The sequence below is a fragment of the Topomyia yanbarensis genome, chromosome 2, assembly GCF_030247195.1.
Source record: "Topomyia yanbarensis strain Yona2022 chromosome 2, ASM3024719v1, whole genome shotgun sequence".
NCBI lineage: Eukaryota > Metazoa > Arthropoda > Insecta > Diptera > Culicidae > Topomyia > Topomyia yanbarensis.
The window spans coordinates 460727481-460844565 of record NC_080671.1 but is presented as its reverse complement, the minus strand read 5'-3'; the positions used below and the strand labels follow the sequence as shown (position 1 = coordinate 460844565).

Sequence of the window (117085 nt, the reverse complement as noted above, 5' to 3'; positions counted from 1 at the left end):
CATTACTGCTCAGTAATGACATTACTAACGCCTCGTGTACGGGGCTCTTAAGAGCGAGATAATAAATTATCAGTGTTACCCGGTCAAACCATTCGGAATTTGATTCGGAATCCTGAATGGAGTCATTATGGATTACAAATCAAATGCAACAACCGATTCTGAGTCGGAATCGGTTGTTGCATTTGATTTGGAATCCATAATGACTCCATTCAGAAATCCGAACCGGTTCCGGAATGAGTTTAACTGCCCTCTAAGAACGGTTGGTTTCAAAATCGTCCAATGAAGGACGTTTGTAGGACCAATTTGGACAACGTCCAAATAACCGTTCAACAAACGTCCATCGTTGGACCCGTGTTGAACGATTTTGAAACAATTTTTTGGACGTCTCAGTGGGTGGGTAGCAGCGTCCCAGTTAAACTCATTCCGGAACCGGTTCGGATTTCTAAATGGAGCCATTATGGATTCCAAATCAAATGCAACAACCGATTCCGACTCAGAATCGGTTGTTGCATTGGATTTGGAATCCATACTGACTCCATTCAGGATTCCGAATCAAATTCCGAATGGTTTGGCCGGGGTCATGCGACATCTAGCAGTTATAATCTCTTTTGGACTGTATGTTGGAAATCACTTTGCAGTAGCACATCCAGTAGGATGTGATCGATTAGAAGGAAAGCACTGATTTAAATACTTAACACTTTGATTTTATTTTCACCTTTTACACTTCAGTGGTTGAAATAAAACATACAGCTGAATTTAGTGTGTAGGTCCTTTTCTCTCGGATCTTTAATAACAAAAGTTGTTAAAATTTCCAACACTGTTCAGTACACACTTCACGCCGGGATTTTATACTGTCACTTTCATTTGATCAAAACAATCACCAAATGTAAATATTCTGCAGATAACGAAAAAAGTTTTTCACTCGATTTGTCTACAACGGAATAATTTTCGATGACTAACGTTCTATTGCTGGCTTTGGTAACCCTTCTGCTGAATGGTGGAAGGTTGGTGTTGGCCGGAGCGGCCAATATCTGCAATAAACTGGACGCCTGCCGATGTGAGTATCCAGATGGAAGTGGAATTGATTTGAACCAGGTAGTGCCCAAAAACGGTGACTATTTGGAAACAATGGATCCCAAGACTCAGGATCGGTATTATTTTCATCCCTGTTCAAATATAAAGTATTTAGACAAGGTGGGGACTAATTGTAGTACAGAGCATGGCTATACGGTAAGTGAATTCTAAATAATTGCACAATGTAGGATCTTCGATGTAGCTTTTGCTTATTTCAGTTGTGCCGTTATAACAATTCAACCGATAACTACACAAAGCTGGGGACAGCTAACGATAGCAATTTCAACACACCCGAAGATGGTCAAAAATATCTAGTTTTCAACACAAACTCCATGTATGTCGAAATCTGAATTATTCCGACATTTCGTTAGACTAACTAGCGCTTTCTATTTTAGAGTGACCACGATTCAGCTTTTATGCTTGAAACACGACAAATCATATATCTATGTTGAAATGGATCAAAATCTAAAAGCAGAAAGTCAACCGGTAGTTTTTCTTTATACAACCAACATTATAAAAATGACGTCCCAGCTAATATTGTTTTTATGTTTACAGAAACTGCTACTCTTCTCACCGTACGCTTGTACTACAACCATCGAAGAAATCAGTCAGTCTAGCGTGGGACAAGTGCTCCTGATACTGTTTTTCACTGGAACTTTTACCTACTTCACGATCGCTTCCATCGTTCGATTTGTGTATTTTGGCGCACGTGGAATCGAAGTGATTCCAAATCTGGACTTTTGGAAGGATCTACCCGGGCTAGTGCGGGTATGTAGAGAAGCGGCATTCCTTCCCTGTATAAGCTTCCTATGTAACATTAATCGTTTCATTGCAGGACGGGATAAGCTTCCTTAGAGGCGGATGTCACGTCGAACGGACACCCGATCCGGATTCATATGATGCCATCTAGGTTGGACTGATCTGAGTAATTTTAGTTCCTTTGTTTAATTTGTTCTCTCTCCATTGCGGCAGCTGAGTTCCATGAGTCTTGAACTTATGAATCGTGAACTAAATTTAGATAAGCCAAAAATAATTTGAAATTTAGTTAAGCCAAAAATAACCTACAGATTTCGCTACCAGTGTGTTCCAAATTCTAATTGTGAGCGTTGTTGAATGGAATCGTTTCTGTTCTAATAGGGTAATAAACAAATTTAAAAGCAAGGTTGGTCCTTCTAGTGCTACTTTCATTGATGACCGCCTATATGTAAAATTTAGCAAAGTCACTTATATGTATTATTGATTCAATTATGTACACAAAGACTAGGATATGGATTAGTTTTTTTTCTACACGTATTTTGCTGTTTCTGTTAACATTCTTATCTGACAATGTGTAGCAAGATTGACGCGTCCTTCTAACACAATCCACCAGACAGTCCCTTAACAAGTGTTGGAAATTGTATTATTCATTTTACTGGATCTTATCGTTGGAAGGGGATTCTCTGCCCCTTCGGATTGCGCATAAATGCCTCTATTTATGGATTCGTTCCATATTAGCCCGTCATATACCGATTATGTGAACTTTACCGTAATTGAAAAATATTCCCTGTACCATTTTCAAAGTTCACATTTATGGTAAAAGATTTCCAGTCACTGCATTGATAAGTTACTTATTTAATTTAAAACGATGGGCTCACAGAAACATCAAAACGCCTGAAATCAAAGAAAGCCTGCTGTCCGGATGGAATACCAAACGTGGTGCTATAAGCTGCAATCCTGGCATATCCGGACATGTTCAGGGTGGTGCTGCAGAAGCGTCTAAATGAAGGCAACTTCCCCGATATGTGGAAGGTTCAGAAGCTGGTGTTGCTGCATAAGTTCTTTTAACGGGGGCTAGGGAAACCACTGGGCGATCCGGCGTCGTATGGGCCCATATGTCCGCTGGATACACTTGGAAGATCTTTGGAAAAGAATCAGGCTGACGAAATGCACTGAGGGCGAGCGCGGAATGTCCAATATTCAGTTTGGATTTCGCAAAGGAGTATCGACAGTGGAGGCAATTCGGACAGAGCTCGAGAGTGCTGAGAAGGCATCTAAACAGAAGTGAAGAGGAGTTCAATACTGCGCTGTGATCACGATAGATGTGAAGAATGCATATAACAGAAAGCCATCGCTGCAGCGCTGCACAGAATGAGGGTTCCCGATTCTCTATGCCAGATCCTGAAGAGCTACTTCCAGAGCAGTGTACTTAAGTCAATGCGAGTCACAGCGGGCGTTCCTCAGGCCTTCATTCCCGGCCCAACTCATTGGAATCGGATGTACGACGGAGCCTTAACTCTGCGGTTGCCCAGGAAAGCGAAAATCGTGGGTGGTTTCGTGAACGCGGACGTGTCACTAACGGTGATAAGTGAAACTTGAAGAAGTGGGGGTTTCGGTGACAGAGACAATAGACGCAATCGAGAGCTGGATGAATTTCGGCGGCCCACAAAGCAACACGAGACGTTTGCTATCTACTGTTTCGTCATCGACACTGCGATATGGGCTCCTGCGTTGAAAACCAAGCAAAACCGTGAAAAGCTGAGCATGACATTATCGGAAGGATGATCCCCACTCTGGCGGAGGATATCGTTTGCTACAATCGGAGAAACACCAGAAATGTGAGGAACATAGTAAGAGTCGATTCGGCGACAAAGTAGCAGCAGGAATGGGACAGTACAGGTTACTTATGTTACTCGTTCAAAATACAAGCAACGAATGGCAGAAAAAGGGTATCGAGACATCCACATCCTACTTTCCATACTATCCCACTCGTTCGTGTGTTCAAAGTTTAACCTCGCACGGCAGCGTGAAGAATGATCAGCAAACTTTACACACAGCTGGAAAACGTGTGCACCCATTCATGTTGCTCGTTCAAAATCCAGACAACGAATGGTAGAAAAAGAGTGCGCGTGATCTGGGTCTCTTAGGTGCCCTACATTGAAAGATGTATACAGGAATCAAAAATCAGAAGCGTCTGGCTCAAATGGCACGTTCCCCATGTTGATCGGAGATTTGTGCCTTGCCAAGAATCTTCTTTTCATCATTTCCTAATGGGAAGGATTGGGGAAGTGGTAAGGTTAGGGGTAAGGACAATAACGACACAGAACAATTAAAACAGAGCATTCTGCACCCCCGGAGGGATGCTGAACGATGTGCCGGTGCTATAATAGCAGGAATTAAACTTCGAAGCCCAGGAGGGATTTAAAATTTTTATTTAGGCGGTGAGCGGATATAACAACACCCCCGAGGGGAATGATAACACCCCCGAAGAGATATTGTCATTCAAATATGGCTAAAACTATAGCTCTTTACCACACTGGGTTAGGAACAATAGCGTATCCTTCAGTTTAAGCTCTCTGTGCATCTATGTATGGAGAACCGGAAATCCGGATAAGTAATTGCATTACTACAGGGCAGTTGCATATCAAATATGATGTTCCCTAATCGGATTCACAAAGATCACATGAATAATACTCAGCGCGCTGAATAGTAGCCATGTGATAATTGGGTTTGCAATGTCCAGTCAGTGACCTGAATAGAATACTGCAGTTGTACTTTGAAAAATGCAACAAATTCTTTGACATTTTCGGACTCACATCCGGAAGAAAGTCTTTGTTTGAACAAGCTACGCCAATGGTTGGCATGTTCGGATGCAGCCCAAGAGCGAATCTTGTGCTTTATCCAACTTATCGACTGGATCAATGAAGTCAGTCGCAGCGCCAGCTCTGTCTTTTGAAAAGGGTCAAACTTTTTTATCATTTTTTTTCAAATGGCTATAGTCTAAAAATGACAAATCCTACAAAAAATGTTGTAGGAGTGATTTTCACAAAATTAGTCAAATTTTTGAATAAAAATATTGAAAAAATTCTTCATCGAAAATCATTGAAAAAAATCGATTTTAAAAATTTGAATTGAAAGATTTACAAAAAACTATCTTTGATTTGGGTGAAATTTTGTTCCAAGATAGTTAATTATGTTCCCTACCTAACATCAAAAATTCAAGTTGGACACTTTCAACGAAAAAAAGTTATTTGAAAAAAACTTTTCCTTGTCCAAACTGATTTTTTTCAGTGTATTTTGATCGAAAACTAAACCAATAATAGTCATTATCATCTCAGAATCCCATTTCCCAACTGTTAGTTGCCTGATACATGCAAATTGTATCAGTAAATAATTTGGCATATTACCCTGGTTACCTGTGCCTTACCTGCATCAATACTCATGCTACCAAATAACAGTACTATAAAACTAAGGCCTTCTAACAACAGTTGTGAAGAGCAGTTCCAGAAAAAATATCATTATGGATCAATTGTATAAATCAAAGTTAAACAGTATCAAGTGATGTGCAAAAATAAATAATCCGAAGTGTAATCGTAATCGTCCGGAAGTCGCCATCTTGGATTTCAGCATGGCGTCAGACTTAAATTTCTGGCACTTACTCATCAAGACCATTTCGAAATTACCCATATCGCATGCGAATTTCGCTAAACCGGAAGTCGCCATCGTGGATTTTAAAATGGCTTCAAAAATCAATTTCAGGCACCTACTCGTCAAGACCATTCCGACAATATCCACTCAGTCTAGATTCTAGACTGTGAACTCTGAACTCATCACGCTGGATTATGGACACCGGGTTCTGACCTCGATATTCTGTGCTGTGGACTCTGAGCTATGGCCTCTGGGGTCTTGATTCTGGACTCTTGGCTCTCCCCTCGTGACTCTGGATTCTGGTCTCTGGACTATGGACACATAACTTTGGATTCTGGACTCTTCACCCTCATCGCTGGATGATGGACTCTTGGCGCTGGCCTTGAAATTCTGTACGATGCACTCTTTACTCTGAACCATGGGCTCTGGTATCTGGGCTCAGAACTCGGGACACTGGGCTCAGTATTTTGGGTTAAGGACTCTGGTCTCTAGACTCTGAACTCTGGTCTTTAGACCCTGAACTCTGGTCGCAGGACCCTCGTCTCTGAACTATGAACGCTAGATTCTGCACTTTGAACTCTGGATGCTGCACTCTTCACACTGTGTTCTGAACTCTGGACTCTCCCCTCGAGATTCTGTGTTATGGACTCTGAATTCTGGCCTCTGGGTTCTGGGCTCTGTGCTCTGGAGTCTGAACTCTTGCCTCAGTATTTTGGGTTAAGTACTCCGGGCTCTGGATTCTGGTCTCAGAGTTCTGGGCTCTGACCACAGTAATTTGGGTTGAGGGCTGTGGACCCAGGATTCTCGACTCTATTTTCTGCACTCTCAACTCTGGACTCTGCTTTCTTAACTCTGGATTCTGAGATCTCGCCTCTAGATTCTGTACTGTAGACTGTGGTCTCTGAGCTATGGGCTCTGGTTCTTGAATCTGGATTTTGGACTCTGAATTGTGGACTCTGAACTCTAAACTCTGGATTATGCATTCTGCACTCGGGACTCTGGATTCTGGACTCCAGACTGTGGGCTCTCTCCTCGGGGCTCTGGGTTCTGGTCGCTGAGCAATGGAATCTAAACTTTTGATTATCGAATCTGAACTCTGGATTCTGGATTCTGAGATCGGAAATCTGGACTCTAAACTTAGTCTCACTATTTTGGGTTAGGGGCTCTGCACTTTGGGTTCAAGGGGCTCTGGATTATATGCTGAGTACTCTGGGCTCAGTATTTTGGGATATGAACTCTAGACTCTGGGCTATGAACCCCGAATAAAAATACACTAAGAAAAAAATCAGTTTGGAAAAAGAAAAGTTTTTTTTCAAAAACTTTTTGTCCTTGAAAGTGCCCAACTTGAATTTTTGACGGTAGGTAGGGAACATAATTACCTAACTTGGTACAAAATTTCATCCGAAGATGTTTTTTTGTAAATTTTTAAAACCGTTTTTCCATCCTTTTACAATGTAGGGGAAATATTTATTAGAGAAACTCCTTTGGAAACAAAAAAAATTCCGATACAAAAACTTAATTTGGTTAGTCACAGCTATCGATTGGCGCATCACGTATTTTCTTTGCCATGCCGTGTGCAATCGCCTGCGAAGCCGCAAGCCGCTAAACGGTGTTTGATACAATAGGGGGTCCGAATAGGCCCGTACGCTCATTTCGCACAAAAATGGTTAGCGTCTTGAAAATATCTGTGTTTTCATCCAAACAAAAAATCATTCCATAGAATAAGAGCCTCAAGCTTTCTTAAATACATACCTTTCATTTTTTTCAATTTTATTTGTTGCTTAATTTACGGTTTTTGCGTTATAGTGATTTTTGTTTTGAGGATGGCAAAAAATGAAACACGTTGTATCGCCTCTCTAAACAAAACAAATAATTAGATTCTGCTGTCAAAATTAATGTTATAGAATAGCGGTTCCACGAATATGTACGACAGTCAGAAAGTCTTACGATTTTCTGACAAATCGAGGGGTCCGAATTACCCCCACTGTCTTAATAGCCCCGGGTTCCCCTACCAATTTATTTTCTTTTGTGTATTGAATATTATGTCACTATAAAATGCTATACATCGTCGGCCAACTACCAAATATCAAAAACGTTAAAGTTCCAAGTTCAGAAACGTATCGGCCACAAGTTGTTCTCACACGCTATGGAACGAAACATATGACGAAGAAAAGTTATTTTCTGCAAGAAAATAACGACATGAAAAAGAATTCACCATGTTGCCTGATTTACTCATTCTCTTTAACTTGAATTTGCTGTTTTTAACATTGTCGTGTATCGCAGATCAGAACGCAGCCATATAAATGATAGCATCGTTTGGTTAAAGCTTATCAAATATTTTAGGCCGGCTTTAAAGTTAGTTCGGTTTAGTTAGTACCCCTTTGAGCTTACGGCTATAAACTTTGTTAAATAGTTCACGTGAAAATGTTATTACCATTTCTCATGAAATTGAAAATGATTAGGGATCATCCATCACAAGCACGCAAAATCGATCGTAAATCATGTACTAGGAATAATGAACCAGTTCATGAATACAGCTGAACAATATGTTATGATTTGTAACACGCGTATCGCTACTACCCAGCAAATATGAAACTCCCTTTCCCAATGCCTCCGGATCGGCATACGCTCGTGGCTAATCGCGGTCAAGAAAATACCTGGTAAGTATCTTCAAGCAAACACCTCTTTTATTCGATTCTGTCGACACTTTTATTCCTTCCTCTCCCACTTTCTTACTGGCTACCTCCTACCTTAGCACTTCTCTTTCTTCTCTTCTTCGGGGTCCCTTCTTCACTCACGAAAGTATTATCAAACGACGGCTTCGAATTACAAACCACGGGGTCCTGTGGACACAATGGGGGATGTCAAAATAGCGATTTGGCTTGGGGAACGGTCGAGGCTTAGTTTATGTTGAAGGGCTACGGTCAATTACCTGAAAGTCCAGATCCTTCTCTCAGCAATCCACTTTAGCTTTGTTTCTACTTCTTTAAAACTATTAAACTTTCCAACTTTACTTTTAAACTTCAACTTTTCCAGTTTCAACTTTCACAACTGTTCAAGTCGATGGTCTCCGGGCAATTGACCACAGCTTTGGCGGTTATTGACCTGTTGCCTTCGACTGTTGACCTTTTAGATCGTCTCAGAAACCCGCTACCATTGCAATCATTATCGCCACCCCCAATGGCCGCCCGTTTGTCGATTTTGGCTCCTGGTGGTGGATACTGGAAACTGTGGCGAGTTTTCCTGGCTGCGTTCATATGCCTTCTGACGGTGTTCCACTTTTAGACAAATCACAGACACTTTCTTGACATATTCACAATCGATAAATTAATCGCGACAATCTCACAAATCTCGGACAGAAGCAAATACACTGGTTACAGATTTTACAAATTATTTCACAAGCACGGATATTGGATCGTGACTAATATATTAGCAATCCAGTGGCGTAGCCAGGGGGTTTTTGGGGGTTAACTTCCCCCATAAACCAATATAATTGGATTGAAAAAAATTGATTCCGCCTAAATTTGAATAGGTTGATTGTCTATAAGACATAAACTTACTCACCGAAAATGTGAATACATTTTAATATTTGCTGAAAATATACACTCAGGTTTTTTTTACGCGGGGTATACAGGCCGCGTAAATGAAAACCGCGTAAATTTCAAAATCCGCGTAAATGAAAACCGCGTAAATTTCAAAATCCGCGTAAATTTCAAAAACCGCGTAAATAAAGACCACTTAAATTTAAGAATTTGCGTTAAAGGGAACCTCGTTCATGGATACCGCGTAAATTTCAAAATCCGCGTAAATAAAAACCGCGTAAATTTCAAAACCCGCTTAAATGAAAACCGCGTAAATTTCAAAATCCGCGTAAATGAAAACCGCGTAAATTTCAAAATCCGCTTAAATGAAAACCGCGTAAATTTCAAAATCGGCGTAAATTTCAAAATCCGCGTAAATGAAGACCACATAAATTTAAGAATCCGCGTTAAAGGGAACCTCGTTCATGGATACCGCGTAAATTCCAAAATCCGCGTAAATGAAAACCGCGTAAATTTCAAAAACCGCGTAAATTTCAAAATCCGCGTAAATGAAAACCGTGTAAATTTCAAAATCCGCGTAAAAAAAAACCGCGTAAAAAATACTGCGCAAAAAAACCGCGTAAAAAAACTTGAGTGTACTTTATTGAGATTGCGAAAAGTTGATACAAAAACTCAATATGCTTAATAACAAGAATAACATTTCGGAAAGTAGATGGAAGGTGATGAAAAAGAACGTTTACAGTTTGTCTCTGGCAGGTCAGGATCGGTTTTAATGAACATTTAATTGTTGTTGTATTGTCAATTATACAAATAGTCACAAAGAAGGATTGGAGTCAATAAAAATTTCAATATTTTTGTATATGGTCACGATCACTTTCATAACTTTTTAACCATTGGGTAAAAATCAACCAAATTTTGCACACTTTCTCATTGATGTGTATTGTTTACATGCTGTCAAACTCGAAGTCGTGTTTTTCGATTCAACGAAAATGGAGGTGAACCAACGCGAGTCGAAAGAACAAATTCTTTCCAAACACCTGGAATTTCCTGACCTGTCTCACCGGCAGTTGGGAAAAATGTTGAACATTCACCATTCAACCGTCTCCAGAGTGTTGAAGCGGTTGACGTTGGACCACGGCGAAGGAGCTGGAAGAAAACCGGGACCGGAGAACAAAAAGACGGAGGGAAAGATGAAGCGGATGATTAAAGCAAATCCCAACGTCTCAAGCCGTGATTTGGCTAAAAAGATCGGCATGTCGCAGAGCTACGTCCAGAATGCAAAGAAGAGAGCTGGACTACATAATAGAAGGTACAAAACTTCCCAAACCGCGATGAGTGGCAACAATCGACGGCTAAAACTCTGGCACGGAAGCTCTACGAGAAGATGCTGACAAAATATGGCTGCTGTGTGATGAACGACGAAACGTATATAAAAGCCGATTTTAAGCAAATTCGGGGGTTGGAGTTTTTCACCGGCAAGAGCAAGTTCTATGTGGACGACAAATTTAAGAAGAAGAAAATGTCGAAGTTCGCATCCAAATATCTCATTTGGCAGGCCATCTGCTCGAGAAGCGCCTTTTGCCGTTCTTGCAGCAGCACGACGAAGCTCCGCTATTTTGGCTAGATTTGGCATCATGCCACTATTCTAAAAGTGTCCTGGAGTGGTATGAGGCCAATTCTGTTTGTTCCAAAGGACATGAATTCGCCAAACTGTCCGGAGCTGCGCCCGGTGGAGCAGTACTGGGCAATGATGAAGCGGGAACTTCGGAAGAGCAAGAAGACAGTCAAAGACGAGAAGGACATGTTAAGAAAATGGAAAAAAAATTGAGAAACTGGTACCGGATGACACTGTAAAGACTTTGATGGAGGGCATCAAGCGGCAATCAATTTTACACTCAAGGCTCCATTGATTAACTTTTCTTTTGATTTTTGAAGTGAATATATGTATAAAACTACCCTAAAATTTTGGATTGATTTTGAACATTATAAGAAAATTGGCATGACATTTTCGGTGTCGCAATAATTTCGTGTTCGCCCTTTAAGTATCATTGAAGAATTTTACAACATAAATCAGCGCATCTTCTGATAAAATAGTATTGGTGATTAATCCTCCTAGAAGTGGAGAATTTAATCTGGAAGAAAATTAAGCTCGATACTTAATGTCTTCAGCAAAGTTACTAAGTTACTATTTCAAACAACTTTGTTGAAGACATGAATACTTTATATATTTAGAGTACCAAAATATAGCAGACTATTTGTAAAACAAAATATTTTAAACAAATTATTCTGATATTACCGTGTGTCCTAAATCTCTTCTGCGTATGGGTCTCTGAAGCTTATAAAAATACGTTATATTGAAGAGAACTGGCTTTAAAAAAACCCTAAACATTGCTTTATATCTCGATATGCTGCATTCTTGTACCCGTCATATTTTCAATAAAATTGTTTGAAATGATATTATTAACAACTTTGCTGAAGGCACCAAGTCACTTACCATTTTTGAAGAGTTAATTTTCCATAAGTGCTTCTAGGAGAATTGATCTCCAGAATTTGTTTATCAAAAGATGCGCTGTTTTATGTTGGAAAACTTCTTCGAAGTTGTCAAACCTTCAAATTTAATGATTTGGTAATTATGTGATCTTGACTGTTGAGAGAGTTTTCGAAAATTTGCCCTACTTTAGAAGTTCACATTCTTTGACTTCATTGACATATTATACAAGAACATAATCTAGAGGCGTTTGAAAATTGTACCATATTGGTTTTCCTTGTTTGTAGAGTGGAATGGCATCTGTTAGACTACTTATGTTTCTGAATTTTCATTAATTGATGAAACCCTTATGAAATTTTAGCATTTTCGAAAAATCAACAATTTGAATCAAACCTCCCCAAACCAAATTTGACAATCATAAATTACTTCACGAGGATTGAATGTATTCATGAATGAAATTTCGAATTTCGTGAAATAGGTAACGAGAAAATATCCAGAATGATTTGATTTTGTGAACTAATGTTCTAAAATCTATGAATAACATTATTTATTTATATATTTATTTTCATTTATTTCAATGCGCGTAAAAACCCATAATCTTTTCGCACGTTTTTTTTCTACAACTACAATGATCTGACATTACAAATTAACAAAATTACATACAAGGTATACAGCATTTCAATAACATTACCGAAATATTTTCACATAATCTTATAAGCTAAGTCAATCTCCTAAATCTATTCTTGAAAACATCACTATAAACATAAAAATCGAAATAGTCATACACACTATTGAAAACATTACACATCGCCCTTATGGGTTCGTTCAGACCGTACTCGGTGCGCTGAAAGTCGAGTCTTAAAAAGTTAAGTGATCTAAGGTTTCTGGGGGGTACGTTGATCTCACAAATCAACGAGAGAATATCTGGGCCAGTCAATATTTTCCCAACAAATACCGCTCTGAATGTATTTCGCCTTTTTGCCAGAGTTTCCATATCGAACAGACGACAGCGATCAATGTATGGTGGTAGCTCTGTTGGGTTACGCCACGGCAAAGTTCTAAGAGCAAAGCGGAGGAATCTTGCTTGTACTGCTTTTATTCTGTTACTCCAAATGCTCGTATAAGGACACCAAATGGCTGCGGAAGCTTCCAGGACAGACCGAACAAGTGAAAAATACAATGCCCGCAGACTATGGATCAGTAAACTCGTTGGCTATTCTTATTATAAAGCAAAAGTTTCTATTTGCTTGTGCTATAACGTGAGAGTATTGGTTTCTGAAGGTCAGTTGCGAGTCCAGGAGTACACCAAGGTCTCTGATAACTGACACTCTCTCTAGCAATTGGCCGGCGATGTGGTTACTCCAGAGAATTGGATTTTTTCTACGCGTGAAAGATATTATAGAGCATTTGGACACACTGAGAGCAAACAAGTTGCGATTACACCAATTACAGAAAGCATCCAGATGTCGCTGAAGTTCGATGCAGTCCTCTATTAACCGCACAATGAGAAAGAGTTTGAGATCATCAGCATATATGAGTTTGCACCCTGGGGGTATAACATAGCAGACGTCGTTGAAGAATAAAGAAAAAAGCAACGGACCGAGATTGCTCCCTTGAGGTACACCCGACAAATTGATGAAGCTATATGACACGTTACTTCCTAATTTCACAGACAGAGAACGATCTACGAGATATGATTTAAGCCATCCTGTAAAATTTGATGGAGCACCCAGCCGCGCGATATTGGCCAAAAGAAGAGAGTGGTCTCACTGGCTCAAAGGCAGCTTTGAGATCAGTGTATATAGTGTCTACTTGGGATCCATCTTCGATGTTTTAATACAGTACGATGTAAATTGGGCTAGATTGGTGGTTGTTGATCTGCCTGCAAAAAGCCATGTTGGATATGTATGCTTTGGTCTCACAAAAGAGCACATTTCCTACTAGGATCTCAAACAACTTTGATCCAGCGCAGAGCGAGGTTATGCCACGATAGTTCGCAACATTTTGCTTATCATCTTTTTTAAAAACGGGAAACATTACTGATTTTTTCCAACGCACGGGAAACACTGATTACGACAGTGATTAGTTGAAGATTAGTCGTAAAGGTGTACACAATGCGCTTGCGCATTTTTCCAGTATAATGGAGGGAATCCCATCTGGCCCCACCGATGTAGAGGACTTTAAATTGCTTATGGCAGCTAGAATGTCTTCGTCAGTAAATTGAATGTTTCCAAAATTGATTACATCGCGAGGGACATCTTGAAGGCCACAGTCCACCTGAGTTGAGCTAGCCGATTCATTTTTAAACACACTCGAGAAATGTTTTGCGAATAAGTTACAGATACCGCTGGGAGTATTGAACGTTTCACTTGCGTAGAACATACTAGAAGGAAGCCCATTTTCTTTACGTTTCCCATTTACAAAGGACCAAAACTGTTTTGGGTTTCGTTTTAGGTTCGATTGGGTTTGTGCTACGTGTCTTGAGTAGAGAAAGCGATTATATGTTTTGTAGCTGTTACTGGCTATAGTGAACTCCCTTTTTGTGATCGGGTTTCGTCGAATAGTGTAATGTCGAAGCGCAGCAGCTCGCAATCTTTTCAGTTTACGTAGCCGGTTGTTGGACCATGGTGGTTTTGTTCGGGGACGAGGTGCAGGCACATGTATACTGAAAAGCTGTTTTAACACCAGTGAGAGTTTTTCTACGGCAGCATCTACATCGATCGCGAAATTCAAGAATGTCTCCCAGTCGATTGTTTGTAGTGAGTTATGAAGCCTAGAGAAGTCAGTCTTCGAAAAGTTGAACTCCCTGACATCCTCCATCTCGTCATAGAGAACCAGCTGCGGACAAATCTGCGTTACCAGAAGTGGAGGATGATGTGCGTCTACAGCAACTAAAGGCTCAAGTGCCTCTGATACGGTACAGTTCATTGAAGCTTCTTCATTTATAAAGAGGAGGTCCAGGATTCGATTTCGTCTATTATTCACTGTAGACATTTGTCGCATGTTCAGTACAGACATTCCGTCAAGTAAGATAGTACTCGCCCTCGAAAAGGTCGATTCAGAAGGGTCTGGGAAAGCATACCCGGAGGGAGTGCTCTTCCAAAGAAGTCCAGGCTGGTTGTAATCACCAAATAGTAGATGTGCCGTGTTGGGTTCAATGGAAGTTGCAATGTCAAGTGCGGAGTCTATGTGCTTCTGAATAATTTCTACATCACTTGCGGAATCGGGGGGAATATATACAACACCCACACAGAGATTAGTATAGGGGCCACGGATATTTACCTAGAGTTATTCGAGATTGTGTCATTTTTGTGTTTGGATGAGAGTCGGTTGGACACTGCAATGAGCACACCACCACCACGTTTCTTCCCTGCACTATTATGATCGCGATCGTTACGATATACCGAGTACCTTGAGCCAAACAATTGGAGCGAGTTGATTTGATCATTCAGTCACGTTTCGGTCAGAACAATAACATCATGATCAACATCCGAAGCAGCGACGAACAGCTCATCAATTCTGATAGTAGATTTTGAGATGTCCCTGCAAGTTTTCTCCTGACGGTTGAATGGTGGTAGATCGAGTGGTGGTGGACGCAAATGCCTGTAATTGGGGTGGGCTTTCAAAGGGGGCAGAATCTGTATGTCCTACTTCGGAAGGACATATACATGTATTTACCTGAGAAAACGGATACAGGAATTCCATGTCCTTCGAGTTGGTCTGACTTGTTTAAAGCGTTGTTATCTGACCGAAAAAGGTTGATGTCGTGTCCTTCAAGTTCTGTGGTAGACGGATGGGTGTCGGTGACGGAGTTGACCTGATTACGTCTGTTGGCAAACTGCAATTGTAGACTAAATTCAGGGCGCGCAGTGTCTCGAATAGCTTCGGGAGGACATATACCCTCCTTAGCTTTACCTATGGGCGTCGGTGGCAGAATCGTGCTGATTACATCGGTCGGAAAACTGGGAGGCTTCGCCGTGTTGCACTAGTTGCTATGTACTGTAGTCAATAATGCGGCGTGACTGCCTAAGTTGAGTTTGATACCGGGGGCACTCAGAAACTCCAGGAAGCATGATCAGTTGGCGTTTGATCTTCAGGATTTCTTGTCACATTTGCATTGTGACAATTAATGCATTTTCGGATGTCTGAGACACACTCTTTGTGCTCATGCCCTTCGACGCAAATCGGACAGCATAGGGACTTCTTGCATGTGGCAGCTCTATGGCCGTACTCCGAGCAGCGATAACAGCGGAGCACGTTTACACATTCAGAGATCTTGCACCGCATCCAACCCAAGTTGAGATGTTGTAGTTGCATCAGCTTTTCGAATGTTTTGGCATCAGTTTCAATAATGGCAGACATAGGATTATCTGTGTGTTTTTCGTTTCGCACCGTCAGGTTGGCAGGCTGCGGAAAATTATTTTGCTGAATTAGTTTTTCCACGAAGTTTTCCGCAGTGATGTAGTCAGTAAAACCAGCAACTTTTACTCTGGGTTTTAGAGCTTTCTGGACGTCGGCGTTATACTTCTCAGACAGATTCGCTTTCACTGTACTGAGCAATTTAAGCGCTGATTCACGGGAGTCACATCTAATGGCATATTCGTTTTTGACAGTGCACTACACCGGTGTAGTCGGTGCTACACTCATTCAAACTTGGGTGTAATCAGTCTATCTCTTTCTTTGCACTACACCGGTGTAGTACCAAGAAAAAACGAAAACGCCATAACAGTTGCTTCTCCATTGGGTCGGTAATATACTTCTTTGACACCCAATGAAACTGGGTCAAGCTTGCCTTGATTTTCCTGCTTTGTAACAGTCGCGACTTGCTGCTCGATTGGTTTAATGATGACTGTTCGCCCTCGCTTCACAATTGCATTGAACTTAGCTGGATGTGTTTCTGCAAAGTTACATAGGGGTGCGCTTTTGGGCGTATTCCCGTTGCCAAGGTTATCACTGCTAGGTAAAACAGTCAAAAATCGACGTTTGCCCGACCGAAGTTGACCTACTTCCATGGAGTCGCAGTTATTAGAGTTTGACTGTTTGAGTCAACCCACCATGGGCCACAAATCGATTTTTTTGGTCGAAAACCCAGAACTTATAAATCGTTAGTACTAGACTTTCAGTGTCTTTGGAACAAATTCTCTACAATAAGTGCCCTTCATTTTAGGGAAAACAAAATTAGGGTGGCCCTCTCGATTTTTGAAATAAAAAAATTATCTCCAGAATGAAAAAAGATAGAAGGATATGACCTTCCAAAGAAATGTAGAGAAATCAATTTTGAGTAACTTTGCTGAAAACGTCGAAACTCTACCTTCAACGGTTGTTATTTTACAGCAATGTCCCTTGTTCCGCTTAAGGTGACTCTTTAAATTCAGTTTTTCAAATATGACATCGTTGAAGTTGATTTCTCTTGAATGTCGTCTCCGAACAAAAGTTAGCTCTTTCAAATGCGCACATGTCTTCTTCAGAGTCCAACTCATTAACTTTTATATAAACAGAGTTATTGACGATTTTATGCTCAAAATTCGACATTTTATAAGCTAAATAACTCCGAAGGTGGCAAAAAGTGGCAATCAATGTTATCTGATAGTAATTTAAAAACACTATAAAATAAGGGGTACATAGTTTGTCTCCTAGCGTCTCTTCATGTGAAATGTTTGCTTATAAACTACCTCTGTTACATGGGCCAAAAATCGATTTTTTGTTGAAAATCCAGTTCTTATATCCCGTAAGTGCTAGATATTCAGTGTCTTCAAAAGAATTTCTTCGCAATAAGTGCGCTTCATTTCGGTGTAAAAAACAGGGTGGTCTCCTTGATTTTTGGAATGAAAATAATTTCTCCTGAACAATAACAATAAAAGTATAAAGCCCTACTGAAAATTAAAAAATAATCATGTTTGAGTAACTTTGTTGACAATTCCTAAACTATCTACAGAGGCTTTTATTTTACGGCGTTTTCTTTTAATTGGTTTGGCCTGACTTTAAAAAAAAACAATGTTTCAATAAAATATTTTTGAAGTCAATTTTCCAAAAAAAATGAAATTTTGTTCTGATAAGTGTCTATTTTTTCTTTGGAGACCAGCTTATTAGTTTAAAAAACTAAGATATTGATTTTTTCAGTGGTAATTTTTTTTCTCTGCGTTTCAACAATTTCTACACTGATAAAATAAAGTACCTTTTAATGCGTAGAAAACTGCCCATTTTGAATAAAAGTGGAATAACCCACTTAATAAGTAAAGAGCTTGTACGTCAACGTGGTTACGTTTTACCTATTATTTCTTGTGGAAAAATCGTCTCAGAACGAAAAAAATTCTAAATTAAAAAAAAAAATATGCAGCTCCAGTTTTACACTATTTCCCTGAATCCTGATAGAATCTTTATCTTAAAGCCTAAAATCAACATAAAAATTGTCACTTGACAGAATCCCTGAATCTTCTAGAGCAGTCGAAATTGTTGAATTATCGCATATTTGCACCATCCTTAGAAGTCTAAACTGCCGTTTTTAATTTGTAGGTTATCTCGCTTGAAGTAATTCAAGTAATTCAAAGTAATTCCCATAATTAGCATCAATATACCCATTGGCATAACCTCATCGAGTTATTATTTTTTTTTTTTTTTTCAATTCGTTTATTTGATAAGGCAGGTTTGCGTTAGCTTAAAGGTGCCAATTTTGTTTTGTTTTACATTTTAAATTACTTAAAACTAGGGGCTTACATATTGATTTTTGAAATTAAACTAAGGCTAATTTATAGCTACACATATACACAAGGGGGTAGTATAATTTTCGTAAGATTAGAGGGGTCATTTAGTTTTTATGGCAATACGGTTTGACATTTTTAGCAATGAGATTATTGGAGCAAATAATGTTTAACTAAGGGGGAAAATTTTTACGACTATCTTAAAAGTAGAAATAATTAGAGGGCGTGATTAAATTTTGTAAAGATTCGGAGACATTAATTAGAGTTATTTTATGTGGTAGTAGAGTTGGGCATTTTCAACGAGATCATATAATATAATAGTTAAAACTAGAAAAGGCAAAAAGAGCTAAATGCTTCATGAAGATATTTGGGGGGGGGGGGGGGAAGGGGTGTTACTTCTGTGTATAAGAGTCAGGGGAAGTAGGGTGGACAAACATGGCAGGGGGAGAACATTATTTCAGTTTCAGACTTCGGGAGATCAACGGATGGATTACAGAATCAGGGTGGTCTTCATCAGGAAGAATCATGTACTGGGACGCCGGGTGGTCGTTCTCGAGATGGCAGGGGTTTCTCCAGACGATTTCGTAGTGCGGCTCAGATGTTGATCGGCTACATTTCGAGTTGTGCGTGTGATGTTCGTGCTTTAGGTCCCGTGTTTGTTGGCTCATTCGACAGAGATGTTTTGTGTCGCCTTGGAGTCGCATCAAACCATCGTGGGTGTATGGTACAGGTGGAAGAGAGCGCTTCTGAGAATGATAAGGAAAAAGGGGCAGTTAAAGTTGGATATTGATGGTTTTTATGAAGGTGTATATAAGGGACATATAGAGGACATCGCGGCTTGCCAACACATCTCGAACCGGGACGTTGGGTGGTCTTCCTCGGGCCCGGAGGGTGTCCATAAGCCGAGACCTGGCGGAACTGTACTCGGTGCACGCCCAGACTATGTGCTCTATATCGTGATAACCGTCGCCACAAGCGCAGATACCACTCTCCACGAGCCCAATACGTCGGAGATGTGCATCCAGCGTGTAATGGTTCGCCATGAGTCGGGACATCACACGAATGAAGTCACGACCCACATCCATCCCCTTGAACCAAGGTTTCGTCGATACCTTAGGGACTATCGAATGTAGCCACCTTCCTAGCTCCCCATTGCTCCACGAGGTTTGCCAACTTTCGAGGGTTCTCTGATGAGTAATACTGAAAAATTCGTGGAAGCAAATTGGTCTTTCAAAAACGTCACCTTCAATGGCACCCACCTTAGCTAAGGAGTCCGCCTTCTCATTGCCCGGAATGGAGCAATGAGAAGGGACCCACACCAAGGTAATCTGGAAAGATTTGTCAGATAAAGCACTCAGTAGCTCCCGTATTTTCCCCAAAAAATACGAGGAATGCTTTCCATGTTTCATCGAGCGAATAGCGTCAATAGAACTCAGACTATCCGAGACGATGAAGTAATGGTCTGCGGGTAATGTGTCAATGACTCCAAGGGTATACTGAATAGCAGCTAGTTCTGCGGCGTAAACTGAAGCAGGGTCACTGAGTTTGTAGGAGGCGGTGAACTTTTGATTGAAAATACCGAAGCCAGTGGACCCTTCGAGGTTTGATCCGTCAGTATAAAACATCTTAGAACAGTCGACTTCTCGGAATTTATTATAAAAAATATTTGGAACCACTTGTGGGCGTATGTGGTCCGGAATTCCAATAATCTCATCTTTCATGGATGTGTCGAAGAAAACAGTAGATTCAGAAGTATTTATGAAATGCACACGGTTGGGATTGTAAGAAGAAGGATTAATATTTTGCGCCATGTAGTCAAAGTACAGGGACATAAAACGGGTCTGAGAATTGAGCTCAACAAGCCTTTCGAAATTTTCAATCACCAACGGGTTCAAGATATCGCATCGAATGAGCAATCTATATGAGAGTTCCCAAAATCGATTTTTCAGCGGGAGAACGCCCGACAGGACTTCGAGACTCATCGTATGGGTCGACTGCATGCACCCTAAGGCGATACGCAAACAACGATACTGAATTCTTTCGAGTTTGATGAAATGTATGTTCGCGGCGGATCGAAAGCAGAAGCATCCGTATTCCAGTACCGACAGTATCGTTGTTTGATACAACCTAATTAGGTCTCCTGGGTGGGCACCCCACCACGTTCCGGTTATTGTACGAAGAAAGTTGATCCTTTGCTGGCATTTCTGTTTCAGATACCGAATATGGCATCCCCAAGTACCTTTCGAGTCGAACCAGACCCCTAGATATTTTACTGTGAAGACCTGAGCTATAGTTTGACCCATTAATAGAAGCTGTAGTTGTGCTGGTTCACGCTTCCTAGAAAATACAACTAGCTCAGTTTTCTCCGTAGAGAATTCGATACCCAGCTTAATAGCCCATGCAGACAAATTGTCCAAGGTATTCTGTAATGGTCCTTGTAGATCGACAGCTTTGGGTCCCGTAACAGACACCACGCCATCGTCTGCAAGTTGTCTTAACGTGCAGGAATTGTCAAGACATTCATCAATGTCGTTGACGTAGAAATTGTATAACAGGGGGCTTAGACATGAGCCCTGGGGAAGGCCCATGTAGCTAAATCGTGATGTCGATAAGTCACCATGCGAAAAATGCATGTGCTTTTCCGACAACAAGTTTAGTAAAAAGTTGTTTAAAGTCGCTGAAAGACCATGCTGGTGCAGCTTCTCTGAAAGAATGTTGATAGAAACTGAATCAAAAGCCCCCTTTATATCTAGGAACACTGATGCCATCTGCTCTTTACTAGCATAGGCCATTTGAATTTCGGTTGAGAGCAACGCAAGACAATCATTCGTCCCTTTGCCTTTGCGAAAGCCAAATTGTGTATCTGACAGTAAGCCATTTGCTTCGACCCAATTGTCGAGGCGGGATAGGATCATTTTCTCGAACAACTTCCGGATACAAGATAGCATTGCGATCGGTCGATACGAATTGTGGTCGGAGGCTGGTTTTCCTGGTTTTTGGATGGCGATGACCTTCACTTGCCTCCAATCGTGTGGGACAATGTTAGCCTCAAGAAACTTATTAAATAAGTTCAACAAGCGTCTCTTGGCAGAGTCTGGCAGATTCTTCAACAAGTTGAATTTGATTCTGTCTGGCCCTGGAGCTTTATTGTTACACGACAAGAGAGCAAGTGAGAACTCCACCATCGAAAAAGGTGTTTCGTTCGCGTTATCGTGACGGGACGCGGCGCGGTAGATCTTCTGTGCCGGGGCGGAATCCGGACAAACCTTCTTGGCGAAATCGAATATCCAACGGTTTGAATATTCCACGCTCTCATTAGTACTGTTTCGATTTCGCATACGTCGGGCTGTTCCCCAAAGAGTGCTCATCGATGTTTCTCTCGTTAATCCGTCGACGAACCGGCGCCAATAACCGCGTTTTTTGGCTTTCATCAAACTCTTCATTCGCTTGTCTAACGTCGCGTACTGTCGAAAACTAGCGGGTAACCCGTCGTTCCGGAAGGTCTTAAACGCGGCGGCCTTCTCTGCGTACACGTCTGAGCACTCTTTATCCCACCAGGGATTGGGAGAACGTTTTTGTATGTTCGCGCCGGGTACTGGCTTAGTCTGAGCTTGATTCGCGCTGTCGAGAATCAAGCCAGCCAAAAAGCTGTACTCTTCCTCCGGAGGAAGTTCTTGAGTAGATTCGATGTTGTCGGATATCGCGGCAGCATAGCTCTTCCAATCGATATTTCGTGTGAGGTCATACGAAATATTGATTGTTTCCAATGGCCTTGAGCCGTTATTGATTGAGACTATGATCGGCAGATGGTCGCTACCGTGGGGATCAGGGATTACCTTCCACGCGCATTCTAACTTTAGCGAGGTCGAGCAAAGGGATAAATCTAATGCGCTTGGGCGCGCTGGTGGGGGAGGAATCCGTGTCATTTCACCCGTGTTTAGAATTGTCATGTTGAAGTTGTCGCAAATATTGTGAATTAAAGAGGAACGGTTATCATCATAAAGGCAACCCCATTCCGTACCGTGAGAGTTAAAGTCGCCTAAAACTAGTCGCGGTGCAGGCAGGGATTCTATGATGTCATGTAGCCGGCGATGCCCAATCGCGGTGTTGGGGGGAATATATATGGAAGCTATGCAAAGATCTTTGCCTTTGGTTGTTACTTGACAAGCGACAACTTCAATACCTGTTATCGAGGGAAGGTTAATTCTGTAGAAGGAATAGCGCTTTTTGATCCCCAAAAGCACTCCTCCATAGGGGGTGTCTCGATCCAGGCGAATAATATTAAAGTCGTGGAAGTTGAGATCTATGTCGGAAGTTAACCAAGTTTCACATAATGCAAATGCATCGCAACTCAAATTATTTATTAAAATTTTGAAGGAATCGATTTTCGGGATGATACTTCTGCAATTCCACTGTAGAACAGTGATCAAATCCGTGACCTCGTTCGATGAGTTAGCCATCGAGGGATACAATCGCTGAGAGGAGGGGCCATTTAGCAGTCAACTGCTTCAAAAATGTTCTTACTGTAGGGATAAAAGCTAACATAAGACTTTTAATAGGATCAGTTATATTGAAAGTTTTTATTATCCAGTCCACAATGTCCGAGAGTTTGATAATTCCAGTGCCGCGATTATTCTCGAACTGAAACAGAGGAACACTTGGGATTTTTGATGTTCCGGGAAGTGCTGGGAACTCCTTCTCTGAGTTTAATCCTCCGAGACCAGGAGCTAATTGCTTCGGTTTGGTTGCAACACTTCCAATAGATGTGACTTTCTGAGTCCCATCAAGGGATACCTTCTGGCCTTTACAACGAACTTTAGGAGAGGAAATGTTCCTCCTCTTCCTATAACTTCTAGGCGCCCTAGTAGATGTTCCCTCTTGTGGGTCATCAGCCTCGCCCTCGTTAGGAGGCAAGTGAGCATAGATGTTTGTTGAGGTTGGTGGTGTAGCTTTCTTTAGCATTTCTGCGAAAGAACGTTCGGATCGTCCAGCAAGGGAACGTTTTAGTTTATCCCCGCGTAGTTTGTACGCGGGACATGCCGAGATATCATGCAGATTCTCTGCACAGTAAGGACACTTCTCAGCATTCTTACTGCACGAATCATCTAGATGATTCTCCCCGCATTTTCCACAGCGGGCCTTATTGCTACAATGGGTGGCTGTGTGACCCAATTGTTTACACTTTGTGCAATTCATGACCCGCGGCACAAACAGACGCACAGGCAGACGAACCTTGTGCAAGAGGACGTAATTTGGCAAAGCGGTACCAGCGAAGGTCAACCGATAAGAGTTTGATTGGGGGTACGTTTTTGAACCATCCCCCGCAACTACTACTGAGTGCAAACGCTTGCACTCGAGTATTTTCACTGGCTGAAGTAAGCGGTCTCTGAAACGGCCAACCCCGTACTGCAGCAGATCCTCGCATGTCAAACTGTCATCGGTGACAACGCCTTCAGACTGTACTTTCACAGCTGGAATATACACGTGATAGTCCTTCGTAAAGTGCTCGCAGCAAGCAATATCGTTTGCCTGCTTTGAGTTAGTCAGCACGACCCTCAGCCTGTCTGCGCGGACCTTTTTTATTTCGATCACAGCCGAGAACCGTTCCGTCAGGTCTTTTGAAATCTGTAATAGATTCAGCGATTTTGTTTTGGGCCGAAAGAAGACCACAAAGGGACCGGTCGAGAGCTCTGGATATTGTTTGGGTCGGGGGAGAGCCTTAGGAGTCGACTCGATCTCCATTTGGCCATCCGGGGAGGAAGCCATCGACACCGTCAATGCACGGGGTCAGCACCCGCGCAGACGGGAAAAAGCCGTAAATGTATCAAAAAGGTAGATTTCACTTATCTGTATACTCGTTTCCCACGACGCACCAGTCCAGCTTAAATAGCTGGTTATTGTTCAATTCTCGCTTTACGAACAAAAGGTTGAGGAATGTGGCCTAACGGTTAACACACGCACAAAAGAATAAAAGTCCAAACCTCGAAGAGGCAGAGAATGGCAAAATAACCTTGAACGCGGATTACTGCACTGTTCTTTTTCCAACAGACCGAAAACAAAACACTTCTATCTCGATCGAGCGATGCGTAGAGACTGTGATCATCGAGTTATTGTGAAATGGATTAGAAGTACTCATTGTTAAAGGCAAAAAAGTACCCACAGTTGACAGCTCGGATAACTTCCGAAAATAAGCAATTTATATTGATATCATTGATAAAGTTTTTGTTTGCCGTGTATGGAAAATAAATCCGAAGGAGGAGCCTGCCAATCTATCCGTTTGATAATAATAAAAAATATTTTTAAATGAGAGCTGAACAGCTTGTTCCCCAACGTACATTCACGTGGAATTTTTTATTGTTAATTTCCGAAGGCAAGAAATGGTATTTTGGGAAATTGTTAGGGCAAATTACAGTGAACTGAAACAGAGGAGGTAATATAATTAATAAAAGACAAATGAATCATTAATGCTAAACAAAGGGTGCTTCCTTTACCATAAACTCGAGCTTTCAATAAATTGTAATATGTTGATAATAATTTCTTTTTTGCCATGCAAATAAAACGTATGCCATGCAAATACTCCAAACATTCATTTTTTAAACCGTAGTCCAAAAACCACATGTTTTATGTACAATTTCACTCCACGAAACAAGTTTTGATTTGCATCGGAGATCCGGATGTGTGTAGATAAGAACGGCGACTATGATTAATATATATATTTTTAGTACGAATTTAGATGAATACCGCATACCTTCTCTATAACAGAGGCAATTTATAAGCAAACATTTCACATGAAGAGTCGCTAGGAGACAAACCATGTACCCCTTATTTTGTAGTATTTTTGAAGTACTATCAGATGGTCATAACACTTTTTCCCCCTTTTTGCCACCTTCTGAGTTAGTTAGCTTAGAAAATTTTGAGCATAAAATCGTCAATAACTCTGTTTATATAACAATTAATGAGTTGGTCTCTGAAGAAGAAATGTGCGCATTTGAAAGAGCTAACTTTTGTTCGAAGACGACATTCACGAGAAATCAACTTCAAAGATGTTATATTAAAAAAACTGAATTTTTATGAGCCACCCTAAAAGCAGAGATGCCAGATTTGCAAACATGTCTGCAAATTCGCAGACTTTTAATTACAGCTGCAGATTTTTTCGATGACGCAGATATTTTCAGATTTTTTAATTTGGTTGCAGATATTGGCAGTTTTTTAGTTTGGTTTCAGATATTTACAGATTTTTGAAAATAAAGGCTTTTGGTTACACTAGTTTCAAATTACAGCTTTATCTATTTTAGACATTTTTGGTACTTCCCACACTTTAAAAATTATTCTTTGCAGACCTTCGAAAAAAGTATCTGGCATCTCTGCCTAAAAGGAACAAGAGAAATCGCTGTAAAATAACAACCGTTGAAGATAGAGTTTCGACGTTTTCAGCAAAGTTACTTAAAATTGATTTCTCTACATTTCTTTGGAAGGTCATATTCTCCTATATTTTTTCATTCGGGAGATAATTTTTTTATTTCAAAAATCGAGAGGACCACCCTAATTTCGTTTACCCTACAATGAAGGGCACTTATTGTAGAGAATTTGTTCCAAAGGCACTGAAGGTCTAGTACTAACGGATTATAAGTTCTGGATTTTCGACCAAAAAACCGATTTGTGGCCCATGGTGCAACCATAGGTTTTATTAATCATAAAGTTGTGAACCTAGATTACGTATAGAAAATCGATTTGGTAATGGGATGGCGGAAACCATGACTGAAGATCCCAAAGCAAAAACAGATATTTCCACTAAGAAAAGCGTTATGCGGGTGTTACTAAAAGAAAAATTGAACATAATTATAAAACACATGATTTTTATTCATGGTCCAGTTTTCGCAACGTAAAATCGTGATTGTTCCAGAATTCATGCTACTTTATTCACAATTTTGGGAACATTTTTTTTCCGTGTGTTCTGATTTAAAATCAAATGAGCACCTAATTCGGTGCACAGCTTGGTGCCGCAAACGATGTGAATTTGCGAAAATAAACGCAATAACATTCCTATCCTTCCTCGATGACTGTAAAGATGCGACTGCACAGTGGTCGGAAACGTCAAAAACGTGAACTTAATTCACTAGAGGCCAAACCATCGAATATATTCACAGGGTGCCTTTGGAAGAATTGTTTGTATGAATATTCCCCAGAATCTGGTAACAATTGAAATTAGGCATGGCTTACTATGATCGAACTAAAAAAAATAACTTTTTATACTGACGAGATAGAAAGTTGGTGTCTTCGACAAAGTTTTAGAAATACTCATAGTGAACAATTTTGTTGAAGAACTTGAGCTTGTAGGACTAAAGGTTATCGATTTATAGAGCGTTTTCTATGGCAACCCCCTTAAATCTAGTTTTTTTAACATAACTTTTTTCATTGTGACTTTTCGTGCCAGCTATGTTCAAAACAAATATGTAGGTATCAAAACTACATCATATTGTCGAATACTGTATGTAAAAATACCCATTCGTTTTAAAGTTATTGAAGATTTTTACATTTTTTTACACCAACTTCAACTACGTATAAGAAAGAAAGGTGCAAACCAAAATGCACGAACAGGCACTTTTTTCATTGTCTATGCTATGTACAATAAAGCTAAGAAGGTTTGGTGCGTGGCACTCTAGAACCCTATGAATAGGGTAAGCTTACTTTATCATGTTTTTTGACTTTTTCCATACAAAAATCTGCAAAAAAATATTTTTTTTATTTTTTCCATAAAATTTAGTAATTAATGGCATGACATCCTTTTGTAAGCATTAAATTTATTATGACATGTCTATTTGAGTATATATTAGTTTGGGATCTCCAATGATATTAAAAGCTTCTCATTTTTGCTCCCACGTTTATAAAATCTGAAATATTCAGGTATAAGTGAAAATAATACTTGTAATTAAATATCAAACCAAGAATTCCAAAAATTGGGGCAAAAAAATTAAAAAAATTTTTTTTGCTGATTTTTGTATGGAAAAAGTAAAAAAACATGATAAAGTAAGCTTACCCTATTCATAGGGTTCTAGAGTGCCACGCACCAAACCTTCTTAGCTTTATTGTGCATAGCTTAGACAGTGAAAAAAGTGCCTGTTCATGCATTTTGGTTTGCACCTTTCTTTCTTATACGTAGTTGAAGTTGGTGTAAAAAAATGTAAAAATCTTCAATAACTTTGAAACGAATGGGTATTTTTACATACAGTCTTCGACAATATGATGTAGTTTTGATACCTACACATTTGTTTTAAACATAGCTGGCACGAAAAGTCACAATGCAAAAAGTTATATTAAAAAAACTAGATTTAAGGGGGTTGCCATAGAAAACGCCCTATAAATCGATAACCTTTAGTCCTACAAGCTCAAGTTCTTCAAAAAAATTGTTCACTATGAGTATTTCTAAAACTTTGTCGAAGACACCAACTTTCTAACTCGTCAGTATAAAAAGTTAATTTTTTTAGTTCGATCATAGTAAGCCAAGTCTAATTTTAATTGTTATCAGATTGTGGGGAATATTCATATAAACAATTCTTCCAAAGGCACCCTGTGAATATATTCGATGGTTTGACCTCTAGTGAATTAAGTTCACGTTTTTGGCGTTTCCGACCACTGTGGACTGGCGTCACTATTGACAATCAAAGTAAACAACTCTCGAAACGTGCACATTGAGATTTGATAATTACTTTCAAGTTCCATGAAGTTATTTGGCATCAGTTGCAATGTGTATGATGAGTGTGTTAGATTTTTAATCTCATTTCCAAAAGCTCCCCCAAATTTGAGCTCCATGGTTGCACCAACACTGTCACACGTGGATTGGAGCATTCGTTGATCCTCTGTGAAATTTCTGCACAGTCACCATGCTCATGATCATATGTACAAGATCTTGCAGCTTCGTTAGGCTCACTCATGTAGCTGATTTATACTGGTGAAGCTGTGCAAGCTTACTTCAGATATTTTCGAATCAAACGGTGATTCAATCATGACAATTTTGTAACCGTGCAGTTAGTGTCCTCCGCGAGAAGGAGATACATTTATACTCCACGAGGCAATATTCAAAACAATATGAAATAATAGAATCGTGCCTACTTTTTTTATTCGCGAGAGAAACTGAACAGGCAATCTCTTCTTTCCTTAGTTCAACCCTTTCGTTGTCATCCGTGAAATATGCCGTTTGTACACGAGACAATAACTAGTTACTCAGCACTCGACTAACCGATAACATGTGGATAAATAATGCTGTTAGATGTAATCACGCTTGGTGAATTGATATTTTCCAACAAAATCCTATAACTTTAGACCTAACTCATATACCAACAGATCAGGCATCTATCAGTTTGCTATTCTCTTGCGATACTTTATCGATTTGTTTATTGGTTGTTTTCGGCAAATTGACGACGACTGAGAGAAACGAAAGATAAGAGAGTTAAGAGGTATCAATAAGGTATCATAATCTGTGCAATGTCGGAACACTCTCCGCGCAACGCTATAATTTCTCACCACGAAAGCATCCCTTCGGCTCGAGTAATCATCAGACTGTTCAACGCAGTTTTCCAATCGAACACCTAATCGTAATCTGCTTCCACATTGCTTGCTCCAGAATCAAACGATGCCCGATTAGAGCCTAGAGTCACTTGGTTTGTTGTAAAATTACCGCAATCAATCATATTTTAGACCAGTCACCGGTCGGACTTGCACGAGTGTAGTAATACTATAAGGAAATAATCGTCTCAGTGAACGCCAAAATGTTGCGCCTATCGAAATCGATTGTATTCTGCAATAGATTCCGATCCCAGCTGATCCGAGTTTCCCAAAGGTTCAGCTCGTTCGAGCGGAATATCGTGGAATCGCCCTACAAGGTGGAAATACAGAAAATGTGCCTAACGGATTACCTCTTCCAAAACATCGAAAAAGCGGCCGACCAACCAGCCATTGTAAGTATCGTACTATTTGGGTCATTCGAGTGTTCAACAACACCTACCATTATTATCAGAGGACACAATTGAACTGACGAAAGCAGTATTATTTGGAATTAATTCGGTTTGTTCCGAGCGCAAAGTGCTCCTACTCTCAAGATAAGACATAACATATTTTGAATTGAGCGTCGTAAATATCAACAAAACATTTCCGCACTTTGACCGCCGTTGTTTCGAGATTGACCGATAGCTACATTATTACAACTTATCAAGTGCAAGTGATAGACTTTGAGTTTCTTAAATGCATCTCTCTCTGTGCAATGGCAATGATTTTGAATAATCAGCTGGCTCTATAGCAGTCACGTGCAGGAGCTAGCTATATTTCAACTGTGCTTCGCACTTTGCATGATGTACGACGGCTGGTACGAGCATAACCGTTCGTGTGTTACTATTTTTAAACTTCCTGGTGGAAAACCGGGCCATTCGGTGTCACAAAGTCGGCTGACGCACGGGTCCCCGAAAGATTGTTTGTGTTTTATGCTGGTTTCATCTCCGTTGACACTGCTTTCAATCGTTTGAGCATCGGATTTGGGCAACTGTAGAGGATTTTACAAGTGAAAATAGTCGATTCGGTAGTGTAGTAGTACACTCAGCCACTTCTTTAAAGTTAGAAAGTTGTTTAGATACAAAAAGAACCTGTTTAAACACACCTAGTGGTGCAATTGTGCCTTTCTCAGCTATCCAATCTATGATTCCACCACAGATTAACAGACATAACTCTCGAAAACAATATTTCGTCCGCTTTAACGGTCATTTTAAATATATTTGTAGTTGGGACTGTGGCCACATTTGCAATTATGGCGCCACTGACATATGAGGAATCATATGGGGGTAGACCACTAGTGAAAAATTGTTCCCAAACCTGAGGGGTAATCCACCAGCAAATGAGGGTTTGGGACCGTGAATAAAAGGTGGAGCTAGTGTTCTGAGAAAATTGCCTGATTGATGTTTTTTGAGGGAATTCCCTCATAGTGTTATGTCTGTTAGTCTGTGATTCCACGACTGGTTATGTGCAAAATTGTTATTACAGTAGGGTGACAGGCACGTAACTAGAGGGGTGGCTAGGGGGCTAAAGCCCCTCCCGAATTTTTTTAAAAAATATATTTCAAAATCATTATTACCAGCGACTTTAGTTTGTAGCACGTTTGGTTTGAGATAAAGTTAGAAGTTTGCTGTTTCCAACAACCAAAATCAATGGTCACTAAATTCAGTGTGGTTTATGCTTCTGTCCCAGCCGGTGTGAAGCGAACGACAAATAAACTTACTTTTATATTGTGTTACTTGTCTAAAGGACAAAGGAAACTTCTACTATACTATGCCCTAGAAATCTGTCGAGATGAGTGAGTCGCAGAAGCAAGAAGTGGTGCACCGGCCAAATACTGTAATTATTGGTGATTCGCACAAGACCGAGTATTTGTGATGAGGACCATTTTCTGAAGGTGAAAATGGAGATAGTCACTTTTATTGATTTCTACCATCTCAGGTATTCTGCGCTCATAGCGTTCTACATCAGGCGAAATCATTGATTTTGAATGATTTATTACTATTAAATTTTAATGGTTGTGTGTGACAATGCTGTAATTAAGATCTTCGTATAAAAGGACGGTGAGAGAATCAATGTTCAGTTACAAGATCGGATACCGCTTGCAGATATATATCACATGTGGGAGAAATGCAGTATAAAACATAATGCGATAGTACAATTACACATAGTATTCTTTGCACATATCAAAGACAAACCAGTACGTTCCAGTTCTGTGAAAAAATGTCACATTACGATTTATTTACCGCTGAATACAAACAATTACCTAATATGTGGCACATGTTCAGGTAATATTGACAAAGCCAAAAGCTGCGTCAATATCTCAAAATCTACAGCCAGCACAATCATAGAAGAAATTCACACTCATAAAGGCAACAAGCAAACATGCTTGCGAACTTAAACGATAAACAGGTATCTACGTGCAATGGCTGTTGGACAACCAGTAAAACTCGTTTTATTATTTTTATTGTTGGAAATAGATATAAATATATAACATAACTACTGTTCCGATTGGCTAAATCATTGAACCGAGTTCACTTATGAATTATTTAAAAAACAGTAGAAGAAGTTTAAGTGCTTGTCACGTTCAACAAAACTCAGATATAATACTTGATATTGACAACTATATTTTAAATTTAAATGCCAGGTTTTTGAATTGTACCCAATTTGAATTTCTGTATTAGGCCTGTGCACTATGTATTCTTAGTATAAATACTAGGCATCACATTCAAGTGTACTAGGCAAAATAATATTTCAATTTACGGAGAACGATATAGCTGAGACGCCAGTTTTTACTTTCGCGTCATTTTAACGAATCATCATTTTCATTGGCAGTTAATTTCATTTTCATGCGAGGAATTCATTCCGTATTAAAACGAGGAATTCGTTGTTACTGGTTGAATCTTTTAGTCCAATAATTTCGATTTTATGTCTTCAGTATATAGCGGTCTTACGATCTGTTTTTTATTCGATTTGAACTAAAATGTTAAATAATACATTTTTTAATAAATTTTCACAATTATATTGAACAATCCCAGCTAATTAGCAAGGGCCTGTACTATTTTTAAATATTAAGAGCTATAGTACTAAAGGAAGAGCAAGTAGTTGAAGGAGGAAAGTTTAGAAAAGCGTGAAATAGGGTCATATGAGCAAACTTAGTTTCCCTGCGATTTAACCTTTTGTCTTCTGCAACGCAAAGGTCAGGATATTTTGGAATTAAATGCGAATCACCTGAGTCTGCGGCATTCTCGGTCAATCGTAAAGTTACTTAATGACTAATGCTGTTGGAACCGGGAAACACTAAGCTTGCTCATATGACCCTATTCCACGCTTTTCTAAACTTTCTTCCTTCAACTCCTCGCTCTTCCTTTAGTACTATGGCTCTTAATATTGAAAAATATTTCACATCTTCCAGTCCCTTGCTAATTAAATATCGTTACAATAAAAAAGGAAGAAGATTGACTAACTGTAAGTCGTTAAGCTAACGAATCATAGTTTGAATAAATGAAAAAGGCACAATTGCACCACTAGGTGGATTAAAACAGGTTTTTAATTATTCTTTTAATTTTTTTTTTAATTGTCCTCATTTTTCCATTTAAGCTATTTTGGCATTTATTTTTCTGTTCGCCATTTTGCATATTTTTCGTTTTTCTTCTTTTTTCATTTCTTTGTTCTTGTCAAATTCATTAAAAACATTCAGTTATTTTATTTTTCTACTGTTGATGTTCCATTTTGGTTTTTTCTTTTGTTTTGTTAATTTTATTTTCGTTTATTGACTATTACTTTCCATTTCACAAGTCTTTTGTTTTTTTTTAATCATTTAGTACTCTTATTGTTTTAATTCTCTCCCAATTTTGTTGCTTTCTGTTTTATTTCCTTCTTTTCGTTTGTTCCCAACTATAGGCACAGACAAACAGACACAACACCCGCAAACAATTCTTCGCCCGCTTTAACGGTCATTATAAATACAGTCGTGATTCGTTGGTTGGGCCACAGCCTATGTCCGACTAACAAATTTAATTCGCTAGTTGGACCGACTGACAAATGTCAAAAACTCTCCATAGAAGCCATTAGTAGTGTAAAAGATTGTTAGATAGATTGTCAAAGTCAATTTGACATGAGATTTTGACGTCCAGATGCTTTTTAGTTCGACAATAGTTCAACTAGCGGAGGTCCAACTAAAAAGCAGTCCAATTAAAAAGTGTCCAACCAGCGAATCACGACTGTATATGTTTAGTTGGGACTGTGGCTGCGTTTGAAATTATGACGCCACTGATATATGCGCGAGTGTACGGGGGATAGACCACTAGTGAAAAAGTGTTCTTGAGCCTGAGGGATAACCCTTTTGCAAATGAGTGGTTGGGACCATGTATAAAAGGTCGAGCTAGTGGTCGAGTAAAATTCGCGGATCGAAATGTTCTGAAGGAATTTCCTCATAGTGCTATGTCTGCTAGTCTGTGCAGTAGGGGGAAGAGGGGCGGGGCTTTTTGGACCTACCTAAGCAAATCGCCTTTTTCGGTAGCTCAATGTGAAAGAATTTATCGGTCAAAGGTCCTAATTGTTAATATGAAACCTCAGCTACATTTTGGAACCAAAAAAAATCATTTGCCCTACTGCATGACACCGCAAAGCAATGATTTGCAAAACTCTACGTTTTTCCATCCCTGAATTTCACAGTGGTCCAGACCATGAATTTAACATTTTGCTAAAATTAAATGCCTTAGCCCTATAATATGTTTGAAAAAGTTATTGTACTTTGCAATGCCCTTCTTTTTGTTTTAACAGAAGCCAGAGTGGTTCTAATTTTAGCAATATTTAAAATTGACCTTTTTAACGGTTCAAGATAGAGCTTGACTGTCTTTGATGAAGTTGTAGAGCAACACATTTTAGACAAATTTGCTGAAGACACACAAGCTCTAGCTTTTGTACTTTCCATTGCACGAGACATCCAAATGTAAGCCCTAGGGTGTTCCTTGAAAAAACGGTTTTATTTCTGTAATTTTTATAATTTTTATGTTACACTAAAGTACCCTTTGGACAACTTGAAGATTATTTAAGCCCTCATTATTTGGTAAATTTCTTGGAAAATGAAAAGTACACGACATAGAGTTCCAGTGGCTTAGATAAAGTTTTTTAAAATAAAATTTTTATCAATTTTCTAGAAGACAGCGAACCTCTATCTAGAACCATTAAAAAGTTAATTTATTGATTTAAAAAAAAGAACCACCCTACCAACTATTTTAAATAATAGAAAAATAAAGGCAATATTTTATCATGAAAACTAAACTAATTTTTTTGTATTGTCCACCGTGAAAGTAATGTAAGGTAGGGCGTCTGGTGTAGTGCGCAAAAAAATCGACTTCTCTTTTATGCGCAATTTTTAGTATTGAACCTATAGAATAGTCTGCCGCAATCTTGGTGGCCACGCTTTACTTCTTTAGTTTTAAACAGCCATGCATTCCTTGCGCGTATTTGCTATAATACACGCACATTTCAATCAATTTCAATGAACAATACACTCTAAACTACTTCTACCCTAATTTTCAAGAGATAATACCCAATGGGTCATTTTCTACAGCATTTTTCCGTGATGCAATTTGATGTGGGATGTTGTTTTTCTCAAAACCGCGTTTATCAAATTGGCGAACGCGATAACTCAAAAACTAATCAACGAATTGACTTGATTTTTTTTTACGAAAATGCACAATATGTGTAGCCTGTCAATGAACCACAGAAAACTGATTTTTTTTTATCCCTATTATTTTCGCACTTTTTTCAAGTTTTTGTTGTTCATCGACTAACTACAAGTTTAAGCATTACAAAACTTATTGAATTTCCCGTATCAAATAATTTTTTCAAGTGTTATCGTGTTCGCCGCGGTGCTCTTCGACGTGGAAATGGTTGGACGTCTACTCTTGGAACGCTCGTATGTGTGGCTCCGCGTGACTAAAAATATGTTTTTTTTCGTGCACAATTGCTATAAATCTACTATAAACCTTTCTACATTACCAGTCCATCACACTCACATGTCATTGACTAAGTTAATAGCTTTTCAATAAAGATTCATTCCTTTGTAAAAATTCAAACCAATCGTACGTTGATGGTGTCTCGTTCGACCCAGCCATCCGAAAATACAACAGTTGGCGACGATTGATACGAATCCTAGGATGAAAAGAAAAACAGCGAAGGAGTCAGTTTAAAAATAAAGGTAATACGAAAAACCAGTCCACCGATAGAGGATGTTCCGGAAGATTTAGCGTTACGGTTTGGGGCCTACTTGTGAGGGTATAGAAACCGTAAGTGCAATTCATTCTGCTGCTGTTTTATGTTGCGTTGCTGCCGCTAAGTATATGAAGGATTTTCGACTGCTGATGTACACACTGAGACAAAGAGATAGTGTTGATTTACCGCTTCTGTGTTCGTGATAGAATTTCTGCTGCTGGAAAATTACTACTCGAAGCCTTTTTGCTGCTGGTGTTGTATGCTGACCCTTCAAGTGAAACGTTTTACATTGCTCTATAGTTGCGACTGCGTCTGAAGGTGTTTTTCGTGTAAAATGACGGAACCTGGAGGAAATATTGCTACTGCTGTAATACCCCCCACGTTTTCGTTTGAACCGTTCGATGGAAAAAAAATCCAAATGGTCTCGATGGTAAAGCGTCTACAAGGAGCCATGGAGATTTTTGGAGTTCCGCAGGCCAGTCAAAGAAACTTGCTCTTGCACTACATGGGCTCAGAGACGTACAACATTCTATGCGATCATTTGTCACCCGCTGAGCCCGAAACTAAAACGTTCGAAGAAATCGTTACCGGTCTTGGCGATTTTTTTGACCCAGAACCTTTGGAGATGGTTGAACTGTGGAAGTTCAGATCCCGCATGCAGAAGGATGGTGAAACAATAAGCGAATTTGTCACGGCGTTGCAGAGAGAAGCCAAATACTGTAAATTTCAAGACTACCTTCCAAAAGCATTAAGGAACCAGCTAGTATTCGGTCTTCGAAATCAACGGATCCGCACACGACTCATTGAAGAGAAGGATTTAACGTTCGACAAGGCTAAACAGATTTCGCTAGCAATGGAAGCGTCCGGCGAAGGAGCTGAGGTACTCAACCGTAGGATGCACGAAGTAAACCTAATGGACCGAAAGAAACGCAAGCGTCAATCAGTACAAAATCCAGCGCAGCTCGGTGATAACAAACTATCCAGTGCGACTGGCCCTAAGTGTTATAGGTGCGGAAGTTTAGCACACCTGGCTAACGTATGTGTACATAAAAATACGTGTAACCACTGTAAAAAAACTGGTCACTTGCAAAGAGTATGTCTCAGTTTAACTCCTGACTACAAGAATACTGGCAACATCAAGTCCAATAAGCATAGTAAACATAATGCAAACTTGGTTGAGGACGTCAATGAGACCGAGTATGAAGAAGACATTGACGAAATTTGTGTAATTGACGTATGCAAGGTTGATGATACACGGGCAGAATCTTTTTCGAAGATATTTTTAAAGCTGAAAGTAAATGAGGTGGCAATGAAATTCGAGGTAGACAGTGGTTCGCCGGTGTCTTTGATTGGTGTTGCTGACAGAATGAGATGGTTCAATAACATTCCGCTACAAGAAACGATGGTTGAGCTGCGTAGCTACTGCGGGAATAAAATAATAGTTTATGGGACGATTGATGTTAAAGTGGAATGTAACAAAAGCACCCAAACTCTGCGCTTATTTGTGGTAAATTCGAAAAGGCAACCCTTGCTCGGGCGAGAATGGATGCGTGCATTGCAATTAAATTGGAACGACGTCATGGGTCAACCTACTCCTAGTGTCAACAAGATAACTTTGCGTACTTCTTTATCCGGAACTGTAAAAGGCCTCATTGAACAATTTCCGTCCGTTTTCGACGAGTCTATTGGGAAGATTACCAAGATTCAAGCAACACTAACACTTAAGCCGAATTGTAATCCTGTGTTCTTGAAATCTCGTCCCTTGCCTTTCTCTATTCGGGATGTTGTTGAAGACGAGATAAACCAGATGGTAGAGAAGAGAATATTGATCAAAGTTAACCACAGCGAGTGGGGTACTCCCATAGTCCCAGTTATGAAATCTTCCAACAAGGTGCGTTTGTGTGGGGATTTTAAGCTGACCATTAACAAGAATCTGCTAGTTGACGAGCACCCTCTGCCGACAATAGATGAGTTATTTGCTAACATGGCGGGTGGAGAAAATTTTTTCTAAACTAGACTTGGCGCAGGCATACCTTCAAATGGTTGTTCGACCGGAAGACCAACCAATGCTCACACTAAATACACACCTCGGACTATTCCAACCAACGCGGTTGATGTATGGAGTAGCTTCAGCTCCTGCAATTTTCCAAAGGGAGATATCGCAGATCCTCCATGGTATCCCTGGCGTCTCAGTATTTTTGGATGATGTTAAAATTACTGGACCTGATGATAAAACACATCTGAATAGATTACGAGAGGTTTTGAAAAGGTTTCACGAAAATAATATGAGGGTTAATGTTTCAAAATGTGAATTTTTCGCGGATAACATTGAGTACTGTGGTTATGTTATTGATAGTCAGGGGATCCACAAGATGCAGAGCAAGGTAGTAGCTATACAAGAAATGCCTCGTCCAGGTAATCGTGAGCAGGTGCGAGCATTTCTAGGTCTTGTCAATTACTATGGAAGATTTCTACAGAACTTTAGTACAATGATCTATCCAATCAACAACTTGTTGAAGAACAAAACGCCGTTCGTGTGGAATAGTGACTGCGAAAAAGCATTCAAATGGGTAAAAAAGGAAATGCAATCCGATAACGTTCTAGTTCACTACGATACAACCTTGCCACTAATTCTAGCTGTCGATGCCTCACCATATGGTGTAGGGGCAGTTTTAAGCCACGTCTACCCTGATGGAAGTGAATATCCTGTACAATATGCGTCCCAAACATTGAACTCCACTCAACAAAATTATACCCAAGTTGATAAAGAGGCGTACGCTATTATATATGGAGTCAAAAAATTTTATCAATATCTTTTCGGTCGAAAGTTCGTTCTTGTGACTGACAATAAACCAGTCTCCCAAATCTTTTCGCCCAATAAGGGTCTACATTGTCAGCACTTCGTATGCAACATTATGCAGTATATCTTCAATCATTTAACTTTGAAATTCGGTGTCGTCCTTCAAAGGAGCATGCTAACGCCGATGGCATGTCACGTCTTCCACTACCTGATACAAGTGCAGAAAAACTTGTAGAAGAAATTGATATAGTAGAAGTAAATCAGATCCAGATGTTACCGCTATCGGTAGAGGAACTGCAGGAACACGTTAGGAAGGATGCCACAGTACAAACTTTGATTCAAGCGCTGAAGTCAGGTCGATCTGTAGATGGACGCGATCGATTTGGTGTCGACCAGAGTGAATTTACTTTGCAGCGAGGATGTTTGATGCGAGGTATTCGAGTCTATATCCCGGCACAGCTACGTGCTAGGGTATTAGAGGAGTTACATTTTGGTCATTTTGGAGTATCAAGGATGAAGTCTCTTGCTAGGTCATACTGGTGGTGGGAGACGATCGATCAGGACATAACAGATTTAGCTCGAGATTGTACAAGCTGCGCCAGAACTAGGAACAATCCTGCGAAAGTTCCGGTACACTGTTGGGAGCGACCACTAGAACCATTCCAGCGCGTACACGCGGATTTTGCTGGTCCTTTCATGGGAGTGTATTTTCTCATAATCGTAGATGCTTATAGTAAATGGCCTGAGGTGAAAGTCATTCCAGATATGACAACAGAAACAACCATTGATCGAATGCGGGAGTTCTTCGCTACATTTGGGCTGCCGTCAGTACTGGTTACAGATCGAGGAACTCAGTTTATGTCGGAGCTATTTCAAACATTTTTGAAGAAGAATGGGATCGTTCACAAGACCGGTGCGCCATACCATCCAGCCACGAACGGGCAAGCTGAACGATACGTACAGACATTCAAGGATAAGATAAAGACTCTCCAGTGTTCAAGACCACAGATCCAGACGGAGTTGTATAATATTCTGATGGCATATAGACGAACAGTTCATCCAGTAACCGGGAAAAGTCCTTCGATGCTGGTGTTTGGAAGGCAGATGAGATCACGAATCGATTTGATGATACCTTCTGTAGAAGATAATTCGAATTCTCGGGGTGAGGAAAAGGCGGTGCGATCATTTGAGATTAACGACAGGGTTGCGGCAAGAGACTTTCTTTCGAAATCGGAGAAGTGGAGATTTGGTATTGTTGCCGAGAGAATGGGCAAATTACATTACATGGTGGAGCTAGATGACGGACGAATGTGGAAGCGTCACATCGATCAACTACAACCTGGACCTGTATCTCGTGCGTCACACACAGATGGACTTCCGAAAATGGAGACAGTGATTCGAAATACCACATCTTCAATCCCCAATCTGACCCCAAATGTGAGCTCATCTACGCCGAATAAGCAACCTAGTTCACTCGATCCAGTTGATTCTCACACACCAATGAATACAGCTAGCCCTAATAGCGATACACAGAATGAAATAGGGTCAGGAACAGAATCTAACAGAGTAGTAGAAAATGGTAATGAGTTTAGAAGACGATCCAGTAGAATGAGAAAGCCTCCCGTTAGACTAGACCTCTGATTTTACATTCACTAATATTATAAACTTTCATTTGTCCAGAAATGTTCATGTTAGGGGGAGAAAAATGCTATAAATCTACTATAAACCTTTCTACATTACCAGTCCATCACACTCACATGTCGTTGACTAAGTTAATAGCTTTTCAATAAAGATTCATTCCTTTGTAAAAATTCAAACCAATCGTACGTTGATGGTGTCTCGTTCGACCCAGCCATCCGAAAATACAACAACAATGAATGTATAAATAAATCCTAACATTACAAAAAAGATCCATTGTTACCTTGTCTTCAAAATCGCGAACCAAAATAACCTTTAGTTTGTGCACTATTTACCAGACGCCCCCTTAAACATATTTCAAAGGGTCAATTCATGAAAAAACAATTTTTTTCAGCTCTCTCTTTTTTTTTCAACTTATCCTTCGGATATTTTTCACAGTTTTTAAAGACGAACATTTACTTCTAACGCATCAAAACTGTAGCTCCTATTATTCAAAAGATATATCTTAATTTTTTTGGAATCAACTTTATGAAATTTAAAAAAATATCGTATTTGCGATTTTTGCTTAATTATAGCTCTTATGTGTAGTTTTGCTCGCCCCAAATAATTGATATTGTTATTCCAAAGAACCCGATTTTTGGCGAAAAAGTGCTCATAACTTTTCAGCGAAAATAATTACATAGGTGGTTCCTTGAAAACAATTAATCGCCATAAAACAATCTTAAAATTTTCTGAAGACTGCTTCAATCTTAAATCAATATCGCCAAAGTTATTTGAATAAAACAGTTTCTCTAAGAAACACCCTAACCTTCGATTTTAGATTTGATGTAAAATGAAAAATATGGCCGATAGAGCTTACATGTCTTCAGCAAACTTTTCCAAAATTTGTCGCCCTATAACTTCGCTGAAGGTCGTTTGGCTCGGGCGAGAATGATTAAAAAGTTCATTTTTATATTGGTAAAATTAGAACTACCCTAACTGTTGTTTTAACAAAAAGAAGGGGCTCACAAACTACAACTTCTCCAAAGACTTAATAAGGCTAAGTTGTTTAGTTTTGGTAAAATCTCAAAATTCCTGCTAAATTTACATTCTGAACCACTCTGCTGAATTGGGGCAAATCGGACTTTCCAACGCGGCTATTCAGACCGTCAATTTCTTAATTAATTTACAATGTAATTATGTTTACCTAAGAAATCCTTATAGGAGAAATTCCATAAAATGCAAAAAAAATAAATAAATAGTGTAAAAAAATTAATCTGTATAGCTGTCGATTGGCGCATTATGTATTTTCTTTGCTATGGCGTGGCAATCGTGTGCAAAGCCGCAAGCCGCTGAACGGTGGTTGATGGAATTGGCTGTCCGAATAGACCTGTACGCTCATTTCGCACAAAAATTGTGAGTGTCTTGAAAATATCATGTGTTTTCACCCAAACAAAAATCATTCCATAAAAGAGGAGCCTCAAGCTTTCCAAAAGAATAACCTGTTATTTTTTCACTTTTTTTGTTATTTTAATCATGATTTTGCCATGATTTTAGTTTGGAGGTTGGAAATAAAATGAAACACGTTGTACATCCTTTCTAAATAAACTGCAGAATGAGATTCATCTGTCAAAATTAAAGTTTCAGAAAGGCGCTTCAACGAATATGTACGACATTCAGAAAGCGTTACGATTTTCTGAGAAATCGAGGTCTGAGTTACCCCCTATTTTAAATTTTCTCTACTCTAATTCTCTCTTTTATTCTAATTTGCTATATTTATCTATTTTCGTTAGCCTTATTTTTGCCTTTTCCATAGGCATTCCATTCTAACTTTTTAAAATTGGCTATTTTCGTTTTTAAAATGTTTCATATTTTGCTTCATTTGCATTGCTTTATATTCATCTCTCTAATTTTGTACATTGCTCATTTATCTTGCTTTTTCTATTGTTTAGTCAATTTTCAAAGTTTAGAAATGAATCCAATTCCTTCTTTGTAAACATTTTTGTTTCGACAAGAGAGGTTATATCTTTAGAGTTATTCGCCTCTTTTGTTATAATAATCTCTCCTAACAAATCTCTGACCCTGCAGCGTGAGCTGCGTACAAGGCAACTGTAGGGTTAGCCACTCTGGTTAGAAATGCGAACAGATGCATTTACACTATTAACATCCACTGTGACCAGTTTTTGATATCAGCCTGACGGTGCCGGTGGTTGCGTGATAAGCGTGACCGCCACTCACTTCAGTTGGTCTGGCTTCAATCCCAGTCGTTGAGATTTTTCTGAGGTGATAAAAATCTGAGGTCACGCCTTCCTTCGGAAGGGAAGTAAAGCTGTTGGTTTTGGTCCATATATTGATCGGTTGATATAGATATAGACTAGAATCCAGATAGTGGGAGTCACCCCTCTAACGTACACACTCAATTCGGCTCGGCAATTTCCCAACAACCGTGTAATCAGCAAATTTAGAAACTGATATCTCAGTAAAGTGAGAATTGTTACCTGATTTTCGGTGAAATATTTTACGAGTATCAGCTATGAAACGTCACTTTTACTGAGATCTCAGCCAAAAAATTGTTTACTGATATCTCAGCTGATGAGATTTCGGCAAAAGATGCGAAAAAATCTGAGATTCGGCTGAAAAAATTAAGTGTGTAGGTGTTGGCTTCGTACACGCAGAAGAATCAGGCCTTTTTGAATCAACAAAACGTTTAGTTGAATCCAAAACGTGGCGAATGACTGTTTTAAACTAAAATGGGCGTTTTTCGAAAACATGTATTTGGTTTAGTTCAACAAATACTTTTTACATTTTAAATAGAAACATTGTTGAATCAAAATAAAACTTGTTAGATCTAACTGATCCCTTTGTTAAAAATCAACAGAATCTTTGTTTAATTTCCACTTAATTTGAGTTGTTCTCTCCTTTGGTTGATACAAAAGATTTGTTTTTGTTTCTTCAAACTTGTTTGTTCGGTTAAACTTATCATGATTTTGTTGTTTCAAACGAAATATTTATTGAAACTACTGAAAAGCCAACAAATGAATTAGTTGGTAATTTCAACCAACAGTATTGATTGAATCAAACCTGAATCTTGTTTGTCACTATATCAAACGGGATAATTGTTATTTAAAACCAAAATTTATTTATTTTTGCTGATTTTTTTTTCTGCGTGTAGCGGAAATAGACTTTCGAAAAATAACTAGAACTAGAAGCAAAAGAAGACATCAATCAATAATTCCAACAATTAACACAAATTCATTAATTATGCAGAGTTTGTAGCCCAATTAGAAAATCGCGACTATACTTTCACCCACACACATGATTTGGTGCTTTTGCAATCCGCGATCAGAATGCAAATTGCCCGATGCTGTTTGCAATCACATGGATACTTGCAAACTAGATGTAATATACAAGAAAAAGCATTCTTATCACTTTTCGAATATTATGAGTATTGGATGTTATTGGGGATCATCCATAAATGACCCCCTGGTAACTACGTAGCTTAACGGTAACCATCCCCCCTTGTCTTCGTAGAAAATAAAAAAAATGAAGAACTATATTAGTTAAATGAAACGGGTACGGTTGTCGTCACATCAGGTCAACCCCTATTCCCCTTTAAAAAAGCTACGTAGCATGACGACCCCCTACCCCCCTGTCGTCATACATCACCTCCCCCTCCCCCATATAATACTACGTCATTTATGGATGGTCCCTTATCCTAAAATTGATGAAAAAATCAACGTTCAATAGTCAGTTAGAAATAGAAAGCCTAGACTTTTTGATGTAAAATTTCCTGTTCCCACAAACCGGATTGATATCAAAATCTATTTTTCGCTATTATAAACCTGAGTGCATAACCTATCAAATTCCTTCATTACCACAGTCCTGCGGTTCCAGCAAGCGCAGCTACAATTTCGGCACAATACACGAGATGAACCGACGAATGGGGCATGCCCTTCTCGCACAGAAAGGCTGCGCAATGCGCCCGAAGGAAGTTGTGGGCATATTGTTGCCAAACATTCCAGAATTCGTTCCGGCACTACATGGCAGTTTGCTGGCAGGTTTGACGGTGACATTCGCCAATCCCCTTTACACACCAGGTTCGTGTGTAACTATGCAAATCAATACATATCTAAACTGTTTGCTTAAACTTTCTCAGAGGAAATTTGCCGCCAGTTCGAGAACGCAGGTGTTCGGTTAGTCATCACGCTTCCAGTGCTGCTTCCGGTAGCTCAAATTTACAAATCAAAAGCGAAAAAATACCGAGGAACAGTTTGCATCGGAGGTAATCACAATTTCGACGAGAACGTTTTCGGTTTTCAACAACTGCTGCTGGAAGACCATCGTGCCGAACTACCCGAAGTTGATCCCGAAGATACGGCAATATTGCCATATTCGTCTGGCACCACTGGTATGCCCAAAGGGGTAATGCTGAGCCATAACAATCTAGTGGCTAATCTGATTCAAGGGTCACATCCCGAGATGAACAAATACTCTAGGCCAGAGTTTGGTGAGATTGTACATCTAACGATTAATACACCAACTAACTAACGATTTGCTACATTTGCAGCTAACCGCAATGAAACCATCCTGACGATTCCGCCATTCTTCCACATTTATGGATTCAATGGAATCTTGAATTCAGTACTTAAATCGCGAAACCATCTGGTTTCGATTCCCAGGTAAGCTAGAATTAGTTTGAAATAGGTTTGGTCGCGGTGTGAATGCGAGTTTGTAAAGAGATTTCTTTCGCCGCATCCGCTAGCAAATAGCGCGACAATACGGTAAATTCTACATACGACAAATCTGGATGACAGGAGCGACGTGTTCTGAAATACCATTCCATTCCGTATTATTCCGTGTTCCTAAATACTTTTTACTGACGATTTTAGAAAGGAACACGCGGCAAAAAGGTGTTTCGCAAATCTTATGTCATGTTCGCTTGAAGCTAAACTAATTACGTTTTTGCTTGAACCTAAAACTGAGTCAGGTTCTAACTCCAACAACTGTCAGTTCATACATTTTGACAGCAGTTGGGGTTAGAAACTGACTCAATTTCGTCTCAACCAAAAACCACATAAGTCAGGTTCATACCCCAACTGCTGTCAAAATATTTAAACTGACAGCGGTTGGGATATGAACCTGATTCAGTATCGGGCCAAGCCAAAAGGGCATTAGAAATTATTAACAAGTTTATTTTTTATTATGTCATTTTATTGAACTTAGATCTAGGGGCAGATCACTCTAAGAATGTATAACAAATTTGTATCAAATTGAAAAAAATGCATTTAATTTCCATTTTTGCATCAGCTTTGCACTGCCTCGCAGAAAAGTTTGTTCAACAAATGTCCTACGCTGATCCACTTTGTTCGACGTTTTATTAAATGTAGGGCTAGTTTTTCTGTAGGGTTTTGACGTCTTACACGCAACGCAAACAACATTGCACGCAACGCAAAAACATTGCACGCAACGTAAAATACATTATGAATTTCTATTTTGATGGAAATAAATGCATTTAATTTCGCTGATTTTTAAAAATGCATCACAAGTGATCTGCCCTTAGACTTAGATGAAGTAAAAGATTGTTTATGTTTAAACCAAATTTGGAAAATGAAATTATTTTCAAGTTTTGTAAACAACAAGCAATGTATTGCTTCTACATTCCGATACAGAATACATCCTTTCATTTCGATGGACTTTGCAGCCATTTCGCTGTGAGCAGGATAATTGTACAGGGTTCGCCATAAAAAATGTAATTTTTTTCATGCTTTGTTTACTTTTAAACTTTTTTTACCAATTTTTTCTACCGTATATAGGGTTCCAAAACTATTTTTCCTTAGAATCACGGTTAAAATAATACACCCATTTATGATTGCCATCCGGGCCAAAAAAATGCGGACGAACATGGTCAGGCGATTTAAACAGTTTGACTCAACTCGCAACCTAGGAACAAATGCAATTTGCGAATGCGATTTAAAGGAAATTTCAATAGTTCGACAAATTTTCTGGCGGCTGAAATGGACTTGGTAGTTTTTCGCGTTTTTCCAACATGGCGGTTCATGTTTGGCTTAAGCTTAAAATTGTTTTTTAACAATTGGCATCAGAGTTAAAAATATTAAAATTCATTAAATGGAAATCGATCATATTCAGCCGCATTCATTTTCAATATACAATGACGCAGCTGAAAACGTCAAAGGAACAAGCCGCCCATTCATCCATGCAGATTTTCATTCGGCTCCGATTATTACACGAAGCGACCGTGTAGCAACGAACCAAACGCATCAAAGTAGGCCCTGGCACAATGTAAGCGATGATTATTGTTGTTTCATATGCTTTATCGGCGTTTGAAAACATTTTCCTAGATAATTAGTGTAAAGAATATATTGCACGATATTCAACTGAATGAATAAGATGGATAATTGAATGAATATTTTTTCTATCCACCGCGAGTCGCAACAGGTTCATTTTCAGCCGTCAAAAAAGAGGTTCGATTATTTTTAACTCTGATTGGCATGTTCTCGCTTGAATTTCGTTTGTTTCGCGAACTTCATTAAGCCAATGAATGTGGGAAATTGTGGAATCGTGTGTAAGTATAGTAGAACAAGATCTCTGACCTAAAATCTTAATGAACGTCAGATTGTGGGAAGTTTTGGTGTGCAATATCAATTTCACCATTAATTCTTCGTATAGTTTGGTGGTGTTTATGTGAGTAGATAATAAATTCGAGTATTATTTGTAATTTTCATATTGGGCAAGTAAGGGCAAATCAATGGCGCTTTCCGTGGGCAATTTGGGGGCGATTTAAAGGCGGGTAGGGCGGCAAAAAATGACGGCGACAAATCACCCAAATGTTGCATTTGAAATAGCCCCCTAATTGCCAGCAATTTGCTGGCAAATTGAAGGGCAATTAGCGCATCAGAGTTGGCAAAAAGCCCCCCGTTAGCCAGCAACTTGACCTTTTTGACTGGGATAATGCTCATTTCTGATAAAACAGGGAAAACTCATGTCAATAAATCGGTAATTTATTACCCAGCAATATGAGTAGAAAGTGGCTAGAAAAATACCCCTTTTTAAATACTTCCAAAAAGATATATTGAATAATTATAAGAGTGATTTGCTCGGATCGTGAAAATTATATGAACATGCAGTTTCAATTCTTCATTAATTCAGATGTACATATTTTGACATTTTCTGAATCTATGTGCTGTGAGGGTTTTTTATTTTGGTCCCAAATAGTAATGGAAGATGGATTGCATCGCGAACGTAATCTCTGATCCCCACGGTAGCGACAGTCTGCCTTTCGTCATCTCAATAGCTAATGGTTCAAGGCAACGCGGAGGAAGAGTACAAATTTGGCTTGATTACCAATTCTGCGAATCAAGCTGAACCAGTACATTCACAGACGTGTACGCGTATAAAACCTTTCTGTACGTTTGAACACTAGATACTACGAAGTACGACACATGATGAATAGCTTTATGGAAGCCAAAAACGCCGTTATTGGCGCCGGTTCGTTGATGAATTGACGAGAAACATCGATAGGCACCCTTTGGGGCATGGTCCGACGTGTGCGTAACCGAAACAGCAACAACGAAAGGGCAGAATATTCAAGTTGCTAATATTCGCTTTCGTTAAGAAGCTCTGTCCGGGCTTTGTCGTAGAATCTCCTTTCGATACCGCTAATGAATCACCGTTTTCGATGATGAAGCTCCCCATTCCTTTCTTGATAATGTAACGATTCATTGTTTCACCAGCACAATATTCAACTCACGATCCACCTGTTACACCAGTACTTCCGTCAATACTGCTCCCACTTCCCTCCGTTAGCTATGATGATTAAATTATGCTCAAACATCAACTGTAAGCTGCAATAGATAACATTCTTTCGATGTTGGCACCGAAACCAAGCAATTTATTATTATTGTATCTAAATTTGAAATTTTCCAACTTTAATCACTGAAAGCTGACATGCAAGTAAAGTACTGATTATGTTCAAAAACATAAGCCAAGCAGAATCATTTGCTACGCAAAACAACTTGAAATACGTTGTCGAATGTAATGACATTTTATACAGCATCCCAACATACATAGACAATGACACTATCGAAGTTTAGCTGCATGACCTGGCACCGCGTTCTAATTCCGCCGCTATCACACAACTAATGTCAAAATACCGAGAAGTGGATACCGTTAAGGAAGATACTTGGAGGAACTTCTTCCCGAGTCTTTGCAACAGTGTGCTTGTGGTGAGAATGCGTCCAAAAAAAGCTAACCCCTGCTACCTGACCATCCAATGCAAATCATACCAAGGCGTCACATATAGTCAGCGAACATTAGTCACATATCTGCCTATTCTGTGATCATCCGCTAGACCACGGAAAACCTTGGGCAGAGGCTGCCAAGGAAATTCCATCTGTTACGACTGACTAAAGTACACGTACAGTCACAGAGAACAGACATCCATGATCGAACAAAAATATTTAAAAAACGTGTAAACATTCGAATTAATATACAAAAACGCTAGCGCCGCCACACCAACCTATCCCAACTATCCGTCAAATCGATTCCGGAACCGGTTCGAAATCCTGGATGGATTCAGCATGGAATCTAGCTCAAAGAAAACAACCGATACCGACTCTATCGGTTGACGCATTTGAGCTGGAATTCATGCTGGAAGTCCGAATCGGTTCCGGACTAGTTTGACTGGGTAGAGGAATAACCGCTGTCAATTCTATCGCACTCAGCCACAAAAAAACATGACGACAGTAGCGCACCTGGTTTAGATATCCAAACTACCTTCGAAACCGTTAGAGATTTTACACAAGTTGAATGCTGAAGATGGACGTCTGTTCTCTGTGGTACAGTCGTGATTCGCTGGTTGGGCCACACCTCTGTCCAACTAACGAATTTGATTCGTTAGTTGGACCGACTGACAGATGTCAAAAACTATCCAAAGGATATGTTAGTAGTGTAATTGCATCTATTCACATCTCTAATAATTGTCAGATTGATTGTCAAAGTAAATTTGACATAAGATTTTGACATTCAGATGCTTTTCAGCTGGACAATGGTTCAACTAGCGGAGGTCAAACTAAAAAGCGGTCCAGTTAAAAATGTCCAACCAGCGAAACACAACTGTATCTGCAAATGTCTCGTTCGCCTCATTGTTAATCGGGTCGGGACAGCACCCCACACAACATGATGTGGCACTTTTGCAATCTGCTAGCAGCCTGCCATACCAAATTTCATCTGCAAACTATGGTAGATCTGATGAGGCAACCTATAGAGTCGTGCAAGTCGCATGGGTTTGGATGTGTTATTGGGGGGCGGGTCATTTCGCCGAAGGTCATTTCGCCGAATGCCATTTCGCCGAAGGTCATTTTGCCGAAAGTCATTTCGCCGAATGGGTCATTTCATCGAATTAGCCATGTCGTACCAAAAGTAATTTCAATGGTTAAATAATATTAAGGGTATGTCACAGAGGAATGAATACGCTCAGAAGAATGAACGACTCCGCAAAGTTAACAATTTTAATACCTAAGCAATTAAGGATTATATAACTGCTATTGTAGCAAATTTATTCAATTGAATAATCATTCCCGAAATTAAATATAAAGTTCTATTTACGATGTTTACTACAATCAGATGGAGTCCAACGTGGTTGTAAAACTTTTTGCCAAAATATTCTCTAGAAAATATAATGTCAAAGAAATTTCCCTAGAAATTATAATTACCTTACCGACCCTCCGTCAGACGCGGCGGCCTCTCGCAAGCAAACCTGTGATCCACTCGTTTGCCCGGATTACTCAAACATAGGGGTTTTTTTAGTTTAAGTCCGACGGAGCGGAGCGATGTCGGACAGCACTTGACTTGAGGCGATGTGGCATAGCCACATTAGGCGTCGCTGTTATTTATTTATTCCATTACAGCGGCAAATATCCAACGAAAAAGCTGTCGTAAATATTCCAAGCAAGAATATTTTAACTTTTTACAAACTAGGTAATTCATTACGCCTACGCCACATCGCTTTTATTCTCGTGCTGTCCGACATCACTCCGCTCCGTCGGACTTGAACTAATTGAAACCACTAAGTTTGAGCAAGCCGGGCGACGAGTGGATCAATGCTTTGCGGGTCAGCGGCCACCTCGTTACATTTTATCCAATTGTGAATAAAATAACATAAACAACATACAACATAACACTTAGTGATACCATAGTTACCACATTTGCATTTCGGCTTGAAGTAGTATTTCGGATGGCCCAAACGAAGAAAAACCGACGAGAACTTAATTCACTGAGAAAACGTGTTTAATGAAAGGTAAAGAAACATGGAATGAGTAACAAAATGTTGTTGGCGTTTTTAATAACGATCTTGCCAGTGGTGCCACTGAGAAGTGGGGGCAACGCAGCTCACAAGGTTGGTAGAGATGGTGAGTGCAAGGGGCTGCTCCATCAACACCCCTGCTCAGCCACTGCAGTTCGCGAGTCCAATGCCGGAACGATGACGTCGAAATGCTGCCGTTGGTAAGCCTTTTGTCATCATATCCGCAGGCTGATCGGCAGATGGAAGATACTTGAGAACAATGTTGCCATCCCTTATCAAGTCCCGTAAAAAGTGAAACTTCACATCGATGTGTTTGACACGTCCAAAATCTCTAGACTCCTCGGCGATTCTCATAGCAGATTGATTATCCTCGTAAACGCAGATCGGTTCCTTACTGCTATATCCCAAATCGTACAATAGTCGGCTCAACCACATCTTATGACAGGTCACAGTACAGAGCGCTGATAGTTCTGCCTCTGTCGACGAAAGAGCAACGGTTTGCTGTTTCCTGGTCAGCCAACTGACTGTGCATCCGAACACCTTGAACACTCCTCCACTCACAGAACGTCTATCGGAAGCATTATTGGCCCAGTCAGCATCCGAAAAGACTTCCAGTAATGGTGCTGATTCGTTCGCACGAAAGACGAGGCCAAAATCAAGCGATCCTTTAACATAACGTAGTATCCTCTTTAAATGCACCCAATGCTCATCGCTGGGGCAGCTCTGAAACTGGCTGTAGAAGTTTACTGAAGCTGCTAAGTCCGGTCTGGTGGTTAACGAAGCATATGACAAACAACCAACAAGTTCTCTAAACGGCTGCGTGGTTCGGTTCTAATCGTTCACTTTCGGTAGCTTCAAACGGTTCTCAATGGGCGTTGAACACGGCTTACAGTCCTCCATTCTGAAACGCTTCAGAACGTTCTCCAGATATTTCCGCTGACTTATTTTCATTACACCGCCAACAGAATCGTAGTCCACCTGCATCCCAAGAAAACATTTGATTTCACCAATGTCAGTCATGTCAAACTCCTTGGACAAACAGCTCTTCACAATCTGCACTGCTCTCAGTGACGTTCCAGCAATGACCACGTCGTCTACATAAAGGACCATGATCACTCTAGTCGCTCCAGATCCACGAGTATACAGACACCGATCATTAGCGCTTTGCTGGAAGCCAAGACGATCTACCACAAAACTATGAAATCGACTGTTCCACGCACGAGAAGCTTGCTCAGTGGCGTAGTAAGAAAATTTTTCGGGGGGGGATATGAAATTTTTTGTATATATATGAAAAAATGTTCAAAAACATTCTGAGCAGGAAAAAAATGTTCAAAACCAACAACTCAGGGAACGGATTTGGGTAGTCAAGGTAGGAAAGCTGTTGGTATAGAATTAATGCTCTTCCCCTACGAAGACAATCTGGGCGGCAAACTTCAGACTGTCTAATTTACTGAGCCCTTCAGTTACCTTGTGCCATTCAGTACCACTTCCTCGTTGAGCTTCCGACTGGTTCGCGAACTACTCGGTCTAGTCCCCGACGATAGATCTAGCCTACTCCGACGAAAAGTTCCCCGGCGAGAGAAGTTCGAAAGCAAGCCAACGAGCCAGGTGCTGCAAGCAGTTCGGCGATTCCGGTAGAGTAGGGCATCCGGTTTGCTGGAGCCCCGGCGCGGCTGGTGGTGTATCGTCGCGATCTACGCGGTCTGGTTCCCGGCGGTGAATCTGACTACGCTGACGGAGAGGTCCCAGACGAAAGAAGTTCTCCCGATACCGATTCTTATTTGGTTTCAGTACTACAACTTCTTGAGCCCTTTGGCTCCGTGGCCGGTGCCATTTAGCACCCCAACTCCTTTAAGCCCTTTAGTTCTCTTCTTGGGCCATTTAGCACTACTTCCTTGATGATTCATTCAGCTCCTCAACTTGTTCGCGAACAACTCGGTCTATTCGATGGACGATGGACCTGACCTACTCCGACAGAGAATTCCTCGGCGCGAGAAGTTCTCCCGAGATCGAGCTAATCAGCTAGGTGCCAAGGTCAGTTCGGCGATTCTGGTGAAGCAGGGTGTCCGGTGCACTCGTGCGCCGATGACCCGTGACTAGTGGTGCCTCGTCGCTGTCTACTCAGTCTAGTCCCCAGCGGTGAATCAAGCTTACGCTACCGGAGAGTTCCCTGGCGAAAAAAGGTCTCCCAATAGCGATTCTTCTTTGGTTTTCGCTATTTTCTATCGGAACAACCGGTGGGGTGCCGTGGTCGGTCTGACGAATCCGCATGGAGCGTGACGTCCGGTTCGCTGGCGTTTCGACGACTCATACTCGCTGCTCTGTTGCAGTCTACTCGACTAGTCCTCGGAGGTTCGATGTCCATTCCGTTGTAAGACGGTCATGATCTACATCAGCGGTTCTCAACCTTTTTCGTACCAATGACTCTTTAGATATCATACTGGGTTGCTGCGGACCCCTATAGTTAAACATCAATTTTGTATGCTATCAATATGTTATTTTCAATTTGTTAGGAAACATGACTTGAAATTTCAATATGCACTCGGAAAATATATTTTTCTTCGCGGACTCCCAGCAATGACTTCGTGGCCCCCTAGGGGTCCGCGGACCCCTGGTTGAGAATCACTGATCTACATCATATCTCTGTTTACTGCGTTCCACGTCTTTACGTTGCTTGTCATTCTGTAGGCTACATTATCCGGGTTGATGATGGTGAGGACCGTTTTAAGTAGCTCCCTGCACATCACTCCAAACCTCGGACATTCAAAGACTCTCCTCGAACATTCAAAGACTTCAAACCTCGGACATTCAAAGACGCTCCGGTGTCTCCTCGACGATCTCACACTCCAAGCACAGTGTTGACGTTGCGTACCCACACCGATGAAGATACTCCTTAAGCAGCCGTGGCTCGGTAGGAGCTGTGTCAGGTGGAAGGTCATCTCTCCGTGCTTTCTATTGACCCACGCCGATAGGTTTGGATGAGCCGGTAGGTCCACTTTTCTTTCTCCGTATTGTACCATTCCCATTTGTCCCACCATCGAATGGATTCTCATCATCTTTCTCACGTTTCTGGCGTTTCATTGTTTGTAGCACTTGATATCCTCCGTCAGGGTAATGCAGATGGGGATCATCTCGGCGACAAAGCATACTGCCTCCGGTACGCAATCGCAACTCGTACGACCAGCAATCGAAGCATCCTGTTCAACTTTTCGCGGTTTCATTGTCTCCGTCACCGACACCTCCATTTCTTCAAGTGTCTCACCGTTAGTGACACATCGTCCACGAAACCAACGATTTTCACTTTCCTAGGAAGCCGCAGTGTTAAGACTCCATCGTACATCCCATTCCAAAGTGTTGGACAGAGAATGGAGCCCTGAGGAACGCCCGCTGTGACTCGCATTGCATATTGCCCGTTTGTTCGTCTGGTACAGCAGTGTTCTACTCTGGTAGTAGCTCTTCAGAATCTGGCTCATTCTTTTATGTCACGCTGCAGCATTGGTCTATTCGAGGCTGGATGGCCCGGTGACTTCCCTGACTTTAGCAGCAACATCAGTTTCTGCACCTTCCTCATTTCGGGGATTACCATCATCTAAAGACTTCAGCAATAGCATCCTGAATATGTCCGGATATGTCAGGATCGCAGCTTTCAGCGCCACGGTTGGTATTTCATCCGGACAGAGGGTTTTCTCTGATTTTAGTCACATCGACGCTTCTTTGAGCTCGTCGTTAGTCACTTACCACTCGGCTGTGTTACCTCCTTCTTCTTCGCCGTACGGTGTCGGTGACCAGGTAGTTGAATCGTGATTCGGGAAGAGACCCTCAACGATTATCTTTAGCTTACCCGGGTATATTTCAGCTGGTGTCGACGGACCCTCGTCTTCGTCATGACGACTCAGTACGCGTCCCCCAGGGATTGGCGTTTATTTCTCAGCACAGCTACTTATGGCAATTGGCTTGCTAAGCTTGATCTCCCGTTTTAAAGAGTCCCTACATTCTCGAAACGTCGCTTGCGCTATTCTCTCACTCTCCGTTCTTACGATCTGAGCCTGCCTTCTGGATCTATGACAAGAAGCGTGTACGCCGTCTACTGCATGGCCCTAGTTTTCGTGACATTGTATCGTCACAAGCCGTCACAATCCTTCTTGTTAGATCAGCCGCATCAACGTACTTGATTACGTTGTTCGCCGAAGTAACTAGGTTTTCGTTAAAGTCTTTCATCTTCCACTTTAGCTTGCGGCCCGTCCTTCTTCATGCTGCAGCAGGGTTCCATTGGCTGATGCGGTAGCGAATCGCCTGGTGGTCTCTATGGGGATACTTCTCTCACACTCTCCAGTCCATGTTCGCCGTCAGTCAAGGACTACAGAATGTGGGGAAATTTTTCTCGGTACCGATATCCGTTTCGTGAACCAATAAGCTCCCAGCTCCTCGCTTCGCCGCGATCTACTTGTTATAGTCCTCGGCGGTTGAGCTAGCCTCCACACCGTGCCGTCAGGTAGGTGTCGAGTCTGCAGCCAATTTTCACTACAAGGAAATATTTTCACAAGATAACTTTAGCAAATGAAACTTTGAGAATTTTATTTAAAATTTTAGGCATATTTTTGTTTAACATATTGAATTTTTGCAAAATTCTCCAAAATATTTCGGGGGGGGGGGGGGGGGTTTCGTCCCCAAAACCCCCCCCGCTACTACGCCACTGAGCTTGCTTAAGGCCATACAGAGACTTTTCCAGCCGGCAAACTAGATTCTTTCCTACCTCGAACCCCTCTGGCTGTACCATAAAAATCTCCTCTGTAAGTGCGCCATTCAAAAAGGCAGTGCGAACATCCATTTGATGCACAACCATTTTATACCGACAAGCAATCGCCAAAATCGATCGTAACGTGTCCAGTTTGGCAACCGGAGAGTAGGTTTCACTATAGTCGAAGCCAAACCTTTGGCTAAAACCCCTAGCCACTAGCCGAGCTTTATAGCGATCTGGTTCTCCATTTATGCCATGTTTTAATTTAAAAACCCACTTACTTGTGATCGGTTTGCGATTTGCCGGCAGCTCAGTTAAAGTCCAAGCTTTGTGCTTATTTAGGGCTGCCATCTCATCATTTACAGCAGCTTTCCACTTCGGCCAATCCTTCCGTGCCTTCGCTTCAGCCAATGTTCTCGGCAATTCTTCGACATACTCTATGGCATTTAACGCATACGATGCGTACTCCATTTCATAGTCAGCTTGCCACGCCGGGGTTTTCCTAACACGCGGTGGTCTACCAGGGTTGCTGGATTCGATTGGATCATTCTCGCTGTCATGACACGATCCGGGTTCTGACTCTTGCACAGAGCAGTCTTCCTCGACAAAACTCTCGTAGTCCGATAGTGACTCATCTCTAGATGTGTTATTCTGCTCTTTTGGACCTCTGAAATCCGAATCCACCTCAACAGTTCCTGGTTTTTCATCATCAGCCGCAGCAACTGAGAAAACGTCCGAAACCCGTTCACTGACATATTTTGGGAAAGCTTCACCGTGCGAAGACTCCACAAAATTTACATCACGGACGTGCATCACTTGACGCTTTGTCGGATGCCATACTCGGTAACCATTATTCGCGTAACCCAGAAACAATCCTTTCCACGATTTCGCGTCTAATTTACCTCGTTGCTCTTTTGGTACATGCACAAATACGGTACAACCAAAAACTCGCAGCTTATGTACATCAGGTCTAGATCCTTCCCACAGCTGATAAGGAGTCATGTCAGGATCAATTGCACTGGAGGGACTACGGTTCAAAAGATAAGCAGCAGTCTGCACCGCACAGCCCCAGAAACTTTTGCTGACACCAGAGTCCTCTAACATCGCTCGCGCTCGCTCAACTAGAGAGCGGTTCATCCGCTCGGATACACCGTTTTGCTCTAGACTATATGCCACTGTCCATTCAATTTGAATTCCGCTTTGTTTACAAAACTGTTCAAACGGGCGATTTTTATATTCTCCCCCGTTATCACATCGCAAGCGCGAAATTCTCCGTTCGAATTTCGCCGATACCATCGAGGCATACTGCTGGAAACAGTCGTACACTTCGTCTTTTGACTTAATCAAAAACACCATCACGAAGTGGCTCCAGTCGTCAATAAAGGTGACAAAGTATCTCATACCGCCTATACCAATCGGTTTTACCGGTCCGCAAACGTCCGAATGTATCAGCTCGAGCACACGCGACGATCTCGGTTCCTTACGCACTTGAAACGGGTTTCGAGTCTGCTTGGCCGCAACACATGGTTTACAAACAATAACGTTTTGATCCTTTTTGCGACCGTTCAACTTTAAACCAAAACACATGTCTTCGCTTATCAATTTTTCCAAGCTTCGTGCATTCAGGTGACCAAAACGTCGATGCCACAGTTCCAGATTTGGCGGCACACGCCCGAACGCTAACAACGAATCACTTTTATTTCGAGTTTCGGCAAACATGTCCAAACGGTATAGCTTCCCGACGCGCGAGCCCGTTGCAATAATCTCTGAATTCCGATAGATTTGAACCGAATCACTTTCAAAGACTACCCTCATACCAGCTTCATCACGCCGCATCACCGAGAACAAGTTACACCGAAGCTCTGGCACGTACAGAACATTTTTAACGGAACACTTTATTTCCTTTCCATTCACGACAGAGGTTACCTTCACCGTTCCCGCTTGCTTCGCTACGATCGTTTCACCATCCTTAGCGATCGCGATCTCCACCGACTGCTTCAGCTCTTTCAAGTCAAAGAACAACGACTTGTCATTAACTAAATGGTCTGAGCAACCGGAGTCGATGTACCAATTCACTCTATCCGATCCGTCAGGACAAGTACTGCCCCTGCTAAACCCAGCGAAACACAATTCACTTTGTTCGGCTACGTGAGCTTTGGGTTTATTTACTTCCTTATTCTTTTCACATTCTTTCTTCTTTGCGGGACACTCTGCCAATTTGTGGCCCTCTTGCTTACAGCCAAAACATTTTATTTTTCTCTTCTTGGGCTGTTGTTTAAAGCCAGAAAAAGCTGCTTGTTCACTTTTCACTGTACACTCTCCCTTACCCTTCCTCTTGGTTTCTTCGTCTAGAAGCCGACATTTAACGAACTCCAGAGTGAGAACATCTTCCGGCATCGTTTCAATTGCCGTGACGACCGCCGAATAAGACGACCCGAGAGTTAGAAGAAGATGACACACAACATCAAGCTTATCCAGAATCGCACCAGTTGCTCGGTATTCACGCACCAGTTTGTCGAAGCAAAGAAAGTGTTGCTGCAAGCAGCCTGTTTCATAACGGAGAGTGAGCATTTGCCGCTTCAGATGCATTCTGATCGCCACACTGTGCCTTTCAAACACTCGGTGCAATGCATCCCATACATCTTTCGGGTGCTGTTTGTCTCGAACGTACTCTAATTGCGAATCATGAGTCCGCCCCACAAGCAAGGATTTGCATTTACGGTCCTTCTTGGCTCTTTTCTCGCGTTCCTTTGATTTCCTATTCTTAACCTCCTGGCTATCGGCCGGATCTTCCTTCAGCTCATCAACATCCGCAGCGTAGCGCTGAACGCACTCCACAAGTTCATGCTCTTCCAACAGCACGAGCATTCTGAAGCTCCATGCGGAAAAATTAGAGCCGTCGAATACCGGCAGAAAAATCCGATCTTGTTTTTCCTCTTCCATCGATATCACTTCCACTTGATTACGCGACGGAACCGATAAAGCGCATCCTGGGCTCAAAACCTGAAGTAGTATTTCGGATGGCCCAAACGAAGAAAAACCGACGAGAACTTAATTCACTGAGAAAACGTGTTTAATGAAAGGTAAAGAAACATGGAATGAGTAACAAAATGTTGTTGACGTTTTTAATAACGATCTTGCCAGTGGTGCCACTGAGAAGTGGGGGCAACGCAGCTCACAAGGTTGGTAGAGATGGTGAGTGCAAGGGGCTGCTCCATCAACACGGCTATCGTTTCTATATTATTCCTAGCAAGCCATGAAAAGTTCACTAGAAGAAAATTATTTTCGTCTCACGTTCAAAACGAAAAAGATCGTATAACATTCTTCACAATGGAAGCCTCACCGGAAATTTTGAAAAGTTCCAGAGGAGGCGATATTCTTTACTGGAAAGGCTTTCTGTACTGTTTAAATAAGCACGTAAGCTAAATACGACTTTTTATATGTCCAAAAGTGTTAAAAATGTTTCGTTACTTAGACGGACGATATTTTCTATTGGGATTGTCAGTACCGAAACAGACGAAATGAAGAACGCAGCAGCTACACGGCAAGAGTTGTAACGAAGAGACGGCACATGTTGTCATGACAACCGGATCAGATCATTTTCATGCACCGGATCCAATAGAAGTGGAGGCGATTAGACTGCGGATGTCAATAAAGCACCATGCGGCAGTGGTCCACCAGTGAGAATTGCTAGAACTGCCGCAATTGGGTTATCAAACGAGGTCCAACTGCAGGTTTCTTCGAACGCTCAGAGGAAGCTTGTGCAACGAGCGCGGTCAAAAGTGTCTCAAAGTGCTGATGACTCGGGAAATTTGATAATACCTGAAGAGTATCGGCGGACCGTCGACGGAGATCAATTTTTCAGGGGAAAAGTCAGTATCGAAGAGGGCCATGCCATATTATTCGCATCAACCGAAGACATAAAACGACTGCATCAAGCTCGATACTGGATCGCAGATGCAACGTTTGATACTGTCCCCGGGGATTATAGACAACTATTCTCAATTCATTCAAGTATTGCACCAGTACACACGCATACCATTCCAGCAGTTTACGTGTTGATGATCAATATGACAGAGGAACTTTACAAAAAAGATCTCGAAAAGCTAACAGCAGTTGCATCTGAAATAGACATTGAGTTAGCTCCAGAAATGATTCTGACAGACTTCGAGAAGGGCATGAATATTCTGATGCTTCGCAAATTGAATGCTTTTCCACTATAGCCAGAAAATTTGGAAACACATCCAAAAGCTTGGTCTGGTTCCAGTGATTTCGACAAACAAAAATGCAGCACTTTTGTTTAAAAAGTTGCGTGCTTTGTCTTTTTTACCATCAGAAGCTATTTCTCGATAATTTTCTCTCATCCAGCAGACAGCCCCAACAGATATGGCTCCGCTAATAAAGTATGTGGAAGAAACATACCTTCTTGGCCGCAAAAAACAAGGAAGATCTGGAAAAACGAAACCCACCACTTTTTCCACTCCAATTGTGGTCCATTTATGAAAACACAAAAAATGGACTTCCGAGGACAACGAATAATGTTGAATCTTGGCATAGCCGCTGGACCGCATTGGTAGGAGGACGACATGTTAGCAGTATTCGAATTATAAAGGAGATGCAGTTGGAACAAAAAACTGTAACAGGTCGCGCTGTTACTTTTCTTGTTCTTTTTTTGAGATTTTTTTTTAATTTCTATTTATGTTGTTTGGTATACAGTTACCAGCGAACTGGTTGGACCACTACATCACGCCACTACTAACAAATTCGATTTTTTATTTGGGACGATCGATAGTTGTCAAAAACAAAACCAAGGAAGATGGTATTAGTGTAGCATGGCATTGAAAACATGTTTGATCATTGTCTTTAATTTTTAAAGGCCAATTGATATGCGGTTTTAACAACAGCAGATTCCAACTAATGTAGTAGTTCTTTGAAATTGTTATGCCAAGTATGTATATTTTTAATATGCCTTGTTCATTGTTCAAAATTTGCGTATTGAATCAATATTTGATCGACTCATATTGTTCTGTTGGGTCAAAACATTGAATTTACCTTTTATTTATAACCATTGAAATTGTTCTTGGTAAAATATCATTCAATTAAAATTAAAATCGTCGAAATGACCTTTTGCGAAACGACCTATTCGGCGAAATGACCTTCGGCGAAATGACTCATTCGGCGAAATGACCCAGACCCGTGTTTATGTTTTAAAAGGACACAAACTAAAAAATGTTTTTTTAATAGTTTCGGGCTTAAAAATAGAAAAAGGATTGAGATATTAACTCACGGCACCAATCTGCATCAGAGAATGCCTTAACCCGCACACCCCTAAAGATCCCTATTACCTTTACACGACTATGGCACACGAGATAAACGTGCAATCTCTGGACATTTGCATAAGTACAAGCAATAAAACGATTGTCGCTTCGCTGGTTGGATCATCCAGTTTTCAGCTGCAATCATATAATAATTTTCACCCGCGCATAGACTTATCCAGCTGCGTTAGTATTGTGCCGTTTTGACGTTTAAATTGGGAGGAAAACAAATCATTTGCACTGCGAATTGGGAGGAAAACAAACCGCTTGTGGGCTTAAGGGGAGGGCGGTAGTATAAAAATGCGAGATTTCAGTGTGCGTATTTTAATCGTCAGATATCTCAATAGATGCTGTACACGGAAAACTTGGATTACCTAGCAGTAGGTAAACTGAAATCTCCCACACTACTTCTACAGTAAACGGCAAGTTACGGCGGGTAGCCTAGAAAAAAGTTTCAATAGCCTACCGATCGCCAGCATCTAGTTTAACCCGCCTAGCCGCCTGTGCGTTTACTGGTCTGTGCATCATACTTCCTCTAACGAAAATCTAAAGAGAAGTGGAGTCCAAATGTTTCCAAAAATAATAAGATCATGCCATTAATTTTGAGTAAAAAAATCATCACCTCATTCTTTTTTCCGGTTGTGAAATAACGACAGCAAATTGAAACTACCGACTGGTAGGTAAGGGATTTTAAGTGTGTAACATAGCACGAAGAGCACATCAGAAGCTTCGTGTCTATTCAAGTGTCACTCCATTTTAAACGCTCGAAATGGACGTCTGTTCTCTGTGGTGCGAGTTAAGTCTGTGTAATAATAAATGTTTTAAAAATCAGTGCAGTTTGAATTAAGGAAAATCAGTGCGTCCGGTATAGTGGTATACCTTATTGTAACACTCGATTTTTCTCTGATAATTTGGAATTAAATGAAAAATCGTTTACTTTTCTTGCACATATATAGAGTAAATCTAGGTTAAGAGTGTAACTACGGCTGCCACAACTGAACGAAGCCGCTCAATCAGGGGATCGGCAGCACTTAACGAAGGTTATTTCAAGGGCGCGAAAGTCAATCTTTGCTAGTGCAAATTTCACCAAAGGGCGTGTTGTGCGACCGAATGAAAATAATATTAACGCGATTTGTTATGTTTTTATGTCAAGTTTTGATTCGTTCGGATTGCGAAAATCCTCGTTTACGCGTGTTTCATCGATTTGATTACAGTCTGTATAGTATTAGAGTGAGCAAATGGTATTTTGCGGTGCAATTCAAACTGCTGCTTTGAAAGTTTTGCCCGCCTGACAGCCGCGTGTTGGCCCATTCCGAATGACGGCCTTCGTTATTTTACGTAACCAAATCGATAGGCTGGCATGACGTCACAATCTGTCAAAGTTTGTTCCACGGCCTAATTTTTTCCTTTATTCCGCGATGAGTTTGTCGTAAAGAGATTTTCGGATCGAGAAAATACAGAAAAACAAGCGTGAAACCGTAACCAAAGTGTGCAGAAAACTATCCGCCAGCTGAAAGCAGTTGGTGCAGCTGGAAAATCCGGCGAATTCGAGCTGGAAAGCACGTCTTGAGCTCTGCTGACAGATTCGGAGCTAACCTATATTTTTCGAGGCAGTTCGAGTTTTTTTTTTGTAGTATTTTCTCTCGCTCGCATACTCAGCAGAAACTCTGCTGGCACTTATGTGCTGCGTGGAGAGGAATTATAATTGATGATTCAATGCGATGTGGAAAACTGATTTAGACATGGTAGGTTCGGTCTGGGGTTGAATTCGGATTTGTTGTCCGGGTGGAATGTAAGTGGTTTGTTTTTGTCTTTATAGCACTTATTCGAGTATTGAACAGCCCGGAAGGTGCGGACAATTATGATTGATTTGGTGTGACGTCAAATTTTCCGAATCAAGAAAGTATGCAGAGCGGAGGAGGACCATTGCCGCCGGGTGGTATTCGGGTGGTGCCGTCAGGAACACCGACCTCCCAGCAGCAGTCCGATATGCAAAAGATACAGTCTCAACCTTCGATGATGACCCAACAGTATCCGCAGCAGAACGTGTTCCGACCGGGTGGTGCGAATCAGGTACCGCGTGCGACGCGCCCCATGATGCCGACGTTTCACCCGACACCGACGTATTTAGCGACGCCCATGTATCCCGTGCAGTACAATCGAATGCCATGGGCAAACTACGGGTCATTGCCAAACTATCAGCAGCCGTACTACCATCTTATTCCCAATCACCACCAGCAAAACCGACGTAATCCGGGCGCTGAAAACAATTTAGTTAATGTAAATAGCACCTATTCTGCAGGTCATCCGAACGGAGCCACTAATCCGCTCACGACTATTCCGCAGACTATGCAACAGGTTCAGCTATCGCAGCCGCATCCGACTCAACAATCTTCGCCAATGGCTGTGCCGCATGATCTACTACAAATGCAAATACACCAACAGCAACATCAGCAGCAGCAGCAGCAGCAACAACAACAACAGCAGCAGCAGCAACAACAAGCATCCCAACAGGTAACCGGAGGTGGTCAAGCGCAAATGGATCAACTTCAGCAAAATCCTGCTCAAGTCAGTGTCGGAGGACCTCAGCCACCGCACGCTATGTTGACAACATTACAACTTCCTCATCTAGCCCCGATCAGATCAGTTCCGACGGGGGATACAATGAAGAAGAAACGTTCTTTTGCTATTCCGATCATCGATCCGAATACGCAGGAGGATGTGCTGGAAAAAATCTACAATAATCCAACTCCACCGACATCAACGCCATCGTCGGTATCCAGCGCTGGCCCTCCGCCACAATCAACAGGATTATCAACGGCATCCGGAGTAACTGTAGCTGGTTCAGCAGTAGCACCGACATCGTCTTATAACACTATTCCTCCTAATGTACCCCAAGTTCCACTAAACGCAGCAGTTGAGTCCGACTATGATAATTACACAACTCATCCTCAGCAGGGCACTTCGGATCTGTCAGGACCGACCGGTCTGGGACTGATGCAGCATCATCAACCGCCACCACATCTACAACATCCGCCACCACCACCGAATCATCCTCCACCGCATGTTCATACGGGCCATTCCCATCATCAGCAGCAGCTGCAACAACACGACATGGGTCGATTACAAAGCGCAGCTCAGCACGAATCCATTTACCCGGGAACGATCAAGATGATGAATCCGCCACCACATCATTCTCATCATTCAACCGCGGAAATGACTCCTGGAGGAACACCCGTGGTATCTGCGATTGCCGATGGTCCTTCGGTTGAAATTAAACCCTATATGAAAAAGAAAAAGCCCAGCAACGAAGTGATCATTCAGCAGTCGCATACGCATCAACATCAGCCTCACAATCAACAACAGCAGCAGCAGCAACAACATTCAGTTCAGTCTCTTCCAATTAGTCAACAGTCGCTGCATCTCCAACATCAACAACCAGTAGCAACAGTTCTGGTGAGTGAACCCGTCGTACACATTCCGTCGTACAACATCAGAGCAGAGCGAACCATTTCGGAGAAATCGATTGCTGAATCAACCCTATCGACGGATGCGGAACCGTTTGTGTACACCGGTCCAAGCAGCCTTACTAATCAACCACCACAACAATCGGCGATGTTGGTTCGTATGGAAGAAATGACCCATCCACCACCGCTGGCTGCCATCGTCGTACCGGAAATGGTGGTTCCCTTCGTACCAGCAGTAACCGGACCAGTTCCAATATCGACTGTACTAATGGAACAACACCACCCGCAACATGAGACTGTTATTTCCACTCCGCTCAAACCGATAGAGGTGGAAAAGGTGGTGGTTGTTTCTCAGATGGAACCCACAAGGGCACCATCGGTGGCCCAAGATAGTAACAACAAAGCAGTAGACATTTTGGCAGCAACGGTGGAGAAAATTAGCTTAGAAGATAATAATAACAGTAGCAGTGGAACCAGCTCGAACCAAACTGGTCACAATAGTAGCAACAAGAAGAAGCATAACAAGAAGCGGAGTGAGGAACTGCTGGGTGCTAGTGAGACTGGCAGCAGCAAAGCTCCTGCAACAGTAGCAGTGGTGGTAGAACCGGTGGTGCCGGCGATCGATGAAACTGATCGATCGATTGTTTCGACGGCGGTGGAAACATCCCAACAGCATCAACAACCGCCGTCGTTAATTAGTAATTTAGTGGAACATAATACTAGTAAGTTAGATAATGATAACATAATTAATAATAATAATGTGGATTGCACCAGTACTACGATTACAACAACTACCGATAATACGACAGACAGCAACAACGCATCATCGCCGATGGAAAACGCTAAACAACAACAACAGAAATCGCTCGATTCCCGACAGCACACCCCCGCAAAGGCGGATGAGGAGAATAATGTCCCTCAAATGTTAACTCAACCGCCACCACCAATTCAACAACAAGAGTTTGACGCCAATAAAAATGTCGTCAGCAGTGACGTGGAAAGTATGAAACCCGTCGAAACAGTACTAGAACCGGCGACGACGGTGGATAGTGAGCAGCAACAGCAGGCCCTAGTGGCACCGACAAACGAACCAACAGTTAAACCAATTCTGCCGGTTATCAAAAAATCTCGCTCGATCACCCGGATCGAGTACGATCCGGACCAGTGGAGTCCGGAAAATCCATCGGGAAAGAAGAAATATTCCCGCGATCAGCTTATGCAGCTTAAGCATGCTGCTCCGGCATTTGAAAAGCCGGTCACTCTTCCGATTAACTTGGAGAATCTTATAACCAGAACAAACCACGGTGGCGGAGGTGGTGGTCACCCCATGGGAGGTGGCAATCAATATGGAAAGGCCAATTTTACCGAAATGTTGCTTCCGACTTTTATCAAAATGTGCGGCGGTGTTGGTGGTGGTGGAGGAGGTGGTGGCGGAAACATGGGTCAAATGCGGCAACCATATCCGGTGAAGCGTACCTCTCAACAGGGCAATCAGGGCCCATCCGGTTCACAGTCTAATAAACAATCGCAGCAGAGCATGAGTAAAACCGGATCGAAGATCATTCGCCTGCAGCTTGACGAAGAAGTTAAGCTAAACGAGTGTGCGAATGCGTGGCGTCCAAGACACTTGCAGTCCACCGAAAATCTGGACGAAGCTGAACGTGGCACACAGGAACTGTACAAAAAATTCCGCTCGGTGCTGAACAAGCTAACGCCGGACAATTTCGATAAACTGGTGCAGCAGGTCAAAACGTACGTCATCGATACGGAGGAACGGTTAGCCGGTTGTATCAAGCTCGTCTTTGAAAAGGCCATTTCCGAGCCGAACTTCTCCGAGGCCTATGCTAAGATGTGTAAAGAAATCGGCACGATTGCCGTGCTGGCCGACAACGACAAAGAGACTAGTTTCCGGACGCGTTTGCTATGGCAGTGTCAATCGGAATTCGAAGCACGACGGAATGATCAAACTATGGCCAAAAAGGAGAACCGCCTGAAGCTGGAAACAAACAAGGGTCTCGCCAAAGAACAACTCGAGGAGCTGCGCGCACAGCTGGAAGAGGATGAACAGAGGGTTCGAAGAAGAGCCGTCGGAACAGTCCGATTCATCGGTGAACTGTTCAAACACGGTCAGTTGGCGTCGAAAATTATGCACAGCTGCATCAAGCTTCTGCTGATGACCGAAGACAAAAACTACGACGAAGAAACGCTCGAGTGTGTCTGCAAACTGTTGACCACAATCGGCTCGAAGATGGAAGACGAACACAAACAGGAACTGGGCAAGTATTTTGAGAAGATGGGCGAAATTGTCAAATACAGAGATCAGTACAACATAAGCAGCCGAATTCGGTTCATGCTGCAGGACGTGATCGATTTGCGTCGAAACCGATGGCAACCACGCCGAACGGACCTCAATCCGAAAACAATGAACCAAATCCAGAAGGAAGCTGAAACCGAACAGCTTCAAATGAACATGAGCTTCATGAACCGAAACAAAGATAGTGGCTATTCGAGTGATATGGGTCGAGGAAACCGGGGCAATATGCAAGGAGGGCAAGGCTCCAAGATGGGTTCCGGATTCAATCAAGGTTCACTGGGACGTGGCGGAAATCAGGGTTCCATGAAGAGTGGGCGAATGCAGACGGATGATGACGGTTTCCAGCAAATCTCCAATCGAAACAATCGCTCACTGCCGATTGATCCGAAAAAGATCAACATTCCGAGCACTGTCGACATGACGGCCAGACTCGGAGCGGCTACCAATTATCAGAACTGGAAGAACACTAGCAACATGTATGCAGCGCTAAACAGCGAAGAAAACCAGCAGGGAGGTGGTGTCATGATGGATCGCGACAGTGATCGTGATCGAGATCGAAGCGGAAGTAATCGAGATCGTGATCGCGATCGTAACCAGCGTGATTGGGAACGTGACCGTGATCGTGAGCGCAGTGTAGGTCACAACAAAAACTCCGGTGGTAAAGACTCGTATCACCACAACAAAGGATCGATGGAACGAGACCGGTTCAATCGGTACGGCGGCAGCAATAGTCAGAACGATGATCGTATGGGTCGTTCGTCCCGGGAATCGTCGTCGGGTAGCATGAGACCGATGAGTGGTCAACAGCACAGCAACAGCCAAATGCATGATCGAGACAGAGATCGTGATCGGGATCGTAATATGGGCAAAATGCCTCCTCCACAGCAACAGCAACCATTGCCAGGTCGATCCTCCCAGCAGCGACATATTCCAACACAATCCAATCAACAGCAGTCATCATCGCAATCAGGTCAGCAGGGTCGGTCAAGTGGTTTACCGTCAGCCCTCTCAAAATCTGGCTCCGGTCAGCTATATCTGGCACCACCCCAGCAACAGCTGCCAGCATTCGCCATTCCAAAGGACGCCACGGTGCGAAGAAACTTCCTCCCACCGGACAAGGAAACCGAAACGATGCTGGCCAAGTTCTCCAAAACCATCAACATCGAAATGGTTGACGAGGATATTGAATTCAGTTTGGACCTGCTGCAGCAAATCAATCCCGAGTACTACCATGCCGCCGTCAGCCAACTGTTCTCGGATAACATTGATCGAGACATCAAATGGCGCTCGATAGTCGTCCGGACAATTAACCAGATGTTCGAGGCTAAACTGATCACCAAAGCGGACTATCTGTACGCTCTGGAGGAGCTATTCAAGATCGCAGAAGATTTAATCATTGATCTACCTCAGCTGTACAAGTACATGGCCACGTTCTACGTGCCGTTGCTTCACAATCGCCACATTACCCTGTCAGATATCCGATCGGTTGCGCAGGTAATTGTGGACATCCACGGTGCTGTCATGCTGAAGGAACTGCTGCTCCAGTATGAAGACATGTTCGGTAAGGATGCCACCGTGTTGCTGTGGTACGAATCATCCCTCGATTTTAGCGATTTCATAAAACTGACACCGGCAGATCGGGAGAAATATCTGCACGATGCCAAACTCGGTTATCTGCTAGATTCCGGCAGCAAAGCACTGGACATGCAAACGGTCGGTGCACAAATCAAACAATTCCTCCGCAGCAATGCCAAGTTTAAGGAAATCTTCGACTGGATTACAAGTTATGTCGGTCCGGAGCGGGTAACATCCAACGAGTTCATCCGCACCATTACAAAGGCGGTAATCGAGCACTGTATCGACAACCGAACGAAACTGAATCTGAGCGAAATCCAGAAGTGGTACCAGATTCTGCAAAAGTACATCGACAGCAAGGCGGATCGGGAACTGCAAGCTATGTACGCCATCCAGCGGCTGGTTGTGGAATTGGAACATCCGCAGAACCTGCTGCACACGATACTGGAGCAGCTGTACGACTTTGATGTGATAATGGATGGCTTCGGCCTCTGGAAGGACTCGTCGGATCCGCTCGAAGCGGAAGGCAAGGGGGTATGTCTCAAGGGAATTACGCAGTTCATGACCATGTACATGGAGAATCTGAGCGATGATGAAAACTGATGCTGATTTTTTTTTAAAAGCGAGGGGGAAAACGTGCGTAAATATTTGACTATATTGGAAACATTATAATAATGATTATACTACTAATAAATAATTGATAAAAATATAATGAATAAATCTAACGTTAAGATCAACATTTATTTACATATATATTTATAAATTATCAAATAAAGTATCTGGTGAACCACAAATGGTGTTTTTTGCGATGGCAAAAATTGAGACATCATCATGATTACAACATGGCCACCGTTACTGGTTGGTCGCTTATCGGTAACGAAGCCGATTGCAGGGAGTCAAACGTGAATAAGCAAATTAAGTTAGAAGTTTTATTTTCGATCAGAGAAAAATAATCGTGCATACAACGTGGCTAGCTGTACATAATGACCTATGCTTGAGCACCGAGTTAATCTATTTAAGAGACATTTCGGAATATGCTTATCGCTAAGGCATTCCGAATCTGTTCGCTTCAACTCTTGGCGGCTCGGAAATGATAAGAGAAATTAATGAAAAAAAAGACGCAGAGTGAAAATTCTCAAGTAACATGATTATTGTGATTAGGTCGACTGTTGAAATACACTTTAAGAAAAGCATGGTAAATGATGTTTCTTGCGGGACATCGCACTTGGCAAGGAGTTTGCCTAGGAACACAAATAGTCAGTCTTAAGTACTATTTACACCCATCCGATCCGTTTCAGTTCCGTGCACGGACAACCAAGATTCTTTCATACAAATCAATTGCGAGCATTCAGACTCCCTTGTGTTTGCCATGCTAACTGTGATAAGCGGCGAGAAAAAAATTGGGAGAGCACCTTGTAGGCGGTGTTCAGTAATGTGATTGCTGAGTTTGTATTTGTATTTCATCGCAGTTGTTGCAGCCATCCTGTTTTTACATTTTTTATAAAAGAAATGTGTAGAATTCGCTCATACTTTCAAGATTTTTTCCGATGCCCAGAGGGCTGAGTCTTATGCACCAATCGACTCAGCTCGACGATTTGGGTGTTTTTTTTTTATTTTTTCTTGCTGAGTTTAAAAAGCTTCAAAAGCCTGGCCTGTGGTGCATTAGATGCTGGTACCATGAGCCATTTAGTTCCTGTTTCCGTGAGTTATTCAGCTCCCAGCCTTATAACGATCTACTCGGATAGTCCCCAAATTACCCTAATCCGACTGGGAGTTCCCCGGCAACGAATACCGGTGTCTGTTTCGTGAACCAATTAGTTCCCATTATCAATGCGATTCTGTCGGATAGTCTGACGAAGATTAACCTTATCACAAAGAGTAATTTCTTACAGTAAACATGAATAGGGTGACTATACATCCTGATTTCCCAGGACATGTCCTGGTTTTTCACTGACTGTCCTGGTGTCCTGGGAAGTCGAGGCAAAAGCTTGATTTGTCCTGGTTTTTCCCCCTTAAGCCTACAGGTGTTCAATGAAAATGAGTTTTTTCAGTAATGTAGTTGAAAAACAAAAAAAAATCTTCAACGAATTCAGAATTTTTTATTAAAAACATAATGTTTATTCTTCAAAATTACGTCAATATTGGAGAAGGGGCCCTGGTCAGCCTACGACGCAACTTAGTCGCGATGCTCTCACAAGAGCACTGGACGGCACTGACGTCCTTCTTCCGGATACAATTCCGGATCCTGGGGTAAGCTGCTTCGTATCCTTGACTCGCCAATTATTTTTAAACATTAAAGCACTGAGGGAGCCGAAAAAAACCCTAATGGGACGGCACTGGGGCAAGTTAGTCGGGTTTCTTACTTTTGGCACATACGGTATCTTTTTCTGCTCAGCGTCTTCTTGGCGGAATGGGAAGACGTCTTGTCCGGCACACGGGGGACCGAGTCTTCTTCCGACAGATGATATCCTCTATCTTGAGGGCTCGGTGAATCAAGGCCGGCATCACTCAAACTCGTTTCGTCCTTGTTGTCTAACAGCTTTTTCAACGTTTCCTTCTTCTTCGTCATTATCTTCGCCGGCGGCCGCTGCCGGCCTTCCGCTCCACGCTCAGGGATGCCAGGATCTGGTAGGGGAATTGTGGGTAAAATGAACAGGTGGGGGGGGGGGGTAAATGAACAGGTAGCCAAATCAAGTCAATGTTAGTTAAATTTAGAACAAACTTTACAGAAACGTGACCTGCCAAGTGTTCAAAGGATATTGAAATCATTTCTTTTGATAAAAAGCTGTCGAATGTAAAATAAATATGATGAAAACCAAATTCGGCATTCATGTTTGTCGCTGATGTTAAATTCGGCATGTAGTATATAAGGTCTTTTGTGGTGAAATGTTTATTTTATTATGAAAATGGCTGTTTGAAAATACAATGTCTTAGGGGGTAAAATGAACAGGTTATAGTGGGGGCAATATGAACCATCTTGCTGCTCCAAGTACCAAGCCTCAAAATTAATCGCTAAGTTCAAGCTGCTATATCTTCACTGTTCTCCAACAGATGCTTTAAGTTTAAACACCTATGGATAACCCCAAGTTTGTAGATGTGTTTCGATGTCACAGAATTGTAGATTGGTTAGTATTACATGAAAATTTAATGTTTCCGTGACAAGTTTTTTTTTGCCTACAAAATGTCCTGTGTGTATGCAATGCTCATGTGCCGCTGGGACATCAGCATTGCTCGGAAAATTGTTTTCAACGCTAAAGCTACAAGTACACTGTTTGTAATAACGTCAAATATTTGACATCTTTCGTGAAATAAATTTTAACTGCTGTGTACTGGCTCTTCAAATATTTGATCAAACACAGTTTACCAAATTTTTCATTCGTGTTTGTCAAAGCGATTATTTGTCTATTTGTCAAACAGTGTACTGACCAATTTGTCAAAACTTCAAACAGCGTAACGCTGCAGTTTGTCAAACTTGTCGATGGAGAAGTTTGTCAAACTTGTTGATGGAGAAATTTGTCAAATTTGTTGATGAAGAAGTTTGACAAACGTGCTTTGCTCATTCAGGATAGCAAAATACGCCGCACGCGAAACTGATTTGTTTTGACAAAATTTGTTTTCAAAACGAAAAAAAGTTAAGGTTTGAAATTCGGCTGATTGATTGATTGTTTTATTTACGTGACTTTAAATAATTCATTCACCACGTTAAAAAAAATTCGGCGCTATTTTGATATTGTTGGTATTTGTCTTTCCAGGAAAATCATGCCTCAAATAAATCGGAAAGGTACAAACTATTTGAATTCAATTGTTTGATACATGCTGAAATGTAAGCAAATGCCATTTCTTTTGAATCCTTTCCGATAGTTCACCAAGAATTAGTTGCTCTCGAAAAGCATACAGCAGTTGAGTATACTGCCAGTCTTGCGTGGTATTATCACTGAGAACTGACATACAAGTTATCAACTTGTGTAAGAAATTAAACTGTCGCTTTGAAATGACAACAGCAAGTAGCGACTTGCCACTGGTCGGCGCTTCGATCGGCCAGCAATCGCTATACGAGACTTGTATGCAAAATTGGATACAATAGTGACTCACGCATGCAAATTTGTATGCGATGGTGATTTTCAACGTATTTTCATTTAAATTTTTACACAGGTTTTTCGGGAAAGTTTGTTCTAGCTTATATGTCTGTTTTCTGTGGTATTATTGTCGAATGTATCTATTTGAATTCTACATCCTGGTCAGACCGCAGCCTGTGTTGACTATTGTTATTTTATCATAAAGTACTGAATGAGCTCATGGAAATCGAGATGATTAAGAGTCTGTCGATAGCGATTCCATCGAATCCATCAAACGGAATCTGCGTCTGGCGCTGGATATTTACGCTACTAATGTTGGTGCGCCAAATACTACCCAATAAACGGGTATCATCACCACTTGCCAAAAACATGCTCAGGACAAATTGCTCAAATTGCCCGGTGTTGTGCTTGGTAGCTTTAACAATTTGGGAACGAGAAAGTTATTTTGGCTTCGGCAAATCGCCTCTTCTTCGTCCGTCTCCAGATCTCTCAAAACCTCTGTCGAACAGTTTGTGTTTGGATTTGTTGCTCATGTGGTACACCTCGCTTTGCTGATGCTTGAATGTTTGGCTGTAGATTTTACACGAGTACATCTTTTCCTTCACGTCGGTATTACAAGCCTTGCATTTGGACACATATGTGTTATACTTTTTACCATAATCGCGACAATCAGTTTCCCGGTGGCATGCAACTTCTCGTGCAGCCGGAAACTTTTCACCGATCGGTAGACCTTGCTATATACTCGACATTTGTGCTAGGGCAGCACGTCAACTTCGCGTCCTATACCATTATCTGGTTGTGTTAGGTCCGCAGGTGCACCGTCAGATTGTAGGATTGAGTAAACCCTCGGTCGCAGTATTCGCACACGTACGGAGTTTTCCCGGGTTCTTCAGCGTTATCGATTGAGTGAATGTTTTCGAACAGTGGGGACACATTTGAAGGGCTTTTCACTTGTAACAGTAAACAGTATATAATTGGAATTTACAGAAAAGAAAATAAGTAAAACCCTAACCTACTCGTGTGCCATCGAATGTGCGTCGTCATGAGGTACTTGTCCGCAAACTCTTTATTACAATATGGACATCGGTTCCGAATGGGTAATGAACGATCCTTCGTTAGCGGCAAACCAGCAGATCCATTTTCTCCTTTCGAATTATTTTGTTTCATCTTGCGATCCGGATCCATAAATCCACGAAAACGCTCTGCAAATCACCCATTTCAACTTTTTCCTCTACCATCCCGCTAATAACGTAAATCTTCCCATTCTCTACCTTGATGCGCATTTCGGTTTTTGGTTCCAAAGGAAAATGTTTAACTCATCAGCATCTTCCACTGCGTTTTCGATATCTGATCGCTCATCGTCCGCATCCTCGTGTACTAACTCTGGATCCACTTTGATGTCAACTTCTTTCATGCTAGGCCAAATCTGAAAGCAGCTTTCGGAAATAATTAGCTGCTGTATGAGGGTTCGGCGGCGTTTGTAACATGTAATGTAGTTAAATTGCACTAGCGAGGCAATGGAAAAATTTGGCATCGTCAGGGTGCACCTGATTTGTTCCTTTCGTTCTTCCGTAACGGTAAGCACGCGCCGAAAGAGTGCTCTACATAGGCCAGCGCAAAAACCACACCTGTCGGAGCTGTGGGAGAAATGTGGCCACTTTACTGTAAATTGAGAAAGTACATAAACAAGTGAGCGAGAAATGCAACTAAAATCCATACCGTGTTCATCGCCGTTTTGTATGTCCAACAATACAAGAGGATCACATATTTTTCAAACTCTCGTTCTAATCATTTTTTATCCAATTGAAGTCTGCCTAAACTTTTTTGGGGTAGACCAGAGTTTTTAATAGTAGAGTTGCGTAAAGAGGATTGGCAACATTGGACCTATCATTGGTCTTTTTTAAATTTTGGCAACCTTTTATTTTTAGTTAAATTTCAAATGACTTAACCCGAACGCTTCAGTTAGAAGTTAACTTTGTGCAAAATTTAAAATTAAGTGTTTAAAAATCAGTACGATAAATAACATCGTATAAAGAATTTAAGCTTTTTCCGGTTCTCAACTGATCCGCAACTAAGAACGAAATGCATTGATTTTTGCCGCTTGCCGTCTGATTGGGGTGTGACAAAAAATAGTCGAATTTGCAGCGTAAGATAAATTTGAAACAGGTACATATGTATAAGTGGAATTCATACACAAATTTGTCAAAATTTTAGCTGCACTTTAACTATGAGAAATACCTTCATATTTCCACTGTCGGTGGAAGATTATTAACACTACCCAGAGCTGTTCCGGTGTTTGAAATAGTGCCAAATTTGAATATCAGTGAACATATATTTTTTAATAATTGTCATTAAGCGAAATATTAACATTATTTAAATGTTAATATTACATCATTGAATTTTTTCTCATAATGATAATCACATAATAACGATACTCCCCACGCATTCGAGCATTGTTATTCTTCGTGTCCGATAGGTAGACGTTTTGAGTGTTCAATAGGTAGATTTGCTTCAGTCTTTGCGCAACTGTTCTTTATAAACTGTGGGGTAGACCTTGTCGCTGCAGAGTTCTATGCAATTCCTTTTACACACACACACACACACACACACACTAATTGGGGTTTTGTTTTCCTCCAGCTGACATATATAAAACTCAGCCAATTTAAACGTTCGAAACAGCTCGCCTGAAGTATTTATAATGGTGTTGAAATGCTCTGTGTCGCTGTAAAACTTATTCAGGAGACGTACTGTGTAGATATCTGACGTTTGAAATACACACACCAAGATCTCGCAATTTTATACTACCGCCCTCCCCTTAAGCCCAGGAGTGGTTTGTATTCCTCCCAATCCAAACGTCTAAACGGCACAGTACCAACGCAGATGGATAAGTCTATACCGGTTGGTCAGGTTCCATCATAAAAAAAATCCGACCGAAAAGCTATTTTCGATTTGTTTTCCTCCACCTGTGACTGGTGGAAGAAAACAAATCGTTGAACACATAAATGCAGTTACAGATTGGCAAGTACTTTATAAAATGAAAACAAATAAAATGAAAATTTCAATCATATATGAACAGCATGCTTTGATCGAACAGCGCTTCCAAATTAATTTTGCTTCTACAATTCGACCTGTCAACACGAAGGGTAGACAAATTTGATTTCGTGGTGAGTCATAAAATGATTACCCTTTTGTGTGGGACCCTGGCGTATTTAAATTGTATTTGATCACCCTCTTCATAATCACGAACAAAGGAGTGCGATATAGTTGCTTCGACCATTCAAAAAATAAAACAAATTTTCTGGAAAATCATTTGGCATCCCTGCGCTAACACAAATATTTCATGTGTTTGCACTCTTGAAAATTCATGAAGTTCAAACAGCACAAATTTTTTTTCGCATGGCGATTTGTTTGACGTATACGCCGGTTTGACTATATTTGACAAACAGTGTACTGATCCATCAAACTTGTTTTATTATGTTTGTCAAACAATATTAGGCGTAACGTCCGGTAACGCAGCAATGCAAATATTTGATGAAAAAAGTTTGTTAAACAGTTGATCTTGTGTACTGGCCTTGTCAAATTTGTTTGTCAAACACGTTTATTTGATCAAATTTTGCTTCATCAAATATTTTACGTTATGACAAACAGTGTACTGGTAGCTTTAAGCATTGCATACATACAGAACATTTTGCTGGTCACTAGAAGGTGTTCATTTTACCACCAGCACATGTTCATTTTACCCACACGCTATAAACATGTCTCTTTTTTGGACATGTTTTGAAATCAAGAATAATTTTTTTTTAATTCGTTTATTTAGCACGGCTCAAGGCGTTAGCTTCACGGAGCTGTGGATCTTTTATATATTTACATGATGTAAAAAATAAAAATAATAAACAATACTACTCTAAGAGTCTATCCGATCTCGTACGCGCGACTTGCCATTGCGCGCGGAGATTCGTTTTCGTGTCGGTGAAATATTTGCATCCACGTCAACTGTATTATGGGGATCAATCATATCTCTATCGTCGTTGCACATGTCCGGGTCATCATCGGGGTTACTGCCTTGATGTTCGCGATCAGGTGTTGTTCCTAACTTTTTTTCCTTTTCGGGTCACGAGCGTGAACCCTTCGTCATTGTCAGTAGCTCCCTCATTGATGGTATTAGCTGTTGAGTTTGTGGTACTTGACGCGGCTTTCGCAGTTGTCATTATTGCTTGAACAGCAGCCACAAATTTGGCAACCGTTTGTGGCTCAGGGAATGATATTGGAGACTGAGTGTTGGCATTTCTTTCTGTAGATGAGCTTTTCTTAGCGGTTTCTGCGCATGGTTGTCCATAATGTGCCGTTTGTTCACAGAACTGGCACGTGTTAGTTTGTCCTTGGTATGTACATAGAGTTCGCTGTATAATGGTATCACCCCCTTCTGTTTTGTACTGCAGGGTAAGGTAGGAGGGAATAGGTTGGTCTACACGCATTCTCACCACAAAAACACCATTTGCTATACCTGGAAAGTAGTTCCTCCACGTGTCCTCCGTAATGGACTCCACTTCTCCGAAATACGACATGAATCTTTTAATGGCCACTTTGCAAGTACGTGGTGCCAAATCATGTAATTTGACTTCCACGTTTCCGTTATCCATATACACGGGGATCTTGATTTTAACGGTGTCACAATCCAGCACGTGTCTCAAGTTGTTTTGCGAAATGAATCTTTTCGCATGGGCGAATTTGTTGAACGTTATCAGCACCGCGTGTCTGACGTGCTCCAACTGGATGAAGCTGACTTCCGAAAACCGAAGCTGCATTTTCACCTTCAGCAAATGTTCTACATCACCAATACTTGGTCTTATGCGGAAAGACCGGAAGTAAATGGCCACCGTGTTAGCCCGAAGAATCACATTTTGTTGATGAGGCTCAGTCATCTTGATAGATCACCACACAAGAATAATAGTAACGGTTTCCTTTGTTCTCAAGACAACGCACACAAGAAAAAAAGCAACTGTTTGCGCTGGCTTGGGTAGCAGCAGAGAGAACACTGGTATTGTGACTGATGCCTTTGGTGGTTGAGAATAGACTGTGAAATCAAGAATAATGTTTGAAAAGTCGTGTTTATGTCGAAGTATTTTCACCAAATATGTACAAAACATGTCTAACAAGAAACATATAAGGTCATTGTAGTATCTCAATCACTTATTAGTTAGAAAATAATGACTTTGCTTAACGTGTTCATTTTACCACCAGTTTCCCTAAACTGTACTCACGGGCACGTTTTCGTCTCGAAAGTGGTCTACCGTAAAATTTTTCCTCGATGGCTCAGTGTTTCGTAAAACCGCACAACACGCTCGCGGAGTACTTGCTGTTTCGACGCCATCTTCGATTGAACTGACAACACCCGAACGAAAAGAAACATGTCTCCCATTTATAGGAAGTCCAGAGAGCAATTCTCTTGGAGAGAAAAGAATTTACGCTCTTTTCTTTAATTACAGAAAGGTATTGAAATCATTCCCATTTTTTATTGAACACCCGTTATATTTCTAATTATTGAGTTTTCGCTTTATTCACTCTGCTCCAGAGTACGACTAACAAAACTTAATACACTCGAATCTCTCAATTGTATCATCCGATGCCTTTTTTAATCTCTAGATACACCTTGTAGTACCTCGTTATTTCTTTTTCCAACTTACTTTTTTACATGAAAATTGAAAAGAGAAAGAGACGTTCGTATGTACGTACCATATGAATGAGCTGTAGTATGTTTGCAACAACATTTGGCAATCTAACAAATCGAACCTATTCCAGTTGTGGACCAAACTCTGGCCGCTATCAATGTCGATGAAACAATGATTCCGGGATCCGAAAAATTTCCTATAGTACCTACCTCTAAGAAGACACATCGAAGTTTTGGCGATTCTGCTTCTTCTAGAGTGCTCTTGCAAGTGGCAGTTTTTCGTTTTACTGGAAATCCATTTCATAAAAAAGAAAATGGCAAAACAACAATAACTGTCGTGGAAAAACCTTATTGAGTGCACTCTCGAGCTGGTAATTATGGAACCGCTTTAGGATCAATACCAGTTCCTAATCAATCTACTTTTCCATCTCAATCGGATCGGAAGCTATAATCACGCTGCTTGTTAACAGTGCAGTGAATCAAACGAACGTTTCTACATACAGTCTGCTGTTTATATGTACCGCGCCAGCAAAGCAATCGAAAAATAACAGTTGTCCCAAGCCAGTGTGGAAAATAATGCACCGTTACTTTCATTGATGCGGTATCGATCGTTTATTTAAAAATGATTGAAACTCAGCAGCAAACTTTGAACAATCTTCGATACAATACAGTGGTCGTTTGTCCAATCCTCCCTTGTGTTCGCGAAGTGGAACAATTTAAAAAGGCGCATACTCGCATTTAAAACTTTGGCCAATTCGAAAAGTTTGGCTATGGGAAACACCATGCAACACGTCGACAAATTTTAGAATCAAGATACCCGTTTGGATTTACAATGATAAGACTGGTGTGCGTCTGCACGATCTATCCCCGTGTACAACCAATAAATTCACTATTGATGTCGAAGTACGTAACGGTGAAAGTTTGAAACCTGAAAACTTTTTTCCAGGTATATCTAATGGTGTTCGTATCGTGAGAATGCGAGTTACGTAACCTATTCCTTCATACCTGAACATTCAATACAAAATAGAAGGTGTAAGCAAATCTCAAATCACGCTGTCCACATATGAACGACAGATCCCTACGTGCCAACCCATTTGCGAAAGCTACTAATGAAACAACATCAAATGCGAGAAAACCCAACAACATTAACTAAATCACCAACAACCGGAGTTGCAACTCAGCCACCAACGAATGCTGGAACAACAGAATCTACACACATCGTGTCCGATCATTGTGATGGTACTTACCAAAAGCCTTAGTAGAAAGGTACGCAGAGAGCGTGCAGAAAGTGAAGCCAAAAAAAAGTCTACCTATCGAGCAAAATTAGAATCCAGCTTTGCTTCAGAGATATCAGAGATGGATTCCAATTGGTCGGTGTTAAGTCAGACCGGACTAAGTGACAAAATATTGATTTCGAGAAAAACGAGTTTAAAGTTTGAATAACAGCATCCTTTACATTATGATTGGAAATTATTTTTTTCCATAATTCTTGTTTATTGTTACATATTTCAAATCTGGCAACAGTCGATTGTAGCTGACGGTTTTCTTTATCCACTGCTATCATTATCTCATTTTTTGATGTTTTGCGACTTAGTCCGGTCTGACTTAACACCGACCAATTGTGCTCGATAGGTAGACTTTTTTTGACTTCACTCTTTGCGCAACTGTTCTTTATAAACTGTGGTACTTACCAATCAACTGCTAGCGCCCCCGACAATAAAGTAAATGACAAAAAATACGGATACACGATCGTGACCCGTTGGTCCAACAAACGATTCAAACCAGGTAATCATGCAAACCCATACAACATCAAGAGGACAGTATGGACGAAAGCGATAAACCGAGTGAACGAGGACTAAGTGATTTACATGGCTTCGCGCCTGGGCATGGCTACTTGGGACCGTTGATGTTTCTGCTTTGCTTCAATGACGTGTATATAGTGCTGAAAACTCCTGCACAGACGATCTCATAATAATTCGTCTCATTTGCTCAATTAAGGATTGCCGATTTCTTCAACAGCATGAAACTTTCGCTGGTAGTGGTGTAGCAAGAACTTCGCGTGTGTGTGTAAATCCTAAAAAGCACGGTGATCGAATTCCCACGAAAAAATTTCTGGTAGAGCTCTTCCTCCCAGACCCACAGAACTTTTTTACTGCCGAAGCTCTACATGCCCGACCCCAGATCTTTGTAACTGCCGAAAACCTCGAGCATGACCCGGGGTGTAAAGTGGTCACAACTGTGGCCACAATCCGGTAACAACCACTTTCTACAACAGATGGAATCCTCTGTCATTCTTTTTGATTTTTTAGAAGTTCATCCAAATCAAAACACTAATATTTGACAGTTTGAGCAGGGTGGCCAGATAGAATTTCTTAATATCGCTAGACTCAATAAAATATTTTCGGTAGTTATCGGTAGATTATATTTTGGTCGACATTATTGTGCTTTGCAGGATAATCGCTCGATATACGATTATATGAAAGCTCTATCTAGATGGACGCGTGACAGCCGCCTATATAAATTCATGGGCAGCTTTTTCTTTGAAGCTTTTGAAAAGCACAAAGCTAGTAGAAAAATAAACAAACATTGCAAAAGAAGATCCTCTACATTCATTTGCAATTGAGACTGATTATCACTCCTATAGTTCGCTTATATTCGACTGTCTCATTGTCTAGTGGCTCCACTGAAATCGGCTTGCGGAGCAACTGCGGCTATATTTGATGCGCCTTTCAGACGCCCGCAATGTGAGATTTTATTATAAGCGCGACAATAAATTGTAAAATAATAATGTACTGAACCGACATCTGTAGTTTTCATAAAATAATATCTATAGTTTTCGGTGAGATTAAGAGAATATCGATAATTTTATCACGATCGTCTGTGAAATGGCAGGGAAGCCTAGTATCGGCAGGATACCGTTAAATCGGTACGTCTGACCACCCCGGGTTAGAATGAATTTTGAGGAAATTCATTGAAATAGTGAAAAAGTATGGGGAAGCAAGGCAAGTTAGGACAAGAGCATATGGGGTGAAACGGGCAGTCTGCAGTTTTTTCAATTTTTCAATAGTTAGAGGTACCAAATCATCGCGACAATATGAAAAATCGATTCAGAGATGAACAAGGAAGGGTTTTATCACATAAAATTTTTTGACAAGAAAGGTCTATTCCCCTACCAGATCTTGGCATCCCTGAGCTAGCGTGACGAATGAAAAAAAAAACTTTTAAAGTCACGTAAATATTGCCCATCCTATGAATTTTAAGACTCTAGCGCGTAAAATTTTTGACAACTAGTTTTCCTCGCTCACTAATATTCATGCATAATTTTGACAACAACAATGTCGTGTCATTTTTTATCGATTAGCATTGGAAATTGCAATTAAGATTAGTAGATTAGCTAAAGATAAGTAACATCTATGGTTGGTTTTATCATTAAACAACGCAAAATGGATGAAATCTTCCTCTTGTCGAATCTGCTTGGAGCTCCAAACAGGTATTGCCACTCCACTTTTGCCGCTTGTAAAAATAACTTCTCGCTTTAAAAAAAAATTCGCCAACAGCCAAAAACTATGAGTGAATTGTTTGGCAGTACTTCCAGACTCCCCATTTACCCACTTCCTTGCCGGAATTATGGCCCTTAAAATCCCATACCGCAATCAGCAGTTAGCAACCAAGCAATCCTTCCATCAATTTGTTATGAGAAAGTCTGCTTTCAATTTATTGGTGATCAACATTTTCTGCTTTGCTGATATCCATCCCGGTGTCGGACAAGCTTAAGCTGTATTCAATCATTTTAGTTGACAATGCAGCACCAAGAGTCATCGTAACGCAAAACATCGTTCCGAGAATATCCGAATCCGGGAGTTGTAAATCGTCCGTAATCTTTTGTTGTTTTAATCCGTGTTTACCGAGGCTGGTTTTGCAACAACATATTATCACATACATAATTTATTTAGTCTTTTGTTATAAAATTTTGAAAAAGTTCTACTTAATCTAGCAGCAGCAAATTTCAAACACAAAACAAAAAGAACTGTCAGATAGGGTACGAGAATACAGAACGCATATGTATATGTGTAGTGAGGGGAATGCATTGTACAAATATTTTCAACGCAGTAGTCTTGTTAGGTGCAAAATGCGCAATAAAAATAAAGTAAAAAAAAGCATCCCTAAGCGTGAAGCGGAAGGCCGCCCTGTCAAAAAAAAAATGCGGACGAACATGGTCAGGCGATTTAAAAAGTTTGTCGTTTGACTCAACTGCTAGCTGCCACTAGGAACAAATGCAATTTGCGGTGAAATCGTAATTTAATACAGAAATAAATGATTTTTTTTGTTTATTAGGGTTTTAACCATCAGGTCATTCGCCCGTAAAATAAATAATGTTTACAAATAAAATAGATAATGTTTACAAAAATAATCATAAATATTGTTTATAATTCATTGTATGCCCTGTCCGATTTGGTGTTTTCCTGAGTGTCTGTCGTTTGGTAGTTGTCTAGATATGACCATACAGATCAGCGTCCCTTAAGAAGGATAGTAGTATCACCGACGAACCGACGTGCCACATGGAACAAAAAATGCGTCAGATATTGTCCTAATTGTTTAAATTAAAATACGTTGTTACACTAGCGGCATCTGTATAATGGTTCGCGTGGTACCCAGTTAAACTCATTCCGGAACCGGTTCGGATTTCTAAATGGAGCCATTATGGATTCCAAATCAAATGCAACAACCGATTCCGACTCAGAATCGGTTGTTGCATTTGATTTGGAATTCATACTGACTCCATTCAGGATTCCGAATCAAATTCCGAATGGTTTGACCGGGTAGTCTTCGTCGATAACACAACAGTACGCAAAAACCAAGGTATATCGACGTTGTACCAGGTATGCTAAAACGAACAAACTTTCTTTTAGCATGTTGAAGATCGTTTTTCCAGCTTTTTATTATCCAATGTATGTACTATTTAACAAAACTATCCATTACAAGCAAAAAAGTAACAGAATACATGCATTTTCAATGAGTTCTGAATACTATTTTGATGCATATTACCACTACATACGCAGCTGAGGGAATTGCACACCTTCTTTAATATCAATATACTTATCAAGAAGCCTGCCCAGATTCAAACATGGCGGAGCGATCTGTCGTAGTTTGGCAGTAGTGATCGCTTCATTTCAAAACAATCAACAATGTCCTCTTTAATCTTCTGAGTGTGATCCCAGGATGCTGTCCATAGTCTGGCAAAGTGTTGGGTTACTTTGCTGGTGAAATTTTTAATTATGTCTGGTGCTGGGGTTTCTTCATGGGGTATTCGGGTGCTGGATCGTCCCAAGGCAGCCAGTCGATCAGCTGTCTCGTTTCCTTGGATGCCGCAGTGGGCTGGTACCCAGCAGATGGTGATTTCTGTGTCACTGTAGCGTACGGTGATTACCGACAAGGAGTCGGAGAAAATTACCGTTGGCTGGTTTGGTGGCTTGGAAAACAGACTCCATGCTATCGCGGCTGCTTCGGCGGAGAATATGGAACATTTGTTCGGCAACTGCAGCGATATGTTGGATTCTGGGCTTGAAATTCCTATACCGACTCCTGTGGCTGTCTTGGATCCGTCGGTGTATATGTGGTGGTGGTTGGTATATTTTTTACTGATGTGTTCGCTGAAGCTGGCTCTAGCGGCCGTCGGTGGGAGATCTGCCACGTGGAGGCGGGTGTCTGTTGCTGGTATGTTTGTCTTGTACCAGGGTTTTCTCCTCGCTGAGTGCAGTCGGGCTATTTGTGGTAGCTCTTCTCCGGTGTAAGATCGGTGTAGCTCCCTGGCTACTTCAAGTAGCGTGCAGTCTTGTCCTGAAGTTTTCTCGAGGCATCCAAGAGTTCGGCGGAAGATGGAGATTGCAGCTTGCCAGCGGAAGGGGAGTTGCCCGGCTTCTACGCAGACGGCGTTGGCCGGAGTGCTTGGAAGATGGTTGGATGCCAGTCTAATAGAACGGTTGTAGGTTGGGGCCAGTGTTGTAACGAGGTTGTTGCGGCGGAGTCCGGTAGCTTCGACTCCGTAGAAGATTCGGCTCTATATCAGGGCCTTGCTGATGTTTATTCCGGTGATCCTGTTCCATTTAGGGTGGCCATAGCTGATCGATCGCACAAGCCGTAAACGGCTTTCGTAGTCCTTTTTAGTGCGTCGAAAATGGGGGAGGAAGGATAGCTTACTGTCGAAAATCACGCCGAGGATCCTGGGTTCCCTTATGAAGGGTATGGTGGCGCCGGCTAGCTTGATAGGAGTGCCTGTGGGTCGGTGCGTACCGTTACAGCAGTGGAAGATCGTACACTTAGTTGGAGACAGGGTGAAGCCCACAGATGTGGCCCATCTCTCTATGGCGTTGGCTGCAGTTTGAGCGTTTCGTCGAGTGAGTTTAATACTTTTACCAGCGACTACAATGACGATATCGTCTGCGTATATGAAGATGTAGATGTTCTTTGGCAGGTTTCGAAATACTGGGTTTATGCTAATTAAAAATAGGGTCACCGCAAGGCTAGATCCCTGGGGGACCCCGTTGGCTTCCGCGAAAAAGACTGGAGGCTGTGCCTCCGATGCAGACTCGGAAGTTCCTGTTCTGCAGGTAGTTTTGTATTAGCAGGCCCATGTTGCCGGTGATCCCCCAGTCTGCCAACTGCTTCAGTACACCGCCCCTCCAGACGGTATTGAAGGCCTTGGAGATGTCGATAGTGAGGATGTCCACGTGCAGTCCGTCTTCCATCGCTCGGTGAATTGTGTCGATAATGGCCGACAGGTGCGAACCCGTTCCGGTTCCTTGCCTGAAGGCGAGTCGTCTGTGGTCTAGCAAATTGTTTTCCTCCACGAAGTTTGTTAGTCTTCGGTTAACCATTCGCTGAAGAGATTTCCCTATGCAGGAGAGCATATTGATTGGACGAAAGTCGCTGGCTTTCCTTTTCCCGGTGCATCTTTTTGGGATGGGGATGATTTGTGCTTCCTTCCACTCGCTTGGGAAGGTGCCCTTGCTCCATATTTTGTTGTATATGTCAAGCAAACATCTTTTGCCGACAGGCGGGAGGTGCCGCAGCAGCGTGTAACTGATGCCATCTGATCCGGTAGATTTGCCCTTCCCAGCGGCGATTGCGAAGGTCAGCTCCTGTCCTGAAAAATGACGGTTGTAGAGTTCTCCATCTCCCGTGGGGAAGTGTGCCGGGGGGTTTTCCAGTGTAGTTCTTCTGTGGTAAGTGGTAGGGAGGGCAGAATCCACTGATAGGGATGCAAAGTATTGGCCGAGGTTTTCCGCTCCCTCCCGAGGGTTGGATGTGGTTGAACCGTTGACTTCTATTGTAAAACCTTCGTGCCTTCTTTTGCCATTTAAAGCATTTACTTTCCTCCAAAGTTCGGATGTGGTGCTATCAGGGGAGATTTCGTCTAGAAAATTTTGCCAGCTGGTGGTTTTTGCTTTCTTTATCGCGATGTTCCTTTTTATACGGAATAGGGATCTTTAGGGGTGTGCGGGTTAAGGCATATTCTGATGCAGATTAGTACCATGAGTTAATATCTCAGTTCTTTTTCAATTTTTTGTCCCGAAACTATTGAAAAAAACATTTTTTAGTTTGTTTCCTTTTAGGACAATAACACATCCAAACCCATGCGACTTGCACGACCCTATAGGTTGCCTTATCAGATCTACCATAGTTTGCAGATGAAACTTGGGATGGCAGGTTGCTAGCGGATTGACAAAGTACCATATCATGCTGTGTGGGGTGCTGTCCCGGTTAACAATGAGGCGAACGAGATAATTGCAGATACGTCATTTAGTAGGACAACTGTCAGTTTGCTGATTGAGTTTAATTTGGTTTTTTTAAATTTAAAAATCATAAAAGAATAATTAAGGTTTAAGAATGATATGAGTGTACTCGTAAGGACACCCGCTACCAATACATATGAAAAACTGGCACAATTTTTCCAAATTAAAGATCCCTATTGATTGGCTTTTGCCTCCCTGTTTGGATTGTCAGGTGTAGATTTAAGAAAAGAACGGAGAGCCTTCCTTCGCTCTCTGATAGCGGTGGCCACCTCCGGGTTCCACCAGTGCACTGCTCTACGAGGGGGTTTGCCGCTGGTTTGCGGCATGCTTTTTGCTGCTGATCGGGAAACTATTTTCTCGAATTCGCCTACTGTGTATTGCAGTTGGGGGTCTAGGAGGTCTTCGACCGATGTTTGGAAGGCTTACCCAGTTGGCCTGATTCGTCATCCATCGTCGTCGACGAGTGGTCTGTGGGGGTTGACGGTTGTATGTCAATTGTATTGGCCGGTGGTCGCTGCTGCCGGTGTCGCGTATTACCGACCAACCGATCATCCCGGCTATGGTGCTCGATGTAATTGCAAGGTCGAGTGCAGCAGTATAGCTGCCCTTGATGAAGGTACTGTTGCCGTCGTTTAGCACTATTGAGTGTTGTTCCTCTATTGCCTTCATGATGTCGTTTCCCTGTTGGCTGTTTCTGGCAGAGCCCCAGGAGGTGTGGTGAGCATTGAAGTCTCCGAGGATGAGGTAGGGTGTACTGATTTGCTGGATAATTTGGTTTAGCTTCGTTCCTACGTTGGTCGATGGGGTAGCGTATGGTCCTGGCGGTTGCTATAAGCTCGGTGTTTAATGGGCAGTTTGTAGCAGGTACATCGTTTCTGATGTCGAGGACGATGGTTTGGTGTGTGTTTGCTCCGCTGGCTGTTTCCCACTGGTATGTGTGGCTAAACCATGATGAGTAGTCCGTCTGGGGGGTTACGTGGGTCTCTTGCAGGGCTATGCATACAGGGTTGGTTGTTGCTATCAAGTGCTGGAGATCTCCCAGGTTATTCCTGAGGGCGTTTACATTCCACTGGATTACCATTGTGTATGGATTGTCTGATAGCTGGGGAGGGTCCAATGGGTCACTCTCAGACGCACTGGAGGAGCTGCTCGGTTGATTTGCTGAAAATGGGTCGGAGCAGTATGTCTGTGGACGACGGTGGTAGGGAGTATTTGGACTTACCCGGGGGGAAGCCGGGCCCCCTGCACCAGCAGCCGCCGTAAGCTTATCGGTGATCGCCGGAATGTCCGCGGTCAGGGCCAGTGCAGAGGAGGAGGCTTTTCCCTAACGTTCTCCTTTGCAGTGATTCTGTCGGTATATGGGATAGTGTTGGTCTGTTCGAACTTTGTCGTTTGATTTCCGGTGGGATGTTATAGGGTACCACGAGCAGCCGGCTATTGGGCTGGGCGAGCGTGAATAACAGTTATGGTTTCTTAGCCTTTTTCCTTGGGTTGTTGCCCGGGGGGTATCCGGGCCCCCTGTATCAGCGGCCGCCGTAGACTCTTCAGCAAGCTCCGGTACTTCCGCGGTCGAGGCCGGTGCGGGGGAGTGGGCTTTTTCCTTTTCGTTTTTTGGTGGTTTTTCGTGGTGGGAGTTCGTATGGTGGGGGCGATCCGTTTGCCGTCCGCTAGTTCCTCCGAGTGGAGATGTGCTGGGAGATCCGGGTTCGCCAGATGATATTGTTGGTGGTTGGATGATTGGTTGATTTGAAGTGGCTTTATTTATTATTGACCAATTTTCGTTTGTTGTATCCACAGGTCGATTGGTCGGATTATGGCGGTCGGTTGGGCTGCGTTGAAGCCCGCTAGCTTGCGGGGCGCTGGAGTCCACCGGGTGGTCCGCCGATTTGGTCTTGTTGTTTGCTGTGTTAAAAAGGGGAACGGCAGTTGAACTGTTCTGGTTTGTAACGGGATTAGTACTTGCCTGGGTGGTTACCGAGGGTCCCACACCAACAGCCGCCGGGGGCTCGTCGGGGGGACCCGGTACTTCTCCGATCGGGGTCGATGTGGGTAGGCTTTTTGTTTTGTTGTTGGTTTCATGTTGGATTTTTCTTGATTTGGCTTAGTCTGACAGGTCGATCGACGGGTCGTCGAGGGTTGTTCGATTTTGTAATATTATTTCACTGGTTGTTGTCGCAGGGTTCTGTCCGTCTCGTGTCATGCTAAGTTTTCGCAGTGGGCTTCTTGACTTGCTCCTTTTTTGGGAGCTTGATTGTATTTTTCCCTACTCCGTCCGGTGTGAGCGATTTCAGTTGTTGGAAAGTTGGGGGTAAGGCTTGTTTGTGGTTGAATGCAGATCTTCGGTAGTATTATTTTAGGTTGAGTGTTTCCTGTTGTTGCTTGTGATTGAGGTGTTTTGTTCGGTTGTGTGTTTCCTATTGCTGTCGGGATATTGCCTATTATTACTTGTTGTTGGTGTGTTTTATGGGTTTCCGGATTGGGTTTGTTGTTGTGGTGTTTTGTTTTGTGGCGGATGGAGGAGCGATTTGGAAGTTCCTCTTTGGAGTTCTTGGACTGCTCTACGCAGGGCGGCCATCTCGTTACGCAGATCCTTATTTTGAATACGTTCCTCGATTAGCTGTTCCTTCAGTTTTTTTATTGTGGTGTCTTTATCGTCGTTTGCGGGTTGGCTATTGGTGGCTTTCTTTAAGGATTCTACTTCCTGTTTGAGCAGTTGGATAATGCGGTCTTTATCGTCGATGAGTGTATTCATCCGGGAGTTTACCTTACTCGCATATGTTTCGTTACCTGTTTGTCCTGTTTCAGGATTGCTCTGGCATCGAAGAAGGTTAGGTTGTTGTCAGTTTTGACCTTGACGAGATGTTTTTCTGCTTTGAAAACGGAACAGGCGCGGTCTTCTAACGTTTACCCTCAGCATTCCTAAGTATACGTAATCCGGAAGGTACGAACCCTCGAAATAGACGACCAGTAGCGGAGTGTTGGTCGGAATTCCACTGACTTTTATAGTGATTCTGCGCACTTCGATGACCCCTTGCGCTTTGAGTCCTTCCAGTATCAGGTCGGTGGATAGGTTTTTTGTATCCAGGTCATATATTACGCCCGCCGTTTTGTTAAGTATTGGATGCTGTGTAATTTCTATGTTGGTCCCATTTATAAACTGTGTCATCGCTATGAGCTGGCTGTATACTTTTCGGGAGGAGGTTTTGAGGATGTACTGTGGACCCCTGGCCTATTTACTCGCCTTGACTACATCGTTCGGTTCCATTCCGATGGCGTTTTTTAATGACAGGTGAATCAGGAATGGGTCGTAGGGTAGGGACTGCTCGTTTCCCATGGCGTCTTTGGTTGCTCGCATTATTAGGGTTTGCTCATCTATTTGATCCCCATTGTTCATGTAAGCTGGTATTCTCCTGCTGAACGGTGGCCTCCCGAGGTGAGGAGGGGTATCGGTGTCCATCCGAGAAAGATGGATCTGTTGAAAAAGAATATTTCGCAATGTCAGATGACCTCTCAGAGCTTTTTATAGCACGTTCCGTATGACAGTTCTTACTGTCAACTGCCGTCCCGTGAATGGCAAATTGTTTATATACAAAGAATATTTCGTACGTATATCACTGCGAAATATTCTTTTTCAACACTTCCCCACAATTTGCACATTCAATACACCGAATAACTTTCTGTGTATATTTTTAGGTAACCCCTTAGTGAAGGCATCTGCAGGTTGATCGACGCTTGGGATGAACTGTAGTTTTACTCTACCATTTTTGATGAGATCCCGGATGAAAAGGTATTTGATATCCAAGCGTTTCATCCGTTGATGTGATCTTGGCTCCTGTGCTATGTTGTTACATGGGATGCTGTCTTCCATTATGATGAATGGTGTTATGTTTACATCCAATTCATTGAGAAGTTGTGTTAACCACACTCCTTCTTTCGTAGCAGCGCAAAGTGCTATCAGTTCTGCTTCACTTGTTGAAAAGCTTACAGTCGGTGGTCGTTTCGTTGACCACGAAATAAGATTACCGTATAGTAGAAATGCGTATCCTGAAACTGATTTCCTATCATCAGGATCATTTGCAAAATCTGCATCGGCAAATCCTACTAAAGCTGGATATTCGCTATTTGATGAATAAATTATTTTTGTGTTGCTCGTTTCCCTCAAATATCGCAATTTTCGTTTTAATCCTGACCAGTGCCAATCGGTGGCGCAGTTAGCATGTTTGCTTAGGGTGTTTACCGCAGAGCAAATATCAGGTCTAGAAGTTAGTGAAAGATATTGTAGGCATCCCAGCAGTTCTCTGTATGGCTCTTCAGTGATTTTTGCCTCAGATTTTGACCATTTCGTGTTGATATCCAATGGTGTCCACACTGGTTTACATTCAGCCATCCCAAATCTACTAAGAAGTTTCTCCACGTATATTTTTTGAGAAATTTCAATAGTCTGGCTTTCCAAATCACGATTTATCTCCATTCCCAGGAAGTGCTTAATCTCTAACATGTCTTTCATTTGGAATAACCTTCCAAGTTTCTTTTTAATCCACGTAATTGCTTCGATGTTTTTGGCAAGTAGTAAAATGTCGTCTACTTGTAGTATTACTATAATGCCTCTAGATTTTGACTTGTAGATGCAGTTGTCATTTTTGAGAGGGATAAAACCTAGTGTTTTCATTGCATCATCAAAATGTTTATTCCAAGATCTGCTTGCCTGTTTCAATCCATACAAACGTTTGTGTAGACGAACAGTTTGTCTTTGCCCATTTACGTTTGGTGGAAGTTTCATGTATATTTCTTCTTCTAACTTCCCATGTAGAAATGCAGTTTTGACATCCATTTGATGTACTAACAATTTATGCTCGTTAGCAAGGGCTAGGGGGCTAGGGCTAACCGAACACTCTCTAGTTTGGCAACTGGTGCAAATGTTTCACAGTAATCGAATCCAGGAAGCTGTGAACACCCTTTTGCCACTAATCGTGCTTTATATCTTCCATCTTCTTTCATTGCCCAAGTGCCATTTTGATGTAATGCATCAAACTCTTCTTGAATAGCATGCTTCCATTCTTGCCAATCAGAAACTTTCTTCAATTCCTCAATAGTTTGCGGAATCTCTTCGTTGAAAATCATTGCTGTTTTTGCTGTATAATCGGAATACCAACCCGGTATCTTTCTCTCCCTCTTGCTTCGACGCAATGATTGACCATCATCGTCGTCCTCTCTTTCGTCTGTTGGATTTTCATTTGTACTTTCATAGTCATTTTCGCCAACTAATTCTTCAAGTGAATCTAGATTATCTTGCTCTGTTTCGATGAGTGTGTATTCTTCATGCTGTTCTTCATCAGAAGGATGTATAGCAGCATCCTCGTCTTCGTTCTGTTCTCCTTGGTTTAAACGTCTACATATAATTAAATCTTGACCAGATGATTCTACGAAATCCATGTTTGTGTGGTCAATATCTTGATTGGCTCTGGTAGATTCATTGAATACTACATTTCTGCCAATTTCTATTGAACGCGTATCCTTGTTCCATAATCTAAAACCATTATTTGCGTACCCCACAAATATCAAAGGTTTTGTTTTGAAATCTAATTTCTGACGCCTCTCTTTAGGTATTTGTTTAAATGTTTACACCCAAAAACTCTTAAATGATTCAAGTTTGGTCGCTTTTTGAACCATTTTTCATACGGAGTTTTGTCCTCTTCTATCCCACTTGTTGGAGATCTATTGATTAGATATGTTGCTACATATAATGCTTCTCCCCACATATCTTTCGCTAATCCACTTTCGTAAAGCAAAGCTCTGACCTTTTCCATTAAAGATCTGTTCATACGTTCACTTACACCATTTTGCTGCGGTGTGTATGGAACAGTGAACGTCATTCTAACACCATTTCTTTTGCAATGAGCTTGAAATTCGTTACTTGTATATTCCCCTCCATTATCACACCTTAGCATTGAAATACGTCTTTCGAAGAATGCTGTCGCCATTGCTTCGAATTCTTTAAATTTCTCGAAAACCTCCGATTTCTGTTTCATGAGGTAAACCACGAGAAAGTGCGTATAATCATCTATAAAGGTTACAAAGTAACGATAGCCATCATAGGTTTCCTGCTCCATGCTTCCACAAACGTCCGAATGTATGAGTTCCAGTGGTCGTTTTGATCTTGGCAGCTGCAATTGTTTAAATTTGGATGCAGCCTGCTTCCCCGCCATACAACCATCACATACATTTGTTTCACTAATATTTCCAGAAGTTAGATTGATACCCTCAACCATTCCCTTCTTAATTAGTTTCTCCAAACTCGTATCACTGATATGGCCAAGTCTTTTATGCCATGTTTCCAAACTCACCTTTTTTCCAAACAATGCCAAGTTTGTTCCATCTTCCGCCGACTTTTCTTCCCGAAATAGATCAAGGTGGAATAAACCATCAACGAAGATTCCTGAAGCAATTACTTCATCTTCAAATTCAAAGATAACCTCTTCATCTGTAAAAGTAACCCTTTTACCATTTTTGCTAACCCTTCTAACCGAAAGGAGATTTTCTTCAAGACCCGGAGTAAAAAGAACGTTGTACAATTTCAATTCTTTTATTGTATTGTTACCCACAACACTCTTTAATCGCATTTTTCCAACTTTTGTTGCCCGTAAATTCTGGCCCGTTTTCGCCGTCGAAATGGTGATTGGCTTCTCTAATTCTTGGACATCTTCCAGCAGCTTCTCGTCATTAACCATATGGTCGCTTGCTCCTGAGTCAATCACGAATCTGACTCTCCTACCACGATCCGCTTTGGTCATCATTGCAAAGCTCTTTTTAGGCTCCATCTTTTGCTGCTTCTTGAACTTATCTTTCTCCTTCGCGTTAAACCTTTTCATTAGTGGGCATTTATTTTTAAAATGCCCAGTTTCGTTGCAACCGAAGCATCGGGTTACCTCTCTCCTTGGCTTGTATTTTGAAGACAGCGCAACGTTTTTCATTTCTGCTTGCTTCTCTTCCCCAGCTTCAGCATCAATAAACATTCGTTTGATCTCCATGATCGGCTTGGCACACAGTTCTTCATTCGTCAGTACCATCAGAGCGCCTTTGACGTGTCGGTACTTGTCTGGCAATGGAGATCAGTAGAGCATGAACTTTTTCCGATGCTGTCATTTTTGAACCCATACGATCTACCTCGCGAATAATCGGATCGTACTCATCAAAAATCATGGACAATTTGTCGTGATGTCTTTGTTTAATGGTATACAACCGGTCCCGCATATTAACCATAGCGGCTGTACCGCCCTTTTGGTACGTTCTGACCAGAGTATCCATGGCTTCTTTCGCATAGTTGAGCCCAATGAGTTTATTCAAAACATCATTGTTGACCATCATGACAATCTCGTCCAATGCTTCGACGTCGTCATCAAGCCGTTTTCTGAGCTTAGCCTTCCTGGCTGTTTCTAGCTCTTCCGAGGCACCTACTACTGGTTCGTAGAAGTCCTCTTCTTCAGGCGTTCGTAGCAACGTATGCTGGAGTTTCATCTTTATAAGATGATGTTCCATTCGCCATTTCCAGGCTGGGAACCGCAACTCCGAACCGTCGAATATCGATTCGCGGTTGACGCTACCGAAGTATGCCGTCGTCGGCACGGTGCGCTCGAGAGTTCCCCTCTCGTAGCCACCACCTCTTCTGTCCTCGAGAGTAACCCTCTCGGCAGATCCTCCAGCTTGCTGCTGGGTTGCCATCCTATGCTTGCTCCCGAAACGCTGGTGCTCGCTGGATGCCGTTTCTTCCCGAAACGCTAGTCCTCGCCGGATGTCGCTTCTGTCCGAAATGATGGTTCTCGCTGGCCGTTTCTACCCGAAACGCTGGTCCTCGCCGGATGCCGTTTCTGCCCGAAACGCTGGTCGTCGCTGAATGCCGCTGCTACCGGAACGATGGTTCTCGCCGGCCGTTTCTACCCGAAACGTGTATCTTCCAAAACAACTATTTTACAATAGTCCAGGTGGCTAGTTCCAGTTAACTACTGGGCCCATAACCTGTTGATAATACCGTAAGAAAACTCCAAGTATTTCTGTAGGTTGGTTTGAGATAACTTTATTTGGTTCTTGTTCGTCAAGTTATATAATGCTAACATAGTTCGATATCGATTGATATTTCATGCACTGTTTACCACAGTCCCTTATTGACTATCGTACCCTATCATACCATCTGTCTATTGGCGATTCTACGTTGAAACCGCTCGCAGATAGCGCTGGAAGGAAAGTGTTGCTGATTTTATTCTGTTCTGTCATAGTGCATATATTTTCTGTAAACATTGGTAAAAAATGACTTTTAAACACCAAATTACCGATCAATTTGTTGATAATTGTTTATGAAAATGAAGGAAAACCATCATTTTATAAGATGATGAGTAAACATCTTGCGAAAAGAGTGTAAAACATAGTGGTTTCTAATATTATTCGTAGAGCTATATACGCGCTGTTTCGAAATGTAATTTGTTGAGCACCGTAGCCGCCGCAACAGCATTTCCCGTTCGTCCTAAGTTAAGCTAAACCTTCATGAGATGGTGTAAATTCATGAAACTCTCCAGATCAGGCGAGGAAAGAATATATCCGGCTAATAGGAAAGTGTCAGCTTTGTATCATGCACAGCCGATCCTTCTCTCCGATAGCCTTCACTGAATCTCCTACGTAGTTCAAAATATGAAGGAGTTCGACATTGGTACTGATTGGGTCTCGGTTTCGAGTTGGAACTTTATTTATGGAACGATTTTTTATAACCACAATAATACCCCGATTACATTTCGAAGAAATATATGAGTGAAATAGTTGCAAATGGCTGTAATTTCAGAATAATTGCAAATAAAACTAAATTTCTTACTCGTTTCATTCATATTTTGGCAGTGGTAAGCTTTTTCCGAGAAGATAATGAAGATTTTGTTGTAAGCTACGACTCACTTACGGGTGAAAAAAAGCAAACTGTATCACTTTGCCAGTTCATAAGCTGAATCATAGGTGTCGCATGACTAATTTTGGCTTTGCCGCAAATCGCCAATCGCCAATAGTAAACAACACATCCACACGCGGCGTCCATATGCAAAAGCTCAAGTTACCCACTTGAAGCTTTTGTCACATGACGTTCTGTCAGATGACATCTCAGAGCTTTTTATAGCACGTTTCGTATGACAGTTCTTACCAGGGATACCAGATATTTTTATGGAATGTCTGCAGAAGTTTTTTTAAATGTCTGTAGAGGTCTGTAGGTATGGGTAGTAATATATGTAGATCGGAGAAGACATTATTTTTTTCTATGGATACTGTTTAGAAAGTGTTAACACAATTTTAAAGATTTTTTGTTGAGCATTAAAAATTTAATATTGATTTTATTTTATTAAGTTATCATTCAAATTATTTATTTATGAAAAATCGAAAGGTATAATTAAGTAGTTATTCACTTTTGTAAATTTCTGAGGTGAATCGCCGTTTTGCACTTTTAGTAACTTCAACTAAACCGTTAGCACATTTATGTGATTTTGTATATTCTTTCGCCTTCAGAATGCCATTCATCGTTGAAGAAGTCATTCGATTTCTCATCTTAGTTTTGTTAATATTATATGTTGAGAAAATGCGCTCGACCGCTGCTGATGAATGGGGAAGTGACATAAGCGTAGGGATAACTCGACGTAATATTGGAAAAGCTACTTCGTCATCATTTAAGAGCTTTAACTTTTTTAACCCTTCTAACCGAAAGGAGATTTTCTTCAAGACCCGGAGTAAAAAGAACGTTGTACAATTTCAATTCTTTTATTGTATTGTTACCCACAACACTCTTTAATCGCATTTTTCCAACTTTTGTTGCCCGTAAATTCTGGCCCGCTTTCGCCGTCGAAATGGTGATTGGCTTCTCTAATTCTTGGACATCTTCCAGCAGCTTCTCGTCATTAACCATATGGTCGCTTGCTCCTGAGTCAATCACGAATCTGACTCTCCTACCACGATCCGCTTTGGTCATCATTGCAAAGCTCTTTTTAGGCTCCATCTTTTGCTGCTTCTTGAACTTATCTTTCTCCTTCGCGTTAAACTTTTTCATTAGTGGGCATTTATTTTTAAAATGCCCAGTTTCGTTGCAACCGAAGCATCGGGTTACCTCTCTCCTTGGCTTGTATTTTGAAGACAGCGCAACGTTTTTCATTTCTGCTTGCTTCTCTTCCCCAGCTTCAGCATCAATAAACATTCGTTTGGTCTCCATGATCGGCTTGGCACACAGTTCTTCATTCGTCAGTACCATCAGAGCGCCTTTGACGTGTCGGTACTTGTCTGGCATGGAGATCAGTAGAGCATGAACTTTTTCCGATGCTGTCATTTTTGAAATTTTTTAGGTCGGCGGAATTAATCTTTCCTGTCTCGGAATATTTGTCAATTAATATTTGGACGTTGATTCCCATATAAATATTTTCCAACTCAGTGAAATGTTCAGGACCCAACTGCACAGAGCCAATACTATCAATAGTTCGCAGATAATGAGCATTCATGAAATTGTCTAGAATCGTTTTCACCAGTCTTCTGATCTCTGCATTTAGTCGAAAAATTTGTGACTCCTCTGATTGAAACAATTTATTTAATTGGTTTATTTTAGGTAGTATGAAAGCAAGAAAATGCAAATAAAGCTCAGTCAGTGGATCAGAAAGAGTATCATGGATCCGTTTCATTTTCTCTACCATTTTTGATTCGACATCGGCGTCCCGGAAATTGAAATATATTTTCAATGCATCATACCGTTCGATCAACCTCTGCACAACTTCCTCAAGAGACAGCCAACGTGTGGCAGACGGATGTAGCATTTTAAGAGGTTTAAGATCCATTACCACCTGGAGATCTTCGAATTTGGCTGTTCTTAGAGGGCTGGTACTGAGAAATGAGTAAATATCTCTGCAAACTGCTTCAACTTGGGATGGGATATGTTTGCAGGCATACGATGCACACAGAGCAAAGGAATGACAGATGCATTTGAAAATAAAAATATTTGGGCAAATATTTGTTAAAAAGACTGCAACAGATTTTTTACCTCCCAGCATAACGTTTGCTCCGTCTGCTCCAAATCCAACGAGATTAGATTTAAACGGAATTCCGTCCAAGTCGAACTTGTTAATAACTTGATTAAAAATTGTAGTTGCATCAGCTTCCGCAAGTTCAAGAGAATGATAAAAAAATCTCGTATACTCAAAGAGTCATTATTCCAAACACGACCACGACCAAAACTAGTGTTTTTCGAGTTGAGATATCAGTTGACTCGTCGATCAGGAGGCTAAAACAGTTCTCGTGTTTTATTACGGCAGCCACTTTTGTACGACCCAGTGTTAACTGTCTCGCAATAGTAGAATCAGAAAATATATTTTTAGATAGCTTAACAAAATCCTCTACGATCTTTAGTGGAGTGTTAGTCTCTGCAGCCCAAGCACATATTTGAATCTCTGCTTCCCTTGAACCAATTGAACTTACGTATTTGTCTATTTTGGACGGCGTTTTCAGGTTTTTCTGTAGATTCACATGGCTTTCCCTTTCGCCGTGCTTTTTCAAATCAGGAAACCCCCCGATACAACTTATGTTCTTTTCACAAATCATACAATAGGCTTTTGTTACTCCTTTGGAGCTTGCAGACAACCACTGAAGTTTTGCTTCCCACGATGAAGAATATCGTTGAGCATATTTTTTATCAATCCGGTGCTTACTCTTTGATATTCCTGTGGTCCAAAAAAAAAATTTTATTGAATCAGATTGATATTTTAGTAAAAACGTAAAGAAATTCAATATTAAACTAGGTATCTTATGAGTGTGCAAAATAATTACTTTTGATTTCTAAACGCGAAGCTATTGAGAAAAATGCTTTTCAAATTATTTGAATTAAAACTGTAATTTCTAAATGTCCTTCAGTAGAAATGTGTAAATTAGCGCCATTTATTAGTGAGCGGTTCCGAACCGTTCAGTGAGTTTATGTAAACCGAATCTTTTGAATAGCTCTTTAGCTCATTAGAGTTTGAGAAAGCCTTTATCGATATCAGGCAGAGCTATACCATGCATCAGTTCATTTTCATCCTGCTTTTTCTGAATCGACGACCCGTTCAGCTCATATTACCATAATATTTTCCACTCAGCTCTTTCGCGAATCGAAAGTCCACAGACGCACGTTCTACACACAGCTCATTTTGGAACAGACCCTAGGTGCTTTCGATAATGTGGTTCAGTTTGCAAAAGTAGTAAATCCCTCTGAAAGGGCTCGGAGCACATTTCCGAAAGTACCCAAGCACTACTAGTTCGCCTTGGATATGTTTGTACCTATTCGTGTGGGAAATAAGGCTGACAGATTTAGAAGTGCAGTGGAAAAGCAGTTCCGTGTTGTCACATTTGCGTTGACTGTTGCGAACAGGAGATGTTTATATTTACTAGGAGCTGGTGAGATGCGGCTCTTTTAAATAAATCTGTAGTTTATCAGGTCATTTATGTGAATCGATTCATTGGAACAGCTCATTAGTCGATTGCCTAACTCTATTTCAGAAAGCCAGAAGCTTCACACCGGGACGTGAGCAAAAATGCCTAAGCTATATGTCATTTAGCAGACGCTTCTTTTAGTGAATCACTAATCAAGCTTATTTTATTGAAATTTAAAACAACCGATTGTTAAAAAGAACCTCAGAATACTTATACGAAAACCCACCAATACATTTGTAAAAGAACGATAATGTTTCCAAATATAATATCTATTGGCGACCAATTCAATTTATAGTTCAATATAGTCTAGCAATTTATGGAACTACTTAGTATCCTACAGAGCGGAATTCGATCAAACATACCTTTAGGTTTTTTGGGAGCCGGACCTCCATCTACTAAATTATCCAAACATTCGTTATTATCTTCTGAATCTGATACGTCTGTTCCATCATCTGAGCATACGGCTTCCTCTTGGAGCTGCGAAGAAGTTATTTCCTTCACAGTCACTGGAGTTGAATGTCGCGTAAGAGCTTCCGGTTTTCTGAATGAGCAAGAACTGTCTGCACTCAGTGCAGTCTTCGACTGATTCTGCTTTTTTGGACTGCTACAAGCTTCTTGTCCTGGTGGTAAATAATAGTGGCACTATTTAAACACCATAAACATGACCTAATACTGTTTACCTGCATTGGTATCAGAATCTCTTTTACGCCGGAAGTAGTCAGAAATTGTTTTCTTCATCTCGTTTCACTTTGAATTTTTCACGGTATAAAATGGACACCGACTGGAAATAGCTGATCCGATTTACGATTGACACACACTGAAAACATTGACACGCACCGCTAAACCCAGTCACCAAAAGAAAAAAACTAGGTGGATAAAATCACTTACTAACCAGCATCGACGAAATTTTCCCACACTACTTTTACAGTAAACGGCAAGTTATGGCGGGTAGCCTAGAACAAAGTTTCAATAACCTACCGATCGCCAGCATCTAGTTTAACCCGCCTAGCCGCCTTTTCATTTACTGGGTTACGCTGGGAGTAGGACGATTCCCAGTGTCTGGGGTGGTGGCTAGGCGAATGAAGATACTTTCTGTTAAGAGAAAAGCTAAATATTTATGATCAAGATAGATTTTTATTCGTGGAGTGTGTAGAATGCCGAAGCTCGCTTTTTCGTGTGTATAACAAGGTTCTGTACAAAATCGACTTTGTTCTATATAAAAAGTCTGTTCTTATTTCAAATGTCTGTAAATGTCTGTAGGTGTCTAGCATGTCTGTAAGAGGTTATCAAAAGTCTGTAAAATACAGACATGTCTGTAAATCTGGCATCGCTGGTTCTTACTGTCAACTGCCGTCCCGTGAATGGCAAATTGTTTATATACAAAGAATATTTCGCACTCATTCGACTCGAGAGCGCGATAGCGAAAGGTTGTGTTAAAGTGACCAGTGTCTTGAGAAGATATAGATTGAGTGTGGAAAATTTACAAGCTGTTTAATTGAGTAAAAGTGAAGTGGATTAATTTAATTGAGGAAAGGCAAAGACAATATAAGGAAAAGCGAACACGAAAAATAAAGATATGGCGGAAGGAAGCGGAGGTCGAAAACCTCCAGATCCGGATGAATCACGTGGGATCGACAAAATGGAGACCGAAGAAAAATTATCGTTCACCTACACAGCACAAGACCCAGCTCCCTACAGAGTGTACGTAGAAAAGGTAGACAAAACGAACAGGATCAATAAATTTTCACTGGGATCACAACTACAGAAAATCGATACATTCCGCAACAACATAACGGAGATGAAATATCTTGGTAGGGACAAAATCATCGTGTTCTTCAATAACATGGTAAAAGCTAACCTAATTGTCAACAACGAAAAAATGAAGGAAGATGGCTACCGAGCATACATACCACGACACGTGGTATGCATTTCCGGTGTACTAGCCGGTATACCTACAAATATCGATACGGAGGAGATACTAAAGGAAATTGAGTGCAATGTCCCAGTGGTTGGCGTAAACCGTCTCACGCGATTTGAAGAAGGAAAGAAAATTCCAATAAATAGAGTGAGCGTTACATTCAGGGCAAATACTCTACCAGAAAAATTGCGACTTTTCTGTACTACGTGCAAAGTTAATCCGTTCATTAGACGGGTGGACTTTTGTAAAAACTGTCACCGATTTAACCATAAAGCCAGTAACTGCAGAGCAAAAACAAGATGTGGTAAATGCTCAAAGATACACGAGAAAGACGATGACGACTTTACGAACTGCTCGAATGAAGTTAAGTGCTACTACTGCAAGACAACAACCCACAGGACCACAGATTCTGAATGTCCCGAGCGTCAAAGACAAGCAAGCATCAATACCATGATGGCACGGCAGAATTTAACGTACGTGGAAGCTAGAGAACTGGCAAACCCGTTTCCAGTAAATAACTCATACGACCTTCTAGCAAATATCCAAGATTATCCAACGGTAACAGAGAGCTACGCTAAGATGGCAGCTGGCAGATACGTTAAAAGAACCCCTACTTTTCAATCTGGAGCCCCAACGGAGGATCAAGGAAAAAGCGTGAAATACAATACAAGTTGGGAAAAAGAAAAACAAACTGAGGACGAAGCAGTATACAAAAGAAAAAGATTGGATAGGCCCGATAACAATAGCACAGTGTCATCATTTAAAACAGCAAAGCTAAGACCCGACCAGAAATCGTTCAAGGACAAAGCCAGGAATGGTACAAACAATGATAATCCATTTGCCGTCACCGAAAAGGAGAGATGGGAACACGCTATGGCCGAGGCCACTAAGAAAGCAGAGGAAACTGCAAACCGAAACACTAAAGCGAACGTAATGAGCTTTTACTCAGCACTTCTTCAAATTCCAGAAATAACGGACATAGTTCAAACAAAGATAAAACAATGCTCTAAACAATATTTAAAATTCGACGATTGCATAATATAAATCGGCAAACAGTGAAAATTCTTTGTAATTAACTCGATTTTTTTTTTACTTTTACAGAGAAACTGGACACGTTAAAATTTGTACAATGCAACATACAAAGCATCACAAAAAACAAGGACGAATTACAAAGAATTCTACAAGAAAAAAACTATGCGGCAGCTGTTCTCTCAGAGACGTGGACTAAGATAGAATTAGAAAAAACAAACCAATATAATATACATAAATACCACAAATTTCTTAAGTCGAGGGACGATCATTACGGAGGTAGCGCGATATATTTAAGACGAGATATAGCATACGAAGAGATCTCTCTTCCCATACTATCAGAATTCACTCAAGCAGTAGCAGTTAAATTGTTTTCTTTGGACATGGTCATGATCTCAGTGTACATTTCACCACGAATTACGAACAACTTACTAGATTCCGATTTAAGTTCAATTTTCGATTCATTAAAACCATACAGGAACATAGTATTGGGAGGGGATTTTAACGCTCACCATTTTATATGGGGGAACGATTATCAAGATCCAAAAGGAAAGATAGTTCTAGACCACATTAACAACAATGATGTAATTCTACTGAACGACCAGTCAAAAACATTTATACCATTACAAATGAACAAAAAGGCCACGGCAATAGATCTAACAATGTGCTCTCCGAGTATGTTTACCGATATGAGCTGGAAAACACTAGATAATAGTTTGGGTAGCCATCATCTAATGATAGAAATATCATATAGCAAAACTAATAATATTAACAAACCACAATACGCGTATAACCAACGTAAAATTGGAGAAGGCATCCGCAACTTGAAACCTGCGGATTTTGATTCTATAGAAGCATTACAAAATAATATTTTAAAAATACACAAACACAATAGAGTTAAAAATAAATTTGAGCCGAAACATTGGTGGTCCAATGAAGTAGAAACAGCATGGAAGGAAAAAAAACAAGCTAGGAGAAAATTTAACAAGCATTCTACCATAGAAAATCTAATTGATTGCAAACGAAAACAAGCAATTTTTACAAGACTGAAAAAAAATGCCAAGCAAGCGGACTTGAATAGATTTGTAGAAGAGATTAATCCAGATATGAATTCATCCGAACTATGGCAAAAAATAAATAGGTTGACAGGGAAGAGCAAAAAAGTACCAACAAATAACATACTACATGAAAATGAAAAAATGGCTGAGATCTTTCTTAACAAACATTTTGGACCGAACGATTCTAATCCTTTGACAGATACACATTACCGAATAAATTTTGATTTACTTGATTTAGGGAAATTCAACCAAATCATTAATAAGAAAAAGAAAAAATCAGCTCCAGGTAGCGACAAAATTACATACCAACTACTAAAAAACCTAAGAGAGGATACCAAAATCAAAATAGTATTACAACTTAACCAGATCTGGAAGGAATGCTATCTACCGCAGTCGCTTAAAACGATCACAGTTGTTGCGATACCAAAACCTGGGAAAGATCAGAGCACAGTAGAAGGGAAACGCCCAATCTCGCTTGTACCAACATTAACAAAAATAGCCAACTCTGCGGTTCTAGACATGATTGTTGAATATATCAACAAACATAGCATAGTTCCCGAAACCTCTTTTGGGTTCCGAAAACATTCATCGACAGTAACATGCACAAATTATCTAGTTAACACAATCAAAGCAAATAAAAGACAAAACTACATTTCAGCCGTAGTTTTTGTAGACCTTTCGAATGCTTTCAATGCCGTAAATGTAGACACTCTATTAGAGATCATGCAAAACAAATATTTTCCAGCAGAAGTAACATCATGGATCGCACAGTTCTTGAAAAATAGGAAAATCATATTCAAAACCAATCATGGAACAATCGAACGATTTGTTAGCAACGGTCTTCCTCAAGGCGACGTTTTGTCACCAACACTATTTAATCTGTACACATGCCATCTACACAAATTGAAATCTGACGATGTAGTCTTAGTCCAATATGCTGATGATTTCGGCATCCTAGTGAGAGCAAAAAACCTAGAAAGTTTAAATCAAAAGACACAGATCATAGTTGATAAATTTGCAGACGAGATGAAGACACTAAACTTTAATGTTAATGCTGACAAAACAAAAATTGTACTATTTCAAAGCTCCAATAACGTAATGAACATACGTTTAAACAACACAACGATAGAAACTGTTAAATCGCACAATTATTTGGGATTATCGATAGATAGATACATGAGCTTTGGAATACACATTAAAAACACGAAAAAAAAAATAGTAGAAAGGCTAAACATGATAAAAGTTATCAATAGTATTAAAACTGGAGGACACCCACAAACGATGATAACAATATACAAATCGCTGTTTCAAAGTGCTATGGAATATGGTTCATCTATTTACAACAATAGTAGCAAAACAAATAAGAAAATTATTGATACAATTAACAATCAATGTTTGCGAAAAATTACGGGTTGCACAAAAACAACCCCAATAAATACATTAATGGCAATAGCAGCCCAACAGCCACTAGAAATAAGGCACGAGTTTATAACTAGCAAAGAAATAGCGAGAACAATCTGTTTCAACAGTGCAGTAGCATCTCAACTGCAACATTTGGAACCCAATTTGAATAATGATAAACTAAGTTACTTAGAACAAATATTCATAAAATACCAACACATTTTCAAAACTATCTCTCCATCAGTATATCGGTTACAAACAAACCAAAGGGTGGAAATAAAAACTGACTTAGAAATTGTAACAGCATCTAAACTAAATACAAACCCAGAACTCTTACGAAAGGCAGCTATAGCAATAATGAATAACAAATATAAATTCAGACCGCGAATCTTCACAGATGCATCTAAGGATGGTATAGATGGTACCTGTGGAATAGGAATACATAATGACTTCTCGAAAACTCAATACGCTTTTAGATTATTGACAGAAACTAGTACAACAACAGCTGAACTCATAGCAATAGATCAGGCATTACAGATGATAGAAAAAGAGAAACTTAATTTCGCTGTTATCTATACAGACTCTAAGGGAGCATGTCAAATCTTACAATGTGCACAAAACTCAAGCTTGGCACCACAATTGGTGTTGGATATACTCAACAAAGCAATCGAATGGAAAACAACAGTGCAATGGGTTCCAAGCCACGTAAATATTGTAGGCAATGAAATAGCTGACAGGTTGGCGAAACAAGGACTGAGGGAGGATATGACCATACCAAACAAAATACTACTGAATGATGCTTTTTGGAAATTTAAATCCATAATGATAGACAGCGGAAATTTGTGGTATAAAAAATATGCAGAAGAGAAAGGAAAACATTTCTATCAGTTTCAGGACTCTTTGAAGAGCGATGCCTGGTATTTCAACAAAAAATTGTCAAATGAACAAACTAGACTTTTGAATAGACTATTAGCCGGACACAACTACTGTAAATTTTGGCAGGCCAAAATGAAAATAGTAGATGACTGTGAAATTTGTGACGAACCAGAAACTAGCGATCACGTTATTTTGCATTGTACAAAGTTTACACGTATACGCGAAAATTTTTCTTTCGACTGTAAATTTAACACGTTAATTGATCTATTCAAACAGAAAAATTTAGTTTACTTAGAAATCACACGATTTTTAAAGGAAATTAAAATTGAATTGTAGAATACTATTGTCTACTAATTTAAACAACTGCTATTTCTGGAAACAGAAGTTATGCGAAAAGTATTGCGAAACTCCGGAAAACCAGTCGGGCTGAAACGGTTGATAAAAGAAAACAGGGCAATATAGTCATGGCAACTAAGCCCTTTTAAAAACGGAGCCAGTTATTGTCAAGCTGTCACCCAGTAAAGTTCAGTCGGAAATGAACTGGAATTCTGGCTGGTTCCAGTTCGTATTCCGGCTCCAGTGCAACAACCGATTCTAACTAGAATCGGTTGTGTCACTGGAGCCGGAATACGAACTGGAACCAGCCAGAATTCCGGTTCATTTCCGGCTGAGCTTAACTGGGCAATGATGGCTCAACAGAGTATAAGAAGAAGAAGAAGAAAGAATATTTCGTACGTATATCACTGCGAAATATTTTGCTCGGGAATGTGCCGTCCGAGAATTTTCCCTTTTGGATTACCACTGACTACGCACGTGGCTCTGACCCGAGGATGTGACGAAAATATAATAAAGATGAACTAACCTGACTCTGATACTGTTTAACTTTTCGCTATATCGCACTTATTTGGCCTTCGATCAATTGGCCAGCTGAGCTGAACTATAATTGACCCGGACCGGGAATCGACGGCCCGTTATGCGGGGTTTTGGGCTGAGATGACACTTTTCACTCAGTTGGACAACACTCGAAATCAGTAAAACAAATAAAAAGCACGTGTTCGTGATCACTTTGGTGATTCACGTATCTTGCCGGGAGGCAAAGCCCGAGTTATCAAGCCGTCCGGATGGCGGCGACGGCACTTTTTTGTTGCAATAGCACTTTTCTTGCACAATAACTTGCGTGCAATAAAATCGCGCGGAGCTACTCAGCTAGTCGACCGATCACTGCTGTGGTTAGAACCGAACTGACCGACAGACTTCTCAGCCAATTTTAGGCATACAGAATAACTATAAGGTCAGTTCTGTGATACTAATGACACTAAGAATTCTTCGTAGACCAGGTTTAAATAGATCGACTACTAAATCTACATATTTACTGCACCAATTAAAAAAATATAACTAAACTCACACTCCCGATTCTTCCACAGATTCATCCCCGAGGACTACATCCAGTGTTTGCTGGAGTTCCGCCCAAAGTTCCTATTTGTCGTTCCCTCGCTGATGCTGTTTCTGGCCACCCATCCGAAAGTGACCACCGATCACCTGTCCAGCGTGGATGCGATTCTGGTAGGGGCGGCTGCCGCCTCGATCCAGCTGCAGGAAAAGTTCAAACAAAAATGCGGCAGGGACGTAGACATAGCCCAGGGTTATGGGATGACGGAAAGCTCACCGGTAACGCTCTGCACACCACACAAGTACGACATATCCAAAGTCGGCACCTGCGGGCAGCTGTATCCAAACACCCAAGCCAAGATAGTTTCACTGGTGGATGGAAGCAACCTAGGAGTGCACCAGTCGGGAGAGTTGCTCATTCGTGGCCCACAGATCATGAAGGGGTATTTGAATAATGAGCAGGCGACAAGAGAAACGTTGGATTCGGAAGGATGGCTTCATACAGGCGATGTAGCCTATTACGATCAGGACGGATACTTCTACATCGTCGATCGAACCAAGGAGCTGATCAAAGTCAAAGGAAACCAGGTAAGTTGTACCACCGGGGACTGGCATTTATTATACTTAAACACGTACTTTTAGTAAAATAATTACAGCAGGTTGTTTTACGTTTTCGGCTCTTCGATTAGCTGCAGTAGGCAAATTAAAACAAAACAATGTTATAGCATTACTAACACCTAATGGGAGTGCAAATTCTCTGTCTAAAGCTAACCGTCTATTGGTCCATTGGTTCCACACTGGACTCGTCCACATCCATGGCGTTGTCGTCGGGTTTAGCAGTTTCGAGGATATCCGCCGCCATGGGAACTACCGCATCGACCGGTTTGGAAGTTGCTTCCTCCTCGTCGGTGGCCATCTCATTCTCTGGGACTACCGTAGAGCTGACGGTTTCCATTTCATCCGCAGCGACAGTAACGGCCGGTTCCAGTTCCACGGTCAACGGTTTCAACGTGACAGTATCCGAAGACAGAACACATGATTCGGTCGGTAGTTCTTCGTGGGCACGGATTTCAGAGATCAGTTCAGTCTGAGGTTCAACAACGCTCGTAATTTCACTTACAGTTGGTCCGACTTCATCTTTAGCCGATTGAGGCTCTTCAGCGGCTGCTGCTACTGGTGAACATTCCGCGGTGACAGTCAGATGTTGGTTGGAACTATTCGAGATGGTAGATGATGACTCTGAATCAACACTGGTGCTGCTTTCTTCCGGATTTGTTGTTGATTCGGAGACCTTATACTTTGCCTGTTCTACCATGACTTCTGAAGTAACGGACGATGAAATCTCTGCAAGTTCTACTGTTTTATCCTCTAGTTTCTCATTTGAAAGTTTAGCCATTTTCGCCTGCGGTTGTCCATCATCAACCGATTCCTCCACCGAGTTGTTTCTTATAATAGCGGCGGCAGTGACACTTGTGCGTACATCTGTTGATTCCTCTTTTTGAACATCATTTGTAACAGAAGATTCTAGTGCTGGCTGGAGGTCGTTAGCTGACCCGTTCTCCGTCGATTCGCTCAAATCCGTTTCCTGGTTTTCGATCAATGCTGCAGAATTCACAGTGTCCGGTTCTGCAACGATTTCAGGAATAACGGGTTCAATTTTATCATCAGACTGAGAAACATTTTCTTCCTTCTCTTCAGTATCGTCTTTGAGGGGAGCGGCTTCCTCTAAGTTAGGAGTGGCTTTGTCATTCGATACATCGTTCTCGTCAGTCGTGGAAACAAGAGTAGGTTCAGCTATTTTCGGATCACTATCAACGATTGATTCTCCATTGGTACTCGAACCAATTGCTGCGATTTCGACAGATTCGTCCGGGCTTTTTTCCGTTTCCTGAACATCCGATGGTGCAGTTGAAACCACCATACTTTCTTCCGGTGGTATTTCCGCCTCAGAAGTCTTTGAAGTTGTAGTCGTTGATGATGAGGATGTTGACGACGACGATGCTGCTGCTGACGACAAAGATGAAGACGAAGATGTTGTAGAATTTGAGCCCATTTCACTGGAGTCAATACCGAAGGCTTCGTTGTCCATCTCAATGTCGACGTTTACCTCCAAATCGCCATTGACGATAGAATCCAAAGAATCACCATTCTCACTATCGTAGCGTCTTCTACCGGGCTCCTGTGTGCTGACCACTGCGGATGAGAGAAAAAAAGCAATATTAACACAGTATTCTTTTAATTTCTAGGTTTCTCCAACTGAGCTGGAAAGCTTAATCTTGGAACTACCCGAGATTTCCGATGTTGCCGTTGCCGGCGTGGCGGACGAAACGGCTGGTGAATTACCGCGGGCTTATGTTGTACTTAAACAGGAGCATAGCTTGGACGAAAAAACTATCGTCGATCACGTCAAGGAACGAGTGGTAAAGTACAAACAGTTGGCCGCCGGCGTACAGTTTGTGAAAGAAATCCCACGCAATGCCGGTGGAAAGGTAATTCGGCAGCAACTTCATCTGCTCGGAGCACAACTGGATGACTAAATGGTGCGGTGCTGAGCCTTGCCGTGACGACAAATTTTAGAAGCTAATGTTTTTATAGTTTTAGTTAAAATGATATTTTGTGAAATAAAATTATTTTCCACGATTACATCGGGTTTAAAAGAGCCTCATTCAAATGGGAGGCGTATCAAAAACAGGTATTTTCTTAAGGTTTGGCACAATTAAATCTCAACTAGGACGCCGCTTCATTACTTACCCAAAATATTTTTCTCAACGGCTCTCATAAACTTGTCAATTCTTGTGTACTGTTTTCGCGGTTCCGTAATTAGCTCGCAGATTCGTTGTACCGTAAATGGTGCCGAGTTAAATGAATCCAATCGATCAATAAGCATCCTTCTCATCTGTTCATAGTTAAATGGGTCAACATTGGGACATTGCGGTAAATCTAAACAGAAAACAAAATCAACATAAGTCATGTATCAGCGATAATGACCTTCGATTTTCCACTAACTAACCGGCAATGCTCGGCGTGTTATCGTAGAAATCCGTTATCACATGCATCAGTTTGGTCCGGATGAGTTGCTTCACCACGGCCCAGCGATAGACGGTGTCTCCGGTACGAGCAACAAAGCCGAGGTAATCATCCAGTTCACGGGGGATCTCCTTCTGCTTCAGCTTAGTGAACCGTTCCAGAAGCTGCAGGACTTCCTCCGGATTCTCCATGGCGTATATATTGTCAACAGTTTTATCAATTTACGGACGAAATTCACTATAATAATCGAAACAAAAGCACGGCAAGCACAAAAACCAAACTTCACTTCGACAGCGCCATTAACCATCAGTGGGTTCGGTAGAGTATGCCGACTTCGCTAATGCCGACCTATGCCGACAAAAGTCTCCACAGAAATGTGGCCTAGAGCTGCCAGATAATTTTATTGAAAATCATTTTTGGTATCCCTCATAACGTATTCATATTGTTTGTGGCACTAAAAACTGGATTCTAACCGCACTGCGCACTTACTACTCTTCTATTAAATTCTTCTCATAGACTGGTTAGTTCGACTGGTCTGTCTATGAAACCCTGTCAAAAAAAATGCGGACGAACGTGGTCAGGCGATTTAAAAAGTTTGACGTTTGACTCAACTCACCTGAGCTAATTGCCCCTCGGAACAAATGCAATTTACGAATGCGATTTAAAGGCAATTTCAATACTTAGACAAAATTTATGGTGGCTGAAATGGACTTGGTTGTTTTCGCGTTTTTCAAACATGGCGGTTCATGTTTGGCTTAAGCTTAAAATTTTTTTTTGAAAAATTGGTGTGTTCTTCCTTGTACTTTGTTTGTCTAGTGCACTTCATTTAGCCAAAGAATGTGGGAAATTGTGGAATCGTGTGTAAGTATAGTGGAATAAGATCTCTGACCTAGAGTCTTAATGAACGTCATGTTGTGGTAAGTTTTGGAGTGCAATACCAATTTTACCATTGATTCTTCCTATAATTTGGTGGTGATTACCTAGTATACTGGTAAGTATATGTGAGTAGATAATGAATCCGAAAATAAGTATTATTTTTAATTTTCATATTAGGCAATTAAATGGCGCGTTCCGTGGGTGATTTGGGGGCGATTTAAGGGCGTGTTGGGCGGCAAAAAAAATGACGGCGGCAAATCGCCCAAATGTTGCATTTGACATAGCCCCCTAATTGCCAGCAGTTTGCTGGCAAATTGAAGGGCAATTAGCGCATCCGAGTTGGCAAATAGCCCCCCGTTAGCCAGCAACTTGCCCTTTTTGACTGTGAAGTACCATCTCTATCACTTGAAATACATGTGTTTTGACAGCTCGCAGTTTTCAGTAGCAGTTTGATCACTCGCACTTTGAAAGTGCGGAGTCCAGGTTGGTGGGAAGTGCGCAATATGTCAGTGGCACCATTATTTCAAATGCGGCCACAGTCCCAACTACAAATATATCTAGGTCAATTTTTCAGAAGGGCGTTAAAACAATTGCATGCTTTCGAGAAAATCGACATTGAAATTTTATTTTTTACACAATAAGCTGGAGACCCAATTAAAAGGCCAAAATGAACATAATAAGTGAATGCATCGTTATAAATATGCATCTTCTTTGAAAGAAAGTATTTCGGTGCTGTAATATGGAAAAATATGTAATAAGCCTTTTTTGTATGTTTGTACATTAATACGTCCTTCTTTATCGGCCTTTAACAATCAGCTTGTGTTGCTGCGGCGTTTGACATGAGCCTTGTTTTCAAATCTTTTCGCTGTTGCGGCCTCTTAGTTTGTGTGTAGTTCTATGCTGGAATCCGGACAAGGAAACGTCGCCAACACGTTTTACTTGGGAAAAGCATTCAAAAGTATGGTATTGGAGCTTTGCGCGGGGAATATTATACCCTGAACATGACAAAAACCGGACACAATGGAAAGCCCGCAGATGAAAACAAAGGTGCGACATCGAGCGGAACAAACTGGACCTTAAGCGAAGCTGCCGGAACAGCCGGAATAGGAGAAAGTCAACATGGAGAAATCATGCATCTTCAGAAGCCAAATGTTTCTTATTAATTCATAATTACAATTTAGAAACAGCTCTTGCTGGGGGAAAGGAGTCGTTTCAGTATCAAACCAATTCCGCAAAACCTTGTTTCTATATCCGGTATCCCAGAAGTTTCCTGTCGACAAAGCCGTAGTCGGTACCGAACTGCTTGAATTCGCTGACTGGCCTCTTGAGAACGATGCTTTGGGTCACCTCGATTGAGTAATGACACTCAATAGTCTTAGTGGAAGGAATTATCGTGTTCAGATCTCATTTCGCAAGACCAGTAGCGATTGAATTTACAAAACCTATGTTGCTGGAAAAATATCAGCCTTGAGTATGAATTTTACCCAGAGATGCCGGGTACTTTTTTCAAATGTCAATAATAATTTTCAAAGTCTGGAAAGAACAAAAAATGTCAGGAAAGCTAGTGTAACCAAAAGCCTTTATATTCAAAAATCTGTAAATATCTGCAACCAAACTAAAAAATCTGCGAATATCTGCAACCAAACTAAAAAAACTGCAAATATCTGCGTCATCGAAAAAATCTGCAGCTTAAATTAAAAGTCTGCAAATTTGCAGACTTGTCTGCAAATCTGGCGTCTCTGATTTTATCAATTGATGAATGTATCCGTTCTGTAGCGATTTGTCATTACAGTCGTGATTCGCTGGTTGGGCCACACCTCTGTCCAACTAACAAATTTGATTCGTAAGTTGGACCGACTGACAGCTGTCAAAAACTCTCCAAAGGAGATGTTAGTTGTGTACAGTCGTGATTCGCTGGTTGGACATTTTTTAACTGGACCGCTTTTTAGTCGGGCCTCCGCTAGTTAGACCATTGTTCAACTAAAAAGCATCTGAATGCCAAAATCTTATGTCAAATTTACTTTGACAATAAATCTGACAATTATTAGAGATGTGACGTTCCGTTGACGTGGACGGAAGCTGATGTATCGTCTGAATCGTCCTTTACACTTCAGGAAAACTATCATTTTTGTATACACGCTTAAGGCTAGTTTACAGTTCGGGAAATGGATCGCGGGATTTCACACGGGATTTGCGTCGGGATTTGATCAGGGAAAATTTCCCGCCGAGATCTCTCCAAACTGTCAAACCAAAAACTCTGCTGCTTCTTAAAAATACAAACAGTATCAAACTTGCAGCGAATTGTAAACTTTATAAAAATACTATTTTCCCCGTCGGAAACAATTTGTGTTGAATTGTTCCCGGACGGATTTCTGTGTGGAGAGTTTTAAAATCCCGTGATGTTTCCCGCGGTTGGGTTTACACTTCATGAAAACTGTCATTTTTGTGTAGACTTATTTCCCGTCACGGGATTTGAAATCCCGAGCTCCATTTAAAATACACAGGGACCCAAATCCCGTGACACGTTTTCCGAACTGTAAACTAGCCTTTAAGCGGGCCTTACACGTTCAATATTTTTTGTCAATACCAGACAGTATTGACAAAAGTATTGTACGTGTAATCGAAAAAACTTGTATTGAAGATGTGGATTTCAAATGGAATTGAAATATTGTAACAATATCGTCAATACGCGTATTGACAAAAATATTGAACGTGTAAGGGCCGCTTAAGACAACCCATGACAATAGAGGGGGTCGTTTTTGTTCCAATTTTACGTCAGAATGTTCCAGCTCCTGATTGGTTGATTCTGGCTTTTTGCACCGTACTGCAGGGATAGCGAAATGATGTTTGGCAGTGTTGCTATATTCATAGGAAAATAATGTAATTACTTTTGACAAATAATATTATGGTGCTGTATCGATTTTGTTGGCTATTTTTGGCAAATTTGAAACTAAGAGAAACGAAAGCAATGAAATTGAAAGACGGATAGGTATTCGAGAGCGAATCAGTTATAAACTTAGAACGGAAAACTAGAACTAGGCAGGCTCATATGGGCATGATCGAAAGGAAAATGTGAAGAATTTTTTGCCTTCTGCAGAGTAGGAGTTGGGCGTTTCACCCAAGTCTACCGCATGGTCTATGGTAGAACAGAACTCATCATCATGTTTTACCGCCGACGCCGGCGTCATTGCTTTCGTTTCTCTTAGTCTCAAATTTGCCGAAAATAGCCAACAAAATCGATACAGTAGAAGTTTGCGGCAATTAAAACATAGTAACATAAAAAATAATATTATGATCGCTATTGCTTGTGGCACAAAAAACTGGATTCTAACCGCACTGCGCACTTACCATTCTTCCATTGAATTCTTCTCACAGACCGGTTAGTTCGACTGGTCTGTCTATGAAAGTACCATTTCTATCACTTGAAATACATGTTTTTTGACAGCTCGCAGTTTTGAGATCACACGCACTTTCAAAGTGCGGAGTCCAGTTTGGTGGGAAGTGCGCAATAAAAGAGTAAAAATGAATAAATGAAGCAGAAATTTTGCGACAAAGTAGAACCAGTATCTACCACACGTTTGCCGTATACGTGGTTAATTATTTTAAACATAAATATGAAAGCAACCAAACCGTAATCTAAAATTTGTCAGAGAATGGTTTCATCAAACCTTACTAAACACCCATGACATGGAAAAACGGTGCCCTTTATTAATATAATAGATTCAAGATACAAAATATTGCAGGCATAAAATAAATTAACAAGAATCCATTTTCATTTTAAAAATAGCAACACTGTTCGGAAGATTTCGGCACGGTGGAAATCTGCGAAAAGAAGAATGTCGAATGAAAAATAAGAAGCCGATTTGCACGTCTTGTCTTATATCCATCTCCATACTTTTACTCATTTTCGACAAGGTACGGTTTTTTCACAAAAATGTGTAGATTTGACGCGTTTCTGACAAAAACCGTACCTTGTCAAAAATGAGTAAAAGTAGGTGAGAGTAGTCGGAATAATGTAGTACCGATGTCGCATGGAGATTGGCTTCTATTCGATAAGACATATTGAACTATCAAACAAATTTGACTCATTGTTGAGTCAAAGCGTTTTAGTTGCAATGAATAATGAAAGAAGTTCAGAAGAGCTGAGCAAAACAAATTTGTCTTGTTAAAATCAGAGAGCAAAAAGTATAAAACATCCGAGAAACAAATAACTTAAAAAGATTTCTGAACTGAAATTTAAGTTTAAAAGGATCATTGTGAATACTTATAAATCATGGTATGATATGAATTAACTTGAAATGTAGAATCTTATGTTCCACACACCAAGAAATAATCGTCCTTCTCTCTAAGAAAGATTAAAATATTTGTCAACCGATTTAAAGTCATCCCTCAATTCTTTCAAATGGAATAGAAATTTGAATGTTCCTCATGCAATTCATTAAATCCAGAATAAAATATTTATCTCGTAAAATATCGTAGGTATGAGATATTTAACATCAACCCGTTCATTATTATAATAGAACGCAAAACTGCAGTTGTGATTCGCTGGTTGGACATTTTTTAACCGGACCGCTTTTTTAGTTGGGCCTCCGCTAGGTGGACCATTGTCCAACTAAAAAGCATCTGAATGCCAAAATCTTATGTCAAATTTACTTTGACAATACACTACTAACATCTCCTTTGGAGAGTTTCTGACAGCTGCCAGTCGGTCCAACTAACGAATCAAATTCGTTAGTTGGACAGAGGTGTGGCCCAACCAGCGAATCACGACTGTATTCGAACAACCCCTGGTTTCAGTTTATGTCCATTTTACACTCGCAGTAGACAAGTTTTCAACTAGATTTCGCCGCAGTGGGAATGTGGGCGGTCCGCACCGCGCGGTAAACGCGGAAAATTTGATGTATTTCCAAAAATGGTGTTGAAACATTATTCTTTTTTTTAGAATAACCAATGTTATTCACATTTACACGAATTTTAACTTTATGGAACTGTTCAGAATGTAACGGCTTCCAAAAACAAATTCGACGTCAGCTTTCCGTAGTTGACTGATTTTATTTTTTCCCGTTTTGTACCATATAGTAGTCAACTGCGAGCTGCGACTGGCAACGAAAGTGATGCGAGTGGTTAAAATCTCCAGCGATTGACCATTATTCAGCATTGCCTTGAGCGAAAATGAATAGGTGTAAATTGCTGGAAATAAGATGACAAAAGAATGGCTTTCATTCGGACATGAAACGGTAAAATTGTAATTGTAGCTAACTGCCAGGACCACAATGAGGAAAACGTCCAGCAGATGTTCCTATGAAAACTAACAGATACAGGATTCTATTCGAGATCACTTAGCCCCGCAGTTGTCCAGCATAAGCACCTATATTACTTACCTCCTTATTTTCCTGTCTCGTGTCCAGAACCGGACAGATATTCGGACATTATGCGAAGAAAAACTTCCTTTTTTCCGAAGAACCAAAACGAACTTCCGCCTATCCGATATCTAAAGCTTTAGATCAGAAGTGGAATTACCGCGATTGAGGAAAATTGTCATTTTCGGTAGAAACTGATTTTCACTCGAATTTTGCAATTTTTCAGGACGTGCTCAGCCGCTATATTGGGATTACGCCACCATGCCATCTTCTGACGAAACTGATGAAACCATCGTTGGACAGCGAACCGTTCGACGTACGAAGAAAAAGACTTCACGGCTTACAGCTACCGTTACGGCAACAACGAATTATGTGCCACAGTTAATGTGAACCCACTGAGACGTCCAAAAAATTGTTTCCAAATCGTTCAACACGGGTCCAACGATGGACGTTTGTTGAACGGTTATTTGGACGTTGTCCAAATTGGTCCAACGAACGTCCTTCATTGGACGATTTTGAAACCAACCGTTCTTAGAGGGAAAAAGGAGAACGTTTCCGACAGTGGACATCAAATCAATTCCTTCCAAGTTCAATGTATTCGACTACAGGGATGTGGAAATGGATTCCGATACGCTTTTGCCAGCATTTCTTCACGTGTAACCGCCGCCTCGGGCGCAAATGAGAAACGTAATATCCGTTCGCGTCTCCCGATTCGTGAAACTTTCCTTCACCCGCTGAAGGTCAAACGATTGATGCCACCATGCAATGGCAAAGACGGAAGTAGCACCGGTTGGATCAACAAAACCAAAGGATACGGATGGAGGGATTCGGTGCACAAGAGGAAGCTACACTTACATGGAAACGCTTCAAGATGTCAATTAGCTGTTTGAATGCAGCCGATCTACACTTTCAAATGGCGAAACGCATACGAATGAAGGACGAATTCATTCGAAACATCGATGATAAGCTATAAGAGCACCTGATTTCAAAAGAACTGTATACAGTGGACGAAGTCATCGCTTGTTTACATCGTTATCTTTGCTTGAGAGTTGTCGTTAATACACAGTATAACGTCCAACGGAAGGATGCCGTCCAGAAGCTATATCATCTACAACCTTTCTCAGAATAAAATATCAGTGTACTGTTTCATAAACATCTATATACTAGGCGCGCCAAATTTCAACGCATCGAAAAATAATCTGGTTAAAACGCAACGCCTTATATTCCATTGCGCCGAAAAATGTTTAACTAGGTATCGAGATCCTGGACGCCACAGCATGATTTGTAAAACGAACCATTCTACTTTTTTCACCCGATCAAACAAATCACACACACGAAGGATACCTCATCAGCTGTTAGAAGAATAACTCCCAGAATTGCGCTCGCAGGAAATAACTATACGCAGGCTAATAAGCGGTAATTACTAGTTTCACATCATACATTGCATTGTCACGAGCCGAATTTTATGTCCAGATGAAAATGTATCTCTGCAATTAGCAATCAGTTGAATAACTTGAAATAATCGATTACTTAGACTCCAAATTGCATTACAATATACTTTCAAGTTCATGTTTTAGTTTGGCCATGCTGCTGATTCTTTCCTGTGTTATGGATGCTAAAAGATTGTTTGGATTGTGCAGTGTGTCTGCAAAAACATGGCGATAATGTGTACCACCGTATTTCTAAATAAAGTATTATAAAACAAGGCCCTTCCTAGCGCTTAACGAGTGATTTTATAGTGGTTTAGTCATAGGTGGATAACAAAGTGCAACGATCTATAAATTCATCGGATTTGAAGTTGGCGATTCAACAGACAAAAAAACGATTTTGTCGTGGAGAAAACCGGGATCAAAAAAAATGGGGATCTCGATCCCTATCCTTTTACAGGATACAGTCTAAGATTTATCTTTGATATCAAGACGACATAAAATAGTTGATTTTCATGCAGATTTAGCAAAAAGTATATTAGAACAAAATCTCGCATTAGAATCAGTATTTACCATATTGCTGCTTATTTCTGTCCTTTTTTTACTGTAAAGCTAGTTCTGATTGTATCAAACAAGTACTATTACTAAATATTAAGATCTTGCAGGCAAAATTGGATTTATTTCTTATCGCTGCTATCTTCTTCCGCTGTCAGAGCGCTCTTGATGCCCGCTTTTTTCAGTTCATCGATTAACTCTCCGTTCTGGTGCATTTGTAGCATAATATCGCAACCACCGACGAATTCTCCGTTGATGAACACTTGGGGTATCGTTGGCCAATTTGAATAATCCTTAATGCCTACAATGCAAACATCTCTCAAAAATATGAAAACTTGACATCGTTTACAAAAAAATACCTTGACGCAGGGATTCATTCTGCAGTACATCATGACTATCGTAGTTGACGGCGTGCATTCGCAGGATCTGCACTACTGCATTGCTGAAACCGCATCGAGGAGCTTCCGGATTGCCTTTCATGAACACTACGACTTTGTTGTTTCGTACCAGCTTGGCTAGGTCTTTGGAATCGAGCGCAGCTGCGCAAAGGGTCCTCGACACCAGAAGACCAGTCCGGCTGGCTACGATATCCCTTCCCAATTGTCGCAATAAGATGCTCATTTTCTGTATAAATTTTAAATCGTTTGCAAAAATTATCTAACTTTTGAATGTTTTGTTTTGGATACGAACACCCCACCCGGCACGATTTCACAATTTCTGAACTAAATTTTGAACACAAGGTAATGACTTTGACGTAACTGAAACCCAGTCAACAAATTTTCTGGCAGAGACCGCTCTGCTACACGGTAAAATAAAACAACCTCCAGAATAAGTTCTTTTAACTTACTGTTGAGTTGTGCGTCGCTTTCGCACTTATTCCCGGTCAAACCATCCTGAATGGAGTCAGTATGGATTCCAAATCAAATGCAACAACTGATTCTGAAATCCGAACCGGTTCCGGAATGAGTTCAACTGGGTTAGTGTTGTCAAAAACAAAACGAGAGATTCGACTCAGTCGCCCGCTCGGACGTGCCTGGCAGGATTCCCCCCAGATAG

At 41.1% G+C, this 117085-nt stretch overlaps 5 protein-coding genes across 8 annotated transcripts; 3 read left to right on the top strand and 2 right to left on the bottom strand.

Moving 5' to 3' along the window:
* The first annotated feature begins 849 nt into the window (after positions 1 to 849).
* On the top strand, positions 850 to 2235 carry LOC131686001 (cation-dependent mannose-6-phosphate receptor-like). 2 transcript variants are annotated; one of them, XM_058970091.1, is made up of 6 exons: positions 850 to 1230; positions 1293 to 1408; positions 1470 to 1560; positions 1630 to 1842; positions 1910 to 1984; positions 2047 to 2235. In XM_058970091.1, exons 1-5 carry the CDS (start codon positions 952 to 954, stop codon positions 1982 to 1984), a joined length of 774 nt encoding a protein of 257 aa, XP_058826074.1. In that variant the 5' UTR covers positions 850 to 951; the 3' UTR covers positions 2047 to 2235. The 2 variants fall into 2 exon arrangements, with proteins under 2 accessions (XP_058826074.1, XP_058826073.1); XM_058970090.1 differs by having other exon boundaries at positions 1910 to 2235.
* A 26434-nt stretch (positions 2236 to 28669) lies between these two features.
* On the top strand, positions 28670 to 107427 carry LOC131685985 (probable 4-coumarate--CoA ligase 1). Its single transcript, XM_058970060.1, has 6 exons — positions 28670 to 29161; positions 43265 to 43481; positions 43541 to 43891; positions 43952 to 44063; positions 104820 to 105372; positions 107031 to 107427. The coding sequence occupies exons 1-6, from the start codon at positions 28973 to 28975 to the stop codon at positions 107319 to 107321; spliced, it is 1713 nt and encodes a 570-aa protein (XP_058826043.1). The 5' UTR covers positions 28670 to 28972; the 3' UTR covers positions 107322 to 107427.
* LOC131685977 (eukaryotic translation initiation factor 4 gamma 1-like) lies at positions 61089 to 67851 on the top strand. 3 transcript variants are annotated; one of them, XM_058970039.1, is made up of 4 exons: positions 61089 to 61503; positions 61578 to 62038; positions 62105 to 62647; positions 62717 to 67851. In XM_058970039.1, exons 2-4 carry the CDS (start codon positions 61664 to 61666, stop codon positions 67715 to 67717), a joined length of 5919 nt encoding a protein of 1972 aa, XP_058826022.1. In that variant the 5' UTR covers positions 61089 to 61503; positions 61578 to 61663; the 3' UTR covers positions 67718 to 67851. The 3 variants fall into 3 exon arrangements, with proteins under 3 accessions (XP_058826022.1, XP_058826021.1, XP_058826020.1); XM_058970038.1 differs by having other exon boundaries at positions 62714 to 67851; XM_058970037.1 differs by having other exon boundaries at positions 61090 to 61503; positions 62105 to 67851.
* Positions 105374 to 108135, bottom strand: LOC131685983 (serine/threonine-protein phosphatase 4 regulatory subunit 2). Its single transcript, XM_058970045.1, has 3 exons — positions 107795 to 108135; positions 107536 to 107724; positions 105374 to 106977 (listed from the first exon to the last, which is right to left on the bottom strand). The coding sequence occupies exons 1-3, from the start codon at positions 108000 to 108002 to the stop codon at positions 105560 to 105562; spliced, it is 1815 nt and encodes a 604-aa protein (XP_058826028.1). The 5' UTR covers positions 108003 to 108135; the 3' UTR covers positions 105374 to 105559.
* A 7849-nt stretch (positions 108136 to 115984) lies between these two features.
* LOC131686000 (glutaredoxin-related protein 5, mitochondrial) lies at positions 115985 to 116768 on the bottom strand. The gene is made up of 2 exons (XM_058970089.1): positions 116389 to 116768; positions 115985 to 116330 (listed from the first exon to the last, which is right to left on the bottom strand). The coding sequence occupies exons 1-2, from the start codon at positions 116648 to 116650 to the stop codon at positions 116152 to 116154; spliced, it is 441 nt and encodes a 146-aa protein (XP_058826072.1). The 5' UTR covers positions 116651 to 116768; the 3' UTR covers positions 115985 to 116151.
* Positions 116769 to 117085: the final 317 nt, after the last annotated feature.

Bases quoted from the DNA above. Each gene is read 5' to 3' on its own strand.
- LOC131685977 (XM_058970037.1), top strand. From the start codon at position 61,664: ATGCAGAGCGGAGGAGGACCATTGCCGCCGGGTGGTATTCGGGTGGTG. The intron at 62,039-62,104 runs GTAAATAGCACC...ACTATTCCGCAG, and splicing joins CTGAAAACAATTTAGTTAAT to ACTATGCAACAGGTTCAGCT.
- LOC131686001 (XM_058970091.1), top strand. From the start codon at position 952: ATGACTAACGTTCTATTGCTGGCTTTGGTAACCCTTCTGCTGAATGGT. The intron at 1,409-1,469 runs GTATGTCGAAAT...TTTCTATTTTAG, and splicing joins GTTTTCAACACAAACTCCAT to AGTGACCACGATTCAGCTTT. The intron at 1,561-1,629 runs GTAGTTTTTCTT...TTATGTTTACAG, and splicing joins TAAAAGCAGAAAGTCAACCG to AAACTGCTACTCTTCTCACC.
- LOC131686000 (XM_058970089.1), bottom strand. From the start codon at position 116,650: ATGAGCATCTTATTGCGACAATTGGGAAGGGATATCGTAGCCAGCCGG. The intron at 116,331-116,388 runs GTATTTTTTTGT...TTTGCATTGTAG, and splicing joins GAATGAATCCCTGCGTCAAG to GCATTAAGGATTATTCAAAT.
- LOC131685983 (XM_058970045.1), bottom strand. From the start codon at position 108,002: ATGGAGAATCCGGAGGAAGTCCTGCAGCTTCTGGAACGGTTCACTAAG. The intron at 107,725-107,794 runs GTTAGTTAGTGG...TTTTCTGTTTAG, and splicing joins TAACACGCCGAGCATTGCCG to ATTTACCGCAATGTCCCAAT. The intron at 106,978-107,535 runs GTAAGTAATGAA...TCTCATCCGCAG, and splicing joins CGTTGAGAAAAATATTTTGG to TGGTCAGCACACAGGAGCCC.
- LOC131685985 (XM_058970060.1), top strand. From the start codon at position 28,973: ATGTTGCGCCTATCGAAATCGATTGTATTCTGCAATAGATTCCGATCC. The intron at 43,892-43,951 runs GTGAGATTGTAC...CTACATTTGCAG, and splicing joins ATACTCTAGGCCAGAGTTTG to CTAACCGCAATGAAACCATC. The intron at 105,373-107,030 runs GTAAGTTGTACC...TTTAATTTCTAG, and splicing joins TCAAAGTCAAAGGAAACCAG to GTTTCTCCAACTGAGCTGGA.